Genomic DNA, 144,179 nt, shown 5'->3' on the forward strand with positions numbered 1-144,179 from the left:
GCCATTTGACATTTTTGGCCTCTACAATTGAGGCTATTGCATTTGGCAATGCCCTGCAATAAGTTGCTAGGGCCAAATAATAAATCTATTTAGTGCATTTTAAGCTTTGTTGCCACTTGGTCCTTTAAAAACTTGTGATTATATTATTATATTATTATTGTACTTTGTTTAAAAATCAGTGTTTTAAAAGTGTTATAAACCCAATCATTTATTGAATTCCCTGTTTTAATGCTAGTCATTGTTGTAATAATATTTATTTCCTAATAAAATGTAACCAAACCATACTCATACTTCAAACCCAAAACTTTAAGCTCACTGGTAATTAATATAGAAATTTATTTATTATAAATCGATACTAAAACAATGAAATAGCACAATTCACTTTAGGGAAGCTCATTAAAGCGCCATCGCAGACCTAAGCGACTGCTCATTTGTCGGAAGCACAACGTTGCGTATACGCAATAACGCGTTATTCACTCACACGAGCGCACACACACACACATTCATACAGGGGCAACACCGTCAACACATCAACATGATACTGTTTCCGTTGCCGCAGCATCGGCGGCATGAGGGCAGCCCTTCTCATGACATATTGATTTGATGCCCCGGCAATGTCGAGAATTTCCATTAAATTCGCCTCCCAAAAGGTTGGCTAGCAAAGACCGATATACCGCCCATAGGTTATAGCCTGTTGGGCCGCCGGCATAACAAAAAAAAAGAAAGAAGAGAACAGAGGGGATGTGGAAATAGGGTAGCTTTACAGGCATTTGCCATTAGACGCGATGCAGCCCCCCACTGCCGATCCCCCAATTGTGATTTTGCAATTGCAAATCGCGCGAAAAATTGCGACGCACATCAATCAGGGGAAAGCGGAACAATGACGGCGACGATGAACGGCGGCCGGGTAAAATATTAAATTGGCCATTGTTGCCTAATTGAAAACATAATTAGCCTTAATTTATTAGCTGGCCACGCAACGCATCGACCAAAAGGGAAGCCTTTCAGGTCTGTCGATTGCCGTCTATCGGTGGAAAAGCGAGTTAAGAAAATCTGAACGATGCATTGATGGCGGGGCAAAGGGTGCGGCGGGAGAAAAGCTGCGCGACAGGGCTCTAATTTAATTAATCCCAGCAAGCGTAGAGCAGCTAAAACTTGAACGGCTCGATTACTACACTGGACTGCTTGTAATATGATAAAATGTATATTAAAACCAATCTATATATAACTAGGTCTAGGTATGACCCTACCCCAAACCTAGCCCAAACCAAAAACAGTCCTCTTAAATCGTGAAATCTAAAACCTGGTTACAAATCTCTTGATAATTTGTACTTGAATTACTCGCAAAAGTTTGTAACTAATATAATATAAGGTATAATATAAATCGATCAAAATGAATTTTAATCATTTAAAAGAGTTAAATTAATATTTCATGACATTTTTATAGTCATAGCAATTCTTAGGCATTCATTTAAATTAATAAAAATTGTATAAGAATTAATTTCCTTTTATATTAAGATGGAAACCCTTTCTCCACAGCCAAAGGACCTTGCACCTCAGTCTGGTTAGCTAGTGTGACTGCCATTGATGTAGCTGCTGCTAATACCTTAACTAAATATATAATGCTGCAGGCATCTCTGGCCGCGATCCTGGGTAAACTTGAGAGCTGAGCTTGCCAGCCCGCCAGCCGTCCTGGCGTCGTGCCCCAGTGTCCTTGGGATCCTGGCTGTCGTTGTCGTGGTGTCGCTTGCAGGCGCAGTTAGTTAATGCTGCACATTATTTCGACAAGAACAACAATCTCGGATACTTTTTTTGCCTCCTGCCAGTTTCGCTTGGCAGTTTTCTTTGGCTGGTGCTTCTTCTGCTGGTGCTGCTTCTTCTTCGGGGCTCCTGTCGCTGCCAGAAGGACTAACTAGGTTTTTTGACAAGCTCATGCATGTGACTTTGTCGTTTATAACTGCCATCCGCCGTGCACATGTATTGGCATCCTCTGTTCGCGTTTAAGTGTGTGTGTAGGACGGCGCTTGTAAATGTCTGCTGGTGCAAAAGTCTTGTATCCCTTCTTTCAGCTTCGTGCATTCATTTTAATTTTGAAACTTGTACTTCCCGGCTTTCCACACAGACACACAAACACGTACACATGCACAGGCAGGAGGCTCTGTCTTTCTGCACGAGTGTGCCATCCATATCCATGTGTGTGTGCCATCCATATTACTTCCGGTGCACGTTACGTATACGCCAAATGTTCCGCTGCCTGTTTCCTTCTCTTTGCCACACAACTAATTATTTTTCGCTTGACAATGAAAATGTTTAAGTTTAATTAAATGCATCTTGCGCTGCTTTCTTTCTGTCTGCTCGATGTCCTTGTTGTTGCTCCTGCTTTTCCTTTTGCTATTGCTGTTGCCACTGGAACTGCACCTGATGCCTCCTGCGTGTGTCCCCAGAGCAACAATAGCGAAAGCAACTTTTGCTGCAGTGCCTGGCAGTAAATTTATGCTGCCTGTTTCCATTCGGAGCGTGTTAAGCGAACCCGGGATTGTCGGGTGCCATGTAGGGAGATGGCCGTTCTCCTCCGTCCTGAGATAAAGTTGCCACTGGGAGGCGCAACGTGAAATGTGCAGCTAATTGCAGTCCCTTCTATAGCATACGAAATAAAATCTATTGGTGCACATTCCTAAGGACATAAGTGCCCGAGTAAAAGGACCTATCTGTCTTCATAAATAAGTGCTTATCCGATTTCGTAAGTAAATATTTATTTATTTTCACGGAGTTCCTCTTCATTCTAAAACGTAAGTAATTAATAATGGCCCTCTGTTTAGATTCAGACAAACTTTTTTTTTTTTTTAGACATGTTTTTTCTAAACTTCAGTTTTTAGAAATCAACAATAGGATCATAGAAAAGTCCATTTAAAACCCGGAAGATTTCCTTTCATATTTCTTTCCTTAGGTATTAAAAATACCTATTCCTAGGAATTTATAGAAATATTTCAGAGTAAAAAACACTTTATCTCCAATTTTCCCCCCCTTAAAATGGCATCTATTGAAACCTTTTTAACCCATTTATCGGCACTCTTGTGTTTTTTGATCTTTCCAAGTCATTGACTGAAATAGCTTGACATGGCTGAAATTTATGCTTTTTGAGCATATTGACGAAGCAACCTGCTGCCGCAAATATGCTTTGACAAACAAAACTATTTGTCTTGGCATGACTTTCGGCAAAAGTTGCCACCAGGCCATTAGGAATCAATAGACGTAAAAATGTCTGAAAAACGATGCGGCATTTTCGGGGAGGAAATTTAAGGGTTGCCTTGCGGCCACACTCGTCATGCCGCTGATAAATTTTTAAGCGCGCTCTAAACACTTTCTAAGCACAACTCATGCAGTTTATGCCCGCAACGAGTTCGTGGCTAAGAAACTCGCACACACAATTGCAAACTCACTTTGAAGGCAGCAAAAAATTATTCTAAAATTCTTGCAAACAATTTCGTAGAACTGGGCCAGATCCTTGCTACCACTCGGAACATCCTTTTCGTCGAGTGTGTGTGTGTGCGGGGGCGTTTGGCAACTTGCTGACTTGGTGGGTGACGCTTTTTAGGCATTGCATACATTTGGGAATACACAAGGAAAAATAAAAAAATATGTAAAAATTATTGATACCATTTTGGGATTTTGGAGAAGAAAACAATTCCCTCCAGATATAGTCTAAAAATATCGCAATTAATTTTTTCACATACCATTTTAAAGCATTGTTTTTTTATTTTGATAATAATTAATTACAACATTGTTCTTACATATTTGTATTGCAAATGTGGATAATATGTACTCCTCTTATTGTTTTTACAGTGCATCCCCTCTCCATGTTTGCCAACGTGTTTTTCGGAGACGCGTCCATGTCGGCGTGCTAATGTTTATAAATGCTGCGTGGCGAAGAGTCCTTTGAATATTTTAATATGATTTAATATTAAACGTCATGTGGCGGGGGTATGGGAAACGAGATCAAGATAACAAAGGCTTACAAAACGCTTTCATTGCCTCGCCAGGCGCCGTTCGCCCAAGTTGCGAATATTAAGTAAATGTTTTGAATAGTTCTCCGCCAAGTTATTTGGGTTAAGATTTTTTCCGCTACGCCCCCTCCGACGACGAAAAGCTGGCCAAAATACTCATACATATATCCCTGGGCCCAATTGCCATTTGCTGGTGTGTGAAGAGCTCAAATAAACGCATTTTAATTCAAAGTTTTTGGCTTGTCTTTTGTGCGGGAGGGATACCCGGATCCCCGGAACCCCGGAACCCTTAACCCCCGCCATCCCGCCTTAACCCATGCTCGTGTGTTTGCGTTCGCCATTTTGTGTGCGGTTGAGCGTGTTTGTTAAAAGCTTTGAAAAGATTTGCCATGTAATCGCATGCGGCAGAGGGACACGGGCAGGACATGGCGCGCCAACATGCTAAATCGCTTTGATGACATTGTTAATTTGACATACTTGGGTTTCTTTCTCGGTTCTCGCTTTTCGAAGCCCTCTGCTCGCCGCTGTATCACTTGACTCCGGCCTGTTTGTATAGGCTTTGATTGCCACATAAAAGGCCCATATAAAATATGAATAAAAACTTTTGTAGTGCTGCGGCACAATGAGAGCGATAAGTTAGACGCATGACAGCACCAAAAGCATTTCGCACACGACCGAATGGGATATCAGAATGCATAATCACTGTGGTCGCTGGTCCTGATCCTGCTCCTCCAACCGCCACAGCAAGGACCCAATAAAATGGAAATAGTTTCTTGTCGCCTATTACCATTCTTCACAAGAACGGCCTGAGATCATAGTTTCTTGTCGCCTATTACCATTCTTCACAAGAACGGCCTGAGATCATTGTGATGTAACACTGACTGTAAATATTGCTAGTACAAAGCCACAAACTGCCATCTAACATACGGCTATTCATAAAAGCAAGGTCAAAGCTTCTTGGTTTTATAATGGTTCATGAGGCAGAGTCATTTTTCAGTATTTTATTAGATGATATTTACAAATTGATATTATTTTTAAAGAACTACAAGAACTAAAAATTAAACAAGAATTCTGAGTAAACACATCTCCCAACTTATAGAATTACTAACTGCCATTTATTTTATTCAATCACCACGTAATATGCTAAGTAAGTGGAAAAAGTGTGTGAAATGCATAAATGAGGCGCATACGCACCGTTGTCCCCTCCATATGTGTAAGTATATGAGGACATGTCAGCTACACATGTCTGAGTACATCCCCGGCAACTGCAAATGCAACTGCAGACAAGAAGACGAAATGTAGACAAGTTGTCGTCATGTTGGCATCCTTTGCAGAATGGCGACGCCGGCGGCAGGTGACAACCGACGCCTTGCCATAGGCAGCAGCTCAGAATCTTATCTGAAGGATGAGAATCTGCGCCGCCAAGAATCCCAGAGTCGCAGAGCCCAGCATTCACCACCCAGCACCCAGCACCCAAAGCCCAGAGCCCAGGACCCAGAATCCTGGCTGCAAGTGCAACTGCTGTCTGTTGTCGAAGGCAAGGAAGGGGCAGAATCACACATGCTTTCACTTGTCGCCCGGCAGGCATTGCGTTCGTTGTCTTGTCTTGTCTTTAGCAGTGTCTGCTCATTATGTCTGCCGCAGTGTGTGGGGTACACAGAAAGAAATCTGAAACCAATACAAAAATTAGCCAGGCAGCTACGGAAATCTCTTGAATTTGAAAACCTTTTAAAAATCTGTCTAAAAGTATGCAGTACAAAATTGCTTTTTCGTTTTAAAACATATCTTTGCATACTTTTAGACACTTGTTAATAAGTACATCAAACCTATACCTAATTTCATTAGGACTACTAATAATTTTTACTGAAAATATAGTACCGAAAATTAATTAAAAAGTAACCAAAAACGTTTGAAACAAATGTATTATAAATATTTTGTTATATTTTATATAGGTTCTGAGTAAGGGTAGTTATATTTTTTTCTGTACAGCTGCAGACGTATGTATACGTAATGGCAGCTGCTTATTCGGCAACAAGTTCCACTCTCCTCATTTTTTTTGGACGCCTCAGCTAGCCAGAAGCAGCGGCGCTCGTGCGCTGAATTCTTCTTAATGAGCGACATCAAGTGTTGTATTAAATGTCAGTTCTGTGCTTATGTGCAGTATCTCTATCTTTCAGTGGGCGTGAGAGTGATGGTGTGTGTGTGTGTTAGCCCCCCAGAATACCAGAGTACGAGAATACCAGAATACCAGAATCGGAGGCCCGCAGCCTTGCCGTTGGGTGAGTGCCGGGCAAGTATCTGTAATAAAATTTGTAATGAGTTGCAGGCACGGAAAAAGGATTTTTGAGTGCAATTTATTTTATTTCAGCGCTTTTATTTTTATTTCCTCTTTCGCTTTGGCTCGCTTTCCTTTTGGCATATTTTTATGGCACTCGCACTCGCACAGTAACATCCACATCCACATCTACATCTATAGATGCAGATACAGAGATGGAGAGCTGCAGCTGCTTTTATGCTCTCGGCTATGGCATGTTTATTTCTGTTTGTATTCCATTTCTTATGATTTTTAATTACGCCCCCCGATTCGAGCCCCCCGAATCCCAGGCCCTTTCTTTTTCGCCCATAAAACGTTGCATACTTTACGACGCTGCAGGGGCTGGGGATTTCTGGGTGCCGAATCTGGGAACTGAAACTGCAACTGAAACAGAAACTGAAACCGAGCTGAGCTGAGCTCCACTGCAGCTGGGCAACTTCATAGAGTTGCAAATTTATCGAATGGCCAAAAAGACAATTCATTACATGCTTAGCCATGGCCATCTCCCCTCGGATTCGAGCCAAGCAAAGCATTTGCATTTCAGATAATTGCCGCAGCGTTTTGTATGCATAGCCGTTGGCAGTTACCAGCTACCAGCTACCATCTACCAGCTCCTTCACCCTTTCCCGGACTTTTGGCCGGACAAGTGCGTCACTAGCTGGGCCATAAATTCAGGCCCGCATGTGCAGGGGTCACTCTCTGCCCTCCACATCCTGCCCATCCCATCCTCGTATGCTCCTCTCTTTGGGCCAGTCTGTTTACAGTCATTGCTACAAATTGACAAATTCGCTGTCGCCTGTCACCCGCTTTTTATACCCTGTTATTGTCCAGATCAGAGGTATACAGCATTCCGTAAAAAGTTAGCAAACTTCGGGGAAAGCCCTAAGAAATAATTAGCCCTAACAAAAATTAATATATAACCTTTAAAATTTGTCTCTTGTTTAGAATAAAAAATTAATGTCTAATACAACCAAGTTAACCAAGTTATGAAATTAGAAATTCAGTTTTTGATTTCCAATCCATTGGATTTAGGGAAAAATCAAACATGAAAATGGATTAAAATGTTGACCGTCTTTTAATAGAAATCTTTGACCCTGCTTTACAAGAAATCTTTAAATGTAGAATATTAGGAAATTCAGTTGTTTTGTTGTTGTGCAGTTTTGGGTTCCCCTTCTGAAAGCCATTGGAATTACGGAAAAATCGAACATGAAAATGGGTTAAAATTGTGACCCTCCTTTAAAATATATCTTTGAATGTAGAATATTAGGAAATTCAACCACAAATTCATAGAGGTATCCCACGTCTAAATCGGGGTTGAATTGGCAAAGATATGGAACCTAGAACTGCAGTTTTGGGTTCCCCTTCTGAAAGCCATTGGAATTACGTAAAAATCGAACATGAAAATGGGTTAAAATTGTGACCCTCCTTTAAAAGAAATCTTTGAATGTAGAATATTAGGAAATTCAACCACAAATTCATAGAGGTATCCCACGTCTAAAGCGGGATTAAATTGGCAAAGTTATGGAATCTAGAAGTGCAGTTTTGGGTTCCCCTTCTGAAAGCCATTGGAATTACGGAAAAATCGAACATGAAAATGGGTTAAAATTGTGACCCTCCTTTAAAAGAAATCTTTGAATGCAGAATATTAGGAAATTCAACGACAAATTCAAACAGGTATCTCACGTCTAAATCGGGATTGAATTGGCAAAGATTTGGAATCTAGAAGTGCAGTTTTGGGTTCCCCTTCTGAAAGCCATTGGATTTACGGAAAAATCGAACATGAAAATGGGTTGAAATTGTGACCCTCCTTTAAAAGAAATCTTTGAATGTAGAATATTAGGAAATTCAACCACAAATTCATAGAGGTATCCCACGTCAAAATTGGGGTTGAATTGGCAAAGATATGGAATATAGAAGTGCAGTTTTGGGTTCCCCTTCTGAAAGCCATTGGAATTACGGAAAAATGGAACACGAAAATGGACTAAAATTGTGACCCTCTTTAGAAAGAAATCTTTGAATGTAGAGTATCTGAAAATTTAACCACAAATTCATAGAGGTATCCCACGTCTAAATCAAGATTGAATTGGCAAAGTTATGGAATCTAGAAGTGCAGTTTTGGGTTCCCCTTCTGAAAGCCATTGGATTTACGGAAAAATCGAACATGAAAATGGGTTAAAATTGTGACCCTCCTTTAAAATATATCTTTGAATGTAGAATATTAGGAAATTCAACCACAAATTCATAGAGGTATCCCACGTCTAAAGCGGGATTAAATTGGCAAAGTTATGGAATCTAGAAGTGAACTTTTGGGTTCCCCTTCTGGAAGCCATTGGAATTACGTAAAAATCGAACATGAAAATGGGTTAAAATTGTGACCCTCCTTTAAAAGCAATCTTTGAATGTAGAATATTAGGAAATTCAACCACAAATTCATAGAGGTATCCCACGTCTAAATCGGGATTGAATTGGCAAAGATATGGAATATAGAAGTGCAGTTTTGGGTTCCCCTTCTGAAAGCCATTGGAATTACGGAAAAATCGAACATGAAAATGGGTTAAAATTGTGACCCTCCTTTAAAAGAAATCTTTGAATGTAGAATATTAGGAAATTCAACCACAAATTCATAGAGGTATCCCACGTCTAAATCGGCGTTGAATTGGCAAAGATATGGAATTTAGAACTGCAGTTTTGGGTTCCCCTTTTGAAAGCCATTGGAATGACGGAAAAATCGAACATGAAAATGGGTTAAAATTGTGACCCTCCTTTAAAATATATCTTTGAATGTAGAATATTAGGAAATTCAACCACAAATTCATAGAGGTATCCCACGTCTAAATTGGGATTTAATTGGCAGGGTTATGGAATCTAGAAGTGCAGTTTTGGGTTCCCCTTCTGAAAGCCATTGGAATTACGGAAAAATCGAACATGAAAATGGGTTAAAATTGTGACCCTCCTTTAAAAGAAATCTTTGAATGTAGAATATTAGGAAATTCAACGACAAATTCATAAAGGTATCTCACGTCTAAATCGGGATTGAATTGGCAAAGATTTGGAATCTAGAAGTGCAGTTTTGGGTTCCCCTTCTGAAAGCCATTGGATTTACGGAAAAATCGAACATGAAAATGGGTTAAAATTGTGACCCTCCTTTAAAATATATCTTTGAATGTAGAATATTAGGAAATTCAACCACAAATTCATAGAGGTATCCCACGTCTAAATCGGGGTTGAATTGGGAAAGATATGGAATCTAGAAGTGCAGTTTTGGGTTCCCCTTCTGAAAGCCATTGGAATTACGGACAAATCGAACATGAAAATGGGTTAAAATTGTGACCCTCCTCTAAAAGAAATCTTTGAATGCAGAATATTAGGAAATTCAACGACAAATTCAAACAGGTATCTCACGTCTAAATCGGGATTGAATTGGCAAAGATTTGGAATCTAGAAGTGCAGTTTTGGGTTCCCCTTCTGAAAGCCATTGGATTTACGGAAAAATCGAACATGAAAATGGGTTGAAATTGTGACCCTCCTTTAAAAGAAATCTTTGAATGTAGAATATCAGGAAATTCAACCACAAATTCATAGAGGTATCCCACGTCTAAATCGGGGTTGAATTGGCAAAGTTATGGAATCTAGAAGTACAGTTTTGGGTTCCCCTTCTGAAAGCCATTGGAATTACGGACAAATCGAACATGAAAATGGGTTAAAATTGTGACCCTCCTCTAAAAGAAATCTTTGAATGTAGAATATTGGGAAATTCAACCACAAATTCTTAGAGGTATTCCACGTCTAAATCGGGGTTGAGTTGGCAAAGATATGGAATCTAGAAGTGCAGCTTTGTGTTCCTCTTCTGAAATACCGGGTACCTTGTAGTCGTCTCACTTGACCTCACAATTCTTTCTTGTTTTCCCCGGAATGGGAAATCCTGGTCAAGCTGGAAATTCTGGGGGACATAAATGATAACAGTCGCAAAGCGCTGATTCATTTACTAAATATTTGCATAGGCGGCCTTGTCAATGCTGCTGGTTCGTTCTTTGGGCTCCCGAGCTTTTGAGCGGACAAAGCGACGCCGCCAGGCATTTTTTCGGATTTTCCTTTTTTCTGTCGTTTTGGCCATGCGTGCTCGGGGTCCTGGACTCAGCCTTAACCCCCTCTGGACACACTGGACACTGGACAAACATTGCTCAGATATGTTGGCCAAGATTTACGATTGGCGCATGTCAAAGGCTTAATGCCTGGCCTCCCAGCCGAGCGCTCCAATCCTGTTTTCTGACCATCTATTTGCTCAGCTTTATTAAAAGGCCGCCCCATTTCGCCGCAACCCAAACCCCCTTTTTGCCACCCATGATCGCGGTTGTTCGGCGGTTTCTTCATTAATTAAATGCGATGTCCATCGAGGCTGTTTCGTATGCCGGACGCTGACAAAAAGCATAAATATTGTAAAGCATAAAAATAAATAATATTGCCTCACGCGTATATAAGAGAACGCTTGTTTGCACACTCGGGAAAAGGCAGTTGAATAATAACAACCACTTAAGAATATTTTAAAATTAACATGTTAAGACCTTAAATCTTTATACTTTTATAGTAAATATTTTGACGAAGAAAATAATATTTTTAAGGAATTCATACAATAATGCCTATGTTGAAAAGGAATTCTATAATCCAGTAAAATGTAAGTGGATCTATTTCGTATGTGTTGACCAATACCTAAATGTTTTTGTAATAAAAAATGCCTTACTTAAAATTTATTTAATTAACAAAAAACAATCCATAATTTTGCTTATTATGTTGCAGTTTTTATCAGTGCATGCAGTATTTGTTTTCCGCATACAAATTGCGCGCACATGTCACCCATTGAGAAATGTTCAGGGAAATGGGAAAAATGGATTTTCTTGCTCGCTTCTTAAATTTGATTGTATGCAAATTTGTGCCGCCGCGGCTGCCATTTAATTAACATGTTTGCCGTTGGACAGCGACAGCGATGTTGCGTGATTGAGCCATTTAATTGCCATCATTGCGAGATGTGAAATTCCTTGGAAAGAGGCAAAACCGTCATTGAATCGCAGCGCACATAATCGCATCCTTTGAGCACTCCTCATTAGAGCGGTGCAGAGCCAAAGTCGCCAAAGTCACAGTTTTGTGTAACAGATTTCTGACGTTTTCCCATCCATGCCAAGGACACACGTTCCGAATTTCAGCTCATTAAATACTTCAACCTTAGCTGCACACAAAACCACCCACACACGTACATGTAGTACACCCCTCAAAGGCCACAAAAAAAAAGTGGAGGGGCAGAGAATAAAAGTGGCAAACATTTTGAGGCAATTTCATTTCCCCCGGAGCGGCAGAAGCTGCAGAATCCCCACAGTCACTGATCACAGCAACAAAGTAACGAAATGTGTAAAAAAAAAAAAGCAAAAGTTAACCACGTTGTCATGTTGCCATGCTTAAATTATAATGAAAAGGACTCGGGCCAGGAGCTGGCTGCTCACGCACACACCCACACACACACAGTGCCTGTGTAACCTTATTTCGTCCTCCTTTCTCCAGTCGCCTTTCTCCACTCGCCTTTCTCCTTCGTGCAACGGCGAATGCACAAGTCGATTTTGTCTCATTGAAGGTTGTTTCTGCCGCTGTGCGAGTTCTCATTCTCGTTCCTTTCTCCGTTCCGCACAGTTTCCCCGAGTTTCCCCAAGCTCGGACTCCTCAGTCTCCCCCACCCCACCTCATTTTCCGATGCGGAGCTGACTGGCATCACTTACCTCTCGGAAATGGGATCATCAGCCTGCCATTTCCTCGGTGCTCTGCTCCACTAGACAACAGCCCAGACATTTGGGGCCAAATGATTGTTTATGTGTACACGGTACACTTCAGCGAAATTGTCATCTTAAGCATCATTATAAAATGTAGGGGAAATTATTTAATTTTAAAAAGTATTTATGCATTGTGTGTAGTGTAAAAGTAAAGCTACTTAACCGCGTAATAAGAAAATCATGCTTGTTAATGTACATGCTATCATTTTAAGAAGGAAGAAGCTAGGTTATAATAAGGAAAACGATTTTTCAAGTCACATGGCACTTTTGTGTTATATTTGAAATGTTACTTCTTTTAACTTCACAATATGAAAAATTATAAAAATTATAAAATTTTATTTTCATATAGGAACTATTTGTTCTGAATGCCTTAAATATAAGACCTATTGAATTTGTACTTGTTATAATCTTTTAATACAAAGATATTTTCTTTTAATAAATTATTTTGAACTATTCGTTTTCTAGTTCGTAGACTTTATTTGTTTATATATTTTAATGTTTGCTAGTATCTTTTATCTAAGTGCATGCCATACATTCTGTATGTTTATGTGTATGTTGGTGGCCATACATATTTAATATTTCATATGTCTGCAATGATTTTCTACGCCTTTCCAGCTCCGCAGTCCACAGAGCCAGCCACATCCATCCACATCCACATCCACAGTCCCTTGACGCGTCGCTGCGTATTATATTAAGTCCAAAATGAGGCTCCTGATGACGACGAATTGTCCTCGTCTGCCGCTTACTTCACTCCCCTTTCCCCCTCCCAAGTCCCAATGTCGTTTGTTTGTTTGCCTCCTGTCACTGTTTATTTGTCACTGCCTGGCCTAATGCCTCCACCACCCCCCGCCGTATATATTCGATGCCATATAGCATCTACCAACTCACCAGCTCATGAGAATTTCGAAGCGGCCCATGTGTATTTCATTGCTGGCGTTTGCCAGTTCCGGTTGACTTACGCGCCATGTTGACTGCAATTTGTATGGAGCACGGGCCGCGTTTCGCTTGGTTAGATGGCCCTCGAACATCGAAACATTCGGTAGGAGATACTGGAATCCCAGATTCCAGGCGAAGGCCATGCGCTCGTCCCTTTAAAAAGGGCCCCGCACACGGCTTTAATGCAATTTTAATTAGGCCAAGACCCCGGAGCAGCACAAATTCTCAAATCTCAAACAAATTGACCATTGACTCTGCCCATAAACTGTGCAAGTCTCAAAACTTTTGCCCCCTTTTTTGCCAGGGCGTTTAGTTACCAGCACTTGTGCAAACACACCGGTTCTGAAGCTTAACGCTTCTAATGTATGCGCATACACGGGGATTTCATGCCACCACCCACTCATCCAAACCCACCTGATCCACCCACACCTGCCGAACCACCTGCAACACACACCCACACGCCAAATCATAAGAACGGGCCGAGTGGCTAAGAAAAATATGCTGCCTGACTGCTCGCCACTTCCCAGGCAGCTGGCTAAAATCACCGTAAAGGCAAGGTAAAAGCCAACTAAGTAAAGTCAAAGTGTATAACCTGCCACGCCCAACGCCCCCTGGCAGTGCATACACGGGGAGAAAAGTGTTGGTGGTTGCAATAATATATGACAGGACTACAAATCATGATCAATGTTACAAACTATGTCATTCGAATTAAATTTTATAAAAATATCGAAATTTGTATTGACAATAATGTCTGTTTAAAAATATTTAAATCTTAAATTTTAATGGGGTATTTAACATAAATATTTTTTAAGTGATGTTTTGTACGAATATTAAATAGCAAAAATCACTCTAAAGTTTTCCACGGTGTATAGGCTGCACTTTGCGCGTTGTCCCAAGTATTTCCAGGAAATTTCATTGGTTTCGGCTCTACGCTTTGCAGTTCTAACATAAATAGTTGAGCACTCTGACTCGGACTCGAAGCCAAGTGAATGAGGGGGCGTGGCTCAAGGGGTGCAGGGAAAAAAGGCGGAAAACATAAAGTTTTCACTGCATAAATAGTTGTCGAAAAATTGCGCATAAGTAGGCGACGATGCTTGGCATGCAAGTGTAAAAGATTCGGACCGAAACTTTTCCACCCAAATGTGGCTAATGAAAAGTTTGTCCAGCGAAGCAGTCAAGTCCAGAAGTGTAGATTGCCATCCACTTCAGAAATGCATAAAGGACAAAAATCCACAAGATTTTTAATTAGTTTTTCGGCTCGACGGCTTGACACATATACGACTTTATGAGTTTTCGAGATTTCCGGCAACGATAAAATCAATCGAAAGTTATGGAAAAATGTGTTTTGAACTGCCCAAATACATATGATTTGTTTAAACAATTTTGCAATATTACAGGCTTTTTTATTGGGATTTAAAGTTACATATTTGTCAAGCCTTTCATATTAATATTTTGGCCAGGCACTGAGCTTTACATTTTTGCCATATTTTTTCTCCGAAAAAGAGCTCAACCAAACATAAGCCCCTTCTCTGGCAGCTCATTAATGTACAGATTTTTGATTTTCAGTTTTCATTTTACATTGATTTTCAGTCATTTGTATTGTTGATAGTGGTAGTAGTTCAGAGCCCAACCAATAACTTAAAACCAAATGAAAAGGGCGAGATATTAAGCCCCCTGGCAAAAAAAAACACTTCGAACACACACTCACAATTATAAGCAGCTTTATCAACTGCAATAGCACTTGTTCTTGCCTGGGAAATGAAATGATTTGGAGATTCATTCGTTTTGATGGAGATGGATTAAATGCTCGTCCGAGTGCGCACAGAAAAATGACCGGGCAGTGTTAGGGTATTAGTATTTTCATGTTTCCTCGCCCTGCAAACACACCACTCTATGCGATTGCAGCTGCACCTTGACGACCGGCAGATGGAATAATCTAAAAGTAAGTATGCCAAGTTTTTGCGTTTCGGTGATGATGACTGGCTGCATTTCCATTGGCTGTGTGGGTGAGGCATGGAGCATTAAATTTCAAGAAATGCACAAATTCAGTGCTCACGCACTCCCGCAAAAGTGACTTCCGTTGCCAAATCCTGAATCCTTCAGCCTGCCAGTAATCCGGCTGCATATCCCTGTGCCTGGTGCCTTATGCCGCCTGGCATTCTGACTGGCTGCCGGGCCACTAAAAAATTCCATTTGTAAACGGCAACCGCATTAAACCAAACTCATCTCCGGTTGTTAATGACTGCCGCCTGCCACTGGAAGACAGGCAGCATAATATGCTCAGGCATCCAAGGCGGCACAAGATTTTCACAGCCCAGCACTGGGAGAAAACCTAAAGGGGGCCAATTAATTGGAGAGCTAAGTATTGCAAGGAGTATTCATTAAAATAATCAGATTTAAGCAATCTTAAATAGTGAATCAAATATAAATGTGTATCAGTATGGCTTTAAGTCTAACCACCAATCATAATCTTAATCTTAATAAATGATATATTCCTCTTAAGAAATATATGAATAAGTAATTTCAAGTAGAGAACACCAATTTATCAACCAAGGTTCTAGATATATTTTATTGTATTAAGTTTTCTATGAAAAGAACATATTGCTGATTACCTGTTCTTGCTTTTGGTAGTGATATTCCAAAAAAATTTGTTTTATTATTATATTGAAAAAGAAGGAATTGAACAAGTATAACTTTAAGAGTTCCAGTTACAAAGGCCAGCATTTTTCCCTCTGCAAGATGCACTGCATACCGCTTTGTCTCCCGCTGACATCCTGAAGCCTTAACCAGTTGCAAACAATTGACGCAAATGAAAACTGACGCCCGCTAACTGCGAGTCTGCAGCTGCCATTGAGTGATGGGATAGCACGCATACGCCGTGTGAGCCGCGACTCAATTCAGAGTACGTAAATGATACAAACAAGCTGCGCAGGTGGGTGGGTGGGCTCTTGGGTGGTCAAGTGGGTGGGTGATTGGGTGGTTGATTGGGTGGTGCGGGTGAAAAGCCTGCTGCTGAGTGGACAGCTTGTCGCTGCTTGTTGCGACTGTCAGGAGATGCGGCCGCAAATTAGTGCAAAGTGCCACCCGGGTTGCGAGGATACGGCGAGGATTTTGCCAGGACTCCCAGCCTTCGTTTGTTGTGGTAAGATTTGAAAGTTGATTAATGAATACAAAATGCGGAAATACGGCAACCGGAATCCACAGTCCAGAACGGGAGAATGGAATGGGAATGGAGAGATCGTTGGCCTCGGCAAAAGGAAAGCATTTGATGTCGGACGGAAATGAATAAAGTGCGAATTTTTGTGTTCTTCCTTCGCGCCTTTCTCCTTCTCCATTTTCTCTGTTTGAAGAATGCAATTTTGTGATGAAGAAAAATTGATTGTCGTCGTCCTTTGGTCCTCGCCAAGCGAAAAGCGAGCTGCGAGCAGCGGGAAAACTCTGCCGCCACAGTCACAGACGGAGTTTCGAGGGAAAAGGAAATTCCCAGACTTGGCGGACAGGTTCATGAATAAGAGCGGGCAAAAAATTAATATTTGCTCAAATTGCGGCAAAGAAAAATCACTCGTTCGCGGGTTCAATAGTGCGTGAAATAAATTGTTTCCGGTATTCATTCGGCACAGGCAGAAACATTTAAGAGATGGTTATACAATTTATAAAATGATCCAATAAAACTTTAACTAAATGTTTTTTTAAACACATAACACAACATAAGGCTAAAATGTAATATTTTTAATTCTTATTATCCACATTTTTCTAAAAATAAATGTTTCCTATATTATAAATTTTTTAAAAATAATTTTCATTCGTTTATCTTAATTTCTTTCAGTGTGGAATGTTCAAAATAAGACCGAAAATTTAAAGGCCCTCCGCCCTGTGCATAAAGTATGCGAATTGATAATCAATTTGTCACTTTGGCCCAGTGTTTTGCATACCAAAACTCAATTAAAACGCACACGCATAGTTATAGATACAGATATAATTAAAGTTTACAGCTGCAGCTGCGACTGCGACTGCAAAAGGCTGAAATCGCCCCGCCGCTCCATATATTGTATGAACAATATTTGCGGATGAATTATGAATTGTGTAAATTGTGGACACTGTGTGTGCTCGCATCGGGCCAAAAAACTTGTCGCCAGTGCTGCCAAGTGCCCACGGCGCAACCAAAAGGACGAAAAGGCCTTGCCAGCTGGGTTTCTGGGCACGGGGTCCTGGAAAGCTGCAGGATGAAACGTTGCAGGAGTGGATGTGCCTTTGGGGGTACCCGCAGATACACATAACTTTACAGCCGGAGCCTACAGACGACAAAATTTAAATCACTGCGTGGCCTCGAGTGCTTTTTGTTACAATTTACGCTTTATGGGTGACATTTTACAATTTACTTTGTCGCAGAAGCACTTTGCGACCGTGTGCGAGTGTGTGTGTATGCGACTCAAAGCGAAATGGGCAATATAAATTACACAGTTATTTGCAGCCAGCCAGTGTAACTCTCTCCTGCATCGCAGCCGAAGTAACGAAATATTACTTAAACACTAAATTGTGCCAGCTCGGAAGGGAACCGAAAGGAGCAGGACACGACAGAAAGGAGCAGATCGCAGTGAAAGACAGTGACAGAGACAAATCGATGGGACGCGCTTCCGGTTGGAAATGCCGGTCGGGGCCATCAAATGGCCAAGATGGCGGTAATAGCCCAGCGACAATTACTGCGAAAGCCGTTGAAACCGAAAATTGTCACAAGAAGCTGCAATTGAGGCTGCCAGGAGGAATGAGAATAAAAACACTGGCCTTAAATGATGTGTTTCTTTACCTCATGTTGTTCATAAATAAACTTACTTAGATACATCTCGTGTAAACAAAAAAATACTATTGAAGAAATCGTTTTTCAAGCTTTAAAGGGGTTAAGACCCTTGATTTTTGACTAACTGACTCCCTTGATTTTTTACTGACTCCATTTATTTAATGTGTCAGACCTTAACCTAAACAAAATTAAATCTTTAAAATACAATATCATAAAATATACTGGTTATGGTTTCTGGAATTTTTAAATGTCCACCGTAGGTTCATTACGAACAAAAGACACTTATCGTTCACTTTAGACAGTTCAATACTGAATATATCTTTTCCGCAGAATACCCTCGATTCCCTTTCGTTGCCCTTTACTTATAGACACCATTTCGCTTTAATGGCCACGATAAACCAAACCCAAATATAATCGAGTGAAGGGTGCGTAACTCTTTCGCCGGCAGAACTGACTGTAAATGTTCGCGCCTTCGCTCTTGATTATTGGCAGTCATAATTTGGTCATGCATAATGGGACAGGCTGAATATATGAACACCACGATTTGCTACAGTTTCACATTTGAATTATTCGAGTTATTTCGCGCTACATTAAGTTGGGCGCACTCGCACAAGGGCAGAAAATACGGCTCGTTCTTGGCCAGAGGACTCCGCGCAGGCTTTATATTTGAATGCGATAATTCATGCGGGCATTTTCCTGCCCCAATCCAGACTCGGATTCGGATTCAGATTCAGAGGCAGACCCACTGGAGATTTATCTGGCAGACCGCAGACTGACGAGCTGGCAGTCGCTCCATTTTAAATCCAAAATTTTTTGCCCGACCAGAACTCTGTGTTGATTTAGTGCTTGCTTATTCTTTATTTCCCTTTATGGCAGTGTGTGAGATTTTATTTGTGTTTGACTTGCTTTTTGTGAACGCTTTTAGCACCCGTTCGTGTTTGCCTAGCAGGCATGTTTGTGTTTTCGTGGCTAGTGCACATTTTAATTAAAAAATATTAATAATTAACATGGCAGGCGGTCGCTCGACCGGGCGAAGAGCTCAAAATGACGGGATGGGCTCTGAACTCGGGGCTCTGAATTCGGTCGCTTTGGTCACATAATTTCATATCTGCGTAAAGTACATTAAAGGGGCATAAAAATTCATTACGCAGCGGCAGCGCCGCCAGTTGCCAAACAAATTATCGTTAGCCAAGTTAAAAGGCAAATGGCGGCGGCCTACAAGCCGTGTCCACATCAGCAGGCCAGAAGGAAAAGTGGAGTTTGGAAAAGCGGGGGAAAACACAAAAACACAAAACTGTGACACACCGCAGCAGCCCGGAAAACGCTCGTACTTTTCCCTGCTGTGGTGCTGGAAAACTCCCCTGTCGGGTACTTATTTTCATTATCTGACACACCTATTTAAAAATTTAAATCTCCAAGTGTGACCCCCATTAGGTGGCACCTAAGACCAAAGAGGGTCTGCATAAATAATTTACTTATTTCGGGGCTGGTCTTACTCGTCTTGAGCCTGCGAAAACGTGTATTTATTTAGTGGCAGTTTTCGGGTGCCCGAAATTCACAAATTCCTTGTTGAGCCATCAATGTGGCAAGTCCTCCCAAAAGGTGCTTAGTTCTTTTGGCCCCCAAAAGGATCCGCCATCAACTTTTGCTCATGTTGGCTTCGGGTCTATCCCATTGTCCTTCAAAGGATCTGAATTCGACCTATTTGGCTCCAGCCCAGGCAATTGGTTATGTCAAGAAGTGGCATGTTTGTTGTGGCTTAGTTTCCCAGGGCTTGATTTGGCTCGAACCCGATTAATTTGCACTTAAAACTTTGGTCTTAAAGACTTAAGCGCTTTTGTTCGATAAATGGAAAGCCTCTTAAGCATTTGTTTTATATTAAATAGGGTTGAAGTGGTTAAGGAATTAAATCATATTATTCCACTTACAATGAAACATTTTAAGGTGACAAATAGTTGGTTCTGTACTTACTTTTTTTTATTGAAATATTGTTCTTTGTGCATCTCATTAAAACATAAATGCATCTTCCCTTTTGATAGTCTTCCAAGAAAACGCCCATGAAGTTTTCCCCTCGGTTTCGCGCTTTTATCCTTGACAGCTGCCATCCGCCTTGAAATATCACGCATACGCCGTGTTGTGTCCATACTGCTTTCTGCGACGGGAATCTCGACTAAATACCCTAATTGGCTTTAACAATGCCTTAATTTTCTGCTTATAAGAGGGGTGTATGGGTCCTCCTCGAGTGAAACAACAACAATGGTACCGAATGCGCTATTGTTATGTCGCCACACACACACAGTGACAAACAAGCAAACAAACAAATGAATGTATGGGTGTACTTGTGCATGGTCACAGGTCACACTCACACTCACACCAACACAGGCGTGCACTTCATTATAAGCAAATATTTTTAGCCTCATTTCAGCTAAAGACGCTTAAGCACGTTATAACTTTCCGCACGATGATATTGTTGTTGTTCTCTGCTCGCTGTTGTTGCTGCAAAGGCTCACTCACACACACCAGCGCACAAAAGGACACCACCCATACACATACAAACTCTGGCGCTGATTTACCTAACAAGCGCAACTCGAAGAACAAAAGGCCAAAAGCCAGGGGGATTCCTATTCCTGTTGTTGTTTTCATTTAAAGGGATTTAAAAAATTCAAAGGGCAATTGTCATCACACACACAAGTGCATGGAAGGACATGCAGAGAGAGAGGGAAAATAAGAAGGAAAGCGGCAAACTCGTCTTTTGCATCGCTCCTCTAACGGCCTCTTCTTATTGTTTACTTCACTTTTGTTATTACGTGAAGTTGCTGCTGTTTTTGTTGCATTTAAGCACATGCAATACTACACGAAAAGAAATATAAAATGGGAAACTCTAAGCCGATCAGGTTCGAATTTTCAATCACTATTTCTTGCTCGCAAAGTAGCATTATTATAAGGAGTAGTATTTTGTTATTTTGAAAGGATCATTATTTTAGTTCTTACTTTCCGACTCCCTCAATTAGTTTGGTTTACAAAATAATAGGATCAAAGCTATTATTTTTAAATATTGTTGAGTGTCAGTAGTGTTACTAATGTGTTGATTTGATTTATATTCTAATTAGCTATGAGTGTGAGAAATCTATAAATGCAATTCTAATATCGATAAATGTAAAAAAACATAACTTAATCAAAGTAATTAAACTTAAATTTAACCATGAGTTTAAAATCTTATCCCTTAAAACCTATGTATACCAAATTTAGGAATAAAAAATTGAATCATGTTCCATACCATAGGTTTTTAAAGCCTTTAAATAATTTGAGAACTGGAAGATGTTTTACCTTTTTCTCCGTGTAGTTCCATATGAGTGGAGAAGCAAGGACAAAGGACATTCAGGACCCGTTGTCCGCCGCACGAGATATTCCACGGACACTCGACGTCTGTGCCGTGCGACGTTGATTCTATGCTAAATACGAGCAGAACAATGATAATGTCGCATGGTAAATTACATGTAATTATGTATTTTTCCCTTCTCCCATTTTGTTGGCGGTCCTTACACTTTTTCGAGCAGTGCTCTTTGCAACATTACCTCAAAACACCGTCAACGTCTCGGTCGCAGTCCCCGTCACCGCTGTCGACACGAGAAAGTATGTTAATAACGCAAAAAAAGAAATAATAACGAGGAATAAAGTGAGTGCAGTAAAGGGGAGCTGCACCTGAAATTGCATCCTTTTTGGTGTCCTGTTTGCATTACGATCCAGGGCTACAATTAAGGCAAGGAAATCGGGAAGAAAAGGAGATATACTCACCTCATGGGACTCTGTAGTATTATGTATTTTTTTAAAAAAAGCTCAGTCTGCCGAAGACTCCTTTTGGCATGAGTCCCATTGTTTTAAAGCTGTGATTTATCCTTACCCTCTTCACAATGTTTGACATTTGAATGTGCCCAGACTGACACTCACCAGAAACATTTAGTTTGCAACTAGTATATTTGTCGGGTTTGTTTTTAATTTTATTTAGGTTTTGTAGTAAACGACAACTAGGATTAATAAAAAATCCCTTATAATATTTAATAAATTGTAAAGAAAATATTCTTACAAAGAAGAACATGGTGATCTGTAAAATAAATTTACATATTGACGAAGAAAAATTGTACTGGTAAGACGCCATGTATAATATTTAAAATGAAAAATATCTAGCAGATTTCAATTAAAATAATTTTTTCATATATCAAAATTTAAATTGGATTTTCATGGACTCAAAAATAACAAAAGGTTCTGTTCCTTATATTCGCCTTGGCAGTCAGGAGTATAACAGTTTTAATGCCGTGCCATAAAAATACAGGGATTTTCGATTAGAAGGGAGGATAAAGTACATTTTTCGAACTTCAATGAAAGACCACGGGTAGCAATAAAAATCGTTTATAATAAGTTAGGTAAAAATTAAAAGGTAAACATTTAAAAATAAATATTTTAAGCAAACTATTAAGATTATTTTGAAAATATTTTAGTAAAACTTTTGTTAAGGAAAAAATTTAAAACCCCAAACAAAGTTTTCCCCAGAAATTTCAAATGTGGCTGGCGCTTTCGAAAAGGCCTGCCCTCTCGGCCGCTCGGATTCTGCGCTCTGCGACGAAAGGAGCCGAAAGGACCAAAAAGGACGAGGCGTCCGAACTTGTGAATGGCGCCCGGAGCGAGGAAACGAGCCAGTTGGCGACGGTGGATGAAGAGGGGGACGGAGAGGGGGCCGGAGAGCCAGGATTCAGCAAGGAGCAGGGATACAGGCGGCGCGAGTGAGAGCGAGCCATTCGTGAATATTTCATGAACGATGGCAGCCAGCTTCGTGCCGCCGATTGCCGAGGTCCTGGCCGCCGAAGAGAAATGTAGGGAAACGCATCCCGACGTCGTCGTCCTCGTCGGCGGCAGAGGCAGCGGCAGCGGCGGGAGCGGCAGAGCAGCGATTTTCACAGCAGCAGCAGCGGGAAAATCGGCAGCAGGAAAATCGGCAGCCTTTCTGCCGTCGTTGCAGTGGCAGCAGCGCCTCCGAATTTTGGCCAATGCGTGTGCTCCTGGCGTTCAGTAAGAAAAGCGTCGCCCAGCGGTCTAGTACGAACGTATACCGAACGCTTTGTATATCCTGTAAATTATATCCTGTGTGTGCGATTGATCTCGTCTGCCTGGTTCGTGTTCGTAGTTCGCAACATAGACTTCTTTCTGATTGCCTTGCCTGTGATGGCAAATTATTCTGGGCCTGGGCTTCTGCATATATAGTTTTTAAACGATCACAGCAGCTTAAGTTTACTTAATATATTTGTACACACACCCACAACTCTTTTCTGAAGTCAGTGACTTCTAAAGTTGCCAGCAAATTCGCGCGCGACAAAAAGCCAGAAACTGCCGGCAAAATAATTGCCATTGCAGCCAGCTGCTTGAAACTTTCCCAGCGACTTTGAGCCGGCTGAGCAGGGCTTCACTTTTTCGTTTGGCATTTTCCCCTGTTGTTTTCCCACATATTTTTCTATTATATTTTCATTTTTCTCCTCCCGGTTTTGCCCCCTGACATTTTACATACCAGACATTGATATTAAAACAGAAGACGTCTGGGGAGGCACAGAACTCGTAGTACTACTCGCATGACAGGAATATTTATAATTTCCGCTGCCAGCAGACACAACAGAAAAGAAAGAATAATTTGCGATTACTGGCAGGCAGAAGGCGAAGGAAATCCCTGAAACGATATTACAAGCCAAGTGCGCTTGAGTTCGTGTATTTCCGGTTGAACAAACACATAAGCGAAACATAAAGGAAAGGCGGAATATAAAAAAAAAATATACGAAATTCCACATGCCCCATACTTATGCCAATAAATATATATATATATATATATGTAGTATATAAAGAGGAGTAAAGCCAGCCAGCACGAAAAGTGAAAATACATAGAGGAGAGTTGAGGCGAGAGCATATTTCATACAGAAAACAGAAAACACAGGCGAGAGCCAGAGAAAGCTGGCGACAAAGGCTAACGCACGACCTTTGGCACCGAGTTCAGATCCAGCGGAGGGGTCAGCGAATCAATAGAGACAAAGGCACGGCAACTGCATCCCCATCCCCGAGTCCAGTTTCAAGTTTAGCGACCAAAATTCACTCGCAAATAATGCTGACCATGTCGACCCTGATGATGCCAGCCCCGACCATAGCCATGGGTGCCCCGCAGATCACAATGGGTCCGCACAAGCCCCCGGAAACGAAGCTGCTGGCCATCCATCCCGCAGCAGCGGCCGCAGCAGCCGCCCAGCAGCAACAGCAACAGCAGCAGCAGTCGGTGACAGCCGCCCATTTGCAGCACAATGGCCAGCAGCAGCACTCGCAGCAGCAGCAAATGTCGCAGCAGCAGCAGCAACAGCAGCAGCAGCAGCTCGTGGGCAGCAACTCCAAGCCAGGTGAGTGGAAAAGCGAGTTTTCCGTTGGACGAGTTGAACGTCCTCTGTTTGGGCGCCATTTCCACCGGCAAAAGGTGTTGCATAAATTGAGAAATGTCGCTGCCATTTTGCCCCTGAGACGTGTTTCGAATGCAGCAGACAACCATCTCCGTTTTCTTGTGGGGGAATTTTTCAAATCAATAATAGTCTTTATAGAAATATCAATATTTAGTTTAATTCATCGGAAGGAAGAGTTAAACTTGAGAAAAGTAAACAAATTTGTTCTAGATTTATATATTTGATTAGGTAAAATTAAAGGAATACTTAACTTAAAAAAGTTAGGACAATACCCGCCATCCTTTAAAAAGTGAAAATTATTTTTCCATAAATTCATTTCACTAACAACTACTTTAAAGCCGAACTCTGAAAAAGCGCAAAACAATTAAATACTATGTAAAAAGCAAATAAATCAAGTATTAGATTAATTTAAAAAACGTCAGCACAGTCATTTGCAATTCTAAACGTATTCAGATTGGCTTTCAGCTAGGATTTAATTGAATGAATTTTATTTTGCGATATAATTGCATTTCATTCTCAGCCAAGGATTTGTGAAGGCTTAAAAAGTTAGCAAATCATTCAAACACGGCCATGGCAAAAACGTAATTTATCGTATTAGTTGGATCTTAATAAAATGCTGTTTGTGCTGAAACGTATTTTATTGTGTGCATATTTTTTCTAGCTAAATGGAATTTTGTTTTGCAACTTATAAATAGGAAATAAAAATGAATATTGCAATTTAAAAATAAAGCACCAATTAAATTCCGGATACTATTAGCCAATAGAACCAAAGCTTTAAGCAAAAACATCAATAAGCCAGCCTCTGAAAAGACAGCAGCTTATGTATTCAAATCAGTGTCTGAACAATTACAATTCAAACCAAAAACCACCCGAGGCGATCGATATCAGGGCACGATAAAGTATTTCATATTTATAGAAATTTCGTATGCGTCACATGGCCAAAATCATCCTGGCAACACATTCAATTAAACGTATCCCAGACAGTCGGAAGTCAAGGAGGTAGATTTCAAAAATTCCAATAAAGCACAAGTATCACTTTCGGCCAGTTTTGAATGAGTCAGATTCCAGCAGGCCGAATTCGCACACGTAATCCGACAAATAACAAAACTCGAACACGCATTTCGGAGATGAATTATTGTGGACACCAGCCCTAGGGGGCTGAAAATGTCAAGCGTAGGCATTACAAGCATAAATATCAGTTACAATTTTCATATTTTTAACCACAAATGAAAAATTTGATACAGCCCAAGCGGGCGGGGGAAATTGCATGCCCGTAGAGATTTACAACTTAAAAACAACTTAAGCCGAAACTTGGAAACAAAGGCAGGGATAGGGATTGAAACTGGGACTATTCTCCAATTTGTTGGCCACCCCCTTAACCCTCTGAGCCCGACAACGGTTGCTAATGGCAAAAACTATACACAAATAGACACTGGCAGGCATGAAACCGGAAACAACGGCACAGGAAGCTGCATGAAAATGAAACGAGGAAAAGCCGGGCGGCCCGACTTTGGACTGTAATGAAAAATGGAAAATGTCTACTACTAGGACGAGTGAAAAATAGTGAAAAGTTGAGTGTGCCTCGGTGTGGCATCTCGTTGAGTCGTCGAGTCGAAAGCCAGCAAGAGCAACTTGAAAATGAATTTAATTATGGCAAAAAAGTGAAAATTTCCACACTTGAGTCTGCGAAGTTTGCCTTTCCCTTTGGCCGACGGAGCGTTGATGAGCGGCTGCAAAGTGTGAGAAAATTACTAGACAAGACAACACAAGGCAGGGCACATAAATAGGAGCCGGGGCGAAAGTGAAGAGTCTGCCGGTTCCGGCCATTGTGTAAGTTGGCTTAATGCGGGGCGGCTTACTAGAAGTCCGGGAAATCCAGTCGTTGGGGGAAAACCCCGGGAAATGAGTGCGAAAGTGGGGCAAATTCGCTAGTGGTTAACCAGCACAAAAAAAAATACATGGATAGTCATTTCCAGGACAATTGACTTTGCGATGATCCACACTTAGTTGCTAATTAGCAGGGTTACAGAAAAAGTAGATAACCACACATCGGAAAAAGGAAAGTAGTAGGCAATTGAAAGTTTGCATAACCTTGTCTTTGATATTTAATTTGGCCGTAAAAAATCAAACTGAAATTTTTAGTATTAAATTCTTTCAGCATTTGTTTAATTGTGCTACCCAATTAAAATTTTGTTATTCTGAAAAGATATAGTTTGCTTGGAAAACTTGGTAATTTCTGTAGTAATGAATAAAACTCAACTTTATAAATGATAAAAGAGTTACCACTTAATCTCAAAAAGTTCAGCAAATACCCCACTGGTTACCCAGTGAAATGAATCAAATACGGAAAAGGGAAGAGGGACAATTGACTTTGTGATGAGCCACACTTAGTTACTAATTAGCAGAGAACTAGAAAAAGTCGACAACCGCACACCGACAAAGCAAACATTGATTACCAGGCCAAATGATTGCAAATTGAAAATTAAGCACGCCGCTGAATTTCCAATTCAAATGCAAGAGAGTCGGCCAAACTGCCGGCAAACCGAAAGGAGCAGAGCGTAACAGGCACATGCATATAAATTTATATATGCAGTAAGGACACACAGAGCACACCCACACAGACACACAGCTGCAGTGGCACACGGTGCATGAACTTTCGAGCAGCACTTACACACACACAGAGCGAAAAGAGGAGGCGGGTTACACCTACACGCCGCTGTTGCAAAAACAAACAGCGACTGCGAGTTTCTCAAGTGTCGCAACTGCAACAGCAGCAGCCAAGCCAACAAGTGCCACAGTAGTTGGCTGTGGAGGCAGACCATCCAGATCCGTAGCATCACAACAGCATCAGCCTCCATAATGGCCAACTACAGTGGCAGTTACCCCTAAAAGATTGCCCATATGCTGAAGAGCCCACCTTAAATTTAGGTTGTTCTAAGCCAGTTGCAATTTCCATACCTTTTCTTCGCTTTAGGATGCTGTTAACGAAACAAGAAAAACATTGTTTTAGCCACAATTTTTGTAGCTTAGAAGTTATATATATACCAATAACTGATTTAAGCCCAAAAAAATGTTTTTTATCTTTATCTATAAAGAGAACGATGAAGTATCAAACTAGAATGGTGTGCAAGATAGGGATACCTAAAATCACTTGGTAAACTATGGCAGTTTTATTTCTTTTGGTCATCTAAAATTAAATTATATTCCGGTTTTATCTAATAATCCTTAATATTTCTCACTACATTTTTAGTATCATAAATAAAAGTGGTTAAAAAGATGCAAAATGTTGACTATAGAAAACAGTATGTTGATACTGTCGTGTTTAAAATATTGTTGCATACATTTTGGCACCTTAAGAGTGAATCTAACATACTAAGGATATTGAATATTTAATTTCAAATACCAGTGCCTAAAATAATGGAAACCTTTTGAATACAATGATCAAAAATATTAAGGATCCCAGGGAACTATATTGCAATTCATTTTATTTTTGAAGACTTTGTTGAGGTGATGGAAAGCACCTTTTTCTCTGACCCAATCGAGATAGAATTTTCCTTAGATAATTTCCACTGTATTGCGCTGTATTATCTCCATCTGGCTGTGATCCGCCTGCTCTTGGCTGTTTTTGCTTGCCCCCAAATGATGCAACAACAACGGCGAGAGCGCGCTTTACTTTCGCTCAGGCAAAGGCGACAGCAAAACTTTTAAATTGGTTGGCAACACTTGCAGCTAACATATACACAGGCATACTAACACACACACACCCGCATACGGACAAAAACACATACTAAATGTTTGTTTTGGAAATGAATTTGGCAATTTTTGTACAGCAGAAGAGGGAAAGCCGGGGGAAGGCGAGGAAAAGTGGCAAAGTGAGGCGAGAGACAGCAGGCAACACCTCAAAGTAATTTGCCAGCAAATCATTGGAAAGAGTCAGCTGCGAAGGCGGAATAACTGAAAAGGATAGCAGCAGCCGAAAAGTATGCAATGCCAAATGAAACACACACATGTGCAGGAGAAAGCGTACGTAATACGGTACACTGTGTGTGTGTGTGTGTGCAAGTTTGTGTGGGTAAAAAACCACCAAAGTGAAATGCATTTATCGACCGCAAAGCGTTCGAAATGAAATCTGTTTAAAGGATTTTAATACCCCAGCAGGAACGTGGAGTCTGCATCAGTATCTTTGACTGTGTGTGTGTGAGCAAGGAGCTGGTTGTGCGGGTGTATGGGTGAAAGGGTGAATGGGCTTGTGGGTGTATGGGTGAACGTGAACACAAAAAGTCAATGAATTCGTTTGGCGAATTGAAAAATTAATTCAGTTGCCGTCGCTGGCATTGATAAGGAAAAGTACAGGGAGCTGGAAAAACTTTTACACGCCGCTTTCCTTTTATGTGTGTCTTTATCTTCGCTTCGTCTGTGTTTGTACTCCCACACACACACATTGACAAGCTTTTTACTTACTAATGATTTCTCATTTCGCTTACGGAATTTCTCTGTTACTTGTGCTTTTTGTCTTACTTTGCTTGCACAGACACACAGACACACACAAATTACTCACTGACGTTGTTGTGGATTTTCCACCATTTTCCCCCCCTCGGAAAACGTAGGAAATTAAGCAAAAAGCGCAAAGATTTATTTCGCTTTGATCAAAATTAAATGAATTGATTTTAATACGCCCCGTGGGCAAGATATTTCCTACGCTTTCGCAAATGAAAACGCATAAAAAAGGTGTTGGTTGGCCTTGTGGGCGTGGCCCCTTTCTGGGCGTTGCTCGTTGTGAGCTTTATTTTATGCCAGCGGCCATTACAATTGAGTAGCTTTGGCCATTGCTAAGTGTGTGTGCGAGTATCTGTGTGAGCTATTTGAATTACCATCAGCCCTGGTTTCGGCATTGGTATTGGTGCGGAGTGCCCGTGCTTAAAGACTCTCAATAAATTCCCCTTGAATTGGGTACAAAGTGGAGGATGCGATAAAATGTTTGAGGAAACCGTGTCAAGGAATTAATGTTGTATTGCCTTAAATGAAGGACGTCCAGTGCATGAGGAAAATTGTGGTTTATATATATATATTACATAATAAAATGAATAATTATTGCTATTGGAAATGAAAATATAAGTGTTTTTCGAAGAGCTATTGAGGTTATTACAATAAGGAACTCTAGATTTAGAATTAAAAATACAATTTAATTGTCTAAGACATGCGAAAGGAGTGTTTTCAATTGATTTCAATGCAGGAGAAAAGAAAATTTTATTGTTTTAATAATTTGAGATCAAAAAATACAAAACACTTGTGATATTATTTTCTAATATCTATAAAAATCTGTCAAATGCGTAACTTCCGTCTAAAAATAGGACACTTTTTAAGTATAGCAAATCATCACCAAGTGAACACCGAAAATCGTTGCTCGATTTGATGTCTCCCCGCTGTCCTGTTCATTCCGTTTGATTACATTTCATTTGATTGGTAACATTTTTGACTGTCCATTTTTGTACACTGCAATTTCTTTTGTGCTTCGTTTTGTTTCCTGTTGGCGGCGGCAAATGAAAAGTTTACATTTCATTGCTCAATTCGACATTTGACATTTGGCAGCGGCACTGGCATAGAAAATGAGGTTCAGTTTTTTCCACAGTCTCCGATTTTCAGTGTTTTTATATCTTTCTTTTTGGTTTCCAGAATTCAAACAATTGACAGCGGCGTCATTGTTGTTGTTCGTATTGTTTGTCATCGCATTTGTCGCTTTTTGTCTGTCGATTTTCTGCCGCTTTTCCTCTGGCTTTTCCTTGTTTTGCTGGCGCCGTGTAATAAAAGTGTCTGCGGATCGTTCGCTTGTTGCACGGTGTAACAAATTGCTCATGCCCGCATCGCATCCGAGCAAAGCGGATTTCGGTGGAAGGTCGGTGTCGGTGGAAGGAAAGGTGTGGGTTCGTCCACTGGTCAACACTTTGGCGCAATTTAAATTTCATACATTTTTCATTAACGCCAAAAAGGAGGCGACCACTCGACTGGGGTCCTCCATTACCCAGCGCCAACGACGTGAACGCTTTTACAGAGGCTGGCCAAGATAGAGTGCCACAGCAGCGGAAAAAATTGTAGTGCCTAAAAAAATGTATTATAAAATATAAAAAGTATGTCTAAGTTTAAGATACAGATGGGAAATTAAACTGTGCCAGCTTTTACAGAGCTCAAGATTCATTTACTGTTGTTTAAGTCACTCTAAGCATTTTCCCAATTGAGGTTGTATTTTAAATGGGAAAAGTGGAACAATTTTCTTAACCAATTTTAAATGTCAACAAAGTTTACAATGGCAACCTCTCAAGGGACTTTCAAGCCAGTAGTTAGTAGCTACACACAAAAAAGCTCAAACACTCAAATGACTTTCCAATGAATTGGCCAACTGATCTGATGACCGCAACTGTGGATTAAGAGACTGAGAAAAGGAGGACCAAACGGGAAGTTGGCTCATCTTAAATGCCCATCTATTTTACTGCTGCAGCCCCATATACCAAAAACACACAGAAACACTTGGGCTCAAGGACCGAGGCCCATTTACATTTTCGTACTTTTGCAATGTCCAGCGTCCGACGCTTTCCATCTATGGTATATATACCCACACTTTCTGACCCCAAGACTACATCCTGTAGTTCGGCTCGTATCGATTTTGAGTGTCGCCTGCCATTCAAATGGTTTTTATTTCGCATTTATGTGCCCGTCCCAGACTTTTTTTCCCACACTTCTTAGTTTTTCCTCAGCCGCTGGCTGACTTTGGCACGTTTTAATGCATTGGCCACAGTGCCTCCTCCAGCCTGCAAGCTGGGACTGAAGTTACACAGTAAATAAATATTATTCTTGTATTTTTACATAATTAAAATAACAAATATTGAGTTAATACAAAATATTATCATTTTTATTAGTTAATGATTCCTTTACTTTTTAATAAAAACAGTAAAGCCACACAAATTTTGTAGATGCGAGTTATAGAAATAAATTCACTATAAATACGGATATAGTTATATGTTTTTTTCGGTGCATAGTGGACGTGTGTGTCCTTTTCCTTAACCCTTTACCGCCGTGTCCGCATTGTTTTGCTCGTTTGGCATTCCGGCTCTTCGACTTTCTTTGCCGTCGTTTTTATGCCTGGGCCAAACTTTTGCATAAAGTCATTTGGGGCGTTGATGGAATTTTTGAACGGACCTCGCCGATCGCCGGGTAAAATCGTTTAGTCCTGAGCTAAATTTTATGAGCTGTGCGTGCGAACTTCTGTTTGACTTTGGTCTCATTTGCCCTGGCAAATACGGCAATTTATGCAAATAATAATTTATAAAATTTCGCATAGTTTTCAGGGGCGAGCGGAAAAAGAGAGCTTAGCCGAAAATAAAAACAGTTGGGGCTAAATAAAACAAACTGTAGGTAAATAAAACATGGACTGCGGGCTGGCCAGGGTCTGTCGACTTGGCCCGGCCATAAAAAGTGCTAAGTAAACACATGTGCCCGAGACCCCCGCTCTTTGCACATCCGCACCCGCAAAGCAAATGCCTGCACATAGTGTAAACACATAAATTTATGCATTTTCAATGGAGAGCTGTTAGCATAAATTTACGGCCCAAAAAAAATGGGGAAAAATCAACGACTGCTGGGGGCGGGAAAATGGGTTGGGGGGAAAATGGTGTTGGAGGGTCAGCCAGCAACAACAAACTGTACAAAAGTGCTTAACAAAACAAAACAAAACAGAGCGAAAATAGCGTTAAAGCAACGCAAAGCAAACAGTCGACAGTTGAGTTGCTGCAGAGCTCGAAACAAACAAAAAATGCAAACAGAAAACAAACACAGCAAAAAGGCAACCCGCCGGAAAGCGGAAAAGGGTGGCCAAGGGCTCGACCGGGGAGGGGGTGGTGGGCGGTTAAAGGATTGGGGGTGTGCCCAGCTGGGGTGTCCTGCAAAAAACTTGAAGCAAATAGAGAGACTGCTTTAAAAACCTTAACACATTTCCAATGATTGAATCAATAAACGGCGACAAGTGCGTTTGTTCGGATCGGTGGGAGTTTTTTTGGTGTGCGAATCCTTGCACACAGGGAAAAATCTCAAGAATGTTATGGAATTTCATTTAAAATATATATTATTACAAGTATATTTATCACAAATTTCAAAGAGATTTTTTAAATTTCCCTTGTTAGTAAGTATTTAAAAAATGACCTGAACCTGAAGAATTCGCGTTTTTGGGAAAAAGTTTGCTATTGAGCTAAAACTTGTCACAATTTCTTAAGATTTTCTCCTAAGCTATCAAAGATATATTTTCCTATTAACTTATTTATTGTTTTTGAGTTTTTTCTGGTGTATTGGAGTGACTGCCGCTAACTACTGCCAATTGGCGATACGGAAAAGAGCAACTGCTGCCCTTTTTCGGCAGGATGCGTGCCTCCCCTGTTATTTTTGCATACTTGCGTTTGTTGCCAGCTGACACTGCTGGGTACGAGAAGCTTTTTTTCTTGGCTAAAAAGAGCGATTTTAACCTGCACCTCTGGCCTGTCTTTTTTTGGGAGTGCTCACCTTTGGCCGAGGGCTGTGGCCAACTACGTTCCGTATTGCATATGGCAAACGTTAAAAGGTTTGCCTTTGGGCCAATGGGTAAAAAAGGATTACTAAGCCAGTTTAAAGCTCTAGCCTCAAGCCGACTAATACCTGAAATTCCGCTTTATTCAGATACGATTCCGGCATAAACCACGCTGAGAGCACGCTTTGTGCTGGCTGCAAAAACTTTCTCTAATTATAAATATCAGTTGCCATGACCATTTCACATTCGTTGCTCGGCCAAGAGTTGAATGGAAGCCGCAGAAAACAATTTGCAAACTTTGCTGGATCTGCGGTGGCTTTCGCTCATGTCTCCTGCTTTTGCAAAAGGCAAACTTTAAACATTTTCATCGCACTTTTCAGCGCAGAAGTCATGGCGAACTGGAGTTAGATATGTCAATAAGCACGCACACCGTACATCCCCGGCAACTTATCAATTTTTCCATGCTCAAACCCACTTAAAGGAGATCCCCAAGGGGGGTGTGTTTTGGGGGGCGGACTGTACAGACTGTACAAACATTTGACTCCGGCGGAGAGGCAATGGCGAAGTCAAAACGAAGCGGAGATGCAGTCGGAAATGCCATTGAAAATAGTTTAAAGTTGCACCAAAAAGGATATTGAGCTAAGCCAGTTGCAGCTTACAAGGCGGAGTATGTGTGTGTGTGTGTTGTCCCTTTACACTCGAAACAATTAGGGGCCTAACGAATCCTAAGCTTATTAATAGATGTGTATAAAGTGAGCATTACAATGGATATCTAAATATTGTGAGGAGTCTTTAAGGAACTAGAATTAAGCATCCATACAATTGGTAGATTTTCTTTAAGACAATATGTTTCATTATGATATTGTCTATAAAAATGAGGAACTAGAGTATACAGCTTAAATATCTCTTTTTATAATTTCGGGGAACCAAGGAACTTCAATATCCATCTCATCCTTGCAGCTTTGGTAATACAAATCCCCTTACTGATTTCGGAACTTTTCCGAAAATGGTTGATTAGAAATCTCCCATATTTCCCCCCAGTGTACGGTGTGTTTGCTCATGTGCTGGTGTCCTCTGTTGGTTTTCTATTTGCCTTCGACTCGCTGCTCGCTGGCTGCTTATGGAAATCCGCATGATGATTGCATATCCTTCGCCAGAGACGCTGCCATATCCCTAATGCCGCCGAAAGTTTGCGTTCATTTGGCTGCTGCATGCCAGCCGGAATCCCGCTTCTCTCCTCCCGCTTCCTGCCATATATTTTCCATCCTCCTATCCTCCTTCATTTTTTTTATTTCTGTGATGCTTTCAGCTGAGAAAACTTTTACTTGGGTTTTTCCTATTTTCCTTGTCGGCTGCGGTGGCGGTGGCCAAAGTGTTTCTCTTGCATTTGAAGAGCTTTTTCTTAATGTCACTTATGCATAAGTTCCTATGAGTTTGGCCACACACACACACCCAGAGATGAGTACATACGTATACATAGACACACACATATCCATGGCCGGGGTGGAGCTCACCCATGTTTGCATGTGGATAAAAGTGCAGCGGGTGTGCGTGTGTTTGTGTTTGAGACTAACTTGATGGCACATCCTCCATGGGGATTTACAAGTGCTTAGTTCTATGTCGGAAAAAACGCTTTAATATTATTATACTTTCTTCTATGTGCTCTGGCAATTTTTGCTATTTTTTCATTTGCTTTTAAATTAAATGAAATGGCCCGGGAAAGCGGGAGAGACGCATTTGCTGTACAAATTGAATGCCTCCAGATTCTTAAAGCTTTTTGCCATAACCCACCACAAAACATCATAAATAAACACCGACGCATTCACACACACACGAGCGCCTTGATGTATTACATGTGTTGGCATTATTTACTTAACTCGGCTTGCTCTATTTTAGCCGCTCCAAAAAGTCAAGTCTACTTTTGTGGGCGCAGCTATTAGTGCGGCAGAGCTGCGGCAGCAGCAGTGGCAGCGGCCAAATGGCAACAACAATGCCCCAGCCATGCCACAAGGATGAAGACATTAAGGCCCAGCATGCGTTACCCACACACACACCGAAGCACTCACACCCACACACTGCCAGACAGGGGCGTAAAGAGAAAGAAATATAATGCCAACATAACATTTAATCCAAGGAATTCCATATCGCAGCCAGTGGGGAAGCCAGGCGCAGGCAACCTCTGCGGCGAACATTTGGCACCGTGAAGCAAAGTTGGATGTTGTTGGGTGGCAAATGTGGTCGAACAAACATAGATAGGCGTAACCCTAGAAGGGCTTTGGGAATTATCAGTTTAGGTGTTCTCCGAAATAGCAGGGAATTAGTAATTAATTAGCTGAAATGCTGTCTGATTTGCAACTGGCAATCAGTTATGGTCTATTTGAACAATAGGTTCAGATTGTGTTTTAGTTAGGAATGTCAGTCTAGTTAGCTTATCTGTCAACCATTCACAGGGTGATCCGAAAACAAAACCATTAAAATGTATTATTCAGTAAGAGGATCCACCGGGGGCGCCACAAAAATACTCCTGTATAAAAATTAAAATTAAAAAAATATAAGTTAGGTATAAATTGTGTATTCCGAATAGTAGCAATGAAATTCTTTCTACAAATCTTACCTTACAATCGTTCACTGAGTAAAGACACCTAAACACGGGGGAATCTCCCCGGGGGCGCCAATTAAATGGCTTATTTGATTATAAAGTAAAAATGATTTGTTTTCACATTCTAATTCTTTTTAGCTTCCAATAAAATGTTAGTTAAGTAATGTGTTTCAATTAAGTTCAGCCCTACCGAATCCCTCTGAAAAAATTCACACAATAAGATAACTTACACTATCCCCGCCTCATGGCTAATACCCCGACGATCATTGCGTAATCTGAGGGGCTAAGGGTTTCCACAGAGATTCAGACCCCGGGCAACTCGTAATGTTTATTTCCACTGTGCTTATCTGGGCAGAGCACGAGTCCTAGGACTTTGGCGCACTTAAATGGCGCACGAGAAAAGTGCAGAAATACTTTTTAGCAGCTGAACTGAGCTGAGCTTCTGGTTTGGTATGGAATGGTATGTTCTGGTCTGGGTTTCTGGGCTGCGGATGAGACAGGAACGGAAGGAAGAAATAATCATAAAAATTATTTCAGCTTGCACATGTGTGCGAGTGGCGGTGATCATAATGTTGCAAGGCGTCGCTGGGGGAATCTCTTCATTTTCGATGCCTTGGCGGGATTTACACTTTAATGGCAAAAGCGGCCAAGAAAACGAAGGCGTGGCTGCCTTTTTTAATTTTCTTGCTTCATATTTTCTATTTAGCTGGAGATCTTGGTGTGTGTCGGTGTTAATGGGTCTCGTGTCTGGCCAAATTGATATCCCGCCGTCATTTTTAATGCCTTATGAATGCGGCTAATGAAACTGTGCGTGCCCCTGCCCTCAGCCAAGGCGCACTTTTTATTATTATTTTCCTAAACCACACTTAATGCTCATCGTTTTCCCCCCTGTTATTCTACTTGCAGGTAAGCCAACCGAGCCAAGAGTTTATTTGCCAAAAAGGGAGCCCAAAAATGATTGGAAGTCGGTTGTTTTGAAGGCCGCCACGGTGAGTTGCAAAAGCCGGCAGTCGTGGCAAATTTGATTTATTCGGGCACGTGGATGCACCCGGGGGCGCCAAGAAAAGCGAAAATAAAAGAAAAAACAGCAAGACAGTTGGTCGAGCGGTTGAGGGGCACCACCGACAGCATCGTTAACATTTAATTATGCCATTTTCATTTCCGTAATGAAATGAACCTGTTAGGGCAGCCTTTGTTCTCTTATTCATTGCCCTGGCAAATTATCATTGATTTTGTTGCTTAATCCGCCTGACCGTCGCACTAAGGTGAGCATTAAATCGAATTAATTTCGGGTGCTTTAGGGTGGCCCAACAGCACGGCCAGCACCACCCCATTTGTCGGTTTCCAGTTGTCCTGCAGAGTGGCCATTTGACATTTGTCGACAAAACGTTTACATTAAATGTCCTGTGCCGTGTGACCATTGCCAGTTTCTTCGTTTTTGTTTCGTGTCCTTCTCCCCTTACTTGTATTATTCCAAATGTCTACGGGGTCGACATTCCTGAAATTTTGCGCATTGTCCGGACGGAGCGAAAGTGACAAGGATGCCAAGGAATAGGACTAGGGAACGAGAGCTGGCCGCTTAGCGCCCAAGTTGAGACATTTGCGTTGACAATGACTGGGAATTGGAATTGGAAATAAGACATTTGCGACTCTTGACTTTTTGTTTGAGAGTCGGGTCGGGATTTCGGGTCTCGAATTATATTTATTGCCGATTCGGGGAATGTCATGACCATACATTAGTCACTACCAATGGCAAATGCAATTAAACACATCACTTTACCAATTCTAACCCTCAAATATCACTCAATTTCGTGTTGGGTTTTGCGATTTTCGGGTCTTGCATACGCTCCATTAAACGGCAAAAAAATGCCAAGGAGCCCGAGGTTTTGTACGCAAATTTTTTAATTTATTGCATAAAATGTTTTCGGGTTTTCCTATGTTGGCAGGCCACAAAAGCCAAAGAAATTGTTTCAATTTGTCATGACAATTTCTTTGAAATGCGGCAGCTAAAAAATGTCCGCCCCCGCAAAATGTCCTTTTTGAGGGAGAAGAGGGGCGGTGGCAATGTCGTCTGCCATCAAAGCACTGAATTCAATTTGGTTTAAGGCGAAGCCCGGCTCATTCCTTTGGTAATTTCCAAAAGTTCCTCGTAGGTCTATGTCGTCTGCTTTATTTGCTCGGCTGTAATTTGCAATTTTCACCTTGCCGCCGAGGGAATGGAAAATCGCGGGAAGGAAATCGTTGAGAGCTAGACCATTATCAGAATTGTGGTGGGGGGTTGGTGGGTCGTGGGTTTTGAGAGTTGACAAATCAGCGGCGCCTTCCCAATGACATTAAAGGCAGCTCAGCTCCGTAATGCTTGGCTGCCGCCGATGATAATGGACGCTGCTTTTGGCCCAGCCATTTGGCAAGCGACTGCAGTAAATCTGATATTTCCCCTTGGCATAAATAAACAGGCACATGGATGTGGGGGAGTCTAGAGCCGATCGCAATCTGAAATTGCATGTGGCAAAATCGAGTGACCCAAATTAATGTTGCACAATGCTGCGGATTGCAGACAAGCTGGGTATTATATAGGGTTAGGATATATACTCCTGAGTTTGTGCAATTAAAGGCAAAATAATATTCTAAGTATACTATTCTATATTTAAACTTCTCCTCGGTAAACAATGTAATGAGAAATTTACCACAGAATAAATTGACTGAAATATTATTTCCCATTAAAACAAAAACTTTTTCTGTTAAAATGTAAGAAATAATTGTTCTAAAATCAATCCTCACATGAATAAAAACTCCCTAAAACATGCTATTGGTTTAATGAAACTAAAACAAATCGTTAGACCAACCTAATCTGAATACGTGCAAAAGGGAAAACAATTTGGCTAATAGATGCATTCTAGCACTCGCTATCCATTCGCCTGCATCTTGTGGCTGCCACTCAAATGAAAAGCAACGTGTCCCTGGGCAACGGCTCTCCAACCCTATCACCACCCCAGGACCCAACACATCTCACGTGGCAAAACCCAAACTGAACCCGAACAGGACGATAAATCTTCAGCTGGAAGCGTTGGCATCGATGATGCGCCCTTAAGCTGCTTAGTCTCTGTCCGCATCCTGAACACCCTTCACCTCCTCCTCCTCCTCTTTTGACCCCCCAAAAACTCCTGGTTTGGCTTGCAATTTCCGCTGCGCCGGCGGGACGCATATTAGCCGGCTGCCAGTGGATTCAGGACTCAGGACCAGGGGTTCGGGGGTCCAGGACTCCGGGTGGACAGGCGACGGAAGCATCACGGCGGAAGCGCAAGAACAAAGTAGCCAGATCCGGACAGCTCTGAACGGCTTCGAACTGCAGCTGGAATCCCCGATCCTGATGACTGGCAGTCGCGGATGTAACAATATGATTGGATTATTATTATATTATTTATGGAAAGGGTCAGGCTCAAGTGCTGGCTGCCCCGGAGGTCGTCGGGGCGGCAGATAATGAATGGTGGCATCGGCATCGGCATCTTTTTTTTCCCTTGCTCTACTCTAGTTTTTTTCCTTCCAGAATTTTCTTCTTTTTTTTTTCGTTGGCCTCAAATGGCAGGCAGACATGCAATCAGCCCAGGGATCTCTGCCGTTCGGGCGTTTGTAATTGGGCCCTTTTATCTCGTCCACCGTTCGGGCCAATTAAAGTTAGTTTGCAAAGTAATTAAGACGATTATGTGGCGCTCAAGTATCAATAAGCGCCAATTATCCAAGTATTTCGCATCGATTGTTACTCGTTGCGGTGCTCTTTTCGGTTTTCGCTTGAAATAATTTTGTTAGATAATTTTTTAGCGCCACTTAAGTGATTGCTTTCGCTGGCCGTGGCAAAGGTTATGTAAATGGTAAATGGAAAATGGGAAACGTAATTACGGACACGAAAAATAATTATGGCAAGAGGGTTTGAAGGGAAGGAAGTTGGCTGACAAGGATTTAATTGGGTGCACTGCCGGTGATGGAATGCGGGTTTCGATTTTTTCAAAGTGTTAGCAGAGAAAAAAAAAATTTGGGAATATTGAATTAGTAAAATTGGTACTATGACCATTAAGTAGAATTTTATATGTCGGTAATTTTAAGAAATTCGATTATATTTCTTGGTAGATGATAGATTTGGGTATTGAAAATTGCCCAACTTTTTATTTGAATTTTTTTAAGTGTACCGAATAATGTTTCCCCAGCCAAAAGCAACTGTCAAGAGCAAGAGTAGAAATCATGCAACTTCAGCAAGCTAAACTGCAGTCAATGCCGGGCGTCAATCAAGCAACTTTTGGCTTTTGCTAATGAACTTCAGAGCGCATCCACTCATTTGAAAGTCACTCAGCTTAATTCACAACACTGCCACGCCCACCGACCTCCGCCCCTGCCCCCATTTTCCCATCACGAAGCACTAGAACTAATTCCAGCGTCTGTCGCTTCGGCAGTGTCAGAAAGCCAAATTTTAATCTGTGATGTTGCCAAAACTTGATAAAGAAAGTTCAGTCTTGTATGCCACATGCTTAGATGGATGCCACACCCAGTGGATCATTGGGTGCAGGATTTTCTGGGGTTTCCAGGGGTTATTCCAGGGGCGTGGGGATGAGGGGTTTTGCTGCACTTTGCAGGCCATACTTCACTCTGACATCGCAATCCCCCATCTATGGCGATTCATACATCTGCTCTCTGCTCTGGCTGAAAATTCCTTTGCGTCATTGGCAAAAGTTACGCGTATTTCAAACCCCCGGAAACCCTTCGGAGAAAAAATAAATCTTCGACTTTAGTGTGTTTGCACTGCAAAGGGGGGTTTAGAGGGGAGTGCTAAAAAGCATTTGTTATCGCCGCAGCAACATAAATTCACTTTTGTAATTATTTCTGGTATTAGTAGCTGAGGTAACAAGCGGAGAAAAGTCAGCCAACGACTGCTGGCTCTGACCGAACTCCATCATGGCAGCAGCTCCTCTGGCCCCTCGAAACCCCCCTAAAATCCTGAGCACCCACTCATGTCCTTACACTGAAACTGAAGAGATTTAAAAGCTAAGTCAAGTGGTTGGGGAATTCTTGATCCACAACAAAAAAAAACTCAAGAAAAAGATAATATATTCTGATAGACACCTACATGCACCAAAAAAATATGTTATATAAAATTGTTATACAAATTAAAGCATACCAAAAATGAAATCTTTTGGTTGATTTGATTATAAAGTTCATATTTTCCTAGGTGTATCAAAAGCAGTATGGACTCAAAACGAATGGACGGCAGCGAGATTATTTGTTAAAGCTGGCAACTGAGCAGCAGACTGTGCTTATAACACACACACCCGAAAACACAACCCCCACCCCCATCACACACACACACACACGGAGGAGCTTAACCCACCAATACACACATAGCAACAACTTTAAAATTGAATCAATCATTCTCACTTTGATGCACATCAGCAACAGAAGCTGCCGTCGTCGTTGCCTCGACTGCAGTTTTAGCCAAAGAAAATGGTTCATAGGCGAAATGGCTTGGTCACTGGAAAAGCGGGAAAAGCGGTGGGGGAAAGCTGAGGAGAAAGCGGTAAAGTCCAGGGGGAGTGGGTTAGGTGGCAGCATAAGCTGTAACTATAAACAAGCAGCTTATGTGTGTTTCAGTCGTTCGTTTTCTGCTTTTTGCACTGGGTGTTAATTTTTGTTGGTTCATGAAGTCGTCTTCTGCTGCCAGAGCTTTCTAGCTGCTCGAGCTCCCTTTTCCCTATTGCTACAGAGAAATAAATTGGTGCCCTAAATCCACATTCCCATAATAATCACTATTCGAAAAAAGTGGATTTATAATTCCAAAGAAAATAAATATAAGTGAAATTGAGTTGAAAAGAACGGGGTCTCACTTTCAGATAATTAAACAAAAATCTTACTACAATTTTCTTAGTTATCTATTATTTTAAAATATTACGAAAATAATTTTTGTAATTTTAAAAATGATCCCCTACATAAAAAATCTTCATAACATATATTAAAAAATTCTAGTACCTTGATGAGTTTTTTCAATTATTTTAATTCCATGAAAAACATTCTAGTCATATTTTCTTTCTCTGTATCCCTGCTTAAACACTTCTCAACATGGCCCGGCAGCTGTGCGCAGTTCTAACGAGCAAAAACTAATAAATCCCCACGAAAATGGCTGCGGAAACGGAAGCCGTGTGTTGTACTGTGTTCAGTGTTCAGTGCTCAGCTCCCTGCTCCTGTGAGCAGACCCCATCCGAGTTCCTAGTCCCAGGACCCAAAAAACAGAGGATAGTCGAATCGGAATCCGAATCCGAATCGGAATCCCTGGCCATAGCTTGGATGTCTGTCTGATGTGTTTTCTTGCTTAATTCTTATTATTATCCCAGCCATTATTATGGCCCTTGTTGCTGTTGCCTTTGCTGCTGCCGCTTTTGCCGGGCGTCTTTCACAGATTTCCTTGGCCAGGCTTCTTTTATTCATCCGTTCTTTAGCACTTGCGAGCCAAGTTCTTTCGCCCTGCTTCGTTTCGTGTTGCTTATCGTCCGCTTGTATTATTATTGCCACTGCCATTGTATTGTTGTGGTGTTGTTGTCATGCAATAGTTCATTTTAATCTAGCAGCCGGATAATGCAAGAAGGATTCCGTAATTTAGCCTCAGTGTTTTCAGCTCCTTGGGCCGCCTTTCTTTGTCTTCCATTATCGGGGCGGCAATATCTGGTCGTTGCTGTTGTTTCTGCCATTCCGTTGATTGTGCAAAGTTTGCAGTGGCCAACTCGAGTTATAATAAATTTCATCACATTTCCACGGCTGACCTTAAGTAAAATAAAATACGCTCGAAGCCCAAAAACATGATTATTTCATCGCCGTTTTGCCAGTCAACTTTCCACTCCAGAATCCACTGGCTCTGAAGTCAAGTGGACGCAGTAGTTCCAGTTGAAATCAGATGCAGCAGATTTAGTTGAATCCATTTCCGGCTGCTTGGGCTGAGGCTTTAACTTTTTAAACAGTTTGTCACATAAATTAATTGCCGGCAGTGGAAACTATTGCGAGTAAAAATGATAGCAGCAACTTTTCAGTCACGTCTGGCACATGGAACATGGAACATGGCAGATGCATTTTGCCCAACCACTACCCCAATTTGCGAGCTGGGGATGTCCTTTAAATCTGGGAGTGCTTCAACTTAGTTCGTAGTTAACACCTAGAATAAGCTAAAATATAATTTCTCTTAAACAGACTAAAAATTACAGTCCTTGAAAGTGTTTCTCAATATTAGTTTGGTATTTAAATTGAGAATTTCATTTTTTTCTTCCTTTTATAAGTTGAGATTGCTATATCAAAGCTTTCATGGGGAATGGCTAACTCCCTCATAAATCTGCCGTCGAATTCCGGGTCCTCAATTACACATCAACGCGTTCGGCCAATGACCAACCAACAGCAGCACCAATGAATCCCCATCACCATGACTCCACTCTGACCCCTTTTACAATCCATTCTCGACAAACTGCAAGACAAACTTTACAACTGCCCCAACGGATCCAGCAGCTAAAATATATTGCTGGCAAAGGGGTGAAAGGGAGGAAAATGGGGAAAAGGGAGTTCCCCGGCGGTAAGGACAACAAACCGCAAACTTTCGTTTCGCAGTCCAACTAATGAAACATCAGAATGCACGCAGCAAATGCCCAATGCAAATGCCAAAACAACAACTAAATCCAAAAACAAATGAAAAAATATTTGCAAAAAAGGGTTTCGGTAATAAATCACCCTGTAATTAATGCACTTAAAGGTTTATTGAATTAAAAAAATAAAATAATATTAATTACGGTTAGACTTAAATACACCCTTACGTTTTGATAGTTAACATTTTAATAATTATCTTTTCACTGAGTATATTTATATTTACATTATATTTACATTCTAAAATAAAAAATATATCGACAAATAAAACCGCGTTTTTTACCCATCTTTAGCAAACACATTTAAATACAATATCCCTCTTAGCTCCCCATGAAGCGCTTATAAAAAAGTGCGCAGTTAAACTAATTAGAATTTCCGTTTTTGTTACTCCACTCCCCGGGGATTTTCACTTTTTTTGTTGGCCATTCAAATTTTTTAGTTGGCGCTTTGATTTCGACCATCTATCTATCTATCTCTAGTGCATGAATTTGAAAAGTTTCGAGTGCGAAATACATTCAAACCATTCGGGGCCCAGTCAATCGTTGCCATGGCCAGTGGCAAAGTGTTCGCCGAATGGCCAAAAGTTGGACGGCGCTGAAAAAGGACATAAAAATAAAAATAAAACGGATCATATTGGAAAGTTAAGTCTGGCGTGTGTGTGTGTGTTCGCCTCGACAACAACAATCTAATTGCGCACAAAATGAATTGATGTCGGTTGCCAAGCGCAAATGAAATGGATGTGACATCAGGGGCGGCGGCAAGGGGGGTCGATTGAGGGGGGCCCATACATGGGTGGGTATGAGAGGGGGCCGAGGGGAGCGGAGCGGTCAGACGACGCCGCTCAGCCTCTCGAGTGCTTTATTAAGCGCTTGTATCCAATTTCGCAGCGGGACTCAAGTGGCCGAGGAGAAGGACAGCGCCACTAATTTATGGCGTTCCATTAAAACTTGAGTTCAATTGCCAAAAATTTCATAAAAATTTTATTTAAAAAGGCAGCAACTACAACAAGCGACTAGGGGGGTACGAAGAAATACAACATAAGAGATGCGCAATCAAGTTTATTACAGAACACAGAGAGCAGAGGGGCTGGGCTTTACACAGGGAAAATATATTGTCTCTTATATCTTGACGTTATAATATATCACAATATCAAGTCATTTTATTATAATTTATAAACATTATTGAGTTATTTCAAATACTTATTTTAATATATCCTTTGAAATCTTATTTGAAGTTAGTAAATATTTTGGATTATGAAAGTGTACATGCTGATATTGTCCTTAAATGAGTGACCTTGAGTATAATTATAATAACTACGATGGCACAATTTTCCATTTATACATTTTTAAAATATTTTTTCTCTGTGCAGCTCCTAGTAGCTGCAGAGCGGGTCGCGAAGTAATCGTCCTTGTCGCCCGGCTGGCGTCATGGCAGCCCCACGTCCGTCGCAGGACCCCCACCATTTACATTCGCCGCCCGAAAACGGCAAGGCTGCACTTTGGCCATGTCCTGCGCAGTTCATTTGAGGGAAAATGAAATAAATTTAAATATATTTTTAGTGCATTTCGCATAAAACAAAAAGATGCCTCGCTGTGCCGGGGGTTGGCTCGGCTCGGCTTTCCTCTCCGCAAAAAGGATAGGAGGTCCTTTGGCGCGGCTCTGGTCGTCCGCTTTTATTTTCCGGCCGTTTGCCGTCTCAGCTTTTTGCGCCTGCCGCCTTTTATTGTTGTAGTTTTGCGTCTCCGCTCTGTTTACTTATTTACTTTTGCGCTTTATTATTCTCCATTAACTTGACAAAATGAAGAAGCTCCAAGGCGTGTCCTTCAGCATGAAATTAAAAAACACTGGCCGGAGGGGTAGGCAACAAAAAAATTAAAATAAGGGACGGCAATGTTTCATTTAATGCGGCGGCAACTCAAAGATTTTCTCGGTCAAAAAGGGATTTCTGGGCGGGTCCCATAAAAACCGAGGGGGCTTCTCTCCAGCTGGCATAAATTTTCATATTTTGATAGCCATCTCTAAGCTAATCCTTTCATTAGAGGCGTTCCAGCAATTTCAATTTCTCCTTATTTTTTCACCCCACTCGAGGGAAAGTGTAATTTATGTTGTTGGCAAAATTGTTGCGAATGCTTAGCGCCTTAAATGAGTTTCTGCTCTGATTGTGTTTAATTTTGACGCTCTTGTGGTTCTGGCTTTATTGCCAACATGTGTACAAAGCCAGAGACACAAAATGCTTATGCAAATAAGGGAATGGGTTGAGGTTTGTTGCGGAAAATGAGAGCACAAGCGACATTTCCATTTCCATCTACGTACATCCACATCCACATCTCCATTCCCATTGAGCAGCTGTTAATGCGAGCGGAGAAAGGAAAACTGTAGAGGCGCAGTAGAAGAAGAAGATGAAGTCTCTGAGCCAATTCGACTTTAGCAACTTTCACAAAAGCCGGCTCTCGTCTTAGTCCAATTCCCAATGCAAATTCCATTCACACAGAGCCGTAGAAGTACGCCCAAGTTGGATATTCAAGTGTGGCCAACTTTTCAGGTTTTAATTAGCCGTCGGCTAGTTAACTTAGCCTCCACTTTGATTCAACCCCGAACAATTTGCGCACGCCTCGCATGTTATTTTGCCTGCATGCATCCAATTAAGAGGTTCGTCTCCACGCCCCCTTTTTCCAACCCGAAAACCCACCCAAAACGACCCCTTTTTTGCCTCCCCTGCCGGACCGGAGGGTCTCTGGCCCCTTTGCTTTTTGCCTTGCTGCATTTTAAGTGAAAAATACTCAGCGCTATTTTACTTATTTAGTACGTAACTACAATTTACGCCATGCATCTGCATATAAAATGCATTTTTTTGCAGCATTTCTCTTATACATTTTTTTTTTGGTTGGTTTTTGTTTCGACGTGGGCGGCACGCCCATTTTTTGCACACACAGACTTATTATTTATATCTATCTCTCTTTCGCCCCTCCATAAATGGGTGTATGTTGGCCCCTCTCAACTTGTTTTTTATGTACTCGCTGCTATTTGCCTTGCCAAAAAAAGGGGGGAAAAATGTATAAAAAAGCGGAGAGAAAATGCAAATAGCATGAAACACAATGCCGAGGCGCCTCCTCAAGCTCTTCGCTCTATCTCCCTCGCTCTGCCCGCTTTTTCACTTAGCTTCTCGTTGCGGATTTTTGTGTATTTTAAATGCATTTTCAGCTTGCACAAACACTCGCAGTCTCCCCCTCCCCAAATCCTGGGGAAAAAAATCTTGCCAAAGTCTCCTCTTTTTTTCTGCTTTCATTGGGGTGCAGCAAAGGACCTCTCTTCCTTAACATTTGATTAATGAGTGCAACTCGAGCTGGCAGTTCATTTTTGGCGGCTTCAGGCAGTTGCCCCGAATATTGCGCATACGCAGCATTGGCCGTCATCCATTCAAGTCGGCTGGCAGTACGAGCATTATGCCAACATCGATTGACTTAAAGAAAGCCAAACAAGGCGGTAGCTGTTTCTGAGAGATAATTTTTCTAACTACCGAAGGGTATAGGGAATGTAAGTTTGCCAAGCGGTGAATGAGAAAAAAAGAGTCTTTTTGACTAAATTCTAAAAACCATATTTTCCGCCATAAAAAATGAGTGTTTTAACTGCCGTAACGCTAAAAAAGGTCACAGCGAGGAATGTCATACCTCTTTGAGTTCGTAATTTAAATTCCAATCGACTGGCATTCAAACCCGGGAATTTTTTATTTTTGCCATTTTTTGCAAAAAATCATGATGGTACCCCTTACAAAAAATGCGAAAATTGGTCAAAAAATAAATTTCCCGGAAAGTGGTGGGGATTGATAGATTTGGTTGTCAGCTGCCCGAAACAGTCGGTCTTTTAGCTGTACGCCTTGAATTGGCTAAACTACGATTAAAAAACCGCAAAAAATAAGACTATATTTGACTAAAATGTCAAAACCCTCGTTTTCGCCAAAAAAAGCTGTGTTTTGGCTGCCATAATGCTGAAAATGCTCACAGTCCGGAATGTTATACCTCTTTGAGTTCGTAATTTAAATTCCAATCGACTGGCATTCAAACCTGAAAATTTTTTATTTTTGCCATTTTTGGCAAAAATACATGATACAAAAAATGCGAAAATTGGTCAAAAAATGAATTTCCCGGAAAGTGGTGGCGATTGTTAGCATCGGTTGTCAGCTGCCCGAAACAGTCGGTATTTTTTCCATACGCCTTGAATTGGCTAAAATATGGCTATAAAAACCGATAAAAATAGGCGTATTTTGACTAAAGTGTATATAAGTAGCCGCCGAATGTAACTAAACCTTTAACCAGTTTAAAGCACCAACTCAACGTGTTCTTAAAGAAATATAAGTCCCATATTTATTTAAAGCCCTTTAAAGCCATGCCAGAAAATATTAAGTACTCGCCCCGGCGAAGGCTCAATCAGCAGACCACAAGAAGCCCAATGCATCTGCAATAATATACCGGCTTTAAGACCGGTCAAAGTGCTTCCATTGCACCGCAGCGGGCACAAAAGGCAGCCAACGATGTGGCCTCAGTCAAAGTCGGTTCAGAAATTGAATTGTAAGTAAGAGCAGCCGGCAAAAAGAAATGCCTTCGCATAAATACGAGGCAAAAATAGGGAACTTCTGGATGGGAGGAGGGAAAACGTAGGATCCGGGGAGTCTGTGTCTGTGTCGCAATCGAGGAAGCCCCACATCAATTCAGGGATTAAGGACACTGATTTGATTTACTTTTTATTACCATTAAGCGTAAGTTGCCCGAGTTGCGAGTGGCGAGTGGAGCTGCGAATGCGGCAGTTTTATATTGGGTATTGGAATTTAAAGCTCTCTCTCTGGCCTGGGAACTGAACTGTACATCATCCGTGGAGATGGCCAAAAACTTCCCCTTACCCAGTCATTAGCTGCGCACCATTAGCGCTGGCGACACCCCCGCAGCCCCGAGAAATCGCCATGTTCGCTATGTTGAGTCCCCCGAAATCGTGGCTCGTTATTATGGCTGATAACATTTTTACGATGCCGACAATGACATGACATGATTTTTTGCCCCTCAGCCTCCAAACTGATGCCGCTCTGTCAGGACACACAAAAACGATTTTTTATGCCGCCCAAAATGACGCAGTTTTATTGCGCTACGGCCGATGGACCTGGGATTCAGAACCCAGGACCCGGATTTCTTTCCATCTTTCCATCCAATTCATTGCCGCTTTTCTTTCGCCGCCCATTTCGTTTTTCTCGCACCGCCGAGATTTTCATTTTCATTTTTAAAGCATTAAAAATCGCTCATAAATTTATGGTTAAAGTTGCTGAGGACACCAGAAAAATGCTGTCATGGCAATGGCGGCTTTAGTTCCACAAACGGAAAAACATATTTTCCTCAATGTTGATTTCCATCCTTCGGGCTTTTAATTTCCCTGATTACTTTCATTCGGCCACAAAAGAGATGTTGCTTCTCGCAGCTTCGCTTTCGTAAGGAGCTTGGCTATAAACATCTCATGCATAAATTAACTACAAATTATGGCAAAAACAACTTTGGCTAGACAATGCCGAGAGAAACATGTGTATTAAATATTATGTAATTAATTGGCATTAAAAGCCAAACACAAATACCAAAGTGGCGGCTGCGAGTAGCAGAGAAAAAAAAGAAATAATATTCCTGGCCAACTTCAATATTGAATATGCCACATGCGCCGTGGTTACCTCGCTTTTCCACTCCACCATCCGCCCATGTTTTATTAATGAAGGGGCGTGGCGCGTGGTGTGTGTTTGTGTGTTCTTGCATAATTAATAATAAAACTAGGCTCGGCTGCTATTATTTTAATTATACACACATGAGGTGAGTGGCAAGAGGAGCCACTTACAGCAAAATCAAATGAAAATAAACAGAAGTAGGGGGCATCTTTGTCTTATTTGCGGGAGATGTTAAGCAGTTGTAATCCACAAGTAAGCATGGTGTAAGTGCTCAATTGGAACTCAATAAATTTCTTGGGAAAATAACTCTCTTAGGGACGATTTCTCAATGTCATGTTTAGATTTGTCAAATTAAATTAAAATCGAGTTTCTCAAGATCAAGATTCTTTACATGACTGAAAACTTCTAGGGAGAAGCAATGTTTCTTTTTAGGTTTTGGTTTTCACAGACTCTGATAATATTTGTCTTTTGTAAAATTTACAACACATTGAGAAAACATATTTTATTAACTCTTCCCTGAGAGATAACCAACAAGAACTTTACTATGACGTTGAACAATCGGACCCTGATGATTATTTTTCCAATATCTAGATATCAATAATGAAATACTTTTAATTGGCATGTAGCGATATTGAAAATAAAATAAATTCCACACATTTAAAACTAATAATGCCGGTGTCAAAAATAGTACACTTTCTATTTACAATTGTTTCCATTTAATCTCCGAGCCCATTTGTCTGCCAAACGCACACTAATACGCTAATGAAATTTCAATTCAATATTGTGGTTGTGCACTGCTAATGCTCGAACACCCCGTTTACTTCCCCAAAATCGCCTCTCCAACACCCCTGCAATTTTGACCAGGCTGCCCATTCAGCAATTAGTGAATCGAACACAATTCTCGGCCTGTGTGCTCCGATGTTTAGATGTTCGGACCACCTAGCAATAATTCGAAATTACCCAAATGATTATTTAATATAAGCTGGAAACATTATCGGGCAATAAGTGAAATTTGTTTTGGTCCAAATGTCACGTTCCCATCGGCTGTGTCTTCCATCAGATGCAGATTCAGATGTGCAGAATCGGTTGGGAATCGAATCGAATCGGTTTTGGTTAGGATCTCGGCATGGTAATTGCCCAAGTGAACCGCAAAAACTGGGTCCCAGGGATCGATGTGCCTGACTTTCGGCCACTTAATGCCGCTTCGGTCACAGGACGTTGCACAAGTCGGTCGGGCCAGGACCTCCTTGCAGGTCCTGGCTGCAGTCTGTCATTATTATAATTTCTGTATTTGCACAAATGTCGCCCGGACGTCGCCAGACCGCAAATTGCAATTGCCAATGATTATTGAATTAAGTTAAACAGCGTTTGTCGTGGTCGGTCATCCTGCTCCCTCGCTCGTCTAATCGCCAGCTGTTGTTGGCCTGTCGCCAGGACATTGCCACCTCCTGGAGGCCCCGAGTCCTTCGTCCTTGTTTCTCCTTCCCCCCGCCACCACCTCACTGCAATTGAACTTCCGCTGCGCTTGCGTATCAAAGTCTGTCGTCTCCGTCTGATTGACTTCCGTTGTCCACGTTTGTCAGTTTGGCCATTTTGGTTTCGGCCCACCCACACTGATATATATCCTCGCAAACTCGCATACATGCGGCAAGGATAACGGATAAAGGATATGGGCAGAGTGGTTTCCCCCCTCACTTATTTGCACTTTAAGTGAATTGTTTGCTTGCGTTTTAACGCAAATGCAATTATGCTCTGGCCGAACTCGTCGACGTCTCTGTTCTGGCCAAATGCGGAATGCAAAATGCTGAGCGTGTTCTTGCTAATGTTTGACCATTACTTTTTGTTGTAATCGTTTCTCGGGTCATTTCTCAAGTGCTCAAATGCAAGCAGGAGTTTTCGCCACCGCCTTAACTTTTGTGGCAATTAAAGTGTTTTGGTTCGGCTTGATGAGTGAGTTTAGTTAACCTCCAAATTGACTTAACAACACATTAAGATTGGATGAATGAGGGAAGTTTGGCCTAAATCGAAATCACCAACACTTCACTCATTAGGTGGTTATTAAGTTACCTCAGCTGCTCAATTGATGAGTAGGATAATATGTAAGAAGATGATTATTTTTAAAAATTATAAATTTTTTCCTGGCCTATAAAAATTATTCTATTTTATTCTAAGATTTCTAGAAGACAATGCAATTTTCGCTTTTAATAATAGACTACTGGGAAACTGATTTGTCATGTTCTTGACTTTTCAAATTAAAGGTAATGAAAATATTAATGTCATATTGATAATCATATTGATATTTAATTTTTCAATTTGACATGCCATTAATACAACTCTTATGAATATCACAAAAATGTCAGAATGATTGTTAAATGTAAATAGTAATTTTCTCTGGTGTGGAAAATTGGGAATTATTTTTTCCTTATGCCATATGTCAACTCTAATTAGAGGCGTGTGTGTGGGAATGGTAATTTGAGGGGGCGTGGCTCGCGCAGATGGCAAAAACGAAGCCAACAATTAAACAACAACATTGTCGTCTGGTTTTGCAATCTCCCTGAAAGTTTCTTTCCCTCACACAAACGCACACTAGACCCTCTGTAATAATGCCGAGCAGACGTATGAATTGTAAATTTAATTTAATCAGACATGAGTGCAACGGCAACTGCGGCATATTTGTGTGTATGTAAGCATAACGTATACGCCACGTTGCCCCGGCAAATATTGAAATTGTATTAGGCAGACAGTGCAGTGGGGAAATGGGAAATGGGAAAAGGGAAAACTGAGCCAGGAGGATGGGCTCGAGTTCGGGTTCGGGTTGGCTAGACACAGGCGGACTTTCGCTTTGTTGCCGCACGGCAATAATTGTTAACAATTTATGTCTATTGGCAGTGCTCCTTGCCGTGTCTGTCTTTGTGTGTGTGTGGGTGGATAATTGTTGTTCCAACAACGCACAAATATGGCTGTATATATATATATATTACAGGGGGATACACACATACGGTGGCTCTAATTATATAGAGCTACTGGAGCACAACAAGAAGGCAGCCTCGCCGGGAAAACAAAGGGAACGAGCGTCCGACGAGGCGTGTAAATTGAAGTTGTCGTTGCAACAATGCCAATGAACGCTATAAGGTGCAGGGGCAGGGCCAGATCTCAGAAATATATATATAAGCACAGGCTATATATATATGCAAGAACACACAATTAACACCGATTAAGATGGGGGGCATTCAGATACGATTATACATGCACACTACAGTGAACCTCTAAAGGCCACATTTTGAGACTCAACTCCCTTCATCTCAAACTATTAATTAAGCTGAGGAAAATAGAGGTAACAATTAAACGCAGGATTAAAAAATGTAATTAGTTTTTTACTATCTCAGATTTTAGTATCTAATACATATATGCTTAGATATATACGCATTCACTCAGAGTATTCATTCTCTATAATAAAAACGCGCCCTTATTTGGGCAACCTGCACTTTTGGCCACTCTTCAAAGCTTCCTCTTATTGCTTATCAATCAACACAAATTGTGGATATGAAATCAGCAAAAATGGGATAGGAAAAAGAGGCATGGATGCCAACAGGACAAAGGCAAAAGGAAGCAGCTGGTGCTGCATGAATGCGAAATATGAATGTTTATGAATAAAAAATGAGGACCCTTTCGGCCCCACCCACTGCGAATCACTCCACTCAAGGGTCTCCCTTTGCCAATTTGAGCTAATGCCCGAAAGTTGAGCCCGCCAGACTTTGGCTTTGTTAAGCAATCGCATCGATGACCCCAAGGTTGACTTCTTTGCATCAATTTTCTGAGTGTGTCAGTGTGAGTTTGACCTTTTTTTTGGGCCTGGCCTTGGGCGGTGGGCTGGTTACATATGTGTTTGCATCCCGTTAAGTTGTATTCTTAGCCCGTAATTACCTGTTTAGCCAAATCGCTATTGTTGGCCAGGCAGAGCAAACGACCATTCAATTAGGCTATTTTTGTGTCAACACTTGGGTAAATTGAGTTCTATTTGAGGTCTAGAAATTATAGTTATTAGGTGATTGAGTAGAAAGATTACAAATTCCTAGAATTTCTGATTAATATCAATTGTATATTTCACAGTCATAAAAAGATCGATTAAAGTTACCTCCCTTCCCACTTCGATTTATCAAAACATTTTCACCACCTTGCTACACATGTAATATGTATCCCGAAAAAATATATTTCCCGCTCGCAATTTTATCCTTGGCACGTGTCAAAGTCCTTGCCGACCGCTTATGAAATTTTTATTGTGTTCGCTTCTCCGTCGTCTAATATGCAAATCGAAAAGTTTTGCAATAAAATTACATTAAAGTACAATTTGTCTAAGCGCCAGTCGACGGATGTGGATGTGGACTTGTGAGCAGCAGGCAGGCAGCTTAAGTGCTCCAGCCGGATGGATGCCCGCCCGTATCCTGCGGTCCCTGGTCCTTGGTCCTGCCGATCCTGCCAAGTGAATCAATCAACTGCGGAAATTATGTTAACAGCGGAAAAAGTTTCACTCGGAAAGAATAAGACAAGTGTGTGGCAGTCGAGGGGACTTCAATTGTAATCGGGCCCCGAGTGCGGGTATCTCAGTGTGTAATATATCATCGACTGACCGCAAATGGGACTCGGCTGGGTGGCTGAAAAAGTGTCAGACTGATATCAGCAAGTGTGGAGGGCCTCAAGTATTCATCACTGTCAGCCGAAGGACCGAATCCGAGGGCTCCGGCTCATGCTAATTATTTTACATTAAATTAAATAATGATTCACTTGGCAGAGGCAGAGGTAGCAGAGGTATCTGGAGCGGTAGCAACACGAAAGGAGTGCCGAAAGGTGGCTCAGATCCTGGGTAGTCCTTCGGCGAACCTCGAAAGAAATCATCGGGGCACGTGACGCAATTTGCATAAATTTCTCCAGCGGCCTTCGTCGTCACGGAAGCGAGCGCGTAATTTCAATTGCGGTTAAACAGCAGCCAAGTAGAAAAGTGGCCAAGTGGCTGAGGGACAGGAGCAATCAGGCTAGTTAGGGTTGCCAAAATGTAATGCCGACTTTATTGAAAGCGAAGCCCTCCCATTTAGATCGATATAATGTTCTACGAATTTATTGAAAAATTATGAAAACCAATGACCAGGTGGCTTTTTGGGTTCGCTCCTCTTCTCTGGGACAAGTCAAAAAGTTATTTCGGTCGTTTTTTTGGGTCCTAAACAAACATTTGACCCAACCGAAACATATCTATACATTTTCTTGTTCATTTTTTCCTATTTGCTGTGGGATTTCTAATGAACTCGGGCCCCGGCCTCAACTGTTGGCCAAAGATAACGAAAAGCGCTTGAAGTGTTTGTTTGCGACAAATTGATGTGTTTGCATAAGCACGAAATAATAAATTTAGTTTTCGTTGAAGTCTCTGTTTTGCGAGATAAGTTGGCTGGCAAATAATAAGCAGGCAAATACAAAATACTACACACAGCCAGTGCCTGCACTCTAATTAATATCCATTTCTCTTGTTTTTCCCTCCATTGCAGGTAAGCAGCCGAGCCACTTTTTGGCCATGCATAAGCAAACATTTCCACTTTGCCCCCAATTTGGCCCGCAGAACAAAGCCCGAATCCTCCGACCTCCGACTCGAGTGGCGTACGAGGTAAATGTAAACTGAATCTGCCGACTGGGAACTGGGAAATGGGAACTGGTAGCTGGGAGTGGGGTAAATAGTGCCAATATTTTCTAAAAATAAAAGCAGACGCTTTTCGGCCACCGGAGCCAAGCAATATGCGGCGGCTAAACGTTTCCGTGCACGCGAAGACCCTGGCTTAACCGGGTCTAAACCACTCAGGGCCACCCTAAAAAGGACCCCGCCGCCACCCTAACTTTGCATTCACGAGGGGCCAGGCCATTTCTTTACACTTTTCGTGTGCATTCATATTTTTTCTTCTTTCTAACGTTAATGTGGCCACAAATTGAAAAAGAAGCAAGGAGGCGAAATCAAAAGTTGCCCCAAAGAAAGCCAGCTAGGTTATACACTGGAAAAAGGGATTAATGTAAGGATCAAACAGAGCTTATTTGTTTAAAAATTGATATCTTTTTTACTATGATTAACTATGTTTATTTCTAATAGATTTCCTTTCATAAATGATAGTGGAATTGGTATGTTTGAATATTTCACTGAAAAAACTTTTGTATTATAGGTTTACATTGATCATGTATCAATTTTTGTTTTTTCAATCTTCTAATAACATGCATTTTTTAGCTGGTGATTAATCATCTAGTATTTTTCCCATGTATGATGAAGAAATGGCTATAAAGAAGGCCAAAAAGAGAGTGGGTAAGCACAGCGCACCTGAACTCAATAAAAGCTTCATTTTAGTTTGCTCAAGCAGCAGAAAAGTAGCATGAGCGAAGGAGGAAAACAAAAACCAAAAATAAATTATTTAAGAAAAATATGTTTTACATAAAAATGGAGCTACCAGCTACCGAAACAAAAGCAAAAAGCCCGGCTAAATAAACAGAGCTGAGATGGTGGAAAAAGGGGGCAGAAAGCTGAAATAAATGGCATGCAGTTGGAGCGTTGAAAATTGCTAAAGTAAACAACCCAAGTGGGTGGGTGAGCGGTGGTGGTGTTGCGGGTAGTTTTGGGCTGGTTTTGGGCTGGGGTTCTGGGTGGCTTTTTGGGCAACCGCAAAAAATAAAGCATGAAATCCGCGTTAAGGCAGCCCCGCCAGCGAAACAGTTGCATAAAGTTGTAAAAGTATTATGAAATTTCAAATAATAACTACATCTGCATGGCAAGAGAGTTCGGGGGAAGTGAATAAGTTGCAAATAAAGTAGCACGTTAGTTCTGCTGCTTGTTTGCCCGTTCAGCTGGTAATGCGAAAAAAATGCATAAAATGCTATGGCCACTATAAAAACGTGGCGGCTGTAAAAATAAGGGCAGGACATCAACAATAACAAATAACCAGAAGGTGAGGGTCAATTGCAACACTGTTTCACCAAAGATCAGACTTTAAGACTGCTCCCTAATAAGTTGATCGAATGAAGCACTTTGGCTAACAAATTGCCGTAAAGAGCTGCGAAATTGCAATCCATTTATGCGTGTGGTCTCTGTGGAAAAGGGGGGCGGTCTAGAGGAAGGGGCCCGGCCCGCCCATGGGTATCAGCAAGGGGCCATAAATGTTGCAAATGTCAGAAATGTCAAGCCACCAACGGCAGCGGTTGGCTTCGCTTTTGGGCCTGGTCGGAACAATGGCGCCTGGATGGCAACTGGAAACTGGAAACTGAACTGACCCATTGTCAGTGGCCAGCAGCATGCAAAAATAAATGTCACACATGCAAAATATATAGAACTGAAATGGGGCACAGGAAAGAGCTGAGGTCTCAGAGTCCTGCAGGCGATTTCGGGTAGGGGTTCCAAAAAGGACCCCGGCCAAGTGGTCGGTTGAATGACAAATCAAATATATCAATCTTAGTGATGCCTCATGGATACTCTTGCCATGATATACTCTCTATATATGTTTTATTTAATGTGAGATTATATTTAGTTAAAAAATGCTACACCTCTTTTTTTCTGAAACATACAATAAACTTAGGAGACGTCATTCGTTAAATTATGAAAATGTTTTATTTAACCAATCACCATTTTGTGTATCAAAGCGGTTCTCAAGTAACTTGTTACAAAATATTTGGTTTGTTATATTTGGATTAAAGACTTATGTTTCATTTTAAAAATACTAAGTATTTTAGGGATACTCTTACACATACACATAATATTACACTTATATTTCTTAGGCATATGACACAACAAAATCCTTATTACACTTCCACCATTATTAAGCGTCAAAACTGAAATAGGAACACGCCAAATAATGGCTGACATTCCGGGCTCATTGCTCTTGTGCGAAAAGCCCGCCCTCCATTCAGGCCCTGTCGTTCTTCTGGGCTCATTTTGTTTCTGCCGCTGCATAAATTGAATATTTTGACATATGTAAGCGTGGCGGGGAAGGCGGTGCCCCATGCTCAGTCCCACAAAAATGAGCACAAATAAATTTACATGCATGCAGTTTTGGTTAAACTGTCAGACCACAAATCAGAAATACACTAACACCATGACCGAGTCAGTGAGTCAGTGAGTCAGGGTACCCACTGTACTACGCCACACCCACTGTATATTTATATGAATAAGTACTGACAAAAGTGGTGGCAGGGCCATGGGGAAGATGAGGCTGGTGTAGATTTATGGATGCGAGGCGGTTTTAGTTGACGCTCAGTATCTGTGGGTGGGATTTCAGTTGTATGTGGATGGCTGGAGTATGGATGTCGTGCACTCTATATTTAATGAATGCCATAATGACTGCAGTGCAACGCATGAAATATTTATAGATGCGCCCGGCCTGTGTATCCGTATCCCGGCCCCCCGTATCCACATCATCTACAAAACCCCATTCACATCCACATCCACATCCACTCGAGGCTTTAAGTGTTTGCTCGAACTGGCTTTAAACTCGCTGGCAAACAGCTGGCGGGAATCCGGAATTTACATTATCCCACAGCCATTCACCGTCCTTTGATCGGGGCTTTCCTGTCGTTGTTATTGCGAGTGGTGGTTCTGCGGTGGTTGCCGCATTAAAATACGTAATTTCCTTTAATAAAGCCGCACAAATTTAATTAACCAGCATGCAAATGCATTTACACCTTAATTATTAATTGAATTTAAATACATAAATACGCATCCAGCCACATGCCCTTATGCGTGTTTGTGCCTGTGTGCATCATACCCGGCCATATACAAACAATAATTCCATCTTTTTCATCTCATCATCATCATGGGGGGGGGATATATATGGTAAATAGTTGCTGGTGTTATTGTCTTTGCTTTTGTTGGCCCGCTTTTTGTAATTTAATATTTTTTTCGCCAACATTGCAAGATAAAAAGAATACTGTTGACCAACACAAAGTTTTGTTAGCTGCCGGCGCAATTTTTTGCCCATTTCTCGCACCGATTCCCTGGTGCATTTAATTTGCATTTACGTTGCATTTTTGTTAGTTTTATGGTTTCTGCGGTCATGTTCGCTTAACAACGAATATTGAATGGCCATCGAGGGGAGCTGGTTATTTTTTGTGAGGACAGCGGAGATGTAATTGCAATTGTAATTTGAAAAATTTCATAAAGTACCCATAATTCGATTACAAACAAGGAAACTCAAAGGCCTTGTGAAATATAAACTATGATCTGTGCGATAAATTAAAGAATTTATTAAATTTATTTATTATTTTCATAGATATATTGCTTTTTGTAAAAAATGTTTACTAAAAACCAAAAGGAAATCTTATTTTACAAAATAATAGTAGGGCTATATTTTATTTAAAATAAAACCAAAGCAGCACACGGTTTTTATAAGCGGTCTTGAATGCTTTAAGTGTGGATTAATTTTGTGTACATGGCCAGTAATTAAAAAGTGGATAATTATCATTCATTTACTATATTCTAACCTAATTTGGTCATAAAATATTTCCATGAAATAATGAATTCATAACTAGTTTTCGTAACCTTAGCCTGAAAAACCCTAGTATGACTAAGATGCAAGAAGAATTTACAAATCATGAAATGAATACTACTTAATCAAAATTAAAAGATCTTGCAATGCATACCTTCTTGGGAATGCCACACTGGAATTAATGCACTGCACGCCACTCGCTTCTGGTATTTTATGCAATCTGACACATGCATTTCATCTCCAGCGATTGTCTTTTGAGGCTTTGGGCCCACTGACGACATACCAATGAACAGAGGGATACGCTGCTATTTATGAACTGCCATCTGTGTGGGTGGTTGTGGGTGGTTGTAGGTGGGTAGCTCAGTGGGTGGCTCAGTGGGTGGCTCAGTGGGTGACCCAGTGGGTGGTTCTACAGATGCCGGCTAACTGTCAACGGCAACTGTGGCTGGGTAATGAAACCGCGAGGAATGCAAACCAGAGGTTCACAGTCGCAGAGCCTGAACAAACAGCGCAAGACACTTGAAATGAAATGGAAGCCGGTCGGTTGGCCGTCAGGAAGCTCGGTTAACAGCCCAATGGCAAGTGGGCGGTTGCTGTGGGCGTGGCTCTGCGCAAATGTCATTATGTAACGGCGTATAATTAACCGAAAATCGTTTAAATGCGCGCGCAATCCGCCCCGCCGACCGCAATGTGCAAATTAAAAACGCAGCAGCGGCTGTTTGGCAAATGGGGTTGGGAAAATGGGGAAAATGAAGCGGAATTTCCAGGTGACAGACTGGGCCAAAGGTACACTAAGAAAATGGTGGAGTAGGAGTAATTTATAAGTCTAACGATCTGCAAAGTGTATTAAATTATAACAAATTATTGAAAGGATAAACGCGTTCTTTAACAGAAATTAAAATTGTATATTATTTTCCGATTTAAATTTAAGGTTATTTCCAAATAGTTGTTATAAACAAAATAAAGGAAATATTAAATACTTTAATTTAAATAAATTCTTTTGTAAGCCATTATTTCAAAGAAATCGCAAAGAAACTCGCTTACCTTACCAATTTTAAATTTAAAAATCAAACTGAAATTTGTGTAATATATATTTTTTCAAGTGCGCCTCCTACAGAGCGCGATGCTGTCCCAGGGTGTTTACTTTGACATTAAATAAAGTTGTTTGACTGGACTGATTGTGCCGTCGAAGGAGGAGCCATCACTTGTCCAGCATGGCACGCATAAATAACAAATAAATCATTTATGGTCAGGGCAAAAACATTTATTGAGCCGCTGCCAGGCAAACAGACAACGTCAGCGAGACAAAGCGAATGTTGGGCAAAATAAATTAATTAAAACTTTCAGCTCTGAAGCGGAGGAGGATGTCAAACTTTGCCTTGGCCTGCAGGCCGATATCCTGGCTAACATATACACGAACAATGTACATTGTGCATGTGTAGCTGTGCACATACAATTGGCAAGAAAGGAATCGCAGTTGCTTCGATTAAGAAACGCTTGCCTGCGCTCGCATAAATGTCAAATTGGGGACACGAGTCGGGAACTGCAATCAGCAGCCAAGTGCAAATCTTTTCACTCTTATCGCTCCTTGGCTTATTTCTTCAGCATTGGCAAGTGTTACGCAAATGCACTGGGAGAATAATGTAGGGGTATGATTAAGAAACAGCACTAAAAAAAATAAAATCTCCTTTTTGGAAAGTCCTTTAAAATGCATTATTGGAATCTTTATCAACTAAAAGAGAATATGATGCTTTTATATACCTTAAGTATGCGATATTAGTATTTACTTTTTACTAAAATATGATTTTATTGATTTATGGACTGTTTTTCTTTCTGTGCACGTTGGCTCCCGTTTTTAATTTGTCTTAAAATTTTAATTGCAACGCCGTCGATGTTCAGAACGCCGGCAGGCAAGCGGGCAGCGCACACACATCTTCATATTCATTTTCATTTCTTATTGACATGTCAATGCACCACACACAGATACACACACACACACTCAAGCACTGCAGTGTGGGCCGTTTAAATATGGCTAAAAGCCCGCGCGAAAAATTCTATGGCATACCTTTGGGCGCAGCGAGGAGCACAAGAAAATTAATTAAAAATGCGCAACAAACTTGCAAAAAGTTTGCCCTCGTTTTTCGCCTTGTGTTCCAACGGCTATGGTGTGCAATTTAAATTTTCATCCTACTTACTCGAGATTTTCCCGCAGTAATTTCAATGCATTTAAAAATTCAAAAGCCAGAACAACAAGTTTCCCACGTCACTGGTCCTGTGTCCCGTGCTTATTTTAGCATACAACTTTTGACGTTTCCTCTATGCCAGATGCTTATCAATAATTTATTTATAAGCTTCACCTCAGAACACATGTTGTCAGTATGCCATGTTGGCCTCAACAGGCTCCGTGTCTTGCCGTCGTTTTCTGTTGCCTGTTTTCTGCTGCCTGTTTTGTGTTTTATGGCCAGCCGAGTCGAGTCGAGTGGAGTCTCCTAGTTGGCTAACAAGTTGCTGCCAACTGCTAACTGGCAACTGGCACACATGTGTTTGTGGGCAAAATGCTAGCTGGTAGCTGGTAGCTATTGCATAATTTATGATTGCGAAATGTGTTCATTTAGTTTTGCAAATTGTTGACATGAACAATCATTAGAGCGTTGCACAGATTTCAGCATCATTTCATCCACAGTACGTAGTTTAGTCGGGCGAAATTCCTGGGCCATGGAATTTCAGTTATTAGACGGGCTAATTTCTGGTGCAAAATGCGAGTGACAGTCGTCAGTCGTGCGCTTAAACCCGAAACGCCCCCCCATCCCCTGGAGAGCCAAGTCAAATTCGTTGTATTTGGTTGCTAAACAACTTAAGAAGTTGACACTTGCCAGGCAAAATATTTTCATCAACAACTCAACAAAAATTAGCAAGTGTCAAAGATAAATAAAAGACGGCAAAAGCCCCCCGGAACCCGGAACCCCATGTTTATTTGCCTGTTGAAATAGTGTCAAAGTGAGTGGACTCTTCACATGCGGGAAGCAGTTGCCACTGTCTTAGCCACCCGACCCCATTTTGGCCATCCCCATTGGGCCAAAGAAAACTTGACTAACTATGAAAATAAGAGTGGCATGTGTGCGTGTATGCGTGCACCTCCAGAAATACGGGTGCACTGAGAGAAAGGGTGTTATAATTTCATAACCAAACGTTGGATTTTATATGAAACCTTTTTTTTAGACCGAACTTTGGGTGATCCCTTACTGGTTAATTAGTCTAGAAATGATGATTATACCATTTGAATATTTTATTTCATATTCAATTTGCCTATCAGCCAGCTGTTTATTCTTTTTTAAAAGACTTTTTAGATTTTTCTCAGTGTAAGTGGTGGAAAAGAAGTAGTATCACCACCCCTACGGCGACAGTTGGTGCAGAGTAAGTGCAGTTGGTAGAAATTAAGTAAGTTTTTAGCTGCAATTTTTGCCGAAACTATGTCAAGTTTGGTTTTAGTTGCCAGCAAAGTTTTTGCTTAAGAAAATGCCAAGTATAAGTATATCAAAGGAAGCTGGAAAAGCGCGACTCTCGACGAGTAAGACACTAAGCAGACGTCGGCAGAACCTAATGAATTTCATGCATGACATGCAACTCACGAGTCGGAGTTGCAGTCGCTTAATTAAAACCATTAGGCGTGAGTCAAACTTGCCAGGGGAATAAAATTTGATGGTTGAAAACGGGTATGGAAAAGAGGGGATCCAACCTCCTTTAGAGGCCACGCCCCCCAGCAGAAGCAGCAGCCAATTTACATAGTTTCTTTAATGTTTGCTGCATAATTTTCACATTTTTCAGTGTCAAGCCATGGCTGCATTGTCTCACTCTCTCTTTAGTTTTCCCCCCAGCCCTTGGCAAACTGCTAGCGAGAAATCTTTTGCATGTTTCGGTCATATTCTAAAAATAATAGCATGCCACCGCACTGGGAATCCCCTGAACCCCGGTCAAGTGTCCCACTTAGCCTGACCCTTCGTGAGATTTTTATGACTTGCCCAGCCAGCGACAGATGCACCGTGTGGATATGGCTGAGGATGTGGATGAGGATGGGGATCTGGATGGGAATCTGGATGCGGTGGCCAGAAAAATAAGGGGGCGGTGTGCAAAATTATAACATTTGCCTGCAACTGAAAGCGAAAGCTTAACAAAATTTGGACCAGAGATTAGACTGGCCAAGGGAAACCTTCGAGGCTCTTGGAAAAATTTAAATACTTAAATTTGCCAGTTATTGCCAGGGTAGTAAGGATTTTTTCAGAATTTAATAACTAACTAGAACCGAAATGGTAATAGCATAGATTTTTATTTTAATATTATAATAAATTATTTTCAATAGTAAAGATCGATTTTTATTGCTCATTGATTCTTATACAAACCCTATTGAAGATCATAAAGCATAAAGCAAAGTTCAACGTTTATTAAATTCATTTTTTTTCATTGATATATATAAATAATTGTTGTTTTAATGCCCTTTCTGTAACATACAATTTGTTTTACCAACACGTTGGGTTGTACTCTTTAAAAAAACATTTCCAGTTAATGGAACCTGTACTAAGTAACCATTTCAGTTCTTACTACTTCTGGTGTAGTTACACGTAACGTATCTGCTGCATTTGGCGAAATAACGAGAGCCTCGGAAATGAACTTGTTTCAGTTTCGTAGCGAACAACTTTTTTGCCCAAGCGGTTGGCCAAGATTGCCAGGCGATGGCGCAGCGGGCTAAAAGCTCGGCAGTGGGTCTGCCATCCAGCCAGCCAGCTGAGCTGAGCTATGGCCAGGGCGAAAAAAGTTTAATTCAAAAACTTGTACAAAAATGCACATTTAATGGAAATTTACAACCTGGAGTCGCGTCAGCGACAGCAACAGGAGTTTTCCCAGTCCGGAAGCCCCGAAACAAGCGCCACAAAGTTGCAAGGAGCGGTGGCAAGAGGGGCAAGTGGGATGAAAAAGAGGAAAGAGCAGCGCAGAAAAGTGTTAACGGATTGTTTGTGCGCCAAATGGCTGCCAAGGATGAGGCCGGGATGTTATCCTGCAGTTGTGTCTGCCTTTGGCCCTGGTCCTGCGCAACCGGAAACGGAAATTGCGTAGCGCAGCCAAGTGCGTTGCAGTGGTGGTGCAAAAAGGCAGCGAGCCATAACGTGGACACCATCACTCCTCGTCTGCACCACCCAAACCACTGGCAATGTGGCACAGGTGCTGCCCAGGCTGCCATTAACGCGTTTTGCATTTTTAAAGTGCTGCGGTGCGGGAGGGGGAAATGTCAAGGTTGTGGTTGCTGGGAAATGGAGAGGAAATTATATCTGCGGATGAAATGGATCAGCCTGTGCAGCTTAGAAGGTTGAAAGGCTCTGATTTGATCCTGTTTGGCTGCTTAAAATATATGAAAGCAGAACTGAAAATAGAATCCCCCTGGAAATACATACATAACTAGTAGGTATAATCAGCAGCAGCTGCATTTTAAGTGATTAAAAGAAATTCGCATAATTAGGCAAAACTTAAATTGAATCCGTTGCGCAGCTGGCTTTTATTAGCATTATCCACCATTACGACTGCACGGCCATCGAAAGATCATCCAATCAGCTCTTAACTCTCGACTCCTCAACAATGCCAAGCCATTTGCAAAACCGAATCAAAGCCAATGAAAATACGAAAAGTTTTTCATGTGCAATATCCCGCTGGCCGGCAAAGGAGGTAGAGGAAGTGGGGGGCAAATGAAAATCGAGGACTCCATTTGCCGGCCAGTCGGTGCCACATGGCAGTCCCAGTTCAGTTTTCCCCGCACTTTTCCACGCTGCACCGCAAGAGCCAAACAAATAAGAAATTAGTTCGAGCGAAAGTTGTTGCAGCTGCAACCGAATGAGAGAAAAATCGCAAACAGCGCTGGGAAAGGCAAAAAAAATACAAGAAAAATAAAAATAGAAGAGTAAAAAAAACTTTTTCGCTAATGTCTTAATGTAAAAGTTTGTTAGCTGTAAGTGGTGGGAGTGGGCGTTGGGGCGAACGGGGCGTGGCACCACCACCTGAGTGGGTGGTGCAACTTATGGCAACTTTTTAGCGAGCACGTTTGATTGAAATTTGTGGCAAATTGCTTCAAGCTGCAGCGAGCTGTAATGGAATGATCAAACTGCTATCAGTGAGCGGGGTTTTTTCTGCGCAGCCATCTATTGGAAATGAGGCATAAAAGGCGGCGGCACTCTTATCAATTTCACCTCAAATGAGTGCAGCTACAAACACCATCCATTCCATCCATTCCGTTCCGCTGTAGACCACCCACACGTATCTGCAGTTTGTGCAATGGCCAAAATGGCAACGGCAAGAGCCAAACAAATTGCCAACCATTACCAGCCAGAAGGGTAATTTTTACTTTTCCAGCTTTTCCAGGCGCTTTATTTGCCAGCCAAATTTGTACGAATTGCTGCACCACCATCACAAGCAGTTGTAAGAACCAACAAAGCTGCCTGTCGATTTGTAATAGGTGATTTGGCAAAGGAAATTGAGACATCAATAAATGTGGCTCGCCTTGGCTCGCTTTAACTTGGCTAAAAAGGGGGGTGGGCCAACGGGGATGTGTGGCTATGCAGAAAAGTAGTTGCAATTGCATGCGTTTGAGTTGCGCATACGACACGTTGTCCGCAGTGCAGGGTAGTCTTTAAGGCATGGGTGCTTTTACTACAAAATACTTTATATTAATAAAACCTATCACCCCTAAATCTCCGTGTGGGTATGTCTAAATAAAAACAAATTTCAATTTATATATATACTCTTTAACAAAATTTCAATATTATCTCTTTCATCACTGCTTTACTACTTTAACAAGTACAAACGAAATCGAATTGTCATTGTCTTTATTTCCCTTCTAATTGCCCAAATCAAACTGCTTTTGTGGTGAACTTTGCTTTGGCCTTTGACTCCTTTTCCTTGCGAACTTCTTGGGGCTGGGACAAATTGAACGTTATTGCCACGATTGCACAATAAACGTGACCAGGACATTGCTCGGGCAGCCAAAATCAATGTAGCTTGTTGGCCAGCTGAATTCGATATGACAATTTGACGAGGCAGCCGCAGGAAGTGGCAGTCCCTTTTGCAAAATAATCCGTGGGCGAAGGAAACAAACGAATGACACGTTTGAAGCGCAAATAGACAAATCAATATAAACCCTTAAAAAAGATATTTTCCTTTGGGTAAATCACACAACTGTTGGCCATGCACAGATGATTGCGTTACATAACGCTTCAAGTGTTTTCCATGACATGTGGCGCAGGTGTGGCAGGAATTGGTCACTCAAATATATGCAAGGCAGAGGTTTAAATTTTAAATTGAAGAACTTAAAGAACATTTTTAGATTGTTATCTATTAAGTTTAATTTAATTTTCAAGATAATTTAAAGCTATCTTAGTTTAAAAACCGCTTAAAATATTTTAGCCTACCACCTGCAGTTCCCTTATCCCAATAATAAAATATTTGTGCACCACAAAAATCAACGAAAATAATAAATAATATCGAAACAAAGGCGGCTAACGAACAGCATCACAAAATAAAGGGAAGCACGGCAAATGTGACAGCAGATGCAGATGAGTCACACAATTGGGATGAGCTAAATGTTTGTGCAAAACATTAAAATAATAATCAAAACAATGATAATTGAAAGCACACAGAGCGAAAAGAAACGGGCAGAAAAATTAAAAACAAATATCAGATTCTGCAATGGAAAATCGTCTGGCATGTGGATTTCCAGCAGACTTGCCGCAGCATTAGTGAGCACATATACACAGAGATACATAGATACATAGATACAGACATCCTGACAGGCAGGACAATATAATCTGCCGACAATTTGCGCCTAAAAGTTGGCTGCATTTTGTTGAAATGCAAACATGGCTGGTTATTCCGCCAGAGCGCCGACACATTGGCAAATCCAAATATTGTTGCAGCCGCCTCACCCGAAAACCCAAAAACCCGCACCCAAAAACTCTCACATATCATTTAAAATGCATAAATTCAGCCGCCTGCCGGGCATTACACAAAATTTCCGTTAACAGTTTTCGTTGCCAAAGTGTCGAGTGTTTGAGTTTGAGCCGAGTTTTCCCACCAGCAAGACAAATACCCGCCTTGTTCATATATTATTTGCAGTCAAATTAAATCTAACATCTGTGAATTTTACATGTGTGCGGACGTCGAGCAAATTTCGAGGCAAATATGAATTTTTAATACAATTTTCGGGGAAACTTTTGTGCAACGTTTCTGCTTAATTAACTATGCTCAACGGGGGTGGAGGAGTGGGTGAGTGGGAAATGTGTCGTCAAACGTTTGAAATAATCAAATGAATTCTTATAACATCATATTAATTTCAAGGGAAAGTTTGTCGGGGAAAAAGTTGAGGCAATAATTTACACAAATTGCCAATTCTGCTGGCCGAATAATGTCCGTCAACTCGAGCCGGCCAAAAGTCAGAATTCGGTCAAAACTTTTCTCCGGCTGCCCGACAACTTGTTCTCACTTTATCGCATCTTTATCGGCTCCAGCTCGACAAACACGTCGCCGGAAAATTCAAATGATAAGGCTGTGGTGGAGCTCAATCTGTGGGTGGTTGGGTGGTGCGGGTGTTTGGGGTGGCGTTGGTGGTGCTGGTGGTGCGGCCCTTAAAAGTGGGTGGTGCGGGCTTGCTGCAGGGCATTGCGCGTTATGACAACATAAACGATATTTACTTTTTGTGCCTGGCTATTGCCATTTCGCCTGCCATTTCTTTATTTCTCTCGATGCCTTTTATGCGGAGTTTTGCTTTCCCTGGCTTTCCCATTTTCCCCAAAAACCCCCCTCCTCCCATTTCTCTATCCCTTTCTCTATCAAAAGTTTTCGACTGTTTCTGTGTGGCGCTTTCTTTTTGTTCGTTTCGTTTGGGTTCTTTTTCTACTTTTTGCTATTTGAAGTACTTCAAAGATTTTAGCATATTTTATTTGAATACTTTATTTCGTGAAATGCGTTTGTGTGTGTGTGTGAGTGTAAGTGAGTGGGTGGGTGGCTGGGAAATTAAACGACATGACTTTTTCAGCTTTGTTGGCCCCACTTTCAACTAACCCCCCTCTTATATCCGCCCTCCTAACTAGTTTCTATGTCTTTGGTGCAAAGTTTTTCCTTCAGTCGTTGGGAAATGAAATTTTTTCGAAAATTTTTCCGCGGGGAAATGAAAAAGTTTGTCCTGGTGGATACAATGCGGCTGCCCTCGATCTTTTCACCCCGCTACACAGACACACACACACACAAACCACTTGTCCTGCAAGTTCTAGTTAATATTACGCATACGCCGCGTATGCCCTTTTGACTTTTTGCCCCCTGTGCCCCAAAAAAAGCAGTTCCTTCGACCATTTTGCGTGGCAATGTGTAGGGGGCGCACAGCTGTTAACGCGGGCCACAGGACACAAAGCAAGGCGTGGGATAAGCAATAAAGGATAATGTCATTCAATGTTTTGTGTGTCCCGCGCACAGCAACCAGGACAACAACAACAACAAAAACAACTGAGGCACCAACAACGGTGACAACAACAAAAGCGGAAACGCTTGCCATCATCAGCGTCGTGCTCATCGTCTTTCGTTGTCGTAGTCGTTGTCGTTGTCATTGGCAATAGTTTTTGACACTGAAAAAATTATTAAATATTTTCAAAATAATTTTTATTTAAAAAAAAATGCTTTTCCTTTTAATAGAATTTTATGCAAGGATTTGCTTGCTTTAAAAAATAATTTAAAAACTAAAAAGCAAAATGAGAACGTTTTAGAAATTCCTTCTTAAGGTTTTTAAAAGTATGCAGCAAAAATGCAGCCATCTTAATTTTATATTCTTAAAATATTGTTGCATACTTTTAGACACCTTTTGGATTGATTTTAGGCCCCTTATGGTTAAATCCGCAGTGGTTTTCAATATTATACCCTTAGAAAACTTCATCAATTAGATATTTTCTAAAAGAAAATAGTTTGGTTACCAAATGTAATACATTTCTCGAAGTGCACCGACTTTGTTGCTGTTTTCGGCTGCTTCAGCTTCTACTTTTAGCTCGTTGCTCCGCCAGACAATAGTCAAAAATGTCTTCATGTCGAGGGCGAGGAGCATAACGGAAATTCGCATTTGAAAAATACTTTCTTCATTTAACAACAATGTCGGGCGGCGACAAGGACGACGGGAAGGTGGAGCGGAAAAGACACTGGCAGGGTGGCAAAGTGTTGGCATTACTGTAAATCGTTTTCGTTTTACGTTTCATAATGACAAAGACAGTGGCAGCGGCAGCGGCGGATCCAAAGGAAGGCGATCCAAGGATCCAAGTCGATTGACAGACAATGGGCGGAAATGAAAGAAGCAGTTGCCAAAAAAAAACAAAAATTGAAACAAAGAAATGAGGCCAAGTGTTTTTTAATGAGCGGTATGCCCTTAAGTCTGTATAAATCGGATCAATATTTCGTAATAGCTTACCCAGCTTTCATAATAATTATCAAATGTAAATAATCATATTGAAAATATGTAATCCCCCTGTGTATACCCGCCATTGTTCCATTGTGAAGGAATAAGCATCTCAAGTTTCATGGGAAAAGTTTTTCCATAAGCGTGTGTACGGATAGGGAATTGATTTTTATATATAAGCCGAAGTGAAAACTTTCAGCCGCGCTCGTTGTATAAAATAAAAATAAAAAACAATCAGCTAAATGCTGGCGTCCCATATGCGCGACAAAAAACACATCGCCCCGCCGACAGCTCATTTTCATCGGGATGAGAGCTTCCAGGAGCAAGCGCAGGACATGCGGTGACATTTCGCCAAGGGGCGTTCGCGGGCGGGCCATATTTAAATCTAATTTTGTCACTCAGCAAACAGCGACATGCTTACACATTCGCCATGCAACTGATGCTGCTCGTGCAGGGCAAGAAAATATTTTATGATGGTCTAAAAAAATTTGTTAAAATTATGGATAGAACCCATTGCATTTTTGATCCTTGGGAAAATATATAAGAAACCTATGGTTTAGTTTTAAAATTCCAATTAATTTTATCTACTAAGATTCCTTCAGAGTTGAAATAATTGTAATACAGATAACCGTTATTACCTTTTACTAACATGAGTTATAAAATAAATGATAGCATCTTGGGGATTACAATACAAATCACTATGGATTTCGAATTACATTTATATATTATTTTAGGTGTCTAAAAGTGTGCAGTAATCAAAGGATACACGAGTTCAAATTACTTCTGAGCTTTAAATATACTTGACTTCTAAAAGGGATTTAAAAATTGTAGTAATTTATGTAGCACCCTTGAATAAACGCTTTATCTAATAATGAATATTTAAAGATCACATTAAATATTCATTTTTCTCTGTGTACTGCCGCATTTGACTCACTGTAATCGTGATTTCCTGTGCAACAGACGGTGAAAGAGAAGGCGACAGGGTGAGCGAGTGAAAGGGGGTGATATGGAGATAGAAGCATTGTTGTTGCCGCCGCCTGTCTTTGTCGAAAGCGTTAAAAATGTCACAGCGCATTGCATACTTATTGGCGCATGTGTTAATGCACCACCACAGCCATTGCACCACCGAGCCACCAGGCCACCGAACCACCGCTGGCAGGCTAAATGTTACGCGCTGCCTGCATTTGCGGCTGGCAAAATCCTTTCGCTTTTATCCCCCTATTTTTTTGCATTCGACGTTTGCATATTCTCAGCCCTCACACACGGCTTTTTCCTACCTTTTGTGGCAGGTGTTTGAATTAGCTTTCTGTGGGTTGGCCGGGCAAAGCTGCAGCACAATGGCTTGCAATTGCACAAAAGCTTATTAGGTTTTCCCTGCCACTCGTTTTCTGTCTCTGTGTGTGTGTGTGTGTGTGTGATTGCCATTTGGTTTCAGCCCAGTGTGTGCGAGTGTAATACTTTTTTACAACAAATAATGCGCTTTGAGGTCGCGTGCTTCACGTGTTTTAATCCATTCGCTTTTAGCCCTCACCCCACGTATATGGCAACTTTTGTGGCACTTTTACGCTTCGCTTTTAACGGCGGTGGTGCAAACGGCGGTTCCGAATCCATTTGACAATGTAAACAACAAAGGGAAACTTGGCTCCCAAAATGCAGAGTTTACTTTGATAAACAGAAGTACGGGTTCCGGAGGAAAACTATTCAGGATTTTGAGGCATTTAAGGCGCTTTAATAACTGGCACTCGTTGCAAACATTTTTGGGAAATTCATCGTGCGGTGGATTCATGTGTTCGCATGGTTTCTATTACATCATTATAACATAACAATACAGATTTTGGAAATGTATTGAATCGTGTTGTAGCTAAAATCGTGATATTCAATACTTTTACAATACATTTATTTGGAATATGTTTCATCTCATGCTACCTTGTTAAAATATATCTATTCATTTAACATGCTCTTCCCTAAAATCATAATAAATTACACTGAAATACTCTTATAGAAGGTTTTGGCTTATTTTTCCAAATAAATATTTTTTTAATCCACCTTCGTTAAAATGGTGAAACAAAGGTATACAATTTCCCATCAAATTTAAATTTCATCATTAAGCTTAAACTTTTTAGTCCATCTCTCGCATTTGTAATATCCGAAAAGCTTGACGGAGGGATTCGTCTGGCTGAGCCATGAATTATATTCGGGCAACACAATGGGCCATGGCAAGGGCTCTCTTGGCCAGCAGATGCGTTGCCCATGGCTATAATACGCCCCGGGGCACTCGAAAATGGATCCGGGGATGGCCGGGATGTACTCCCATTTCGTTTACACGGCATTTTCAGCTTGAGTTGCTGTTGATTTAATTCAAGAGGCCATGCATTTCCAATGTCGAGGACCCGTATGAAAAGTGTACAGGATCTGTTATCCCCGCTTTTCCCCATCATAATTGCTCGGCTTTTCGGGCGATGCAAATACGAGTGGCATTGTAACATAATTTCCCGTGCAAAATACATCAAAATGGACCATCGTGAAAATCTCCATTTTCATATGTTTGCACAGCAGTCTAAACTTCGCACACAGGCAGATATGTTGATGTGGTTAGTTAGCATCTGTGTTTATATTTGTGTTTGCATTTTGCATTTTCTGCCGTCGAGTGGTAAGGTGGGGGCGGTTGGAAAAAGGGGGTGTGGCATACACATGTCCATGTCCGTCACACTTGTCGGTGAGCATGTAGTAGTGTTTACCTCCGTTCCACAAACCATTTTATCGCTTTTTTCTCTGTCGATTTGGCCTGGCACATTTGTGTTTGTTCAGCTACTTTTGCGGTTTGCCGCTTTTCGCGCACATTTCAACCACATTTGTAGTCACTCCGGTTTGGACAAATGCCAGGAAAAAACCGGGCTCCAAAAAAAGAGTTCAAGTGCGCGAAAGAAGAATACAGGTTCTGAATCACCTTAAAGTATTATGATCTGCCATTTTGAGAGGTGTCCCATTTGATTCAAACAAAAACCTTATATATCATGAAACGAATCTTATAAACAAAAGCTACTAAGTTCATATGGTGTATTGATTGCCCATTGATCGCGTGGGAATCGCTAATTTATAGTTCGCAATGAGAGCAGCGCAGTTAAGATAGCCACTCCTCGTTTAATGGCTCATCGTTTGAATTTGGTTCGATAATCGAGAGAGCACAGGAAATGAATTAGAAATGCCGGCAAATTGAAACGCATTACCATACAAATCTATAATTTGAACGAAATTAGAGTACATTTTTATCGCAATGCGATGTTTTTGAACTCTTTGCAACCGCTTGTGTGGGTGTGTGTGTGTTTGCGTACCACGGGGCGTATGCGCAATTTGATGTGCTCGCAATTCAATTAAATTCGGCAAATTAAAGCGAACCGGTATAGCTGAAGTGAAATTTAATTGCATGGGGGACCGATTTCCCCTTTGCTCTCTGGCCTTTTCTCTGGGGAGGTCAGGGCAAAATGCAGCACGTATTTATTAGCTGACGTGCATTGATGAAGGTCGAACCAGCGAATGCGTGATCCACTGAAATAAGGGAAGGACCTCCTCCTCTTGCAGGATCTGCCAAGGATTCCCTTCGGCCGCTGATTGACTCACGATTATGCAATAAAACAGCAGACGACAGACAGGACAACACTCAAATCCCCGCAGAGACAATGGGCCGCAGACCAAGTCCCTGTTCATCCTGCTCATCCCCCTTATTTGCCATAGCACTCTGGGTGTTTGTGAGGGTTTCATTGGCTTCATTTCAACAGCAGCTTTTCAAAAGCTAAAACTTTTTTATGTCCAACTCATTAAAAATGTGCGCCAATGGACTTTATGCAGGCCAGTCCCGGGATCCTTGATTCCTCTCCGACTTTGGCTCAAGCTTCGTTCTGTTACCACACATACACATTGGAATATAAACAGAATCGGGCAGAAATACTTATGCACTGGAAGCAAAATGTTATTAATTTGTCAAACAATTAAGACCCCTTAAAAAATAAATATCCTTTAATTAAAGCTCAAATATTTTTTAAACACCAAAGCTATCTATCTGCAAAGAAATACCATCTCAAGACACTAATTCTCTGGAAGGATAGGTCTTAAAAATTGTTTTAAGTTATTTTTCCTTAGTATATTTTAGGATGTTTTCCGCTTCAATTTCTCACCATTTGCCCGAAAGCCAGCGGACGACCAAGTTGAAGTCAGAAAGCCAAATGCAATTTCCAAGTTTTTAATGTGCGAAATTTCTAATTTAAGATTTACGATATTTTTATGTGGAATTACGTACCACCCGGCATTCCCATTCCCCCGCCGTTGATGTTCGCTCATTTTCGTGCTCTGGTGTTTGGCTGTGAATTCTTTTGGCCAGCTGCTTTATGCCCGCTCGCTGGGAAGTTGGCCCGGCTTTTAATGGAGCCCCAACGCGGCTAGGACTCTTTAATTGTGGAACTGAACTGTGCGTAATGCAGGCCCCGCCGGATGGGTATATTTTTGGGCTCTTAATTATGGACACGCCCAAAGGTCAATGGTCGCCTTTTGATGCAAATTTTATGGACTGGAACTTAATTGGCCCCGGTTCCCCGTTCGAATGGCCCAAACACACACAGAAAAAGCTGAAAAATCTGCCGCTGGCAAATAAAATGCCCTGTCCAAATTGTTTTGCGACTGACCAATTGACTAAAACCAACAAAAATTTGTAACTGGTGCAGATTTAATGTGCATTTGTTTTTCAGTACGGTTTGTTTTTGTTTCCGGGTGGGAGAGGTCGAGGGATAGAGGGATGAAAGGATGAAGGGTTGAAAGGTCAGGGGAAAGGCGGTTTGTAAACGCAGCGATTGCAGCTGCAGTTTTGTTAGTTAGGGCAATAAATTGTTGGCTCCGCTCGGTTTTTGGGGGGCCAGCGGTCGTGTCAGATGCAGAGATTGCATAAAATAAATTGGTCAGCGATTGATTTGGGGGATTTGCCGAACAATTTATTACCACCGAGATAAAGGCATTTGAGTGTCAACATCAAAATGGCAACATTCCATTCCAGTCGAGTGCCCGACCCAGTCAAATATTTTCCCTTTAATCCTTTTTGCGTGACCTACACCGAAACCATTTTTGTGAGTCGTGGGTTTTCAAGTTTAAACTTTAAAGAAAATTGATATTAAAAAAAGGTTTTAGACGCTTATAGTTATTATCATATTTTAAAAAGATAAATATAAAAAGTTTATTGAAAAATCATTTACAAATTAAAGGTATAAATTCCCATTTCTAAAATTACACAATTTTCCCTAGACTCAATTAACTAATTTACATTTTCTACTTTACAAAATTGATTTTTAGATCCCTAAATTAAATAAATAAAACTCCTATGAACCCGAAATAAATGTTTCATTAATTTCAATAATAAAAACCTTTTTGAAAATATGTAATTTGGCGTCAAAACAATTTATTCGCTCGAGGATTTTTCCTGAGTGAATCTTTAAGGGCACATTTTACAGCACATTAGGCAGACACCCGATTCGAGTGGAATTTAAACCGCTTAAGTAAAAAGAGAAGCGTCGACACGTGCTCCATTGGCCAGACATAAGGACGGGGAGACAGCGATCCCCAGCGGTGGCCCGAAAAAAGAAACCGCAAAAACCGTATCTCAATTGCAATCACTCAAAACAACGGAAATGACGCTTAGCACAACTTCCTGTCGCTCCGGCGGACAAACGGACGGACAAACGAAAGTATCCACAGCTACGGGACGACGCGCAGCACCGCCCAACCACCCACCAGAATTGTAATTCATGTCGCTGGGGGAGTTTTCTTTTTTGGCATATTTGTCAACTCTGTTTCCACTGCACACATGATGAGGTGGGTAGTGGCTAGGGGATAAGGGGTAGGGGGCTTGGGAATCGTGGGCGGTGGTGTAGGAGTTTAGGGCCGGACACGCCCATCAGCCATACACCAGCGACTGGCACATTCAAGTGCAATTTCCTTGTAATGCGAAACTATGTCATTTTGGCACGGACGCGAGCCGAAAAGCAGTTCCAGGATGCCGGATGGGGCCATGGGTACAGGCAAGCCTCGATAAAATAACCAAACTTTTGTTTTACATTTTAAAATTATTTATTTTTTCATGTTTCAAAACCAAGCAAATTTAAATCATCAAAGCTGTTTCATTATCTTAAAATGAATTAGCAATAAATTGAATAGATGTACATCTAGACAGAAGGAATAACATTTGGTTACCAATTTTTTTTGCTACTTTCTGGAAATCATAAATAAATTTTTGATAAAAAGATCTGTCATGCTATGAAGTAAACCTATACCTTTTTACAAAGTCTTGAGAGAAATCCTTGATAGAAAACCACTTTATTTATGTTTGCCTGTATTTGTTGGCAGCGCGTGCATGCAAACATGACACGTTAGCGCACTTGTGATGGCACTCGTGTCCATGTCCACCTGGCAGCCGGCTCCTGGCTGCTGGCACTTTTCACCCGGCGATTGCAGCTGCAACCGGATGCGGAACCAGAAACCCTGCGCTCTGGGCTCTAGGACGACTCTGGGACTGACTGTGAGCTGCAGCCGAAGCCGGAGTGCCGAAAATAGCCGGCAACAAGCGGCAAGCAAAGTGGCAACTAGAGTGACGGGCTCTGGGTCTCAGGGAAATGATTCTGGGCGGAGGACTCCGGGTGGTAAAGATACCGGGCAGCCAGGCTGACAGGCGGCATTTGATAATGTCAAGCCCCAAATCAGCAACAGACACCAACTGGGCCAACTGGGGGACTCTTCGAGTCGGGGGTGGACAATTGCACGTTGCGATTTCAGCCAGTTGCCACTTGGCCGAACACACATGGCCATCCCATCTCAAGTGTCTGTCTGGGCCATCGTCGAGTGCGGTTTGTCTGGTCTTTCGGCCGGTGGCAAAACTAAGCAACTATAGTTTAACTCCTACTCCTGCCCCCATCTAACGTAATTGCCGCTGAATTTGTCTCCGTTTTTGTCTTTACAGAACAGTTTCACATTTTTGTGGGCGATCTGAGTGCCGAAATCGAGACGCAACAGCTGAAAGACGCATTCACCCCATTCGGAGAAATATCGTAAGTACTGAGAAACACTTTTGAAAAATTAAAAAATAATATATGTAACTAAATCTAAAGTTAGGCAATTATAATAACATCCAATATTAACAGTTGTAAAGTACCCCAAGATTGTTTTCATGAATAAACACACAGTTCTATTTAAGTTAAGCTAAAAATACTCAAACATGGCTGTTCAAAGAAATATATTTCATAATTGGGATCCGGCTTACTGGCTTCTTAATTACCCAAACTATTTCATGGGGCCACTCCTACTCCAAAAACCTTTGCCCAGCATCGATCCATGTTTCGGCCAGCACATTAACTCCAATCAAAGAACATTTTGCCGCACTTGTGCCGGCCGAGCAAATTGTTAAATAAACAAACAAACGGCAAATGAAGTCCCCCGTCTTTCTGCGCCTAATTTATGAATAATTAGCGAGCCGAGGGTGCATGTCGAAGGAAACCGCGAAATGTTGTGCCACAGCAACGTGAATTTCTCTCGTTTCTAGCTTTGCTTTTGTTTTTTCTGGTTCTGTTTCTGGTTCTGCTGGTTTTTGCTGAAAATCACGAGTGAATGGTCCATAGAAACGGTGGGGCTCCCAAGCAACGGGCAATAAATTAATAATTTAATTTTCGACTTTTTTGTTTGAGCAGGCAAAAAGGGGGGAAAAACAAACTGCAATGGGGACCGGGGACCAGTTGAAAGCCACAAGCAGCTGTCGACGCCGGGGCAAACAAATGATGCCGGGGCGAGTGGCCCAAAAAAATATTAGAGCAGAACAAGTGAAAGCAAATAAAACTGATTTATATACATACATCCCCTGCACAGGTTACCTTACCCTACCTTACTTATGGTATATATATATATTTTTATGCCCAGCTCAGAAATGTTGAGCCTGGTGATCAGGTCAGTAACCAAAAAAAAGACGTCCTGGGAGCGTTTTTCGCAGGCTTTTCATTTGCCACTTCCTTAATTAATGAGCATCAGCCTTCGTCTCCGTCTTCCATTCGCCCCTCGCTATTTGCTCTGGGTTCTTTTGAGAAACGTTGAACTCATTTTGCCAGAAACTATTTATTCGAGTGCACACTTGGAAAAAGAAGCGTTTAAAAATAATAAGAATTTATTCGGCCCGGAATATTCAAAAATCTTTTAATTTCAATCATGTGGATTATACAGAAAACTAAATATTCAAATTCCATATTTCAGAAATTTAAATAAGTTTGATTAACTGGCTTCAATATTTTAAATTGTAGAACTAGTTCCTTTATATAAAAGCACACATATTAGATATAGATTCTTATTTTTTAAGTTCATACAATTTCTTTAAAAAAATTTCTTCTTGTGCAATGTCAAACGTTCGTTTAACATTTTAAGGGCTTGGCCTTTTGAAGTGCCTTGCTTGGATTTTTGGTGGCGGTTTATCCCGCGGCCCGGCATCTGCAAATACTGTTCTTCCGCATGTTTATTTTATGGCGGGAGCAAATCTACGAAATAATTACATTTTTCATCTACACCTGAAGTGGTTCTTGGCTGCCTCCACTGCCTTCGGGGGGCCCAAGGAACCCGCTTCAAAGACATCCTCTTGCCAGGACATCCTTCGTCGCTGGCCTCGCCTCTTAATTTATTGCTCTTTATGCCTTGAGTGCCCGCGTGGGAAATAATCGCAAATATGTTGTCGTCTCCGGCTTTACCTACTTTTCATCATCAGGTCAACAGCACTCATGGGTGGATTTTTCATTTAGGAAGCTAAATTTATACAACAATTTCGCCCCCAGACTTCAGCTCGTTTTTAATTAACTGGCTTAACTTTCCAACTGCGGCGAACAGTGGAAACTTTACAAAGTAATATGTGTGTGGAAAATTCACCATAACTTGAAGTTTTTGTGGTTTTGGCTTGGGAGACGGGGGGAGAAGGGGCACTCAGACAGAACTCATTATGAAAGTCGATGGAAAATTATTGAAAAGGAAAGGCTGCGGGAACAAAAGAAACTTAATCCCCCAATTAATTGCTTCCCTTTGGCAACGCAATCGCAACCGTAATCACCATCATAATCCCTTCAAAATAATTAAGTCTCTTTGAGTTTCCAAATCAATCAACACCTTGTGCTTAATCAAAACCACCGAGCACACTTGTCCACTTTCCCAGCTGCAAATTTCAGACAATTTGCCTCGGGGGCACCACTAATAAATATATATATATATATAGTTTCCCTATCGCAACTGTTTAATGGACTGGCACACACCAAAAATCCGATTAGACACTATAATGCGAAGACTCTCATTCTTATAATGGCCATAAAACACAAGGCCCCGGAGTGTGCTTGTTTTAATGCAGCTAATTAATTATTCGGCTGGTCGAGAGGATCAACATAAAACCCATGGCACACCAAGCCACACTTCTTGTTGGCCAATTAGGGAAATTCGCAGAAACCAATCGACTGCAGCGGCCATATCCAAAGTGCCAAGACGATGACGGGCAGTTCAAGAGGCAGTTCGATATATATGTGGGGATATATGTGGCATATAATACTATAGTCGTGACCGAGCACAAAACTGAAATTCAATTATCTGCCTGCGGTGGGCGGCTCAAATTGCGTCTGCTTGTCGATGCAGTCGCCGCAGCCCAAAACCATAACCAGATAGCAGTGCTCCTGATTAATCACATGCAATATGTTCTGACCCCTCGACTTCGGACTCGTTTCGTCCAGTATTCATAAATAAAACCAGAATCACATTCAGAATCAGAATCGGAATGAGAATCGGATTTGGAATCGGATTCGGAATCACATCCAGTTCTTGGGAGAGAGACAAACAAAGAGGCCCGGCACAATGGGCAAATTGATTAGCGAGCGGGACATGGACACGTCCTGGCCATTTGGCAGGACTACAGTGGGTCCTTGCCCGATTCCTGATTAGTTTCCTCGATATTGTTGCCGCCTCTCATAATTCAATTACATTTTTGTGCTGCCTGGCTAACGAGCCCTTCTCGGCCTGTAATTGGCAGCCCTTCTTGCTTGTTGCTGTTTGCCGCCTTTCATTGTCGGCCACAAAAGGCTTAACTTGGCCTTTGTGCTCGAGTTTGGACCGAACAAATTTCAAAATTCACAAGGAAAAAAGGGTTCATTTCATTCATCAACATTCATAATTTAGGAAATTTAAATGAAATGATTTTTTGTTTCCTATAGATGTATAATTTAATATATATAATACAAAGAAAATTAACTTCTTCCGACATGGAAAAATTGTATTTTTGATCAGCAATATAGTAAACATTTTTTCTAAGTTTTAAAGCCATTTTCAATTATTACAAATACATGTATTATATTAAAAAAATTTTAATATTTTAACATTAGGATCATCATTCCATAAATTCTACAATTGCTTAAGAGAAGAAAAATTCGATCTTCGAATGTACAAATATTTCAAGAGTTTAAAATATCCTAGAATTTCTTTTTAAACCGAACCAAGAAAGCAAAGAAATCAACAAGATAATAGTTGATAGTTGCGACTGGGAATGCGAATGGAAATAAACTCGCTCGCTATCTCGTTTGCTTTTTTCGGCTACTTTTAATGACACTTGGAAAAGTTTTGATTTTGGTTTGCTGTCTACCATCTCCAGACTGCAGACTCTCCCCTTTGCCACCTTGCCGCGACGTCATTACGTTGATATTACTTCTTTTTCTATTTTTTAACCGGGCATATAATTTTGTCGCCCCGGTTTAGGGACAGCCTCGATTGGGGCGATGCTGAAAATGAGCAAAACTTTCAACTTAATCTATTCAGAAAGTTGCTGCAGCTTCAGCGATGGATTCAGAGCCTCGGCCTCAGCCCTTTTCATAAACTTCAAAATGCGCTTGTGCACGTCGTCAAGTTAACTTGGCTCCTTTCTGCAGTTTTGCAGTTCGACTTTCTGTTCGCTGCGAAAAGGGGAAACGGAAACCAATGATCGGCGACAAGTGGGCGGCGGAAATGGTGGAAAAGTTGAGCGGCCCGCACCACCTAACTGTACTCTTAAGTAGGCGGCGGCTTTTGTTGCGAGGCGGCGAGTGACAAATCAAAATCGCATTCAAATGCGACGCGGCGTGCAGCGGAAGTTAATGCGAAAAACTTTTGCCCCAAAACGCGCACAATCAGTCAAGCATCTCCTTGGCCCTCTTCTCGATTTTCCCTGCACTTGAAAAAATATAAGCCTTTATTTTAGAAGTTAGCCAACAAGCTTTTACTTTAGATGAACAATAAATCTATAAAAAGAATGTTAGAAAATTTTTCCGAAATATTATATCTACAAAAATGAAAGGGGTTTCCATCAAAACTTATTTTTTTTTAATGTAAAAAAATATTAGTGACTCAAACAGAGTAAGCTCATCCTGATAACAACCATAATTTATCTATTATATACTCGTATTTGTAAAGAAGTTTTGAAAAATAAATGAAGTTAATTATTTTTAGAAATTTCTACTCATTGAAAACATCTTTTACATATTTTTTTAAAATGTACGAATTTAGCCGAATTTATTTTCAAAATATTTGTTTTTTCCTCTGTGATTTCCCCGGATTTTCTCTCAATCCTTCACTCTGTTTGTGCGTGGTGTGAAAAATGAGTCTTGGCAGTTTGTGTTGCAGCCGCAGAAGCCTGACACTTTTTCATGCCGCCTGCTACGATTTATATTTGTGGCAAGTGTCAAAAGTTAGACCAACTTCGGCGACTTTAAAGCGCCACTCAATGCAAATTCAAGCAAATTGAAATCGGCCCATAGTACACTCGGCTGTGTAAACTTTTTAATATAATTTTAATGGCCAGCAAAGTTTGCACACAATCATTAAATGGCAAACAATTTTCGTTTTCAATTTGTGCAGATTGTGTATCAATACACAGGTTTAATGCTTAGATAATAGACAGAAAGCCAGCAGGCGGCGACTTGGTTCCTTGGGGCATAAATTTATTTAATTTACTTTCATGCCGCGGCAAGGCAACTTTTCCCATAAAATACGCATTAATTCATTAAAATTGACAAAGGCGAAACACGAGTGCCAAGCACGGTTGGCTGCCTTTTGGACAGTGTCTGTTGCCAAATGCTGGCCGACTGAGCTAACTGAACTGAACTGAACTGAATGACTGAGTGACTGACAATGTCCTGCGTTTTTGGGGCCAACTAAACGGAGCCAAAACAGTTTGCAAAACGGCGCCCCACAGCGGCTAAATGTGTATAAATAAAAGTGCTTCACTTGCGAGAGGAGCGGCGGCGCCTTTTAAAATTAAATCAACGGAAATAAAAGGGACAACAGCTACAGATACAGCAGCAGCCCAAAAACTTTTTTATCGCGCCAACAAAGCCGCGCCAGAAATTATGCTGCAATGAAGACGACAACGAGTATAGTCCTTTTCGTCCTTGGACGAGGGGCGACAATTTTTGGCTGGCGCTTAAAATGGCACTTTGGCTGCCTGTCATTTGCAGGCAGCGCGGCACAAATTGAATTTAACTGCACTTTCTGGGCCTCGGCTTCTGCCGGAATTGAGCCGCTGCCAAAAAAACAAGTCGTAGTCGTCGTTGGTGGCGTCGACCCTCCGGGGCCCGCACATATGTTGAAAGTTTATCACTTGGCCAAATAAAAATTTGCTACTCGGGTCTCGGCTCGACTCGACTCGACGGCCTTGCTCTAAACTTTTGGCTACAAATTTATTGGCAATAAATTGACTGCCATTAAAGTAAGCGAATAAAAAATGGCTGCCAACGCATAAATCCCCCAAATAATTTGACAAAATGAGTCACACAGATTGAGTGGCTCATTTTATGGGCCTCCGGCTCTACGCCGAAGTCACAGGTGCAATTTCGACACGGAAATGTAATTTTAAAGCACTCAACGACCTTTGGGGCAGCGTCCTGAAGTTTTGAGCCTGGGAAAAAATTAGTAAAACGAGCGACAGGAGGGGCACAAAATAATATAATCATGGAACAATAAAGTCGGCCCATGCACAGGGAAAAAATAGAGTGTCTTAACGAGTGTTATTAACGATTCTCGAATATTATATTCCCTTAGGTTCTCTAAAACTGGAATATGATATACTCTAACGATCCCTTGTAGTGATGTTACTTTTTTATATTTATTGATAAGTTGGTAGTCAGACTTTTTATGTCTCCTATAATTATAGACTGTAGATAATAAATTTTCTTCAGTGTGCTGCCTGTACAGGTGCCCCTCCCACTTGAGTGACACTCTGCGGCAGGATGGCGAAGGAGCTGCAAACAAGAGAAATCTAATCAAAGCTAATCCAACAAAAGCGAATGCCGAGCAATGTCAAGCGCCTTTTGTTTGCCCCAAGTGGCGTAAGCGCGGAAATTTGCTTGGCCAGACTCAAGGGCCCCGGCGATGGTAGACATTTATTTAAAATACAAGCTATAAAATGAGCTGCCGGATGCGGATGTGGCGTCTATGGCTATGCGGATGCGGATGCGGATGGCCATGCAGATCTGCCAGCCAAGTGTCGAGTGCCCTGTAATTGCCGGACAAAGGTAAACTGCCGAAGGGGCGGAACGGGCCGGGCTGAAAGTAGAAAAGATAAGGGCTGAGAAGATGGCAAGGAAGAGGGACGAATTAAATGAATTTGATTTACGTTTTTAAAGCCAAATAAACGCCTTTCAATTAAGTCGAAAGCCGGAGCAGCAGCTGCCCACGATTCGCCATTCGCCATTCTCCACCGTTGTCTCTTATTGACTTTGGCAGTGGCTGTGCCGCTGACAGCGTTCGTTGCCATTGGTCTCTGGCAAAATACTCGAAAAACCACCGCAAACACCTGACGAGCATTCATTCGATGCCACCTCACCTGCCCTCAGCTGGCCATCTCGCCCGCACCCGCGCCACGTCTCTTCGACCATCCACAACCGCCGTTTGCACAGAGCGCTCATACGCCCTGTTGCCTCGTTTCGCTTTTGTCGTTACATTTTGAACCTGTCGTTGTGCACTGGGATAAATTTGACATTACAAGATATACTCAAATTAATAGAAGTATTTTTTGATTGCTTTCATTTTAACTGAACAAATTAACAGTTGCATATTTAGTTGTCTTCATAAATAATTCTTTTGTAATATATTCTTGAAGAAAATAAAGTCTTTATAGGATTCTTAAAGGCAACAACGTACAAAATTATTCCAGCGTCAAAATACCAATTTTCGAATTCTGAAGTAGCTCTTAAACTTATAGATAAATGAGGATTACTTAATGCTTTATCACCAATTCTAGCTGACGAGTTTTATTTAATGTATCTTGAGGGAAAAAAGTATGATCAGTAGTACATTTTTCCTAAAATAACTATAGGAGGAAAAAATATACAATGAAGGAATATAAAATCCCGGAATATTACACATTTTAAAAAATTGCCGAAGGGTGTCCTCTTTTTCGCTAAGTGCACGCTCTCAGCTTGTTGTCATTTCGGTAGCGCCGCACCGTGTTCACTGATTTCGCTTGCAAATTAATGAGAAATTAGAGACAATGCCAGAGTCAGAGCCACAGTGCCGCAGATAGGAGGATAGGAAGATGGGACCAGGAGCAGGAGCAGGAGCAGGATCCGGAGCCGATGGCAGGGACATTGCCATTGCCACTTCCATGTCCGCTTTCCTCGTCGTAAAAAGAACATTTGTGCTAATTTAGAAAAAGGCAAATTTGGACAGGACTTCATTACGGGCACGTAACGGCATTGGCATTGCTTTTGGCCTGGCCCTTGTTTGATTGATTGAATTTGTCTTTGGTCATTGGAGTCGTTCGGGGGTCGGAGGTCGTTGGTTCAGGGGTTCGTCATCTGGTATAATGGCCACAGAGAAGCCCCGAGTCCAGCAGCCATACATATTTAATATTTAGATTATTTCCTTGTAGATTGATATCAATTTAATGTCTTTTTGGGGGCAGAAACAATTTGCATAATGTCTTTTTGATTTGCATTTAGTTTCGAGGGTCTATCAATTTGTTCGAAGCCCAGCAGCAGCAGCAATGGGGAATTGAATGCATTTCAAATTAATCTTTTTCACTCGAAAGCCGCAAAGCCTCGGTGCAGAACCACTCCAGCGTTTGTCTGCAATTAAAATTAATTAAAACACATTGCCATGAGTAGCGCATGGTGGTGCCACGCCCCCAAAAGAATAGGTAGGGCCCTGCCTCCTCTGAAAAGTCTACGCCCCCTCAACTAGTAGTGCGCTGTAATTTCAGATTAATTTGCATATTAGACCGCTGACATTTCCAACTGGAGCGGAGGACAGTGACATGTGTGCGTAGTGACGAGTCGATTAATTGCGTTAGATTATCCTCTCGGCACGCACACAGCAATTGTATGTGTATATATGGGGACGCTTAATTTGTGCCTTGAGCTAAATTCATTTCTTTGTTGTTATTGCAAAACGCACGAAGGACATTACGATTCTGGGCTGCCATCAAACGAAATTATAATTGAGACCCGGCCGCAGTGAAATCCTCGAGCGCAAGCGCTTTAATAAAATCACCAGCTACACGGGGAGAAAAAATTACTCAATTAATAAGGGGAAATACATATATAACATATAATCATTATTAAGAAAACATGTTACTCATTTATTATTTATTGTACCTCAATAGCTTCAGAAGATCTACAAATATTTTATATAAACACATATAGTTATATCCCTTGTTATTTAGGTATTTACTTTCTCTAGATCATAGATCAACCTGAAAAAAATGTTATTATAGATCTATTATAATAATGATATATTTCTCCGCCGTGTACAAGAGAAAGAGGGGTGAGGTTGTTTGTATAGCTAAATAGCTATGCATGCCTAATGTCTGTATTTAACTGGGCATGAACCATGAGCAAAGTCTGGTTCTGGGCACGCTCGTAATTATAGAAGCAACATACCCGCCCAGGACCTCCCCTGCCCCCTCCCCCACTTTATCACCCACTCACACCAGTTAATAATCAACTTACGCATCTGCAGCGAAACACACACATAAGTACAGGGACATGGGCAGGATAATGCGTGCGTTGCTGGGTGGTTAGTCATCCCACTCCCGGCCAGGATAATGTCAATTTGTCTGTGCCACATGGCCACGCGCTTTTTATGATTAAAATAGGTAATAAAATTGTGCATGTGTGGGCCTCTCGGCACTGTCATCGTGCGAGGAGATTGTGGTGGGGTTGCGCTTAAATTAATTAAACCAAATAGAAAAACTGAAGCGCAAAGCCACAACAAATTAAATAAAAACGTTGACAATTTGTATGAAGTACCTACCCAGTGACAATTCCCAAAATGCTTGCGATGACGCAAAGGTGGCGTAGCAGGTCAAATTAAAAATGTTAATTTGATTTTCATTTAAACGGCTTCCACCTCTCTCGCAAATTCCGAGAAAAATTTAATTCATTAAGGGTCTTAAAAAGCTTTCGGAATGACAAGGGTGTATTTAGCTCACTAGGTTGCCACACGATTCTGTGGAAAGTTAAGGATTCTGTAGAACTTAAAATTTCGTTTTCCAAGAAAAGAAAAAAAATAAACCCAAAGGACTTAAACTCTTCTAAAGCATTAAAAAATATATATTATTTCTAGTGGGAACAATAATCTTCTGAAGCAACCCCCTGAAAACTAATCTTTCTAGTGAATGCCAAACTTTCCGGTCGGTTTATCTCTGTTTAGAAACTGGTAAAACAAAATCTGAAAAAGTTTAGTAGCAATTCCCCGGGATTTAAATGTCTTGCTCTGTTACCAAAGTGTCGCCAGCTGCTGCCAGTCTCGGCCTGATGAATTTGTTGATTTATCACAGACACTTCGCCCACACCTACGCACCCCAAGGAATCCCAGACACGGCATATGAATATATACTGCATATATATATATACCCTATATGTACGCCTTACAATGTCCACAAAGAGCTGGCTGTGCGAGAGTTGCGAGGATTTTGCCAAATGGCGTGAATTTATTTTCCAGATGTAAGCAGATGTGAAGTGCGGAGTTCATTGGCATCTCGTGTAACAGCTGCTGGTGCTGCAAAGTCCTCGGACTTTGGCCAAAACCGGATGAGCCAGATGCCAAGATGCTAAGCTTTGAGACCGACTGATTGCTTCCTCCTTTTGAGAAAGCAGACGGGAAGATGAAGTCATCCGATTAGTTAGTTTCAGCTTTCTTCTCAACTCAACTCGGCAGCTCTCTTTCTAAATCAAGTCGGTGATATTAATTCGCCACCGCACCTCGGAAAACTGAACTCCGGGTTGAGTAATTATGTGCGCCAATGCTCGAGCTCAGGTGGAAATCATGTTGTGTATTTCCGTTGCAATTGCGAAATTTTAAACTTGTTAACAGCAAATTGAAGTCATTTCCTGTTGCAACAACAATATGTTGCGGCGTGGTGCAGCACAAAATAAATGAGAAAACCACAATGCAACAGCAACCGACAAAACACAAAAGTATACAAAACAAAAAAATAGAAAGAAAAGGCACAAGGACTCAGGACCAAGGAAAACAAAAATGCCAAAAAGGTACAAAAGCGGAAATAAACGTTGCAGGCAGGCAGCCAAGGACCCAGGACCAAGGACCAGGGACCAGTTCCCCGGACAGGATAACCTGTTGACCACGTGCATACTGCAATTCAAACTACCCAACTCAAGTTTTGCCGAAAAATGCCAAGAAAATTGCATTTTCGCTGGAGCAGGAGAAACATGAAAAAGGTAGCAACCTCGACTGGCGACAGTGCAAAATAAGTAAAAGGCAGCTGGGAAATAAACTCCGGCGTTTTGTGTTTGTCGGGAATAGGCAGTGGGAACTGTACACTTGAAAAAATATGGTTATTGATATAAGAAATGTTTTTAGATTTCTAAATAGATGAAAACATAGGTTCAAATGTCCAAATTTGATTCTTATTTTATTCAAAAATATATATGAATGCTTTCTCCTATTTCTAAACTGGTATTTGTTATGTAAACAATTCTGAAATCATAAAAATAAAACTGAACGTACAAAATTCATAAATGTTAATTTAAAGAATCGATGAATTAAAGAAAAATCAACTGAGATAAAAATACAACTTTACTTTTTAAGGCACAGAGTGATCAAACCTTATCAAAGTATTCAAAGATGAATACCCGTCTTTTTACTATCTTAAATGTATTCTCTTCTCGTCACTAAATTAAAAAAATATTTTTTTGAGTGCATTTAGAAGAGGTGTGGGCGAAAAGGGAATCAAAGAAGGGGGTGGCCAAGTGAAATGCGCGCATCGCGTGCTACGAATGCAATTTCGGAGCTGCTGCACGACCACGCCCACGCCCCTTTCGCCGCCCCTTCAGACTGCGTTAACAATTTCCAGAGAAAAGGGGTTAGGGAAAGGGGGGGGGGGCGACAAATGCAATCTACAAACAATGAAATGAATTGTCAAGTGCAAACATGCCACTGACGTGCAATTGCAACGCGTATGCAACAAGCCTTCATTGGCTGCAATTGCCATATCCAAGCCAAAACCACCCACACATCAGCAGCTCGCATTGCGAATTTATTTTGCATGCGACTGAGTTGGCAGTTAAAAAACATGCCAGAAATGCGAGCTGCTTAGGCGCTTCCGCCGGTCGACTTAACAAGAGCCCATCAGCCGTCAAAGCGAGCGATAAAATGTTTTGGCCAGGCCAGAAAGCTTTCCTTTTACTGGCCGAAACGAGTGGAGCGGAGAGAGAAAACGCTGCCACTTTTATGACACTGCAATTCGGTGAAAGCTGTTTTGGCTGTTGTGTTGTGACACGATTAAAGGACTCCTGGACTCGTGGACTGGTGGACTGGTGGCCTCCTAGACTCGTCGACTCGAGGACGCTGTTCTTTTACCGCTCGCTGCTCCTTAAAGATTTATGGTCCGCGCCATGCACTTGCAACTCCGCCGGATATCCGGAATGACACGACAAGCAGCCGAAATGCATTGGCCGTAAACGGATACTTGGCAGCGGACGATTACTCCGGCCCACAGTAGAGGCTTTATGTCCACTTCGAGGACATCTTGTTGGGCCCCTGCGACCACAGTTTGTACACTGAGAAAAGGCAGGAGTGGGAAGGAATGCCGAACTAACAACCTGACTTGGACGAAAGGTTGGAAAAAAGGTCATTAAACTAAGTCGAGGTTCTATTAATCTTACATTTTATTTTTATATAATATCTTTAATATAATATCTGTAAGTATCTGTTATCAAACAAGGTCCTGGAATAAAATTAATCGATTTCTACAAAAATAATGGTTTTTTAAAACTCCCTACGTCACATTCCCTTTCAAGGACCTGCTTATTTTCCCCAGTGCACTCGTATTCCTTGTTGCATTTCAACTATCCCGTTGGCTGCTTAATCTTGGCTTCATTCAGGTCACCCACTCAGGATGTTTTCAGCAGCCTTTCGGCTGACTTTGAGTTGGATTTTCGGTAAGCAATACAAGATGCCAAAATACGAAAAAAAAATGTAGAAAATGAAAGCTGAATGCCTCTGCCCACAATTGTTGCTCCAAGTTGAGACTTGGCTTTTGTTGATTTGAACTTTTGTTCATCTTTTTTCCGTTTTCTTTGACAAGGGGCAGCCGATGTGGGCATGGTCATGTTATCTTGTTGACATGCCGGACGTTGACATATCCATTTTTTACAAGCCTAGACAAGCTCACTGGCCCCTCCGGCTGCCTGGTCATTCTTTTTCTATTTGCCCGGACTTATGCTGGTCCCTCTCTACACCCAAACCAAGCCGAACCATACCCTGTGTATGTTTGTGTATTATGGGAATAACAATGGCCATTGGCCAAAGGCAACGCAAATAACAACAGCAACGGCAATCGGGCTGCCATGAAGGTAATTTATTATTTTTTTGTGACTTGATTTTTCTGTTTTGTGGGTCAATTCCTGTCTTTCACCTCCCGATATAGAAATAAATCAATTTTAAATCACGTCATTATTAAATGGCTATAAATGGGGGGTAATGCTTTGTTTGGTGGCCGAGTGAATGTATGTGTGTGCCGCACTCACACAGCAATTAACACTTGGCCATTACTTCCATTTGCGGCATGTTAATTTGTTGCCACATCAATTGCTGTTGCCAATATGCGAGGCGAATGCACAAACAAACGACGCGCTCGCTTTCAAAGGCGCACCCATACACTGAGAAAATTAGGGTGGGAAAATGAAATCATGTGAACAAAATTCGTACTAAAAAGTATGTGTATTCGTACTAAGTTAACTTTAATATTTAGCAGTTTTTAAGTTTACTTAAGTACATATATAATATTAAATTATTATTAAGGGCGTTATTTCACAGGGCGTTATTGCACAAATTACAAATTAATATTCAATTCTGCTGTATAAATTTTAGCATTTTAATTGGAATCCTAATTTAATGTTATTAATATAGGGTGTAAAATAAATCTATAGCTAAAGAAAAATAGATTTTATTGGAAAGGTTTTCTAAGAGCTTAGGAGTACCTTCTATGGGAAAGATTCTGCTTAAGTTCCTATTGAAATATTTATTTTCTTTAATTTAGTAACTTATAGTAAAGTTTTCCTTTGTGTACATACACATAGACACCAGTTCAGGACTCTGGACTCAGGATGCCTGTGTAACAATCTCACCGACAGCTGGCGCTGTTGCGGTTTGCAGCTACAACTATTACAACAGCAACATGAAGGGCAGGCAACAACAACAGCAACAGAGGCTGCAAGGCGACTTGGTGGGTGGAAAAGGGGGTGGCTATTGGGTGGCAGGGGGGGTGGTGGAATGGCGGCTTGCTGACAATTGCCTGACACTGGGCAGCTGCTTTATTTGCCCCGCACACGTGGACCAACCCACACCCCCTGCTGGCCCATTGATTTGGCCCGGCCAAGTCAGACAAACAGAAGTCAGGAGGTGGGCGGAAAAGTGGGCGGGGCAAGCAGACCAGCCAAAACTGAAAGCGAGCGAGAGGCTGACTACAACCCAGCGGTCGAACAATAACGCTTGAGTGATTATGCAATTGACAGCTAAATCAATCAATGATGTCAACTACATGCCGGCAACACACACACACAGACCCATACACATGTGTGTGGTAGCAAACTGGCAAAACGTCCACGTTGTTTTTGACATTTTCAATTTTTTATGACAAAACTCCAAATTGGTACAAGTTGTTTTTTCTGCCTTTTTTTGCTGGCTGCCTCTTCGTATTGATTGCCATAAAAAAGTTGATGCCATTTCAACAAATTTTCTTGTTGTGCATTAAATTTTTTCAATTCTTTAAACATGTTTTTCTCGTTTTGCTGTTTGTTTTTTGTTTTCTACACTGGGGATTTGTGCAGCTAAAATAATAAATGTTGTTTTTAATAAAGTGAGGAATTTGAAATGATGTTGTTTGGAAAAATAGAAATCAATTTTTTGATTTACTGTTTAGTTATTTGGACACTAGGAAAAGCTTTCTTGTAGAGAAAAATACTTCTTTCAGTGCTTTCCTTTTTAGAAAAAGCACACACTTATTTACCATCGTCTCATTTATTGCCAGATAATAAAACTATTTTTTTGAGTTTCGCAAATGAATTTCCCATTTGATAATAATATTTTTCGCAGTATGAATAAATGAAATGACCATTGATGATCGCTTATTTGATGGCCTCAACTTTTGCCCCATCACAGGCACTCGAAAGGAAATTAAGCAGACTCCGAACCCCCCGCCGGCAACTCGATGACAAAATGATGACAAATTTGAAAGGACTGGCATCCGCATATCCCTATCTCCCAGCCAGCCGCACATTCGTCCTTTTTGGCACTGATTGCCGGAAATCGGCAGATGCCAACGCACGTTCGCAATCGAGCATTGTTATTGGAACGTCGAGTGATACCGCCTTAGATGATAAATATTTCATTTTTATGTTTCGGTCTGGCAGGCAGGCTCTTCCCCTGCCATTCCATTGCACGACCTCAATCGATGTATCGCATCGATGACGTTTAATTTATAAATATGATGAAGCTGATGTTTGTCTAGCTAACACCCGCAGTACAACAAAGTATATATCTTTTATATCGTATACCCACGCACACGCAGGTCTTCAATCAGCCAAGAGATCGTGGGGAAAAGTTTACCCTCAAGTTTACATCTCGTAAGCGGAAGTGTACGCTTTTGTGTGTGCTATTAGCTGAGGAATATTTATGTCTACGGAGTGGCTGCTTCCTGTTTGTTGCCGAAACAGTGGGGTCAATATTAAATTTCTCCCTCATGGGCCAGGCCATCTGGCCCACTGTATTTATCTGTGGCAGCACATCATCAATTATGGCCACCGGAAGTTACATTTTTGTCTACGTCGTATCTTTATTTTGCTGCTGAAATGAGAGCAACACGAGAGAGACCACCTCATGATTTGGCAAGCCCCCCGAAAATCCTCCTACTACTACCAGTGAATAATTAATGACAAGGACAATGGCAACTTCCGCAGCGACGGGATATGCAAAACACACTCGGGGGAGAAACTCATAAACATCAGAGCTCTTGAAAGCAGCAAGGACTCGACTGGAATCGATTCCGTTCTCAATAACGCGTGAAAAGCTCTTCTTTCGCCACGAGTATTATGCAAATCACGGCAGGAGACGATTTCTAAAAATCTGTTTACGAACGAGAACATCTGTTGGAAATCTAAAATATTTCCCCCAACAAAGGCTGGCGAAAAGCTTACTCCTTTGCAACGGAATTTGATTTCACGTTTTGTTTTCTTTTCGCCCATTGGCTGCCGTACAGCACATTCTGCGTCTGCAATTCATATATCGTGATTCAATAAAAAAATTTTTCAATATTTCTAACTTACCCGCACAGGCGAACAGCACACTAAGCCTGGCCAGAAGGAAAAGCGGTTGGATGGTGGAAAATGGGGAAGTGGAGCTCCATCATCGTTGCTGCTGGATTAACCCGGCTCTTTGCTCTTTGTTGTGTTGTATTCGCATTTCAGGACGATGAGGATGCCAGCCAGGATGCGTGTATTTCACAGCACATGTTGCCCACTGCACTGAAATTCCTTTCAATGCGAAATGCCAAAAATTGATGCCCCGGCAGCAGCAGCACTCATGAAATAAATATTTGGCCAATACAGTAATGCTCGCAATAGCATTATGACCCCATCGCACCGCACTGAAATTCCAATTCGAATTCACGTCGGAAATCTCAGCCGCAGTGGAATGCTCTTAAGAATGCCATCGACTTAATGATCGGGACATTGACCGGTGAATGTGGGCAAAAACATTTTGAAGTGCAACATCTACACTGACAGAAAAGATACTCCGATTTTTTTAATATTATAACTATTTTACTTAATCAATAACAGAAATTAAACAGAATGGGAATATTTGTCTTGAGTAATTAATTTATTTTCAAAGACACATTTGAATTTTTTTTAAATTCTTTCACAAAACCATATTTAGATATAATCTAATTTTGGCTTATAAAATAAAAACCTTAAAAAGATGATTTCACTTACAATCCGACGTCTGGTAGTTATTATTTATATCCCAATGTTTCTCCCAGTGTGCAAAAAGAAAACCAAATATTAGCCACGTGTAGATAATCAGCACCCAGAGGTGCACTCGCCACCGAAACCCATAAAACGAAACGAAAAACAAAGAGCTACAAAAACCAACAAGCGGCAAGAAAAAGCTGCTGCAAGGCACACAGCTTAGGCGGCAATGGACTGACTGACCAAGACAGACAGGAAAAGCGGGATGAAAACCGGGGGGAAAATCAGGGGAAATGCAACTCCCAGGTCAGCTGAGAGGGCCAAGAACGCTGCTGCTGCACTCGACTCCGCCGCGCTGCTGGCCGTTGCAAAAGTCAAAAGCATAAAATCCGATAGCTTCCGCTAAGCTGGCTTATTCAAGCGTACGTAGGGCTAATAAAACATTTCCAAGGATTTCGCTAGGATTTCACGGCCCAGGTCAGCTTGGAGATCTCGAGTTTTATTTACGGACTTTTGGCCATCCACATGGGTGGCAGCAGCACAAGAAGGTGCTGGCCGAGTGGCAGCTCCAGGTGGCACTGAAAGGTCACACTTGTTAACTTGTTGGCGCTCTAAATTATTTCTTAATTGGCTTGGCCCGCCAAGAAGTATTTCAAATGAACTCCCCAACGATTGGTGTTGAATTCAAGATTAAAGTTTGCGCTATCTGCCTTTTAGTCCTATATATAGTCCTATCTCAAGGAAGTGAATCGCACAAAGCGCAGAGGGCCAACAAACAAATTCAAAGCCAGCCAGCGATGCTTATCCTTAATGATGCTGTAAAATGTGCTTCTGGTACCAAGTACTTTTTGTCAACCAGGGGTATGTTGAATCAATGAAATGTGAAGGGCAGGGAAAATAATATTTAAAGAAGAAAAATCTCGCATTTTTGACAAAAATCTGAATTTTGTATTTTTGACAAAAATTTTAACCCTTTTTCCGCCATAAAAATTAAATATAATAAGTCCGAATGAGGAATGTCATACCTCGTTGAGCTCGTTGTTTAATTTCCAATCGATTGGCATTTCAACCTAAAAATATTTAATTTTTGCCATTTTTCGAAAAAAAGTGATGTAACCCCTACAAAAATTGAGGAAATTGGTCAAAAAATAAATTTTCCAAAAAGTGATGAGGATCGTTAGCATATTTAGCAAGCTGTCCAAAGCAGTCCGTCTTTTAGCTGTACGCCTTGATTTGGCTGAACTACGATGGAAAAACCGACAAAAAATGTCTCATTTTTGACAAAAAACTGAATTTTGTATTTTTGACAAAAATGTTAACCCTTTTTTCGCCAAAAAAAAAATCCGTTTTTTAGCTGCCACAACAAAAATATAAGTCCGAATGAGGAAAGTCATACCCCGTTGAGCTCGTTGTTTAATTTTTTCTAGATAAATAAACAATCAAAGGTTTAGTTGTTAGAGGAGTAGTTTACGTATATCTTTTTATATTTCCTCCCTGTTAATGTTGTTTCCATATAAGTAAAATCGTTTTCAATATAACTACAGGATTATTTTCCTCAACTTCAATCGAAACTAGTGGGTATCTTAAAGTTTCAGATTCCGTAGGTCCTCCATTTTTTCATATCCCCAGCTAAAGCTTTATCTCAGTCACTGGGGTTACAGTTTTGCCAAGAAAACTTTTTTCCAGCCCCCTTCCATCCGCTCTTCAGCCTCTTCTGGCCCGAAGCAATCAAAGTTTCGCAGCTCAAGTAAATGTCTGGGGCATTTGTCTTGGCCTCTTCGAACTGGCTCTTAATTGCTGCCAGCACTCGGCTATCAATAAAACTATGGCCAGCGATGTGACATGCAAACGAATGCCGGATGAAATTATGCTTACCAAAAAATGGATAACGAGCCAAGTTGTAACAAGTTTTTAATAGAGCGAAACAAAGAACTCCCGAGCCCCCAAAAAGTAGGCAGCAAACTGGCGCATAAACTGCTGAAAAGATGATGAATTTACAAACGACTCCACAAAGTTGGCCGCAGTGAAAGCCACTCCAGTTTTTTTTTTGGTGTGGTTGTATGTGTCCGTTGTCGGTGTAATAAACAAACTTTGGAGCAAACTTTAGTTCACTACTTTCGCATCGTATTTTTTTGTGAAAACGATGCTGAGTGGTGCATGTACGACAAGTTTAACACCAAAGGAGCAGCCGAACACGGCACGCTTAGTTAGCCATGTAGATGATGTGGATGCTGGGGATGCAGATGATGTCCGGGGGTCGCTGGTCCCTGGTCTACGGTCGCATCCAGTCCATTGACACGCCGGGGTCGCTCATCTTTGGCATCATTAAGCGCCGTTTTGCGGACGCCAGTTGGGGGCTGCAGGTGCAGAGTCGCCGGCAAATGGAGTTAGCCAAGTGCAGTCGGGCAGAAAGTGAGTCTCAACTTGTTCGGGCAGAGATACAAAGGCGGATATTTCAGCTTTTATGACTTCCAGACGCCCTCTTAAGGCGGAAAACCAAAAAAGGAGAGAGTTTTCAGGGGGCTACCAATTTGTATTTAATGCGTTTCTCTTAAATTTTATATTCCAAAGAATCCGAAATTTTCTTTATAAGGAATTTCTTTTGTAACAACAATTTATATACTTATAAAAAAATTGTACGTTTTTTCAATAAAATTAATTATATTATTATGAATGGTGGAAAAGTGATGGAACTATAATTACTCCAACCTTTATATAACTGATTACTCATTCATCACTTAAAGTGTTGGCCACCTTTAGGCGTTTTATGACCTATATTTATTGCCTGTGAGTCATTTAAGAATGCCCAACCTATTAAATATTTTCTCTATAAATAAAAGACATCTGTTTGGAAAATCAAAGGGATTTCCTTTTGGAATTTACCGCTTTTCTGGTGAAATTTAAGCCATGCCGCAGGAGCTCGGCGTCGCCTTGGTTCGCTTAAAAACTAATTAATCTAAATGGATTTTTGTTGTTGCATTTTGCACTCGTGCATATAAAGCAAACACACATGCAGACACACACACACACACACACTCATGATAAAGTCGAGTTAACTGTAAGCGGAGCACTCAATGAAAGCGAAAAATGCCGAAGGGGGAAAGCGGAGAGAGTGAGGTGTGTGTGTGGGGGGGGGGGGGGGGTCGGTTGGAAAAGCGATGGCGGGGAAAACCGAAGCGAACCGCAAGCAATTTGCATGTTTGAAACCGCCATTCCATCCATCGCACCACCCAATCACCATTGCACCACTGCACCACCCAAAAAGCCCCGCCAGCCCCAACCAGCCATGGCCCGAACACCCCATTCACTGGCCATCAACCACTATTGGGGGCAAACACGAAAGGGGCCGACCGTGTGTGGCATCATGCAGAAATCGGGGACAGCGTTAAAGTAGCCTTATCGCCCCGGCATCAGCTTCAGTTCAGTTCAGTTGCAGCGGCCAACAACTTCAATGTGGACAGTTTGAAGCAGTTTTATTGACGTGTGTCCGGGCGTGGTCTCCCAGGGGGGAAGGGGGGGGGGGGGGGGGGGGTGATTGTTCAGGGGCCCAGGGATTCAAGGAGAGATATATAAAAGGGGTTTCGGATAGGGGTTTCTGTTGCGTTATAAATAACGCCCGCTTCATTCGGTCGCTCGGTTGGGAAATGCACTTCAACGTTTAGCCTGCGGCTGGCATCGGTTAATGGAATTTATCCATTCTCACGGAAGCCTTAAAGTTTACGAGAAAGATTTTCAGGATTTCGACAAAGGCTCTGCAATAATTCATGTCAAATCATTGCCGAAAGGAAGAGCACTACGGGCTATATCTTATATAATTTATTGAACACACATACGGAAAGAAAAGTTGCTGGATTTGCGTGTATGTATGGTCAACGGCGCCATTTTAATTTGATTTTACCATTTTAGTTTTTTTTCTTTTTTTGCTGTGGCCTCTGTCTGCCTTTGGCGTCGTTTTGGCCATATGTGACAGGACTGACCATTTAAGGATTTTAGCTGATGAGAATTCAACTAAGCGGACGCAAATTGAATAAAAAGAATTGCCAAATGTCAGGCACAAGGCATAAATGTAGGCAAAGGAAACTTTGCAAATGGGAAATCCATTTTTTTCTTTAAGAGAATGATTCATAAATACACCCATATTATTTATAAAGTAGGATGCCATTATTGAATAGCCATAAACGCACTTTAGAATATACATAACATTTTTGTGGTCTCTAAAATAAACATTTAATGATCGATTCTTGTGATATATAATATTCTTAAAGTATACTTCAATACAACAAAATGTCATTTACTAAAAATTCTAAGAAGAGCTTTTATTATTTAAAGCTTTGTCACTACTGATCACAAACATAACCCCCTGTAAGCAATTATTTAAAGATAGATTTCCATTACTTTGGTTGGAAAGTAGATTTAATCGCCTTTTCAGTTAAACCGTCGCTTTCATAAAACAGTTTCCCCTGCTTTTTTTAGCTGACCAGCCCGACCATATTGTTTGCCCCTCGTCCTTTACAAGGATCCTGGCATTGTCCAGTGTGTGCATGTGGTGTTCTTTGTGCGGTGCAGCTGTTGGTATTTCTGCGTGGTTTTTGGCGGTACTCTTTCGGTTTCTGTGTGTGTTTTATTCTTCCTTATTTTTTTTTTTGCCGGCACATCGTTTATTATGCCAAGCGAGAAATGCAATATTTTCTCCTGCGCCGCTACGTGGCCGACAAAAATATTTACAATTTGGCAGCGGCAGTGTCCCTTCAGCGCGCCACAGTGGAACCCCCTGCCCCAAAAAAGACCCCACCACAGTGGGGCCACCACACAGCGGCAGCTGCTATAGAAACGGAAGCCATAAAAGGAAGCGCACTCCATAAAAAAAGGAGGCCACACACCATTCGGCTAAGCTCAAAAGCGGCAACTTCAATCTTTGAATGTTTTATTTACTGCAAAATCGATATGGCTTTTTGCCCCCCAACCACCCATCTACCATCTCACTTTTCTCTACGTGCTTGGAAAAGGGTTTGGGGTTGGGGTGTCAGGGGTTAAGGGGCTAAGGGGCGAGCGGGCTTAACACACAAGTGCCAAGCGTAACGAGTTGCATGCAAATTTCTCCTTTTTGTTTCTCGTTTTCTGCTCTGAAATATCAGCTACGCCTCTTGCGCTTCCTCTCTCTCTCTCTCAAAGGGAAATTTCAATAGCAAAGCGGGGAAAAGCTGGGGAAAAGCGATTGGGGGGCAAACGGGAAACGTTCAGTGTCCATGGCAAATCACACACCACATAATTTTCCCGCTGCACTGGAGACACACACACACACACAGGCACACACACCATCACCCAGACAGACGCGTAATGGCTGCCCTGGAATTAGTGAGACAGTCGCTGCTGCCAGGATCCGGATCCCCAGGCGCATTACGTATGCATGACGTTGGCAGGACGAAAAGGACGAGGGGGCCACCAAAGCAGCCGCGTCGCATCGTGAATGGCGTAAATGCCTGGACAGGAGCGGAGCCTGCTCCTCCCAAAAAAAGCGGAAAACTAGCAACACAAGTCAAGCAGCCACAGCCGCAGCCACCAGCGAAGCGATAGATGGCCTTCCATACACTTAGCAATTGCATCACAGCTAATAAAAGTGCTCTAAGTGGGTTCTATAACTAAATTTTCATTATAAAAACAAACAAAAATATTTCCTATAAAAGGATACCACAGAAATACCTACGATTTTAAAAATGACCCATAAAAGTATGCAACAATATATTTCGAATTTAAAAAACGACTTTATTTTATAAGCAGCATACTTTTAGACACCTTTAAATGTAATTTCAAATCTCTAATCAACGGTATTCGGTATTTTGAAATAAAATTAAGACTTATTTTTATTTTCACCAATTCAAAAACATGATTTTTTCCAGTGCCGGATAGAGAAGGAGTGGAGAAACGGAGAAGTTAGGGGTCAGGTCTCAATGCTGATTGCGATCGCTGCCGGTTTGGCCATTTTGCCACGACTCCCCGATGTCGGGTCCCATGTTGATAATTCGAAATTTGTATTCCAATCTTCAAATTGTCTCCAAAATGGAATTGATTTTATGCAGATGAGCATGAAATTGTCTCAATGCGAGTTTTGCATGTTGGTGTAAATAAATGTAACGATGTCTGGGCAGGGGGACAAGGACAAGGACGTGATGAGCCCGGGTTTTCTCCGGGTTTTTTTTCGATTGTGTTTGGTTTTTCTTGGCTCTGCCACTTTTGGCCATTTCGCAGAGTGCATGCCGCATCAAAGATGCGACGTTTACGGATTTGTAATTCACAGCAATTCAGCACGGTCTGCCATTTCGATTCGGCAACCGCAAACATATTTCCTCAAAGCCAAATTTATTACTTAATTCTCTGGGACGGCACAGATGCCACTGGCCGGAAAATCAAATCAAATAAAAGAAGGCAGCCGCAGTGGAAAGCTCATAAAATGCTCCAAGAAATCCACTTTAAATATTTGGCTAACCAAAAAGCCAGAATTGAAGCCCCAACCACCAATCCCTCCGATTTTCGCCCATTCCGAAGCTCAAACAATGCGCTCGCTTGCATTTCATTTGAATTTACAACTGTATTTGGTATTTGAACGGGCGGTGAAGTAATGTAACTCTGCCACGCCCCCTTCTACCACTCGCCGCCCCCTTTTCTGCAATCGAACAAGGAAATGGAAATCATCATCATCAGCCATCAGGGTTATCGGCGCAGAGGAAGCCAATAAAATGCAAGCACGAGACAAACACAAATCGAATAAAAATGCTTGGCAAAAAATTCGCTTTGGAAATTCAAAACTGGAGAGCGGAAAAAAATGTGCGGAATAACTGTGCGCAGTCAATAGCCCGATGTGTAAACATGGCCAACAAAAATATTTCAATATTTCAAACACGCAACTCAATGTCGATGATGATGCCAATGCCGGATGAGAAGCGATGAGCCCGTCTTTCTCGCTTTACACTAACTTGGCCAAAAAGGAAATTGAAGGACAGCCGCAATTCATTGATTTAGTGCCAGGGATTTTGACTTGGCTCTAACTTATACTACATATAGTATACACACACATATAAATCCATCCATTCAATATTCTCCCTTGTGGTTTGCGCGATATTATCGCTTTTCATTTGTTTGCACTGCTGAGTAATTTGTGTTTGCCATTGCTGTTGATGTGTTTAGCATGTCCTGCCATCCCGATGCCGGTTCCGATCCCCCCGATTTGTAAATTATATGTCTGCCAAGTGTGCCGATGGGGTGCAGATAATGTTCTTAAAGTGGCCAGGAAATTGCAAATTGCTGGTTAAGTTGCGTAGGCAAGTTACGCCCTAATAAATATGTTACTAGTCGATTTCTTGGCCATTCTGGTCTTCCTTATGTCTATATTTGAATGGCTGATAAAGGGAAAAACCAGGGGCAATATGTATGACTGGGATTTCTTACAGGATGGTTGTCTTTATCTTGCCCTTGCCTTAAATTATACATTTGAAAACCCACTCAAACTCAAGAGTTGTATCTATATCGGTTATCAATGGGCTTGCCTTACATATCCCATTTCACTATCGAGGCGCACAAAAATCCCATGCATAAGTTTATTTCGCCCGGCCAACTTCGAAGCGTCTATAAATCATGTATGCAATTTTAATTCAAATACAAAAGAATTTCCAACACATGGCTGGGGCTGCATTGTTGGCATAAACCAATTGCAAAGGCCAAAATAGCGAGGACTCCACAACTAATGCGCTCAGCGCGCACCGCAAACATTCCTTCGTCGTCCTGAAAAACTCCCAACCCCCAACTCCCTACCCCCTACCACCCGAAAAAATAGATCGGTTTGGGCCAAAAGCTACTCGAGTCCCGGGCCAAAGGCTTTGGGAATAAAGCCAAAAATATATATATGTATGCAGTATAAATAACCACATTTGTATGAGTGCGTGCGTGTATGCGAAATATTTTGTTTAACGTTTATAGTTTTATGCACTTAAGATGGCAAAATATTTTCTTTCACTTCTGCTTAAATTTATTTTCGAGTATCAGGCACAGGGCTTAAGCCAGAAGCAAAACTTTTGCCAATATTTGTAAAAAATATATTGATTGGCCTGTGACGAGGGTAAAAGGGGGAATAAAAAGACGGAAAAGGCTTATATATGTGTGTGTGCAAGTGCATACAGATTTTACTTATGCACTTGAATTTATCCTTTCCTTCAGAGCTTTTCGAATTTCCCTCCATGACTTTATCCTACACTTACGTATTGAAATATTTCTGTCATTAAAATGAGATTAGATTTTGATAGAATTTGAAATATAACTATAATTTAGTAACTAACTGATTTAACTTTATTCTATAATTTCTATAAAATATTATTATATTTTTTTGTACTCTAAAACTCTTCTTTAAATCTCCATCACCTTAAAAAAAGTATTTAAATATGGAAGTTACTTTCATTTCATCAGTGATATTTGACATATTTTAAGTAATATTTTTAAACTTTTTAAATAATTTTTAAAGGGTATATAATATTTAGTTTACAAAATCAACCTTTTGAAGTAGTCTTTTGCATCTCCCGGGCTTCCACACTTTCCCCATCGACTTCGTCGCTCAATTCTTTGGACAAACATTGGGTGCAGCTGCTGCCACGCCCCCAAAAGCCCCATGTACCGCCCCCATTGCATTGCAGCCGTTGCTCTGAAATTTTCCAAACATTTCGTGCATGATAACAAACTGTGTGGCGAACGCAGTTCGAGGGCCATCGATGCTCCTCCACGGAAATCTCTTGGCCTGGGGCACAAAGGTTGTGTTTGTTTTCTGTTAAATGTTCAAATATATTATTGCAGCCCCTGAGATGTGGATATGGAATGTGGGGAAGTGGGTATGTGGGGATGTGTTCGCAACGGATCTGAGCGAAGAGCACTTGCAGACATTTTCAAACTTGTATTTACATGCAAGCAGGAAATTGTACACCTCCTGGTTTTCCACTGCCCTGCTCCTGTGTCTGCATGTTAAAATATTCAAACAAAAACGTTATGAAAATATGAACTGTGATGTTTATCGATTGTGAAATATGATATACTCCGGGGAGATGGAGATGGTTGTGGGGCGGTCTCAAAGGGAGTGCACATACCGTCCTGGCCTTTAATTTGTTAGCACAATCCTTCCCAACGGCAGTCAGTCCCGCTGACAGGATGTGTGGGCTTTTCTACACGGAACACATTTTCGGAGGACTCTGATTTGTTTGAAAAACAAATTAGCAAGAGTGCTTTTACAATTAATATGGGAGAGGAAAGTACTTAAGATTTATTGCGTAATATTTTCTGATATTTAAGTTCATAAACGATGAAAGCAAACATTTTTCAGGGTTTTTTCTGATACTTTTGATGGAAAGTAGCATTTTTTATTGCATTTTAGTGTAGTGTATTATATATGAGTGTATTTATATACACAGTGAGTGTTTGTTCTCCTTTTTGTATTGGTGCCGGCATGCCGTGTTTGTGTGTTGGCTTGCGTGCCAGTCGGAAAACCTTTCGCCTGACCAAACCAGACAAACCTCGGCCCCGAGCAATTGCTGCCGAATTCCTCTGTTAGCTAATAAATATTAAACTTTAATTAAATATGTTTTTTGTTCGATATTTATGTGTGCATCGACTGAATATCGCTGGCAATCGCATTGCAATTTCGCTTCTGGCCAGCCCACCCATAAATTTACAACCTTGAAGCGCCACCAAAGCCAAAGCTCGAAAGGCCATTAAAATACGTTCCTCTTTTTTTTTCGCCGGCCACTTAACATGGTGGGTGGTGAAGGAAAGGGGGAGAACATGGTCTAAACTAAAACTCATATTAAAAATTGACTTTTATCGTGATTTACAATCAAGTTGGCCTTTTTTAAATGCCGTGGTCGACATGCGGGCTTTGCCTTCCCGGCTCCTAGTGCACTTTGAAAAAGATATGCGAAAGGAAGTCATTTCACAAGTTATTATTGATTTTTCTGTTTTTATAAAATTTAAGAAAACAAACAAATTTCTTGACTAACATTTGTAACCTAATTATAGATTGCTTTTAAAATACTCATCAATAAACTATTTTAATGATTTCAGAATGCTTTCTAGAAACATTACCCATAGTTCCATACAAGTTTAAGCCAAATAAAAATATGTAGTTAATTCTTGGAAGGAACCTTCTTCAAAATAATAGGATTAAAACAGTTCATCTTTAAATTTTTGGTTTTAAAAATACTTAGAATATTTGTTTGATCTTTAGAGAACACCATTTTTTTGGAGTGGCCCAAACTGGTTGCCTAGTAGCTCCGCCAGCTTGTTGTTGCTGTTGCGGTTGGCCCCACACTCGCACACACATGGGCGTCGAACCAAGAGGGGGCTAAATATTTCTTCGTGGCTTAGGTTGGACGGGCCAACATATTTAAGCCGAATGCTGACGCCCGATTCTCGAGCAGCGTCCACGACATGGCACGACACGTGGTTTGGTGGTTTGGCGGGGTTACGGGCTTCGGAATGGGATTTAGAATTGAGAACGGAGAATGGAGAATGGCGAATGGAGGCCGTAGCAAATCCCCTTGGCCACGCCCACTGATACACCCTTTAAAGCGGTGGCCTGCACTCTATATCTCTGCACTTCCATTACGAAATCCCTTTCCCGGCAATTCGGTTTGGCTTTCCCAACGCCCAACGCTTCATATTTCCTCACACGTAATTCCATTGGATTTCCAATGTCGACATCGACTTTGCTTCTTGACTTTTACTTGGCCAAACGTTGGCCTTTTCATTTGCTCAAGGGTCCTGTTATCCTCACAGGACCTTTTCTGGGGTCGAAAGCGTATAGACATTAAGCAGATAACTCTAAATTACCCAAATAAATTACACAAAAGCTACACATTAATTGTTTGAGAAAAGTTTTATACTCGAGATTAAAAATGTATATTTTCTCCGTCTTTTTTTGCAGAGACTGCAGAGTTGTGCGTGATCCGCAGACATTGAAATCAAAGGGCTATGGCTTTGTCAGCTTTGTCAAGAAATCGGTAAGCTATGCCAGTAGATTTTGAAACATCAAAGGCTTCCCTCGGCGGCAATTAGAAAATGTTTCAATCAAACGCTCATTAGTCGCTACACAAGTTTAATTTTCTAAGTAAGCAAAGACACGCACAAACACACAAAGCCGCTTACGGCGAAGTTGCCAAATGAAATCTTAATTAAAACAAGTGGAAAGTTTAGCTAAAATCCCGCTTGACGTCCCTAGCAACTTAACATATCAAAAGACACCTGTGGCTTTGCCCACCTTTTCTCCCATAAACCCCACACACACATCGTACATTTCCCCTTCGTTTGCTTAAGATATACATAAGCCAAGGAAAAACCAAACGAAGCGCACACATTTTTAAGATTTAATGCATTCTGCTTTTCCGTATCTCGGTTAACTGCCAAGGGGCGAGTATTTGATTTTATTCTCTTCCTCATGGACACACTCGTATATCAAAAGCATGCGGCTCACGAATCTGTAATGTTTTTTTATGGCCACAGATGCAGCGAATCTCACGGGCTCCCGAGGCTGGAAAAAGAACCCTTAAAGAAACAACCCCTGGGGGGCACTGTAAACATTTACACATCATATTCAATATGTTTAAACCGCAACTGATAAGGGTCCAAATAACTGCTAGTAGGACTCCATATCCCATATCCCAGTGTGTGTGTGTGTTGTGATTGAATTTCATGTGCCTAATAGGTAGAAAATTCGACAAAGAGCCGAAGATATCGAGAGGCAGGGACTCTAACCAAGTTTATGGGAGGTCCTAGTGGTTAAACCATTTCAGGGAAGTCGACCTCTTTAAGATGTTTATGTAATGGATATCCTTAAAATACACTTATTAAGAATACATCCTTGATAGTACAATTTATTTTCTAAAATTTTAATCTGGAGCTAAAATGTTTATACTATTTTTGCACTCATCGCTGAAAGTTTTATAAACGTTGGAAATAAAGATGAAACTCCTCTTTCTTACAAAGAGTTAGACCATAAACTTGGTTTAAAAATCACCGAAATTCATAAAACTCAAGGCATAAACGCGGCTTAAATCATCAAAGAAGGCAGACTAAAGCCAAACGAATTGCGTGTCAGTCAGTGGAGCAGAAAAAATGCGCAAGCTTAAGGCTTAGAAACCGAAATCAAACAGCCACACACGGAGCTATATAAACTGGCAGTACTTTTGGGAAAAGCCAAAATCAGAAATGCCGGAGAAGGCGTAAAAGCCAAAGGTGCTGCTAGTCAATTAGGCGGCAAAATGCTCAAAATTATTAATTAAATTTTAATGCTAATGCCATGAAGTGTGCACCAGACATGGGGCCCAATAATTTGGCAGGCAAGCCAATGATTTGTTTGACATCGAAGAGATGAGCGCGGATTTGCGTTGGAATGTGTCGTGTGCAAATACAACATAATCTCTGACACTTGGCTGCTGCCACGCCCCTCTGCCAAGACCCGCCCAGCTGTCATTCAAACATATAGATATTATACACATATAGATGTATTTAAGCCAAAGTCGAACTGAACTTTCCGCTCGAAGCCTTTTGGCAACTGACTTGTTTTAGTTGGAATTATGGCCAATGCGGCGTATACTTAATGCTTTTCCCCAGCTAACTAGTTAACTTTTTGTGCTGCAAGTGGGGAATGGGATGCCAATTTTCGAACTTTCTCGATTAGTTTCGATGCAAACGAAAAGAGGAAGAAGTGCAAACACACAAATGCACACACACACCCACAGACCAAATAGCAAACTCAAATATTTCAAATTAAGTTTCTCGACATGCGTTTTGTACACAGTCGGTACGCCCTAAGCCGCCACGCCCCCTTTTCCCTGAGTCCCGGCGTCGCTTGCAGCTGATTTAATGCAAATTTTATTTATGCGAAAAGTTTTATTAAATTTTTGTGCAAAGTTGATATTTTCTGTGGTTTTGCGGAAATTGAAAAGTTATTTTTCGAATGGCTTACTGCACTCACACTCACACTCACACACATGGGTGTGTGTGTGAGTGAGTGTGCAATGCGCAATGGCAACTGCAAGCGGAAAGGGAAGAAACAGTTTTCTTTCATTCAGCACTTCCGTTTGCCGGCGCATGAAATTTTGCCAATCGCCATGGCTTTGCATAAACCCAATGCCAAAATGCCAGATCTGCTCAAGCATCTCGAAAAATATTTAACGCAAATTGTTTGGCAACATGTTTTAAATAAACACCAGAACATCTCCGCTGGCTGCCATTACTCCCTTTATTTTTTATTTTTCATCTTTTTTTTTGTTTTCCTCCTGTGCGACGCATACAAATTGCCATAATTTAATAACCATCAAGGCAAGCTGAGCATTTGCATGGGGAGCTCTACTCGGGAAGACGATGCCTGTCTGCGTGTCATTAGCATCATAAATCACAACAACAACGCCGGCAAGTACGAAAAAATTTACGCAAACATTAAACGCAATAAACATGTCGATGCCAGGAGGAGAATACACAGAGAAAAATTATAAGCAACCTCTGCGTTCAAGACATTTTCCATAAAACCATCAGAGATTTGGAACAAATCAGTAAAGTGTCTGAAAGTATGCTGTGAAAAATTAAAAATATACCATTGCATTCTTTTAAGCACTGAGGAAAGTATAAGCAACCCATGCATTGAAAATTGTTTGAATTTTTTAAAACATTTTCAATTAAAATCTGCTGAGACTTAAAATCACTCAGTAAAGTGTCTAAAAGTATGCTGTAAAAAATTCAAAATATACTATTGCATACTTTTAAGCACTTTCACAAAAGATTTAAATATTTCAAGAGAACTTTGATGTTAGGGAAACATGTTTTATATATTAATGTTTCATAATTACATCTTAATAATGACAAAGTTGGTACCCCTATTTTTTTCCTGTGCAGCTGTACTTCCTGCTCCTTGAGCCCCAACCGAAATGCTAATGTCTGCCGCCATTGTCGACGGCTTCTGTTATTGTCACACAGCCGAGCCATATTAACATATTATTGCATACTCACATGGCAGAGAAGAAAAAGATCAGGAAATTCAGCAAAAAGGAAATCACCGCCTGCTGCATCTTGAGTGGCTTTTCTTTTTGACACAAAACTGATTTGCCAGCGTTATGGAGACAAAGGCAGGCTCAGGGCCCGAGATGCATTTAATCGCATTACTCGCCACCGCCTTCGCATCGCTTTTTCACGACAGATTTTTCGTTGTATAATGCACTTAAATTTATTTAAAAGTTGCCACAACAAAAAGGGAGCAAAAAGTGCAGGACGAGAGAAGGCAAACGAATTGACAATGTGTGCAGCGAACAAGATATAATGTCGACTTCCCGGCCACGCCCCCACATTCTTTTCATCATCTTCTTGTGCAGTTCATTGTTGCATTATTATCATTTGTTCTTATTGTTGTCGCTGCTGCCGTTGTCGCGGGGCACAGAATGCCTGTGGTTAACCTCGCACCACCCCGAACCGCCCAGAGCCACCCTGAACCACCCTGAACCACCCTGAACCACCCTGAACCACCCTGCAACACCCAGAACTACCCATTCCAATGCCAGTTGTGATGTTTCTTTTATGATTCCGTTGCGTGTTGCTCCTGCTGGCTGCCTTGTCATGTGCATGTGCACTTAAATTAAAAAGCATTCCGCATACATTGGCCTTAATTTGCGCTACGTGCCGTCTTGCCAGAGCCAAAAATATGAGAAATATCATAAACCACCAGGAGATTGATTAACCCCTTCGATGCTAATTAATTTGCCTTGAGTAAAACATGATTTTATTTAAGGATGTTGAGTGGTTGTAATATATAAATATTATATACACAAGGACAACTTTTTTATACATTTTCCCAGTACAACTGAGAGACCTCAATATTTTTCGAAGGAGAATAAATCAATTGGACCTTAATTGACCCCACTGAATCACAAAACATATGCAGATATCACAGCTAATTGATCAAACAGATTTCTCGACAGTTTCTTAATAGGTATTCTTAATGTATTTCCCTTTCGTTTCATCTGGCCTTTAAAGTTTTGTCCACCCCGCCTTAATGCTTTTCAATTTAATAAATTTCAAGCCAGGCAATAAATTTGCTGAAGCGTACAAAACTCGGTTATAAATATAAATGGCCTGGACATTCATTTTATGCTTTCCATAATAATTCAGGAACTAGTGATTTGAGGGCGTTGTAGGAACACCACGGACTACAAACTGCCTACACACGCATAAGCCCAAAGCTCGGGGTAGTAACTATAAAAAAAATGTGGGAAAATATGAGGGCGAGTTCGGATGCCGAATGGGAATGAGAAACAACGTCCAGAACTGACATACATAAATAAATCCCATGGAATTATGCCTTGACAAAAATGCGTTCTAGCGTGAAATACTGATTTTTTGGTCAACAACTCCCCCAGCAACCCAAACTCACAAACTCAAAATGGAATCGTGGATGTGTGTGGTCAAAAATCGAAAAGCGTTTTGGGCCTAAGCGGAATGAAAACAGTTTTTACCGTTGACTGGGCCAGACAGATTCAAAGATGACTGGGCCTTATCTGCTCCACCACCACATCATCATCATCATCATCATCATTCTGCTGGCCATCATTATCGTTCGAGAAGTCGGCAAATGGAAGGGCATTTCCACTGAGCAAACGATTTGCCACTTGAGTTATTTTATAAATATCAAAAAATCATCATCGGAACTGCGAGTTTGGGCTTGAGTTTTATCTGGGCAGCTTTAATATTCAACTTGGGGATGGTTGGTTACTTTCACGCTTATCTAAATAGCCACGTTAATGAATCTGACCGAAGAACAAAGCTAAACCGGCTTAGGAGTTGGGAAGGCAAGAAAACCTTTTAGCCCAGGGAGAAAGAAATATAGAAAGGGGCCGACACTAAATACTGGGAGTCTGCTACCTTTTTAAGACAAACCGGTCGCCGAAGGAAAAGCCAGAACCTTCTTATTTTCTTATTTTACCCGTGAATGTGTCCATGTGCCAGGGTGTCTATGTGCATTCGGGGGATTATCCCCTTTTTGTGTGTGTCAGTGTGTTGAGCTGGCCTTTTTTCACCTTCTTTCGCAACAGTTTTTCCTTTTCCGCCTGGCCCTTTTCCGTTTGCGGCACAAACCATTTCCTTATTGTTTTAATAAACATTTAAAATGTCTTGCTCTCGGCTTACGGTGTTTTTTTTTTTGTATACACACGAAACGTCAGCCGCAACCAGCGTCAGCCCCCATTTTGTGGCCATAAGATAAAGGGTTCCTCGATCCCTGAGAACCGACGAGATGAGATCCACATGGAAAGTATGACAAAACCCTTTTAAACCACTTAAAAATTCTTCAACTTACTTTTGCTTTTCTTCATTCGCTTAATGAAGGTATTTTGCCTTTTCGGTCTTGTTCTCCCCCCGCCCTTAAAAACTTTGTTCCAACCCCAACCGCCAAGCCATTTCCGTTGTTAGCCATGGTCCGCAGCATTAAAGGATTCTGCGCCTTATCAAGTAATCAATATTTACAAAAGACCCGGGCCTCACTCTCGGTCCCAGTTGACTTTACACAAGTTTCGCTGCTAAATTCAATCTGTACGCAACGCAAAAATGTTCTTAAATTTGAGTGTCGCGCAAGAGGAAAAGTTTGCCAGCCAGCCATGTCCATGAAAATTAATTAACTTATCTCGAAAGCGGAAGTTGTCATTTAGGAAATTTTCCAGCGACAAGGAAAAACTTCGACGGAGGCCTGAACTTTTAATCAAAGGCGAATTAATTTGTGAGTCAGTACAGCATTTGGCAGCGAGGTACAGGAAAAAATAAGGATATCATTTCAATTCGATAAATTGTATTAGTTATTTAATCACATGATCAAGCAATCTGTCATCTTTTCTTCCTGTGCAACCCATTTCGGTTGTCACAGCAACGGACCAGAAAACGATTCAAGTTTTCCTCCTATTAGCTGCAAATTTGCCATTCAACATTAATTAATTTCCCCCCAACGAAAACAACAGCCAAAACCGCACACAAAGAAAATGTGTCGCTCCAACTGCCAATGATGCGAATGGGCCAAAACCCAAAACCATTGCCATTGTCGTCTGTCTTTAGTCTTCTTGACCCGTAGATTTGCAATTAGCTTAGACGTTCTAGCCAACAACAGTTTTGGTTTCGATTCGGTTTTCGGGCCCAGGACTTTCATAAATAGTTCGACAAGTCGTAGTGGGTGCCATATTGCGGTCGTCGAGCACCCATTTCGAGCAAGATGAATTGGTAAATTACTCGAGAGACTCTTGAGCCCCGGAATTGTGTTATAATCAACTCATTAAGGGGGATTTCTGAACAGGAATGGGTTAACTGTGAGAAGGAAATTGGGGCATTTGCACCACTTAAATGGAGGTAGAGGCATACTAAAAAAATGTACAATTAAAGAAAATTTTAAACAAATTATGTTCTGAAATCAATTTAATTTTTAACATTAAACAATACTATTTAAATAATTTTTTTGGTACCGCAAGCGATTATATTTTTGAGTTTTTATTAGTTTCCATTATTCTGCTAACTTTCTTTCGCCTTACACAAGCATCCACTTCCTGTTTTCTAAGCAATTTACCACCAAAATGATTGATAAAGTTTGCGGGCTTCAAAGACTTGTCAAAGCTGGAGAAAACTGGGAAAAACCCGACCGAAAATGTCCGTTGCACTCAGCACAAGTTTTTGTGTGTGTATATTCGTGTGTCTGGACTTGGCCATTGCATTAGCCATGCCCAAAGTTGTCCTAACAATCGCTCTGTCTCATTCCTCTAATCCTCACACAATCATGGCAAGACAATTTTCATTGACACATGCGATTGCAATTGGAATTGGCAAAGAAAAAGCAGAAGAAGCAGGCACTTGTAACTGCACTTGAAGTGTCTGTCCTTTGATAAGTCCTGAATGATGTTTCCCGCTGCGAAAAAGGACTAACAGTCGTCGGGGCGAAAAAGGCCAGGCTTAAAGCTGCCGCAAAGTCAATGGTGAAATATTTAAAATAACATTTCATGCCCGGCAGGACGAAGGATATATTGTTGTGGTATTGTTTGCTGCACTTGTTCTTGTTGTGGTTGCCCTGCTGTTGTTGTTGTTGCCGCTGCATTTACTGTAAGGGGACGTGAGTGTATATGTAATCAACGATGCGTATCGCTTAAAAAATGTAAAATTTATAGTTTATGCAAATATGAAAAATGCAACTGGCAATGCATAAAAATGCGCACGCACGCAAACTGAGCGACGTTGCCCGGGAACAAACGCACACTTGCAAAAAATACACACATCCTGGCACACACACCCTGACACAGACACACACACGCAGACATTAAATTACGACCGAAGTTGGGCGACAGTTGCGTGGTTTATCGCTGACGGGGCAAGCACTCAATTGTTGACTTTTGCTCAAGTGGTTAAATTAAAGGCCCAAGAAACCAATACACAGCAATTTATGCCGAAGGAATTTAAGACCCATGTAAAAGCACTTTTGCATACAAAAATCTTTAATGCGATTATGGTATGTGCCAATTAAGGGAATCCGTTTATCAGCGGAGGTTAAATTATGTTCCACTGAAGATCGTTGCTATAAGGTTCGCATCAGTTGGAATACCATAAAAAGCTTATTAATGCCACTTTTCTGATTTCGGTTTTTTCAATGGCTTTCAGAATAGGGATCCGAAATGGCACATATAAATTTCAAAACTTGGGTAATTGGATCCCGATTTACACGTAGGATACTTGCATGAATTTGTGGTTGAATTTCCTATTATTCTACATTCAAATGTTTCTTTTAAAAGGTGGTCAATATTTTGACCCATTTTCATGTTCGAATTTCACGTAATTCCAATTGGTTTCAGAATGGGGACCCAAAATTGCACTTCTAAATTTCATAACTTAAGTAATTGGATCCCGATTTATACGTGGGATACCTCTATGAATTTGTGGTTGAATTCCCTATTATTCTACATTCAAATATTTCTTTTAAAAGGAGGTCCAAATTTTGACCCATTTTCATGTTCGAATTTTACGTAATTCCAATGGGTTTCAGAATGGGGACCCGAAATTGCACTTCTAAATTTCATAACTTGGGTAATCGGATCTCGATTTACACGTGGGATACCTCTATAAATTTGTGGTTGAATTTTCTATTATTCTACATTCAAATATTTCTTTTAAAAGGAGGTCCAAATTTTGACCCATTTTCGTGTTCGAGTTTTACGTAATTCCAATGGGTTTCAGAATGGGGACCCAAAATTGCACTTCTAAATTTCATAACTTAAGTAATTGGATCCCGATTTATACGTGGGATACCTTTATGAATTTGTGGAAAAATTTCCTATTATTCTACATTTAAATATTTCTTTTAAAAGGAGGTCCAAATTTTGAGCCATTTTCATGTTCGAATTTTGCGTAATTCCAATGGGTTTCAGAATGGGGACCCGAAATTGCACTTCTAAATTTCATAACTTGGGTAATCGGATCTCGATTTACACGTGGGATACCTCTATAAATTTGTGGCTGAATTTTCTATTATTCTACATTCAAATATTTCTTTTAAAAGGAGGTCCAAATTTTGACCCATTTTCATGTTCGAATTTTGCGTAATTCCAATGGGTTTCAGAATGGGGACCCGAAATTGCACTTCTAAGTTTCATAACTTAAGTAATTGGATCCCGATTTATACGTGGGATACCTCTATGAATTTTTGATTGAATTCCCTATAATTCTACATTCAAAGATTTCCTTTAAAAGGAGGTCCAAATTTTGACCCATTTTCATGTTCGAATTTTACGTAATTCCAATGGGTTTCAGAATGGGGACCCAAAATGGCACTTCTAAATTTCATAACTCAAGTAATTGGATCCCGATTTATACGTAGGATACCTGTATGAATTTGTGGTTGTATTCCCTATTATTCTACATTTAAATATTTCTTTTAAAAGGAGGTCCAAATTTTGACCCATTTTCATGTTCGAATTTTCGTAATTCCAATGGGTTTCAGAATGGGGACCCGAAATTGCACTTCTAAATTTCATAACTTAAGTAATTGGATCCCGATTTATACGTGGGATACCTCTATGAATTTGTGATTGAATTCCCTATAATTCTACCTTCAAATATTTTCTTTAAAAGGAGGTCCAAGTTTTGAACCATTTTCATGTTCCAATTTTACGTAATTCCAATAGGTTTCAGAATGGGGACCCAAAATGGCACTTCTAAATTTCATAACTTAAGTAATTGGATCCCGATTTATACGTGGGATACCTGTATGAATTTGTGGTTGTATTCCCTATTATTCTACATTCAAATATTTCTTTTAATAGGAGGTCCAAATTTTGACCCATTTTCATGTTCGAATTTTACGTAATTCCAATGGGTTTCAGAATGGGGACCCGAAATTGCACTTCTAAATTTCATAACTTAAGTAATTGGGTCCCGATTTATACGTGGGATACCTCTATGAATTTGTGATTGAATTCCCTATAATTCTACATTCAAATATTTCTTTTAAAAGGAGGTCCAAATTTTGACCCATTTTCATGTTCCAATTTTACGTAATTCCAATGGGTTTCAGAATGGGGACCCAAAATGGCACTTCTTAATTTCATAACTTAAGTAATTGGATCCCGATTTATACGTAGGATACCTGTATGAATTTGTGGTTGTATTCCCTATTATTCTACATTCAAATATTTCTTTTAATAGGAGGTCCAAATTTTGACCCATTTTCGTGTTCGAGTTTTACGTAATTCCAATGGGTTTCAGAATGGGGACCCGAAATTGCACTTCTAAATTTCATAACTTGGGTAATTGGATCCCGATTTATACGTGGGATACCTCTATGAATTTGTGGTTGAATTCCCTATTATTCTACATTCAAATATTTCTTTTAAAAGGAGGTCCAAATTTTGACCCATTTTCATGTTCGAATTTTACGTAATTCCAATGGGTTTCAGAATGGGGACCCGAAATTGCACTTCTAAATTTCATAACTTAAGTAAGTGGATCCCGATTTATACGTGGGATACCTCTATGAATTTGTGGAAAAATTTCCTATTATTCTACATTTAAATTTTTCTTTTAAAAGGAGGTCCAAATTTTGACTCATTTTTATGTTCGACTTTTCGTAATTCCAATGGGTTTCAGAATGGGGACCCGAAATTGCACTTCTAAATTTCATAACTTAAGTAAGTGGATCCCGATTTATACGTGGGATACCTCTATGAATTTGTGGAAAAATTTCCTATTATTCTACATTTAAATTTTTCTTTTAAAAGGAGGTCCAAATTTTGACTCATTATACCCGTTACTCGTAGAGTAAAAGGGTATACTATATTCGTCGGAAAGTATGTAACAGGCAGAAGGAAGCGTTTCCGACCCCATAAAGTATATATATTCTTGATCAGGATCACTAGCCGAGTCGATCTAGCCATGTCCGTCTGTCCGTCTGTCCGTCTGTCCGTCTGTCCGTCTGTCTGTACGTCCGGATGAACGCTGAGATCTCGGAAACTATGGGAGCTAGGCTATTGAGATTTGGCGTGCAGATTCCTGAGCTTTTTACGCAGCGCAAGTTTGTTTCAGCAGAGTGCCACGCCCACTCTAACGCCCACAAACCGCCCAAAACTGTGGCTCCTACAGTTTTGATGCTAGATAGAAAATTTTAACTGAAATGTATTGTTCTCATCAATACCTATCGATTGACCCAAAAAAAAGTTTGCCACGCCCACTTTAACGCCCACAAACCGCGAAAACCTGTGACGCCCACAATTTTCATGCTAGATAAAAAATTTCAACTGAAATGTATTGGTCTCGTCAAAACCTATCGATTGATTCAAAAAAAAATTTGCCACGCCCACTCTAACGCCCATAACGCTTAATTCTGTATACCGCCGGTAGGTGGCGCATTTTAATCTCGCTTTGCTGCTTGCATATCTCTATTTAGCTGAGTAACGGGTATCTGATAGTCGAGGTACTCGACTATAGCGTTCTTCCTTGTTTTTATGTTCGACTTTTCGTAATTCCAATGGGTTTCAGAATGGGGACCCGAAATTGCACTTCTAAATTTCATAACTTAAGTAATTGGATCCCGATTTATACATGGGATACCTCTATGAATTTGTGATTGAATTCCCAATAATTCTACATTTAAATATTTCCTTTAAAAGGAGGTCCAAGTTTTGACCCATTTTCATGTTCCAATTTTACGTAATTCCAATAGGTTTCAGAATGGGGACCCAAAATGGCACTTCTAAATTTCATAACTTAAGTAATTGGATCCCGATTTATACGTGGGATACCTCTATGAATTTGTGGTTGAATTCCCTATTATTCTACATTCAAATATTTCTTTTAAAAGGAGGTCCAAATTTTGACCCATTTTCATGTTCGAATTTTACGTAATTCCAATGGGTTTCAGAATGGGGACCCGAAATTGCACTTCTAAATTTCATAACTTAAGTAATTGGATCCCGATTTATACGTGGGATTCCTTTATGAATTTATGGTTCCCTAGTGCAAGCTTTAAGCTTTAATAACGATTATCAATTACAGACCTTCTCGAATGAGATCTGCTCTTGAAAAACCCTCAAAAGTTGCCCTCTTGCAAAGTTCGAGTCTAGTTTCGGTTTGAAAACGTCGTTTTTCAGCCGGTGCACGTCAACGCTGATTTCGAGCGTTGCACGTAGCCGCCACAAAGAGTAGGAAAATTAATGGAAAAAAAGAAGCAAAGACGGACGGACTGGGGGCTAAAGGTGGGTGGGTCGGAGGTGGGCCGTCGTAGGTGCCTAGTTACAGTTGCTGCCAGCCGCAGTCGTATCCGGATGCGGATTCGACTTTGCGCCATTTAAAGGACGTGCAATGAGCAGCTGCAGCGTCTGCAGCGCCGCAAATGCCATTATTGCATTGCATTGCTTTAGCTGGCTCCACTCGGTTTCGGTCTTCGGTCTTTTGGTGTGCCGCAAGTAAATTGCTATGAAACGCCCACCACACACACACTCGCACAAACAGGAGCAGGATACCCACACATATACACTCCCCTCTCTGACACACACACACACACTGAAGGCAGACTGCATGCAAGACCTTCTGGCAGTTGCAATCATTTCGGCATGAATCACGTTTGATACGCACGAATTACCTTTTATGCGAAATTGAAATTATAATTTGTGCACGGCCTTGTAAATGCTACGTATATAACCTGCCCCTCCGCCTTCTCCTCTTCCTGATACCACCCACTTTCCACCTCCATTACTTTACTTTACTTTACTTTACACAAACACTGCCAAGGAATATCAAAGAGCAACAATGTCGCCTGCTAACCACAAGGAGCAACTTTCCAGCCAACGCGATTGTTTTTCCATGTCCTTTTTATTTTGTTTTGGCTGCTTAAGCACTTAAAAATACATCTTGATTTTTTAAAATATTATTATTATGAACTTAAACAATAACTTATGTAAAGACTTTGAACCAAAACTTGTGTCAATTTTTTTTCTTTAAGTCCAATTTTTATTTATATGACTAAAAACGAAGACCAAAATTGTTTCTCAGGCTAATAAATATACAAATAATTATAAAATAATTTAAAAGTTTGTTATTTTTAAAGTCTTCTTTTTAAAAATTATATGATCAAGTCGTATCTTGGCATATTCCATGTCCAGTAATTAAGGGATAATTATACATAATTTTTCCAAGTGTTCCGCTACTTTTGGTGCTTTTCCTTAACACTTTCTGAGCTGTTTGTTTATAAATTTTGGGTTGGCCTCGCTGAAAAAGCAGTCGAAGTCTTTGGAGCCGACTTAGCAGTCGCTGTAAGCGGCTCAAGCGGCTAGACAAACCCGCGTAAATGGAATGGGCTTTTAGCTAATTGCGCTCTCCATTTAATTTGGCTCGTTGCAGGAGGCGGAAACCGCCATCACTGCAATGAATGGTCAATGGCTGGGCTCTCGCTCGATACGCACAAATTGGGCCACACGAAAGCCGCCGGCAACCAAGGCAGACAGTGAGTATCCAGGACCCAACCATCCCACCAATCCATCCCGCATTTCATTGTCATATCTTGATGCTCCCGTTGCAGTGAACGCCAAGCCGCTGACCTTTGACGAGGTCTACAATCAGAGCAGCCCCACCAATTGCACTGTCTACTGTGGCGGCATCAACGGAGCCCTCTCCGGCTTCCTCAACGAGGAGATACTGCAGAAGACCTTCTCGCCCTACGGCACAATACAGGAGATACGGGTCTTCAAGGACAAAGGCTATGCATTTGTGCGGTAAGTTGACGGGTGCACAGAGAAAAAATATGAAAGAAATCAAAGTAAAAGTAAAAAATAATTTTTAAAAAAATTCAGAACAACATATAATAAATAAAAGGTGGACTCACTTTCAAAAACCCTAAGATTAAAGGTAAAAATAAGACCCTAACAAACTATCATTTAGTAATCTGTCTTTCTGAAGTGAAGTTAAGATTTAGTAAGACTTTATTTTCTAAGTACATCTTCGCACCGAAAGAAAAAGCGATCAAGGAATCGATCAAATAATAGAGCAATCAATGAGTAGTTCTACACTTTCCCCCATTTTCTGTGCCCCTAGAAGTGTGCTACATTAACCCTTTGTTGCCAGCCATTTTGATTTGCCGCCTGTATGAGTGTGCGTGTGCGGCGGTCTGCGGTGTCATCGCTGAATCCCCATTGTCATTGTCGCCGAGTGCACACACACCACATAAACGAGTGTGTGTGTGGCCCCCATCCAAGCCGCCCGCCGTTAATAAATCAACAACACTTTTACACTCGACAACAATAACAAGAACTGCAACAGCAGCAACTACAACATCGGAAGGCAAATTTGAAGTTACAAACAGAACAATGAACCGCAATAACCATGATGACAACGATGGTACGGTAGAGGGTAAAAAAGCGGGAAATACAAAAAAAAAATGGTACGAGCGAGCAAAAAACCGTACCAAGAAGTCGGTGGTGCTGGATGTTTGGTGGTGGTGCCGGTGGTGCTGGTGGTGTTGGCGGTGGAGATCGCAGCTGCCGTCACGAATGCTGATAGGGTTTTAATGGCAGCCGTTGGCCCACGACGGACCGAGTTCACCCCACCGCAACCAAAAGGGCAGATACGGATAGGATTCGCTCACTAAGACAAAATATTACTTAATCCAAAAACTATACGGAATTTAAGAACCATATTTATAAACATAGATTTATTTATATTGGCTTTCTTATTGTAGGTTCTTTTATTATTTGGTATGTTACCTAAATAAGTTGTATATGATATTGTTAAATATTTTTAATCATAAATTTTTTAAAAGTGTTCAAAATAAATGTTTGATATTGATATTCTTTAAAAAAATGTATAACTATTTTGTTTGTATATATATTTTTGTAATATGATTTCATTAATTAATTTTTTCCAAGTGTATGTGTGAAGTGTGATGAGAGCGAAGGGCGGGCAACAAACGCATTGCAGTTGCTGGCCATGTCCATGGGCGCCTTTTGTGCACTGCTCCAAAACTCATTTGTGTGTTGCAAACGTGATGCGAAAAAAAGAAGGCGGCAAAGGGGGTGAAAGAAAGCCAGGGAGAAAGTGGGAGAAAGCGGGTTGAAGGGGGTCTGAAGCGAAGCGGAGGCATTGTTTGGCATTTTGTAACATAATGAGCTCGGGGACTACAAGTGCAGCAGCAGCTGTGGCAGAGTTGCTGCATCATTATAACCAATCCAGCAACAACGAAACAATTCCACAGACGCTTGTACCACTTTTGCGCTTTGTTGCCGCAGCGGGTTAAGCGGAAATTAAACCAGGCCAATCTGCTTACGGCTAGCAAAAAAATATACAAAACATAAAACAATAATAAAGATGGTCTTTTTAGCTTAGACCTATTATAAAATCTCAGGTTCTCCATGAAAATCAAGCTTTAAAAAAATTATGAAAGTACAAGTATTAGTTTAATATTTTTTTAAAAGATAGAAAATAAATATGACAGCTATTTTGATATGAAAAGAAAAAATCAGTGTTTTACTTTGAATATTATTTTTCTCTGTAACCCTGCAGCTTCTCCACCAAGGAGGCGGCCACCCACGCCATCGTGGCCGTGAACAACACGGAGATCAACCAGCAGCCGGTGAAGTGTGCGTGGGGCAAGGAGAGTGGTGACCCCAACCACATGTCGGCCATTGCCGGCGGTGCTCTGGCCCAGGGATTCCCCTTCGGCTCGGCAGCAGCGGCGGCTGCAGCGGCTGCCTACGGACAGCAGGTGGCCGGATACTGGTACCCGCCGGCACCCACATATCCGGCGGCTGCCCCCGCCAGCGCCCTTCAGCCGGGACAGTTCCTGCAGGGGATGCAGGGATTCACCTACGGTCAATTCGCCGGCTACCAGCAGGCGGGATACATGGGGTGAGTTGGAAACCACGATCTGGAGAGAGTTTACCATATACATTGCATATTATTTATTTATATAAATGACATTTTATATGAGAGAAAAATTCAAAATATAATTGTAGGTGTCTAAAAGTATGCAGTAGAAAAAGGTCAATCGACTTTTGAAGGACTTCATTATAGCTCTGATTTTAAAATATGGTGTTGCATACTTTTAGACACCTTAAATTGTAATTTTCCTTTATTCATTGATATAGAAAAAACACATATCTCCTCCATTTTTTCGACTCTTCGAGGGGTATAGCTAATGATACCTTCATATTGTTACCTTTTTCCAGAATGGGCGTCCAGCTGCCGGGCACCTGGCAGAGTGTTCCGCCCCAGCCTCAGCTGGCCAGTGCAGCGGCCGCCACCGCGCCGCAGATTACACAGAGCGTGGGCAGTGCACTGCCACAGGCGGCCGGAGTGGTTGCCTATCCGATGCAGCAGTTCCAGGTCAGTCCACAGGTGAGTTATCCAGGATTTCGATGTTAATCATATGGCGGTGCCTAACGATTGTGAATCGTTTAGCTGGCGGAGGACGAGTGGCTGGCGCCCAGTTTGCTCGTGTAGCTGCCATGAGGGATGGCCATGTATCCCACACAGCAGCAGCAGCAGCAACAGCAGCAGCAGCAGCAGCAGCTGCAGCAGCAACATGAGCAGCAGACGTCCGGGGAATATGTGAAGGAGCCGCCCTACCAAACGCAGCAGCAGCAGCACCACCAACTGCAGCAGCAGCAGACCCACACCAACAACCAGCATCACCAGCAGCAGCAGCAACACTATATCCCCCAACTGTACTATCCATCGCACTGGGTGCAACAGCAACAGCAGCAGCAGCAGCAACAGCAGCAGCAGGTCGCAAACAACGAGCAACAACCACAGCAGCAACAGCAGCAGCAACAACCACCAGTGGCCCAGGTTTATGGCATGCCCGAAGTGTAAAAAAGGAGCAGCATTACTGGCTAGAAACACACGTAAACCAAATCTAACCCTAGATTAAGTATTCGAAATGGCGAAAGCAGAAACCGAACAGGCCAGCAAGTGCAATAGCCATAATCCAAAGTTGATCTAATCAATCGAAAACCGAAATGGTTAACCCAAAAACCAAAGTTATGAATGTGTGTTATTTGTGTCTATTTTTGAGGGACTTTCCTGCGGTTCGAGGAAGTCGCTTCAGTAAAAAACAAAAAAAATAAAATAAACATGAAAAAGAAAAACCAGAAGCTCTAAATGTATTTTAGTAGGTATAAACATATACACGAGTTTGTAGGTATGTATATACCAGAGTAAGAATAGAGTGGGTGCTATTAAGGAAGTGGTTATGATTTACCAGGGCTTACGTTTCAGTTGGCAGAAAGAAAACCTAACCGGAAACTAAAATTTAAGCGTAGGCTAAGAAAACAGACAAAGGTTAAGAGAAAATTGTTTCGTTGACTGAGAATATTCATTTTGGAAATTTAGACCCATCTTCGATAGAAAATCATAGAACCGATAATTTTCCGATAGATTCCATTACGATGATCATTTCACCGATATATCGATGTGCATAGGACTAAGAATTAGCAAGTAGTCAAGGGCAAGTCAAATGGTCCACCATTAGCTTCGATCAGTTGATTCACGATTATGAGTGTTTATCCAGCATTATCTAGAGAAATATCAAAGTAAATGTACTAACTGAGTTAAGCACCGACAACTAAACCAAACCGAAATGAAAAACACACCAGAAATCGAGTAGATAATTGCACTGAAAACAGAACGGATCGATCGAGCCAGAGAATATATATAGATATATATGTAGACGGACCCATGACTAGATAAAACTATATATCCTAAAACGATATCCATAGAAGAGGCTACTACACATATACACACAGGCACACGCATACGCATGCACGCACACACTCACACACACACACACGTAAGGAACCTTATTCATGTATCTGTGTTTGTGTAACGTGTAAATGTATTAAGGGAAACCTATAAGAAACTAAGGAAATAGCGAAATATTTAGAAAAGGATATGAAAGGAAAACGTGTAGCAAAAGCAAAATACAAAATGTAGTCAATGTTTAGCTAAGAATCGTAAGAGTAACTGTAACACTATACACTAAAATGTAAACCTAAACACAATTATTTATGGTATTTACAAAGGCAAAATGGCTAGGAAACGGAAATGGAAAAAAAAACGAAAGCGAAAACAAATTGTAAACTATTTTTTACATACCAAAGAAAACCAAAAATTGAGAAAAACTAATTCAAAATGGAAAAACGGATAAATCAAAATTAGAAAACTTTCAATTGGATAATCGATAGTGGAGCCAAGAAGAAGCGAGTCTAATTTCTATAAGTTGTGATGAGAGCAAATCGATGTTACGGACAAAGGAAACTGATTTATTTTTTCAACTTGGCATAACGTGTTTTTTGAGAGCCAACGACAAACTGTGCATCGACGAATGCATCACTTTACATATATACAAATCTATATATATACACCTATATATATACATACATATATATATATATACTAAATGTTATTTGAGCAGACAAGAAAACTGTGTGTCAGAACAAGCTATGCGCAAATATAAATATATAAATAAATAAAAACTATATGGAGAAACCAATGGAAATTAAATAAAATTGTAGCTGAACATATGTTGGAAATGTTGGAAAATTATGGTAAAATTACGAAATAAATATAATGAAATGGAAGGAAAAAAATCAGAAATACTCTACGACATATACATAATAGCATAATTATATTTAATTATGTAAACATAGTTATGGTGTAAGCAAAAGGAATATAAATAAATGATTCAATGTTGTGTATGTACATATAAATATATAAAAAAAATATATATTTAAAAAAAACCCATATAATTAAAAACAAGAAATATGTGCGCATAACAAAGGCAAACTAACTAAAAAGAAGATTGTATTAATATTTGCATATAAATGTAAAAAAAACGCCGAGTGCAAACAAAGCTGCTGGAGAGCATCTGTTTTTGCAAAGGCCCAGCGCAGACATATGATAGATCATAAAAATAGCGCCATCAGACCCAACCAACCAATCCCAGCAACACGGCTATATAATTGCATTTGTGACAGCAGCAGGAAAAATCGAAGAATAAAAAAAATAAACAAGCATAAAAAACGTACAGCAAAAAAATGAGAATTATGAAAAGTGTGCAAGCAAAATGCCATAATTATGTTAAGCGCCTATCAAAAGCCTATCCAATTCAATCAAAACCGAACGAAGCCCCCGGAACAAACTCACAAATACAACTACAAATACAAATACACACACCGGCCCACACCTACACCCACACAACCACACACACACACAAGCACACTTGAGTGTGTGGCTGCAAACACGTTAATATATGCATAGAAAAAGGCGCTGCCAGCGATTGCAGCCGAGCAAGAGAGAAATAATCAAATAAAATGGAAAAATGTTAATCAAAAAACAGAAAAACAAAATTAAAAACAAATGATTTGACGTCTTTTTATTTTCTTGGGGGGTTGTGGGGATACCAAAGGAGTTTTGGGGATCGATAAGACTGTTATAAGGTTTAAAAAAACGATTACGTGCTTCTTAGTTTGATTAGTTAAATTACTCTAAAAAAGTTTTTCATTACCGGCCAGAAATGTACAAAAAGCTTTTTTTCTAGATTTTTAAAGATTTGATTTAAGTCCATGTAAATTTTTCGGATAGAAATAGTTTTGGTTCTTATTTTTTATTAAGAAAAATAGAAAAACATATTATATTTTTGAAATAACTTATACGTGTAAATAAAGATACAAAGTATAAAGCGTGCTTACAATACGAAAAGTATTTTATTTCATTTTATACATTTTTTCACATACTTTGCATGTCATAATAGATTTATTGCCAGTTGTCAGACATCAAAATTGAAATCGATGTACGCAGGACTCAAAATTATTTGTGATTTCCACCCAGGGTTCCGTGGAATTATTTCAGCCCGATAAACTGCAAATGAATTTGCAATGCTAATTGGAAATAAGAGAAAAGCTGCTCCGAAGTCACCCACCCACAATCGAACCCCCTTTTTATTCTCCAGTGCCCCCGACACTGCAATCGTCGCATGCCAGTCACGTAAAATCAAAATTTTTACCCACATGTGAGTGCACAAAAAAAGAAATGCAGAGGGGGGAACACTGAAACGTTGCTGGCATTGCGGCTCATTGCACAACGGGAACTGTACAATTTCAATATTTTACTGCATTTTGCACTTTGGCCGTGTCTCTGGGCCTCTGTTATCCTGCCCGCTGGCCTGTCCTGCTGCCATGGCCACTCACAAACACACACACACACAAACAGCCATGTCCTGTTTAATATGCGCGCTCAAAATGGCACAGCGGTGAAATATAAATAAAGCAAATAGGCCCCCACCCTGCATAAAGTGCACATGTTACTCATACGCCCCGTTGGCCGCACAAACTGAAAACGCATCGAGCTCGGAAATTGGCTGCACCAACGCAAAAGGGTCGGTGGCTGGAAAGTTTCGGGTCGGCTCTTGAGTTAGCAGGAGCTGTACTTCTTAACAAACACTTGACTCACTTTACAGCAGTTTTAGTGGATAATTCTTTATACTGTCGCCCCGGCCATGCAAAATATTCCGCAATAAAACTAAGCGCATAAAATTTCACTGCATCATGTAGTTGCTTCGGCTTTTGTTTCTTTTTTATGCATTCGGTTTTTTTTTCTCTCTGTGCAGTGCATTAAGAACGGCAAAAGGACAACTGCAGAAGTGCACCTAAGCTGCCAAATATAAAAACTCTGAGTTTGCATGAAGATTTTCCGGGGCTTATTACAGATGGGGGGAAGGAGCATCCTGCAACCAGGACCTTAACGATGCCTGAAGGCTGGCTGGCTGGGGTTTCCTTTGTCTTTGCTACCATCTACCATTTCCCATTCCCCAAATCGCAATTCACCTTCATCCTTTTTATGCTCTTTTAATAGCACTTGTTTAGCAAGCAAACAACGCTGGCAACTTAAAAAACTCGCTCCTGGCCCCCTTCCTCCAACACACTAGCTGGAAATTTTTATAGCAAAAGTTTGAGTGTTTGTCTGTTTTATTAACCGTGCCTGGCTGCCTGACTCGACTCCTTGGCGCTGCCAAAGTCAAAAGCCCAAGTTTTCGTCCTGCCTTATTCATAACACACACAAACACTGCACTCGTGCTGCACCACCACCACCACCACCGAAACTCTGGGCCAACATTTTTATGTGTGTGAGCCATCTTTGGAGTCGGCTGCTGCATTAATTGATTGCACTCTGTTCCCCTCGAGCTGTCTTAGATAAGCACAGGAAGAATATGCTATACTATAATATACTATTCTTGTTCTAGACGTTTTTAGATCTTTTGCTTCTTGTAAGATAAATCTCTTCAGCCGGATCTCGGCTTATATTTTTACATACCAATTAAAATTTAATGCGAAGTTCCTCCGATGAAGTCGTTGCTATAAAGAAACTTTCGTACACTTTTTAGTAGACTTAAAAAAGTAATTAAAAGTAAAAAATCCGAATTTTATAAAGATAATAATCCATATCACAATTAAACACCAAAAGTCTAATAAATAAATGGATTGTTTAGGAAGACAGTTTGAAAATATTATGACTAAATCATTTAAAATATGTAGACTACTTTCTGGACATTGGTACACATTTAAAGATCCTATATTGTAACAAAAACATTCCTACAAATTTCATTATTTCCAGATCAACTACAATTTTTTTCCGTGTAAAGTTCACCCGCCATTAAGCTGCAAAATCGCACCACCAGCGATGCACCGCCGCCGCAACGACAAACAACAATCTCGTTTTCGCCAAAGCGAACGCTAATGACAAAATGCTAAAATTTGCCCAGCACTTGCCGGGGGCGGCAGGGAATCGTGGCGGGGGGCGTGTCTGGAAGCGCGGCCAAAAACCGCACAAGAGCGAGGCATCCATTAATTTTCGCACAACCGCAAAATTCAAAATTGTTTATAAAGCTGCGCAGGATGCGGCAACGGCGGCGGCATCGGTGACACGTGCGGAGATACAGACGAAGTCCTGCCATCCCACTGCCTCTTAACCCATTGGTGGCCGTGGACAGAAAGCGGAGCAGCGCCAAATTGAAATGAATTTTAACGAGTCAAAGCGAAAAGTGTCGGCAAGTAAAGGACGCTCGCAGCACCGATATCTAGACCATACTTCTTAAACCTATACACGGAAAAATATTAAGTAAATGACTAAAAAGAAATCACTTACGGAAAAAATGTAAATAGAAATATTGAAGAAAGTTACAGCAATAAATATTTAAATAATTATAAAGATAAAAATACTTTTGGAAAACAAAGATTAAAAAGAAAGCTTCCACAGAATATTTAAACAGATGTGAAGAAGAGGATACGTAAATTTTAAAAATATAAAAGAAGATCAAAAAGACAGTGCTCTTTAAAATATTACAAATAATTTAAAAAGAAACTTGTGGGTTTTTAAATACATTTTTCATATATATCCATAATTGCAGAGTTCTTTTGTTTCCCCTAAAAATGGTGAGATCAAAACTCCCAGTGCACTTTCTATTTATCTTTGCAATCTCCCACCCAGAGGGTCCTCTGCTGGGCTACTAAATTATACGCAGCGTCGGGAAAGAGCCACTCCCACTGCCAAAAATCCTGGCTGGGGTCCGATGCGTTGGCCAAGTTTTTAGCGCGATATCCGACGGAGCTTCCTCTAAAATTGCGAACAAATTACGCAGAAAACTATTATCGTTAGGAGCATATGTGACGCCGTTTGGATAGCAAAGCCAAAGGGCCGATCCAGAACCCGGCTAACACACCTAAAACCATCTCTACTACACCACGAAACCCGTTCGCATGGCAAATGACTATGACAACGGCGCTTGAGTACCTAAATGCAGCTCCAACTCTAGGATGCGTCCTTCTTTTTTGGCACACTCTCTGCCTGCTGGGCACCCGCCGCCTATTTAACCCATGTCGCCTGGATGAAGCAAAGGTGTGGTGTGCGTGGTGTGTGCATATGCAATAACCACCAGCAACACCACGGACTCGACTGGACTCATCCACATCCCTATCACCATCCACATCCTCCGTTGGAGCCGTCACCAATGGAAGAGAGCTCGCTTATTGTCTGCTTTTGTGGCCCAAAAACCAGGTCCCCCTCCTTTTCCATCTCGCTTGTCCTCGCTGGATGCGTGGAAATTGCTTTGCCATGTTAATGTTGTTAGTTGATTTCAGTTTTGGCTTTCAAAAGCCGCCGTTGACCCGGGGAGTGGACAATAGGGTCACAACCACGCGGGGGCGGGGATCGTGGACAATGGGCCGAGGGCTGGATTTCAGGTGATGCCAGCAAAGAGCATTGCCAAAATTGTTAAATACACGTTACCCTGAAAGAGCCAGCAGGGGGCACAAAGGTACACAGAAAATAATAATAATTGTGGCAGTTATTAAAACGCAGAACAAGATCTATTAAGTTTAAGTGGGTATTAAAAAATTACAAGTCCGAACTTGAAGAATAAAAATTATTAGCTTTTTTATATGCTTAGGATTTTTAAAACCGCTCCTTTTAGCTTAATTAAGGCAAAGCAAAGAAATCGTTTCAAAAGATTTATAAAATTAATCGGGAAAAAGTTACTACAAAACATTACTTTTCTAAACATTTCAAAATAATACAATTTCTGGGATAACGCTTTCAAAAATTCCTAAAAGTATGCAGCAAAAAAATTGAATTCGTTTATAGGAATATATCTACCAGCCGTTGGAACTCAAAATATAAAGTTGCATACTTTTACACATTTTGATAAATGATTTTAAAACCAAAATGATTTCTGAGACATGTTCGTCTAAATAGACCCCAATTACATAAATAATTTAATAGTTTTATAGATTTTTTTAGAGTGCATGTTACCCGCACTCATATGCAGTCTCTGTGTGTTTATGCCTTGAGTTATGAGCGACATTCTGTTTTTTTGGTTGTGGGCGGGGCGGCAGAAGCAGCGCCCACTTTTAATGGTAATAAAAACTAAAGCTGCTTTTGAGCGGTCATGAATTCGCAGGCGCTGCCAGAGTTGCCAGGGCTGCAACTGCTGGCGGATGGCGGATGGCTGATGTCCATCCGGCGGTGCGACAAAATGGCCGCTGTGCGCAACGGAAGTGCACTAAACTAAACTAAGCCAAATTAATTGCCAGCTGTGGTTTAATGTGCCAAACAAAACTTTGATTGCGCCCCCAGATACGGGCCATCCGAGCCGGATCATTTGCATATTGAACGCAGTTCCATGGGGGCGAAAGTCCCCAACCCATACCGATCCCCATTCCCATCCTCGCCCCCTTAAAAACATGAAGGATTCGACACGAAAAGCTATTAATTCCTTTCCAGAGACTTTATTAAAGAACAAGCACACAGCCTGTTCGAAACTGCAATAAAACCGACCGAAACTTAACCCAACCGGCAGCAGCAAAACACATCTAAAACCGAAAAAAGAGAAAAGCCAAGAGGTGCATAAAAACCAGGACGAGGCGAGTCGAGGCGAGGCGAATGGAGTGAGTGCACAGTGCGGGAAAATTAATGGTTCTGACATGGAATTTTAATAAAAATGCTTGCGTCTGGATAGCGAGAGGTGAAAAACTGGCCAGATGCAGGCTGCTAATGCTCCACCGAGGAGGAGAACTCGACGGCACTGCACCGCCACGGAAGCTGCTTCTGCTGGCGCTGTCATAATGCTGCAATTGTTCATTATCCACTAATGAACAAAAAGTGTGTGAAAATCGCACAGACAAAAACCTAAATGAAGAAAATGCCGCACAGCACTCGCTGAGAGATGAAAAAGGAGCGGCGGACGAATGACACACGGATGGCGGTGGAGTCAACTGGAGGCAAAGGCATGGCAAAGGCAAAGGAAGGCCTGGAACACGTTGCCCTGTCAGCAGGCAAAGAATCACTGCACAGCGAGAAAATACCAGCCTATAAGTGCTTACAAAAATTACGTTCGAATTTAAGATATCTACTAGACTAAGCGGACACTTGAAATACTCATTACCAACTTGAAAGGTCGCAAAATAAAACATAATTACAGTTCGGTTTAAAATGTTCCTTTATTTTGTACCCTAATGAATCTTAAGGATCTTACTAGTTTGGATTCGAAATAAATATGGAAAACTCTTGGCAACACAGGGATTCTGAGAATAAATCAAAATTTTAATGGCATAGGCTCAGATATTATTTTTGTATCTGTTGAAAACCTCCTTGAAATAAGTTTTAGTAATCACGAGTTATTGGACTTATGGTTCAATCATTTATTGACAGATATTCTAGGAAAGTACTTGGATCTTCTCGGTTTTGGGCATCTCTATAAGTGAATTTTTTGCTCAGTTCTTTATTTGCTTACTCTAGCTCTTATTCCCTTTTTTTAAGTTCATTTATCCCAGCTAATTAACTAGTTACCTCCCTATATCCCAAAGTAACCCCTTCTTTGGCTCAGTGCAGGGGGATGCAACCGGCAATGGCTTTAATTTGCGCTGCTTCTCGCACGTTTTCTTATTTGCCATCTGTATTGGGGCCAGGACTTGGGGGACTTGGAATGGGGACAGATCTGGGGGCCGGTTCTCTCTGAGGGTCGGCAGACGTTGCTTTGAGTGCATTACGTGGAATTTTTGAAGCACTTAAGCTGCGCCATAAAATGCTGCTGCCATTTGCTTTGCAGCACAGCACAGCCCGCTTTCACATGTGACAGTTGCAGTTGCTACCTACCGAAGTCCATGCCTTTGGTCCTGGGTCCTCCGTTCTCAGTTCTCGGTCCATGGTCCCCATGGTCCTTAGTCCTCAGTCCTCAGTACTTGGGTCCTTGGTGGGTCGACGGCGCTTTTGTCTGCGGCGTTTTTGTTCGTGCGGCATTTTCTAATGACAATTGTTTTGCAATATAAATTGCACAAGTGCGCAATATTTGCCTTTGTTTATGCGAAAACTTCAGCATTGCCTAGACTCATGCGCCTGACACCTGCCACCTGCCCACCGAAACAAAAAAGGACCAAGGCAAAGGAGATCTAGGAGAAAGCCAACCATTTGTCTCGCTTTGCACGTCTCCCAAACACACGGCCCCCTGTCTCCTGTATCCTGTCTCCTTTCTCCGGACTCCTCCTTTTGTCCTTTATCTCGGCTCCTGCTATTTCTTGTTTCATTACGCCGACCGACTGTGGAATTCCCAAAAGCCAAAGCAGCAGCAGTTGCATTCAATGGCTTTTGTTGGGGTCGTGATATTTGCTAAATTAAATGACGTGAGTTATGAGATACGATTTCCTGACCGGGTTCTCAGCCTCAATGCACAGACATGGTGCAGACCGTACGTAACACTTATGAAATGAATTTCATCTGCTAAATGGTTATACCACGGAATGAACTGAACATCTTCTAGAAAGGTGAAAGACAAATATACTACGGATTTTGTTAACATCAAAATCTATGCAATCTATTCTCAAGTCACTAATGTAAAATATTTATATATATATTTTAAATCAATAAAAAGGATAACTCCCTGATATGAATCATATAAATCCAAACTATTTATAGGGTATTAAAAATATTAATTTCTCTTTTTTCAACTATCCAAACTGTTTATAGGGTGCTAAATATATTAAGTTCCCTTTTTTCAAACAATCCAACACAATGAAAAAGTACTTTGAAACAAATTGATAATTATTTTTTTATTATGTTAAAACATCTTTCTTAATTACAGTTTTCGATTTGTAGTCTTGCTTAAAAAGAAAGTAATGATCTTTAGTTTACCTTTTCAAACAAATGTGGCTGAAAAAATAAAATCTCCGAAAACTGTGCTTAAGCTTAGTTGTTTTGTCAGTAGAAAGGGGCGAAGGACATACAATGGGTGACGAATTTATCCCTATTTGCATATCATTTCGCAAGTTAACGGTGAGTGCGCTCACCACAAACACACACTTGCACACACCCACACATACACACAACCAGCAAAAGGACGCGGCTCAGTTAGTGGTGCGTGCATGTTTCTGCGGTGTTGGCAGTTGGATGTTGGCAGCCTGTCCGAGGCGGCTTTTAAAATGCGCTCCGAGCACTGCAAATATGTAACATTCTGCTAATGTAAATTTATTGTTAAGCAAAAAGTGGGCGGCGAAAGGGGGCTGGCCACGAACCACGTTCGCTGGGCAGGTCAACGCGGTAACCACAGCAGCACCACGGCACTGAGCCCCACAAAACCACCATCCGAACCACCCACTGTTGCACTGGAAAAAGTATTGATCAAGAAAGTTCTCCCCGAAAAGAAAATATAAAGGTTTATTTTATATTTTCATGGTTAATTTAATACGTATTATCTTAACCGTTGAATGATGTCAGATTGATATTGAGAAATGTAAGTTAATGTTCAAATCGGAAATGAGTGAAAACAAATAAGTATGGTATTTTTAACATTTTTCTTACATTTTATTTAAAAGAATTAAGCTTTAAAAAGCGTTAAATCTTACATTTTTATTGCTTTTCCTAGATTGCCTTACGTTTTTTCAGGTGCATCTCGGCAGTCACCTGGCAAGTGCAGTGGCGTACAATAAATCTAATTTGCGTCGCATTTAATGACTTTGTCCAGGCCCCGGCTTCGGCCTCAGTTGCCAACATCAGCGTGAAAATAGTGGGCGCCTCGAATGCTGGCCCCTAACGAGGCACTCGGCTATTTGGCCAGGTGGGTCTGGAGATGGGCAGGAGATGGAAAAGGAACCGGGGGCTGGAGCAGCTATGACATTTAAGCCGTTGTTGCCCGGGCAATTTGAGCCAGCCATATTTTTAGGGTGCGGCGCAAAGTGCCTCATAAAGTAATTAAAAGCGTTAATTAGAATTATGTGACAAAGTTAATGCGCAAATTGTAAATTAAACAATGCGCGAAAAAGTTGTTGGCTTTTAGGGTTGTCTTTTTCGAGCATTAACTCATCTAACTATTATGCGATTGTGCGCTGTTTGCTAACAACCCTATCTCTGTCAATCCCAATGATGCTCCTTCATCAAAGGAATTTCGCTGACTAAGCGAAAAAATATATTTTTTCAATAAATTGGAGCTCATCTGACAAATGAATGCTGAAATCGAGAGCCTGACAAGAGTGTCCCCAATGAAGGTCCTTTACAAAAAACACGAACACATGACGAGCATATTACATATCAACATTTACATGCGACAAAAATAAAAGGGAAGAGTTTTTTTCCATGAGTTTGTGAAACATTTGTAGCATCGTGATTTGGCTGATTTATACCCTTTCAAGAGTTCAACTCAAGCCAGTAAAAGAAAAAAATGCTCACAGCCTGATAGTCGAGCAAAAAGCAGCTTCATTGGCCCAATAAAATGCATGAAACGCCCTTTTTAGCCACCAAAATAAATTTATGGTAATACACATAGCAAGTTCATGCCTAGTAATATTACAATTATTAAACATATCTATAAGGATTTCATTTCTAATGATTTTAAAACATTTTTGCTAAAAATAGGAAACATATTATTGTTATTGAATTGTTTTCATTTTGTCTTAAATCTTCTATTTATTTAATAAAAATTTCTCAGAGTAGAGCTCTGAATAAACGTTGTAAGAATAAGCAAGGGATTCCAAGAGCAATTTACATTTTGATGCCTTCTCTCTCGCTGTACTTTAATATTTTGCCAATGCCCTGGCAGTTTGATTTACAACCCACCTAGCAAATACCCCCGGATATTTTTAAATATTTCCACTGAAATAAATCCCCCTCTTTCGTGGCGCCCAGCTAAGCGATCCTAATTTGCTTTGTATTCCGGACTGGAGGCGTTTCCCCCACCAATTCTGCAGACATTCCCACTGTATAAGGCATTCATTCATTTCATTTGATTTCGTTCCGTTTCATTTTTGGATACGCATTTCACGAGAAATGATTTATTAAAATTCCACAACGCAGAAGTTGAGAGATGAGATCCTTTCGGAGAGCCCGAGCCTCAATGACATTAATAATGGAAATGCCTTTCAGCCGACTGTTTTCTCCGCCGGACAGCGACTCCCATAAGTATGCAACAGTTTGGCATCTGGCTTTAAAATATTTACGGTCTTCTTTGGCATGCATGCTAAACTTTGCCAGCAATTGACCTCGGTCAAATATCAACAAAAAGAGGCATGCCAAAAAAACCAGAAAGGAAAAATCATTCGCTTTTGCCAAATTATTCAAGTCAAACAAGACCGACAACTCACCGGTTGAGTTGCATAAAATATGCAACAGCCTTTGCGAAAAGCCGAGAATTTTCTGTGAGTTCGATTCTTAAGTTAGTCGCCCACTCGAGCTAAAAGCATTTAAGTTCACATAAAATTATGTTGTTGCGGTTTTGGAGGAAGGGAACAGCTTGATTTACGCCTCCCTTGAAACCAGACTGAATCTTTAATGAGAAGCCAAGTGAATTGGTCAATGCTCAGTGGTCACAGTGTACACAGGGGGAAAATCCAATAGGTTTTTTCATCCTCCTAAAATATATTCTTTATAATAATACTTTTCAACACAACATTTTGAATATAAGGGCAATCTAATATTGATAAGTTCTTAAATTAAATTTAACATTTTTGGACAGAACATGACCATGTTTTCTCCCAGTGCTGTCAACCTTTGTTGTCATTGTTGCGGCTGAACTTTTGTTGTTTTCCATTTAGTAGCTGCCACACGAACCGAACCCTTAAAGTACTCAGACAGGTGGAAAGGGATATGACTGCAAAGGACTTTATTTGGTTTTGCGGCACTTGCCTTTAATTTCTTTGGGAAAGTTTGTTTGATTGTATTAATTGTTTTGTTATTCTTGGCAGCCAGTTAACCGAAAATTGTAAATTAATTGCTTGGAAACCAAAGCCGCACACACGCACAGAAGACAAAAGTGATGTGTGCGGGTGTGGGATGTAATTATTATCTTTTCATTTGCATAAAACTGATTACGAGCTTGGCAAGTTTTAAAATTTTTGCAAAACCTTTGTCGAGGCAACTAACTGCCAGAGATGGATAATTGCCATTATCTGATTTCGTTTTATGGGCCGGCCATCGAACGGATGAAATTTATGGCCGTAATTTACATAGTTTTTTATTTAATTTTCCATTTTATATATATATGTTTAAACCAATTGCAAAGTACGATAACGAACAGTCGATTAAAGGAAACTTTTGTCATGGAAACAACAAGAAAATAATGTTATTTACCTAAGGGACATCAAAAATGCAGGCCACAAATTGCTCGTATAATTATATCAATAAATTTGATCAAATATAATGCAAGCCAAGGCATCTACGCTTTGTTCGTATTCAATTTTCAATTCATTTTGTTTTGCAATATTCATTTGGCATTTACAAATTTTTCATTTGCATATACTAAATGCACTTAAAATAAACTTCATTTAATTTTCATTATATCCTAATTGTAAAATAGTTTGTTAAATGTACGAGAAGAAGGATAATGGAACACAATGGTGTTAACTAATAAATAACTAGAATTTAAATTGTTTTCTCTACATTTTCTTCTCTGCTAATATTAATTGACTTTAAATGCCATTTTATTTGAATCCAATTAAACTACTAAAACCTCTCCTAAACCGTTCTTTTTAAAATAAACCTATAGAGGAAATGGAAACCCGTCCTTTACCAATCAAAAATTGAATCGCATTTTTGGCTTACAGGCGCAACTCGCACTCGTAAAATATAGAAATATAATGCTGAATGATGCCAGCTGACGCTACAGTTTTTGTATTTTGTGTGTGTGAGGCTTGTACTTTATTACACTAGCAGGAAAACGCCACTAATAACACCAATGCAGCAGCACAGACAAAAACAATAAATAAATAAAAAGATGGCATGGCTTTGTCATTGCCGTTGCCACAGTTTCGGCTTTTTCAGCTTCTATTTCTGATGCTGATGCCTGCAAAACCGCAACGGACCCCCTCAAAAACCCCACACACACGTTGGAGTTATAAAACACACATACAGCAGCAAAAAGGGGGTACATTTTCTCGCCTTTATTTGTTTTCACAACATTTGTACGTACGTGTGTGTGTGAGCAAGGAAACGAGTGTTATATTTTCATTTTTCGTTGCTTTGAATTCGTCGCCCCAGCGAAAATTCCCAGAAATTTGTCTTCACACGCCTGTCAAACCGTTGCACCGCTGTCATCTATTCGCTAGGCTTAGCCTGGCCAAAACTCACACAGAAAAAATATAACAGCATTTATCTACATAATATTAAAACGATTTTAAGCTAAGAATTTTAAAGAAAAGATGGTGTTTCTTGGCCAGAATAAGTACCTTCCTTATACAAATGCAGCTTTGTATGATTTATCAAGAACGGCAGAAATATGTAGATGTGTTTGCTTATATCTTTCCAAGATAATAAAACCTCAGATGAATTTAAAATGGAGTTTAAATTTAAAAAATGTAGAAATGTATAGTATTAGTTATGTTTAACGTTTTAGTAAAATTGCCTTGAATTTTTAAACTAACCCTTCCTAGCCATAAAATCAAAGAGGTTCTTTAAATGATATAAAATAAATGGTATTATAGGGCTTAAAATAAATCCGTAACACAAAACAAATGACTGATTTTATACAAATTATTTTTCAGTGCAGCGATCTGGAGGCCACTTAGTTGGCATGCGCGACCACAGACCAAAAAGCTCGTGTACGTGGACACAACAAATTTCTGGTTCTGAATTTTTACAAAGTTTGCACTTTTTGCCGGGGTGCAGAAAGGGTTAAGGGTGCTTAAGTGGCGGTTGTGGGCCATGGGCCGTGTTCCGTGTTTGTTCTGCCCGCTGGACATTTGGGCTTGCGTCCAGTGGCGCCTTTGTTTGCCACTACCGCTGCACGATTAAAATGTGCTCGACAAAGGAATTATTTAATACACGTTTCACCTTTTTGCCCAAGATTTTTATTTGCACTGTGTCGCATCTGGGGGATCCGCATGTATAGTATGTATATGTATATATATATCTGCCGTGAGCGTTTGTATCTGTGAGTTTGCCTCAAGCAAATAGCGTGTTGGTTACACATTTGTGTGCCCGTTTTTGGCTCTGCACAAATATTTGAGAGAGCAGCGAGTCGCGTTTTGCAGCAGCTGAAAATATAACGTATACGCAACATTAGCATGCATACCTGTCCTGCCTCCTCCGTCCTTCGTCCTTCCCTCCCTGCCACCTATTTGTGTAGGTGGCATTGCTGCTGGTGCAGCAGTATGTGTGAGAACGCTTAATGCTTGACAGCGTGCATGACTTTGATATAGGCAAACTTTTGGCCCATTACAATAAATGCAAATGCTAAGCAAACAGGCAACACTTACTGCAAGAGTTGCCCCCGTTCGAAGGACCAACCGACTGGCAAGCCATAAAAATACACACAGGCGCAGACATAAAATTTATTTATTCAGCTTGCCAAAAATCCCACAGATAATAATTTCATTTACGCATTCCCACGAACTCTGCCGAAACCAAAACCGAGATGCCATAAAAATCAACAGAGTTGGCAAGAGCGATAAGTCTGCCATTATTCCATTGCCAGGTGAACAGGCGAACAAATCTCGGGTAGAAGATGAGTGGAGGTTGCCATTAAATTAGGCACAGCACGGCAGGTAGAAACAAAATCACAACGGGCACATACTCACATCAATTCAACTTTAACTACATAAAAAGTAATGTCATAGCAATGGCTGAGATTTCACAGTGAGAAAAATATTTAACAAAATTATTTAAATACATTTTTACCTTGGGTTAATAAAAATAAAATCTTTTTTGCCAGATTAAATAAAGAAATGATAAACCTAATCCAACAATATCTTAAAACTTAGTGAGCCTTAAAAACCTAAATTAAATATCTAAATTATTTTTTTAAATTGTATGATTATTATGATGATATTATTAAGTATTAGTTAAACAACTCAGCTTAACAAACATTTTTGTCTCTGTATTACAAAATCTGTAAACACAAGCACTCCTATTTGTATTTACTTTTTTATCATTGCCGCTCCAGCCATTTTCAGATTTTCCACTTACAATTATGCATAATACAGCGCTTATCGCCCACCGAATAGACCGCACAAGATGCCAACGTGGAGTGGGGCTATGTTCTACATATATATATCCATATACAGTATCATAATCATCTATTAGCAAGGCAAATCAGTGGATGGCCAACTCGATTCGCTCCAGTCAGCTCCAGGCGGCAGGACATAAGTGCAGCATCATTTCCGTTACATATAAATACACTTTTCTGGTTCAATTGCGGCTGTTGGCCATGACTTGGCCGGCATTGGCATCGCCATTGGAAGCAGAATCAGAACCGGGAATCGGCTGTGGATTTGGCCATGGGGATATGGGGATATGGGGCATCGATATCGGCATCTTCCGCACGGCAGTCAACAGTCAACGAGCGCAATTTAAACTTGTTACGTGCTTCCAGCATCGTCATGTTCGGCGTAATGAAATGTGGAACACAGATATACACACATGGACTATATATCCAGTATCAGCAGCTAGTCAGACACGGCAGCATTTTTCTGCCTGATTTGAGGATGCCGTCGTCTCTGGCCATCGAAGCGTGCCCTTTTATTACTATCCCATAGTCGTGGATACAGCCGAGTCATGCCTCGCCTCCAAGTATCCTCATGTGTTTATCTCGAGCTGGAAATTATGAATCCCCACTTACTCCAGGCCCTTTCATTGCCAAGAAATTGGCTTGTCTTTCGCCGTCATCGGAGATGATTGGAATTGTTTCAGTTACGACTCGCGCGGGACATTAAAATTTTTCATTTCTTAATCTGAATATTACATTCGTTTTTAGAACTTTCAGATAAAATATATTGTCTTTGCTTTGCTTTGGTGTTTTGAAATTTTAGTATGAAATTCATATCCATAATTTACGGACATTAAGCAAACCTATATAAAAAAAAAGAATATAGGAAGACACTTTTTAATCTATTTAATTTGGTAATTTTAGTTTGCCATAAATATTGAATAAAATATTTTAAAAATGTTAATATTTTTAAAAAATTTAAGTCTGTGGACTTTTTTTTTTAAATATATATTTAAAACAAGTAGTATTTTGCTAGAAAATACAAACATTCTTTAAAATTTTTTTTTTTTATATTGTTGAAATGTTTTTAGAATATTATTTAAAGTAAGCAAAATATCACAATTGAGCGAAAAGCAAATTTCATTTAACTACAGAAACCTTTGTGTTTGTGAATCACTCCCTCCTGCAGCCCCACACATTGTTTTAACATTTCAATATGAATGCCAATAAATAACCAATTGAAGGCAAATAGTGCTGCAAAAAACAGCAAACCATATAATGGAATTTTTAAACTCGATTCCCAGGTACAATGGAGGGGATTGGCCCCCCTGCTCATGAGCATTCATTCATCAGTCCAATCAATCTGCTGGCGGATCGCTGGCAGAAGCAACCAATTTGAAATAAACTATGCACAGACACCTTGCTGCCAGTTCGGAAGCCACGGTTTTGGCCTGGTTTGTCCGTAAGTTAGTCCAATAAATTCCATTCGCCTTTCGCTAGGCCCTGATTGCCAGTCAGCCTTTGCAGCCTTTGATGATAAATTAAACCGTGTGTCTACCGCTCGAATTTATTATGCGCCAAAACGCCAAATGGCTGTCAGGAATCTCTCTTCCACACTTCTGCGGCCGCGAAACCTTTTAAACTTTAAATCCGCATCAATGCATCATCGGTGAAAGCCGTGCCAAAGTAACAAACTTTGCTTTTCTCTGCTCTGCCGCGCATTTCTGCTTGCGATTTTTTCACCGCCTTTCCCCGCCGCCATAAATTGCGAAAGTGGCTTTGCCCGGGGAACTGGGAACTGGGTGCTAGGATCTCTGGCCTTTCTTCGCTGCAATCCTGTGCGGCTTGTTTATGCGCTTCACACGCCTGTCTTTACCTGGCGAATCCTGGCGAATCCTGCCGAGTCCTGCCTCCTTCCGTGCCTCCTCTCCTGCCCCCTGGCATATTGGTTATTAATGTTTATGGCCACACGCTGTCGTCGTTTGATCTGTGCCAGTTACTTGGCCAATGAAATTTATAATTTCATTTGGCGTCCATTACAATAATTCATAACGGAAGACACGAAGGCCTTGAGTTCACTATGAAAATAAAAGGGGTAATTCGGTTGGAGTTTTTGTTCTTGAAAACTGCTACGATTCTTAAATATTTATGCCAAAAGCAACAAACTTTTTGTTTTATGGCTTATTTTGTGATTTTTTAAAAGATTTTATTACTAGCCTTGGACAGTTAATTAAAATCTTTACAATCCACCAGAGAATATGTCAGCTCCAGACTTCCTAAAATATTTTCACAAAGTGTAGTGGTATCACTTATATTTGGATTCCAAGGGCTTACTTTCGATTTAGGCAGATTTGATATTGCTCTATTTGCATGTCGAGCTTTATTGCTTTTATATTGGCTCATATTTCGTGTTTTGTATACCGAGTTGAATTTTTGGGCAACGGAACAGGATACCAGAGAAGGGATGGCTGAGTCGACTGAGTCGGGAAGGACACAGGTTGTAAATTGCGACGGGCTGCCAGCGGGGCCTTAAATTTCAATATGGGATTTATGTCATCGAATGACCGACACGACCACGCCCCCTCCTCCAATCCAACCGCCCCCAAGTGCGGGTGTGTAGAGCCGAAAATTTATGGCGTAATTGAAACCGGAAACTGCAACGTTTTGTGGTGAATTTTAATAAAGTTTCGCCTTTGTCCATAGTTATTTATTGACAAATAGCAGATAATTTGATTTTGTGCCAATATTTAAAAACAATGCGACACACACGAGGTTGCAAAGGTCCTGGGAATGGGGATGCAGATTTAGGACCTGCAGGCAATTTATGTAACTCATATTCTGGTTTTTGACCCCGATTCCATAACGTTTTTTTTCACTGCAAAGTCAAAGGTTAGGCTGTAATTGGATACAATTTCAGCGGTCGTATACGGGTTATATAGAAATAGTTTTTGGAAAATGGGAAACTAAGTAGGGATGTGTGATGAAATTATAAATTGAGTTTTCATCGGCACCCTTTTCACACTTTTTCCAATCATCTGCGGTCAACGACAAAGTGGAAATTTAATAAACGATGATTAAAATCTATCGATTAATAATCAAATTTTGTAATAGTATGTTTTAATGTTAGGAAATTCAATAAATTTAGTTTGTAAATGAACAGGTGGGACACTCGCCGAATGTTATTTGGTTTGTTAAAATAAAATATAAAATGGTCTATTCCTCTAATATGACTAAATAATGGCCCAGAGAAATCAAATGATGTCAGAATAGGTAGTAGTATTTTCCTCTACTTTTATTCAACTTAAATTTTTTCTAAAATAAAATCCACATTATTTTTCCCACCACAAGGGACAACTAATCAAAGCTTAAGGAAGCAGATATGAAGAGGGGACTGATAAGACATAAGCTTTAGTAACAGTCCGAGTTCAAGCAACCATTCCCTGAGGAATGCAAAAACTGTCAGCATTTAGTGATGAGTATGATGATGTTTCTATAACACAAAATTGTCAACTACACTACACACAGACACGAGTTCACGCACAAGTTTGATTCGATGGCAGGCCAATAAATGGAAAAGGTCCGAATTGATATGTGTGTGTGGTGTGTCCTGTCTGGGGACCAGATTAACCATCCTATCCGCTGGTCAGAGACCATAAAAGCCTATTAGATAACAGCAAAAAGCTAAAAGAAACTACCCAATAGCAACAGTAAGAACACAACATTACACTTAAGAAAAGGGGAAACTTCTCTATTCTCGGCTTAAGGATGGTGCATACGTAAATAATATTTTTTCTGAAGAGGTAGTACAAATATAAGTACAAGAACTAAAAACCTTTATGTGAAAAAGTTAGGATTTATGGTGATAGCAGGTCTGGAGATATGATAATATCCACTTCCAGCGCGATTGGTAGAATCCAGTCGGTATAGGTCCTTACATCGGTGTATGTGTCCTGATTTGTCGTAGAATTATGATAGCTCAGAATTCCCTTTTGAAGAAAAATTCCGTCATTGAAATGGTAATCAGGACTTCCCTTTTCAATGGGCTCGGGAAATAAATTAACTTCTTGCCTTTTGCTTAGGCAAGGCTTGGAAAATGTAATAATAGCCCAAGCTTTTTTATGCCACGGACATTCCACTTTTTTAGGCAATTTTTGATCTTCTCTGTTGATCTCATAGGTAGATACTTCTGAGTTTGGTTCCACATTTACGATAATGCATATAGGTTGTATATGAATCTGATATTCGACATTCGTTTTCAATCTGAGCAGAGCTATATCATTTTGTTCTGGTGACCTGTGCACTATCGCTTTCGCTACAATGTTATCTTCGTATGTGCTGTTTAGATTTTTTTCTCCCAAGCGAACGATGCTGTTGTGGGTATATTATAGGTATACATTTTATCGATTAAATAAATACTTAGGTACTTTACTTACAGTTGGGTTCCTCTTTTTATGCAACTCGCAGCTGTCAGGACATACCCTAAATATTCACAAAAATTATTTTCCAATAAATATAATTTCTTAAAGTACTAACGTTCGTTGATAAGCGTGCCAGCGCAGATGAATTCGGAATTTGTTGTATTTCGAATTGTAACCAGCCAAGGATGGGGAATGAAGACAGTCTGATTTTTTCCACAATTCTTCTCTAAAAATTGAGCTGAACCCTGATAAACGAGCAGCAGAGTGCAAAAAGCAAACCAGAGTGCGGCACTCATAATTTCATACTAAAAGATATTTTTTAATAAGTAAAACGAAATGTCACTCGGCAATGGATTCGAGGCGGCAATCTGTGCCCTTATCATTTAAAAAAATGCTTATACGGGCTTCTGAAAGCTTTGTGTATGTACGTGGTTGGGCTGTTTAATAATATAAATAGGCGTGATTCATAATTTTTAACATATATTGTTATCAAAATAAAATTATTTTCATAAACTGAATAACAGCTCTCTTACCATTTTCGGGAAAAAACGTTGGGTTTTGTTTTTGCAAATATTATATTATTGATATTATATTAAATACGATAAGCTATTTGGTATTAATTGTATTATCTATTTTTATTTAACAATTTAATACAATATCAAAATCTAGAGCGCGTGGTACAATCCAGTCGGCATAGACCATAACATTTGTGTAAACGAAGGCATATGTTGTAGCATTTCGATAGCTTAGGATTCCGTGTTGGACTTTTTGGGATTTGGATGGTATGCTCAGAGGATTGCCAATAGACCTGCATGGTAAACCTCCACATGACGAGTCAAATGATTTTGGTATGGACTTTGTCCCGGACCACAACTTAGACATTATTGATTTAGGCCAAATCTGTTCTGGATTTACTACAATGCATATCGGTTTTATATGTTGCTTGTACTCGACATCCGTCTGTAACCTAAGCAAACCTATATCATTTTGATGAGTGCTTGATAAATATGATTCGTGAACATGGACCAATATAGCATCGATTTTTTCATAACTATTATTTTCCAAGGATCTGTCGCACTTTCCCAAACAAACAAACCTGTTAACAAAAGTCTAGTCAAAAATTTGTTGAATATGTAATGTCTAAGCTTGACTTACAATTCGTGTTGGTTGACTAAGCAACTCGCTGTCGTCAGGACATATCCTACAAGTAAGATCCACTGCCATTAAAATCTTTTGTTTAAATTCCATCAAAACTTACGTTTGTTAATAAGTGTTCCAGTACATATGAACTTAGTGTTAATCCTACTTTGAATAATAGCTAGCCAAGGAGAGAGATTTACCGATGAGTCAGCGACTCCACAATTTTTCTCCAAAAATATGGCCGATCCCTGATGGAACACCACCAAGGAACATATAGCTATCCACTGTGCGCCAATCATCATTCCGAATGAAAATACAATGCATAACTAAAATTTAAGAAGCGACTTTACTCAGAGAATCTTTTTTGAATCCCTTATCAGCTTTTTATAAAGCTGGTCTTTCCCGTTATTATGCACAACACAGCAAAGATAAGCTTTAGAGTCGTGAATTCCCATGAATTCCCTTTTTAAAAACAAATATAGTTGTCAATAAATTTTAACACTATGCTGTTTTATTTTTAATGTTCTTGTTAGGAATTTGCAAAAAGAACAGAAACTTCTAAAACCATTGATGCTATCCAGTCGACATAGGCATAAACATTGGTGTAAGTGTCAGCATATGTTTCTGCATTACGATTACTGAGGATTCCGTGTTGTATGTATCGTTGCAAAGGTCCATAAAAGATATTTTTATTCCAGGGACTCCCAATTTGCTTTGATGCCAAATATTTCTCCCTCATCTCGTCAGCACATCCGTTACCAAAATATGATTTAAACTTGCACCAATCACCTACTTCAGGCTTTTTGTTAAATTTTTCAAAGGTAAAACCATTGGCTTGGCCGTCAGGATTTTTTGTAATGCATATCGGTCGTATATTGGCACTATATTCCACTATAGTATCCAATTTAATCAAACCTATATTATTCTCATTTGTGATTTCGGAATATGACCTGTGAATGTAGGCCTTTGATACAGGGAAATTTTGAAACCTGTCCCCATCATTGCTATTTCCCAAGCGAACAATGCTATACAAAAAATTATGTTACATTCTGTTTAGGTAATTAATGTATTCAAAACTTACAATTCTTTTTTCTTTTTTATACAGCTTGCAGCAGTCAGAACATACTCTAAGAAAGAAAAGCATTTTATTATATATCCATTATATAAATTCTGTATGGAATACAAACGGTTGGTAATCAAAGTGCCAGAGCAAATTATTTTGAAAGGCGTTCGAATTTCGGCCAACCAAGGAGAGGAGGATGACCCGTCATATGGATTCGAAAAACCGCAACTCTCGTCTAGAAATTGGGCCGATCCCTGATGAATCAGCAAAAATGTGCAGAGTACTATCCATCGTACAGTGCTCATCTCTTCAAGCGAAAATCCTATACGCAACTGATTTTATGTAGCGAGCTGAGCTCGAATTCAAATTTTATATACTAACGCTGATAAGCGTTAACTTTGCGAGTGTTCTATATTATTCGAAAAAAAATGATTTAACATACTCTTTTACTTTTCTTTCTCCGCATGAATCATACATCCGATCATTTGTAATTTGAAATTATGTGGCTTGCTAGGAAGGAAGTTCCATGATTTTTCGTTCGTATATTTTCTCTTCGTGTAACAAGGCAAAACTAGAATCAGAAACTGGACGAGTGGCAGCTTCAAGCCGAAGTCAACGCCCACGACTCGGGCCCGCAATGAATTATGACTTTAATTTCAATTTCAGTCTGGGTCCAGCATATGTGTCGTCCCTTTGGATGTCCTTCCCTTTCTCTCTGGCAAACCACCTGCCAGTTAGCATTGGCCATAATTCTAAAGTCAGTGACGGATCATAAATTCGAAACTTTTCTGCCAAACGGCGGCGGCACGAACAACAAAAGCAACAACAAGGGTTCAAGATGAGCGACATAAGATGAATCCATGGGAACCATCGACGGTCAATGACGAAAGCATCAAACGCAAAAACCGATTGCCATCATATTGAAAATATTGAGTTCAACACTCGAGAAGGCTGAAAATATGGGTCAACGCCGACTGCAGAATGCTCTGTTACGAAGTTAGTTTTTGATAGGCAGCATGAGTAAAATTATGTTATATATATTATATTAAATATGTATTAGAACTAAATAAAAGCAAGTAAAAAAAGAGATCGAGTACAAGAACATAGCTTTTGATTTAAAGTAAATATAGGGTATATGATATTTCATATGAACTTTTGGGGTATAACTATATTATAAAATACACTGTTTTATTATATAAAGAAGCCAAAATGGTAATGCTTTTTTTATCTTAGACACACGTTATGTACTTTTCCTCTTTCTCCCACTAATTTTTCAGGAAAAATGAATAAATAAAGAAGGTGAGTAAAATGGGTAAGGCTTTTATACGATTTTCCTTTGGATAATGTATGCAAAACGTAATATCAAGCGTAAAGCAATACCAGACCTATGGTTTTCCTTTTTTCTCATGCGGAATTTCCAGAAGGTAGGACCTTGAATATAAAAGAGTATGGGAAAAGAGCGTTTGTCAGCAAAAGAATAACAACGACAGGCAAAGCAACTGCAAATTACACTTGAATGGAACACTGGGCAGTGGGAAAAGGGAAAATGGGAAAAGCGGGGGCGGAAAGGGCAAGAGCAAAAGGTAAACGACAAGAATACGATTGGAAAACGATTTTCATTTCTGCAGCTAATATGAGCGACAAATCTAAGTAAAGTGGGTCGAAGTGGGCGTGGCTATTACACACACACTCACACACACACACACAGGGGGACTCACCATGCAA

General features: G+C 40.7%; 3 protein-coding genes across 4 annotated transcripts; 2 read left to right on the forward strand and 1 right to left on the reverse strand.

Moving 5' to 3' along the window:
* The first annotated feature begins 22,880 nt into the window (after positions 1-22,880).
* Positions 22,881-119,508, forward strand: LOC108014798 (cytotoxic granule associated RNA binding protein TIA1). Of its 2 annotated transcripts, XM_036817648.3 has the most exons (9): positions 22,883-23,027; positions 23,556-24,287; positions 75,805-75,892; positions 103,257-103,332; positions 116,228-116,330; positions 116,406-116,598; positions 118,382-118,726; positions 119,047-119,215; positions 119,279-119,508. In XM_036817648.3, exons 2-9 carry the CDS (start codon positions 24,002-24,004, stop codon positions 119,318-119,320), a joined length of 1,302 nt encoding a protein of 433 aa, XP_036673543.3. In that variant the 5' UTR covers positions 22,883-23,027; positions 23,556-24,001; the 3' UTR covers positions 119,321-119,508. The 2 variants fall into 2 exon arrangements, with proteins under 2 accessions (XP_065722105.2, XP_036673543.3); XM_065866033.2 differs by having other exon boundaries at positions 22,881-23,027; positions 116,228-116,598.
* LOC139352890 (G-box-binding factor-like) lies at positions 119,333-119,692 on the forward strand. The gene has a single exon (XM_070995541.1). The coding sequence runs from the start codon at positions 119,333-119,335 to the stop codon at positions 119,690-119,692; it is 360 nt and encodes a 119-aa protein (XP_070851642.1).
* Positions 119,693-139,560: 19,868 nt separating this feature from the next.
* Positions 139,561-140,562, reverse strand: LOC108014816 (serine protease 44). The gene is made up of 3 exons (XM_065866294.2): positions 140,367-140,562; positions 140,267-140,312; positions 139,561-140,201 (listed from the first exon to the last, which is right to left on the reverse strand). The coding sequence occupies exons 1-3, from the start codon at positions 140,545-140,547 to the stop codon at positions 139,688-139,690; spliced, it is 741 nt and encodes a 246-aa protein (XP_065722366.2). The 5' UTR covers positions 140,548-140,562; the 3' UTR covers positions 139,561-139,687.
* Between the last annotated feature and the right edge of the window lie 3,617 nt (positions 140,563-144,179).

This window comes from Drosophila suzukii, chromosome 3 (genome assembly GCF_043229965.1).
Source record: "Drosophila suzukii chromosome 3, CBGP_Dsuzu_IsoJpt1.0, whole genome shotgun sequence".
In the NCBI taxonomy this organism is placed as follows: Eukaryota; Metazoa; Arthropoda; class Insecta; order Diptera; family Drosophilidae; genus Drosophila; species Drosophila suzukii.

What these genes read in the sequence shown, in the direction of transcription:
- LOC108014816 (XM_065866294.2), bottom strand. Translation starts at nt 140,547, where the DNA reads ATGAGTGCCGCACTCTGGTTTGCTTTTTGCACTCTGCTGCTCGTTTAT. An exon ending in TGGCACGCTTATCAACGAAC is followed by an intron (nt 140,313 to 140,366) that starts GTTAGTACTTTA and finishes GTGAATATTTAG; the next exon opens with GGTATGTCCTGACAGCTGCG. An exon ending in ATAAAAAGAGGAACCCAACT is followed by an intron (nt 140,202 to 140,266) that starts GTAAGTAAAGTA and finishes TACCCACAACAG; the next exon opens with CATCGTTCGCTTGGGAGAAA.
- LOC139352890 (XM_070995541.1), top strand. Translation starts at nt 119,333, where the DNA reads ATGGCCATGTATCCCACACAGCAGCAGCAGCAGCAACAGCAGCAGCAG.
- LOC108014798 (XM_065866033.2), top strand. Translation starts at nt 24,002, where the DNA reads ATGCTGACCATGTCGACCCTGATGATGCCAGCCCCGACCATAGCCATG. An exon ending in AAAGGCTATGCATTTGTGCG is followed by an intron (nt 116,599 to 118,381) that starts GTAAGTTGACGG and finishes GTAACCCTGCAG; the next exon opens with CTTCTCCACCAAGGAGGCGG. An exon ending in AGTTCCAGGTCAGTCCACAG is followed by an intron (nt 119,216 to 119,278) that starts GTGAGTTATCCA and finishes TGAATCGTTTAG; the next exon opens with CTGGCGGAGGACGAGTGGCT.